This window comes from Chanodichthys erythropterus, chromosome 12 (assembly GCF_024489055.1).
Source record: "Chanodichthys erythropterus isolate Z2021 chromosome 12, ASM2448905v1, whole genome shotgun sequence".
NCBI classification, from domain to species: domain Eukaryota; kingdom Metazoa; phylum Chordata; class Actinopteri; order Cypriniformes; family Xenocyprididae; genus Chanodichthys; species Chanodichthys erythropterus.
In genome coordinates, this window is record NC_090232.1 from 53408967 (window position 1) to 53553145 (window position 144179).

The 144179-nt window shown below is 38.6% G+C and overlaps 1 protein-coding gene and 2 long non-coding RNA genes across 3 annotated transcripts; 1 reads left to right on the forward strand and 2 right to left on the reverse strand.

Annotated features, from left to right (window-relative positions):
- Positions 1 to 3820: 3820 nt before the first annotated feature.
- LOC137032917 (uncharacterized) lies at positions 3821 to 4472 on the reverse strand. The gene is made up of 3 exons (XR_010896761.1): positions 4390 to 4472; positions 4193 to 4294; positions 3821 to 3891 (listed from the first exon to the last, which is right to left on the reverse strand). It is a non-coding gene; the product is annotated as an uncharacterized lncRNA (long non-coding RNA).
- A 19307-nt stretch (positions 4473 to 23779) lies between these two features.
- LOC137032468 (deoxynucleoside triphosphate triphosphohydrolase SAMHD1-like) lies at positions 23780 to 87979 on the reverse strand. The gene is made up of 10 exons (XM_067404232.1): positions 87955 to 87979; positions 84583 to 84668; positions 84166 to 84326; positions 30837 to 30952; positions 29272 to 29328; positions 28384 to 28397; positions 27669 to 27807; positions 27460 to 27577; positions 25117 to 25246; positions 23780 to 23875 (listed from the first exon to the last, which is right to left on the reverse strand). The coding sequence occupies exons 1-10, from the start codon at positions 87977 to 87979 to the stop codon at positions 23780 to 23782; spliced, it is 942 nt and encodes a 313-aa protein (XP_067260333.1).
- Positions 87980 to 91189: 3210 nt separating this feature from the next.
- LOC137031551 (uncharacterized) lies at positions 91190 to 91867 on the forward strand. The gene is made up of 3 exons (XR_010896575.1): positions 91190 to 91210; positions 91334 to 91516; positions 91616 to 91867. It is a non-coding gene; the product is annotated as an uncharacterized lncRNA (long non-coding RNA).
- The last annotated feature ends 52312 nt before the right edge of the window (positions 91868 to 144179 follow it).

Genomic DNA, 144179 nt, shown 5'->3' on the forward strand with positions numbered 1-144179 from the left:
TTTTAAAACAGATGGTACACTAAGCACTTTGAACTATGGCGAGATTTACTCACAAACATACATCAAGAATCAGCGCATGAATCTCAACAATGGTGACATGCTTAATGCTGCAATGTATTCTGGGGTCCATGGATGAGTTTTGCATGATGCACCCAGAATGCATTGTGGCATGAAGCATGTCACCGTTGTTGAGATTCATACTCTGATTCTTGATGTCTGTGTGTGAGGAAGTTTTGCTGGAGTTTTAAAGTGTTTAGTGTACAATGCGTTTTAAAATTCATTCAGCTTTTCTGACTAAAACCGTTTTATCATTGTATTTCTAGAAGAGTCAACACAAACTTAACATTTTATTCATATAAATCTCAGCCATTAGATGAGTGAAATAAGCCACTACATGACAGTTAAGTTCTTATCATAAAGCAGCTGATCATATTTTCTTTTGTTATTGTTGCCATAACAAACAGCTATAACAACCAGAGAACAACTAACACTAATAAAGTCAAGAGTCAAACTGACTAACTAAAGCAAAGACTGACCTCGATCATGGTGACATCAAACAAAACTATTATTTTCAACAAACCATCAACATCTAAACCTCTGGTAATTCTCAATAACAACTTTTGTAGATGTTTGTCAGAAATAAAGTCAGTCTGGTTAGTAATAAGTGAAGCTGGTAATGCTGTTTGTGGAGTTGTTTGATCAGATCTTCAGTGATTTAATGTCTTTTATCTTCAGTTGATTTCATCGAAGGCTGTGACTGAAGTCGTAGTTCTTGTTGTTTCTCTGTCCTTCAGTGATTCTGCTCGTTATCACCTAATTATCTCATTAACTCCAAGACCAATTCAGTGTTACATTTAATAGCCTGTAGTGTTCACACTGAGTAGTGTTCATTTCATCTGGGCTGAACCATGTGCTAAACAAGGGTGTGCTGGTTGGGAGGCGCCCGACCAGTGGGACTGTGACAGTTAAGGGGTTAAGTGAACATGACATCACACTTATAGTTTACTTTTTATATATTATTTTTGCACTTTAAGCATACTTCTATGTTCCTACACAGCAAAAACTGCAGTGTTAAATTAACTCTCCAGGGCGTACAGGTGAGACCATACTCAAGAGTGTTAAAGTTAATGAGATAATTAAGTGATTAATTGAGTGATGATTGAGCATTATTGAAGACACCTGATGATAACAAGCAGATTCACCAAAGGAGAAAATCACTATTTTTAAGCCACCATCGTGGAGATGAGGGTTTGCTTTAGTTGAGCTCTTGTCCCTTGACTTTTTAAAATAAAATTTTGTTTGGGCTGTTTTATCTGAGTTATAACATCCAGACAAACAAGTGGAAAAAATGGTCAGGTGATGTTGGTTATGTTTTTACCTAATCATTATTTGGTCTGAATATCTGAACTCATTTAGAGTCCAATCTCTGAGTTAGATTTACGTTACTGATTACAGCAGCACAAGATCCGCTTTATCAATATAATCTGAAGTATTTCACAAACAGTTGTTCTGAGCCAAAAAAATAATATATATATACTTCTCTTAGGCACACACAGACATCAAGAATCAGCCTGTGAATCTCAAGGACGGTGACAAGCAACATATTCTGATCAACAGATCAACTCTGAACATTAGAAAACAAGCTACTAAAAAGTCACATAAACGGAACAAAATAAAATATGAGAATAAAGAAAATTACTAAGACAATTCAGCTCATAATTTATTCATGCAGCAATGCATGATGGGAGCCATGGATGAATTTTGATTGGTGGCTCCCAGAATGCACTGCAACATGCTTTATTATTCTCACCATTGTTGAGATTCACAGGCTGATTCTTGATGTCTGTGTGTGCCTAAAAGAAAGATCTTTTTATTTTTTTTGCTTTTTTTTGTGAAATCCGTCAGATTATATTGATAAAGCTGATCTTGTGCTGTAGAATCACAGTGCTGCTGTAATCAATAATGTCAATCTAACTCAGAGATTGGGCTCTAAATGAGTTCAGCTATTCAGACCAAATAATGATTATGTAAAAACATAACCAACTCCACCTAATCATTTTTTCCACTTGTTTGTCTGGATGTTATAACTCAGTTAAAACAGCCCAAACAAAATTTTATTTTAAAAAATCAAGGGTCAAGAGCTCAACTAAAGCAAACCCTCATCTCCACGATGGTGGCTTAAAAATTGTGATTTTCTCCTTTGGTGATTCTGCTTGTTATCATCAGGTGTCTTCAATAATGCTCAATCATCACTCAATTAATCACTTAATTATCTCATTAACTTTAACACTCTTGAGTATGGTCTCACATGTACTCCCTGGAGAGTTAATTTAACACTGCAGTTTTTGCTGTGTAGGAACATAGAAGTATGCTTAAAGTGCAAAAATAATATATAAAAAGTAAACTATAAGTGTGATTTCATGTTCACTTACAGAAAACTTAAAAGTATACTTGCACTAAACTAGCAGTTTACTGAGAGTATATTTCAAAGTGTACTTTCGGATACTAAAAATGTAGCTACTACTAGTATTAAAATAGTAAACTACTAGTATACTAGTATAAGTTCACTTTTAGTACAGATGCAGTACAAATGTGAACTAGTTAAAGTTTACTACTGTTACACTTATAGTACACTTAAACGTATACTTCAATTGGGCCAATTTAGTCCCTAGCGGTATTAAAATAGTACACTTACAAGTTTACTACTAGTACATTGATATTATACTTACTACATAAAGTATACTTGAACATTACTTTAGTATACTTGATCAAATGAACTTGAAGTATACTAGTTTTTCGTAAGGGTATGCAACAATTTTGTATTGTATTGGCATTTCGTTCAGATGTTTTTGGAAGGCTGAAACCACTTTTTTTTTTTAAACTTGGTCCCAGCATAGATAAATCTGAAAAGGACACCATTGTGTTTTCATGTGTACAGCCAATCTGTATTTTTTTAGGTCATCACCCCACATCTCAACCCTAGTCAGACACTGCTACATCATGTAACGGCAACAACAATAGTGAACTACATGCTTGTGTTCGTGCTGCAGAAGTTACTGAGCCTGTTAGCTTTACTAAAATAAAGCTTTATTTCTAAGCTTTACTAAAGTTTGAATACAGCGCACAAGGTTTATGCGCATGCTCCAATTCGGCTTCTCTGTTTTTAGTCTGTTATCTTTGTGGCAGAATTACAGCGCCACATACTGATCTGGCATGTGTACCGCATTGTTTTGAGTTGGTTTTCATGTGTACGCAGATATTTCTTTAGAAGGGGGGGAAACAGATCGAACAGGGAAAGCTCTGGCTTCGTCTGGATGTGGCCTCAGTTCAGTTCATGGAGTTCTTTCCTAACAGGCTGATGATCTGAATCAGGTGCATAAAATAAGGGTTAAATATTTGTAAGTGAAATGACATATAAAATGTGCAGAGCAGTGGGTCCCCAGTACTGGAGTTGAGAACCATTGGTTTAGAGAGACTGAATCTTCAAACTGCTTTGGAGAAATCATTTGAGAACCTTTGAGAAACAAGGTGATATTAAACAAATATAATGAGAAAATGAAAGTGTTTTTTGACCTTGGATACACGTAAACCTGTTGTAGGAAACCTCCAATACAAAATTAGGAACCTTTAAAATAGCATAATAGGGGCAATTCAAGCCTTTGTGGAATTTGTTCTGGAATTCAAGTTGAATGAAAACATAAACATGCAAATGAAAGCTCATCCTGCATACACACATATGAACACACAGGGTATCATCAACACAACAGGTCATACCTTCAATTTAAAATATTCTCTGCTCCACTTCTCAAAGCACTGCTGAGCTTCCTTTACTTCTGGGCCTTTATAATACACTCTAAACAGTTCTTCATAAAAATCTTTTGGCAGGAACATCTGTCATTACAAGAGTCAGAAATTAATGGGATTATAATTCACTACATAGTATGTACTGTACTGTGTATTATTTTCAACATTATTAATACATGTTTTTCATTACAGAGGCTTCAAAATGACAGAATGAGGAATACACAATAGAAATAAATATGACTTGAATTGAGAAATCCTGCAATAGTTTACCCTTTTTCAGGCAGTACATGATTGTTAGGAATGAATGGGCTTCTTTGTGTAAATAATTTGTTCGTAAACTTAATTGGTAACTGAATATGTATTTTTAATATTTCAAGTCACATGGTACCTGATCGTTCTTCAGGAAGGCTATGTCAGGGGCCCCCTTGTGGTAGAAATAGACACTGTCCATGGGGTTTTTATCCTTCATGCTATGATCTATATGAACCACCTGAATAAGAGAAAATTCCCATTTGAATAATGTAAGAGATAACTTAAACTGAAGATATCAAGAGATGCAGATTAAAGGTTTATTTTTGAACTTACATCAACCACAAAATCTTCAATTTTCAGACCTTGTCTAGTTTCCTCATTCCATGTCTTCACTGCTGCTCTCCAGTCACTCTTTACCTTTATGAGGGTTTGAGAAAATCAACAGTAAAATACACCAAATGGCAAAAACTAATGACAATAATATTTTCAGCTTGTATAATACCACTTATACTAATATCTGATATTTTGTCTCATTACCTGTACAAGCTGCTACAAACTGAAAACAATGTTACAATAGAAAATATAATGAGCTAGGCAGTTTATTTTAATTTTACGCAGTCAAATACCTCTGGGATTTCTCTTTTTTCCAGTTTGGCCTCTCCCAGAAACTTTGGCTGGTCCCTTTTGAGAATTTTCATCACTTTTTCTCTAGCATGCTGAAGATCTTCTTCCTGAAGGATTTTTTGGGCAGCCTGAAGGATTGCTCGTGCTGTCTCTGGGTTTTTGTCTTTTTCAAGTTTGTGTACATCTTTTTGGATTTTCTCTGCAGCTTTCTGAAGTTTTTCTGCACCCTTTCTGAGTTTCTCTGCAGCAGTTTCAAGTATTATTTTGGCTTCATCTGGCTTTGTTTGGTCATCTTTAAGATCTCTTTGGGCATTTTCAAGTATCTTTTTGTGATCATACTCAGTGTACAATATTTTCTCAAGAATATGATCTGTTAGAAAAGGAAGAACAAAACTATTGTTCTTTCGCATTTTAGTTTAAACATTCCTAATAACAAATCAATAAACAACTTACTGAGAAGATTATAGATACATCATTTTATCATATGTGGATTTAATTCCCTCTCCCTCCCTTTCCCTTTTCTTTTAGTCTCATACACAAGCTTCCCACTGACCTGTGAGTTTGGTGTATTCTTCCATATCATGTATCGCTTTAGAGGTCTGGAAATGTCCATCAGCTTGTACTAGGGCTTCTGTAATCCTAAAATGCAAAGAAAAACAAGTATATATGTGTTGTGTATATTACAGGGCTTATATTAAATAACAAAGCTTGATGAACACAGCGTACTAAATTGTCCGATACCAAGCCATTTTAAAGGGGGCATATAATGGTACATGCACTTTTACAAGTTGATTGTACTGTAATGTGTGTTGGCAGTGCCTGTACACAACCATCCTATAATGATAAAAATCCATCCAGTTTTTTTTTTTTTTTTTTTTTTTTTATCTCCTTATCCATGGGTTTCATGTGACGTCACTGTATTTTATCGCTGCCATATTTGTGTCCGGTCACAGCTGTACGCCCTGTTTAAGTCTATGGTGACAGCAGGTACAAGTGCAGAAGAAGGCCAACAAAATGCTCTCAGAAGGTTCACAACAAGTTTACAATATATCTGGGATACGTTTTGTTATTAGCCGTTTTAACAGTCGTCAGAGAAACCCCGAACTACAATTTTATTCGATCCCAAAGGAGTTAGATCGGCAGAATTGTTGGCTTCAATCAGAAGGGACCACACCACTGGCAGCCAAACAGCAATGCACAACATTAATAACTGCTGGGACTGTAATTTACATAACATTATAACGAGAACACTGTCAGAGTTTAGGCTTTGTAATGCTTTATTTTGGCCACTAGATGTCGCCATTGGACTCTCATGCCTATAATTTTCACCTTTAGTAATCAGCTCTATTGTTTTCACATGTTTCTCGTTCTGTGCTGTGTATTTAAGCTGTGCTCTTTCTTTGTATCTTTGCTTGGTTATTGTGGTTTCCTAGCCAGTTGCTGCCGTAAGTGTTGCTCTTGTTCTAAGTTTTCTCCTGTGCCTTTTGGAGTATTTTCCTGAGTTTGTTTTTGGAAGATTTTTCCAGAGTTTTTGTTTGGAGATCATTGATTCTCCTTTTGGATTTTTTTTCTTCCTTTTTGGACTGGATACTCTTCTATTTTTGACTGCATTGAAGAAAGGGATTATTGTACCCTGTTTCTATTTTTAATAAATTCTTTGGAAGCAACTTAAGAAAGCGTCTGACTATTGGGTTCATCTCCTGTCTGTGGCTCAGTGGTAAATAATAAGACTCTCACTCCAGAGACCCGAGTTCAAGACCTGGTCTTGACAGAATAACCAAGCCACATAATGAACCCAGAGACGCCTAATCCTCAAGAACGTCTTGCCACAGTGGCTCAGCATGAATCCACAGTTCAACGCCACGAGACAGCTCTAGCTCAGCAGGAGACCTTAATGGCTAAACACTCACAGGTGCTGACTGATCTCATGACTTCTATCCGTCAGATTTTTGACCGGCTGCCTTCTACTTCTGCTACTGCTTCTGCTGCTTCTGTGCCTCTCCCAGATTCTCCAATGCCTTCTCCTTTGGCTGAGCCTCGTCTACCTCCCCCGCAACGTTTCTCTGGTGATCCCAGTGCATGCGATGGGTTCCTGACTCAATGCTCTCTCACGTTTGAACTGCAACCATCTTCCTTCCCCTCAGATCGGGCCAAGATTGCATATGTTATTACCCTCCTTTCTGGTAAGGCCCTCTCCTGGGCAACGGCTGTCTGGAAGGCACAGGCACCCTTCTGTTCGAGTTACACTATGTTCGTAGAGGAGTTCAAACGAGTCTTTGACCACCCTCTCAGTGGCCGGCAAGCCTCTAAGAAACTTCTCACCCTCCGACAAAATAATGGTAGTGCCACTGAATATGCCATACAGTTTCGGACAATTGCAGCGGGGAGTGGCTGGAATGACGAGTCCCTCATGGTGTTTCCTGAACGGTCTATCTGAGGCGATCAAGGATGACCTGGCTACCAGAGAGCCTGCCCGTGATCTTGAGACTCTTATTGATCAAGCAATCCGGCTGGATAATCGCTTGAGAGAGAGAAACCTGAACCGTCCTGTTGTTTCCACCCTGTCTGCCAGCCCTACTCCTGTTCAAATGCTACCAGTGCCTCAAGATTCCCCTGAACCTATGCAGTTGGGTAGGACTCGACTTTCTCCTTCAGAACGAGACCGTCGTATGAGGGAGCGCTGTTGTTTATGTTGTGGATTGTATGGTCATTTTCGTTCCACCTGTCCAGAACTCTCGGGAAACGCCCGGTCCCGCACAGGCAAGGAAGGACTGTAACGGGAGTAACAAGCACTACTTCACCTTCCAACTCTGGGTTGTTCCTTCCCATCACACTCACTTGGGGAGACCAAAAACACATACTCCAGGCCTTGATTGATTCTGGCGCGGCCGGAAACTTCATGGATGTTTCCCTTGCTAAAAGTCTCCAGATCCCCACTAATTCTCTTCCTGCTCCCCTAACTGTGACAGCCTTGGATGGAAGACCGTTAGCTCCTGGGAAAATAACACACCTCACCTCTCTCCTTTGTCTCTCCACCTACCAGCACCAGGAGAGAATGTGCTTTCATCTAATACAGTCTCCTGAGTTTCCTGTTATCCTTGGTTACCCCTGGCTCCTCCAGCATAACCCACACTTTGACTGGTCCACTGGCACAGTCCTCAGTTGGGGTTCCACCTGTCAGACTACATGCTTGGTCCAGAACTCCCCTGATCCTGTTCTCGAGTCTCAGGAACCCCTAAATCTGTCCCAAGTCCCTATTCAGTACCACCATCTCAAGGCAGTGTTCAGCAAAAGGAAGGCCACATCCTTACCACCTCATCGCCCCTACGACTGCGCCATTGAGCTGCTCCCTGGAACCTGTCCCCCCAGAGGTCGTATATTCTCATTGTCCTTCCCTGAACGCACTGCTATGGACAAGTACATCAACGAATCCCTTGCGGCAGGGATCATCCGCCCATCCACTTCCCCTGCTGGAGCTGCGTTCTTCTTTGTCAGTAAGAAGGATGGTGGACTTCGGCCATGTATTGACTACAGGGGGCTCAATAAGATCACTATTCGTAACCGCTATCCCTTGCCTCTAATGGCCACGGCCTTTGAAATCCTTCAAGAAGCTTCCCTCTTCACCAAGCTTGATTTACGCAATGCCTACCATCTTGTGCGCATCAGACAAGGAGATGAATGGAAGACTGCCTTCAACACGCCCACTGGGCATTACGAATACTTAGTCATGCCTTTCGGTCTTACTAATGCTCCTGCAGTCTTTCAAGCTCTCATTAATGACATTCTCAGAGACATGCTCAACCAATTTGTGTTTGTCTACTTAGACGATATCCTCATCTTCTCAAGTTCCCTCCAAGAGCATGTGAAACACGTCAGCAAGGTTCTCGGACGAATACTTAGTCATGCCTTTCGGTCTTACTAATGCTTCTGCAGTCTTTCAAGCTCTCATTAATGACATTCTCAGAGACATGCTCAACCAATTTGTGTTTGTCTACTTAGACGATATCCTCATCTTCTCAAGTTCCCTCCAAGAGCATGTGAAACACGTCAGCAAGGTTCTCGGACGCCTGCTTGACAACCATCTATATGTCAAACCTGAGAAATGTGAGTTTCATGTGACCCAGGTCCATTTTCTGGGGTTCATCATCAAGCCTGGCCAGATAAAGATGGACCCTCAAAAAGTTCAAGCAGTTGTGGATTGGCCCTCCCCCTCGTCGGTAAAGGAAGTGCAGCGTTTCCTTGGCTTTGCCAATTTTTATCGTAAGTTCATCCTGAACTTCAGTTCTGTAGCAGCTCCTTTATCTGCTCTCACCAAGGGGAACACAGCTGGCTTTCACTGGGGTCCTGAAGCAGAGTTGGCCTTTAACAAACTCAAATGCCGTTTTACCTCTGCCCCTATTCATATTCTTCCAAACCCCGAGATTCCCTTTACCGTGGAGGTCGATGCCTCAGATGTGGGAGTTGGAGCTGTGCTGTCCCAAAGGGGTGCGGACAACAAGCTCCACCCTTGTGCATTCCTTTCCCACCGCCTTACGCCTACTGAGAGGAACTATCATGTGGGAGATCGAGAGTTACTGGCAGTTAAGCTAGCGCTTGAAGAGTGGAGGCATTGGCTTGAGGGGGCCAAACACCCATTCCAAGTACTTACAGACCACAAGAACCTGGAGTACATTCAGCAAGCTAAGCGACTCAACCCCCGCCAGGCACGTTGGTCTTTATTCTTCAACCGATTCCAGTTCATTTTATCCTACCGCCCCGGCTCTAAGAACCTAAAACCTGATGCACTGTCCCGAGTTTATGTAAAAACACCCCAAGAAGATGCCATTACACCAATTATCCCCAGTTCCAAGATAATAGCTCCTGTCAGGTGGGAGCTGGAAAGTACTGTGAAACAAGCCCAAGCCAGAGAACCTGACCCAGGAGGAGGGCCTACTAACTGTCTGTTTGTCCCGAAAGCTGTCCGCTCCCAGATCCTCCAGTGGGGCCACTGCTCACGCCTAACTTGTCATCCAGGCACATCTCGTACTCTTGAGTTCCACCAGAGACGGTTTTGGTGGCCAACTATCAAGGAGGATGTCACAACATTTGTAAATGCCTGCCCCACGTGCAACCAAGGTAAAGCCTCTCACCGTTCACCCCAGGGCCTATTGCATCCTCTTTCTATACCTCATAGACCTTGGTCTCATCTTTCCATGGATTTTATCACTGGACTACCTCTATCACAGGGCAACACTGTTATCATGGTCATAGTTGATAGATTCTCCAAGGCAGCCCGGTTTGTTCCTTTGCCCAAACTGCCCACGGCAAAAGAGACGGCTGATTTGATTATAACCCATGTCTTTCGAGTCTTTGGCATTCCTCAAGATGTTGTGTCTGATCGAGGACCCCAATTTTCCTCTTGTTTCTGGCAGGCATTTTGTCAATCTGCCCCCACTCTGCGCCCAGGCCAAAGAGTCTGGCTCTCCACCAAGAACATTCCCTTGTGGGTGGAGTCCCGTAAACTTTCCCAGAGGTTCATCGGGCCTTTTAAGATCTCCAGGAAAGTTAACCCTGTTACTTATCGTTTATACTTGCCTAAGTCTTTAAAGATAAATCCTACTTTTCATGTCTCACTGTTAAAACCTGTTTTGTCTTCTCCTTTTCTTGCGAAAGGTAAACCTCCCCCTCCTCGTATCATCGGTGGCCAGCCAGCCTACACAGTCCACCGAATACTGGATGTCCGTCAAGTACGTGGGTCCCAGCAGCGGCAGTATCTTGTGGACTGGGAAGGCTATGGCCCTGAGGAGCGCTCCTGGGTCCCTGCTAAGGACATCTTAGACCCCAAGCTTATTCAAGAATTTCATGCTCGTAAACCCGGTCATCCTGGAAGGAACGTCAGGAGTCGTTCCTAGAGGAGGGGGTCCTGTCAGAGTTTAGGCTTTGTAATGCTTTATTTTGGCCACTAGATGTCGCCATTGGACTCTCATGCCTATAATTTTCACCTTTAGTAATCAGCTCTATTGTTTTCACATGTTTCTCGTTCTGTGCTGTGTATTTAAGCTGTGCTCTTTCTTTGTATCTTTGCTTGGTTATTGTGGTTTCCTAGCCAGTTGCTGCCGTAAGTGTTGCTCTTGTTCTAAGTTTTCTCCTGTGCCTTTTGGAGTATTTTCCTGAGTTTGTTTTTGGAAGATTTTTCCAGAGTTTTTGTTTGGAGATCATTGATTCTCCTTTTGGATTTTTTTTCTTCCTTTTTGGACTGGATACTCTTCTATTTTTGACTGCATTGAAGAAAGGGATTATTGTACCCTGTTTCTATTTTTAATAAATTCTTTGGAAGCAACTTAAGAAAGCGTCTGACTATTGGGTTCATCTCCTGTCTGTGGCTCAGTGGTAAATAATAAGACTCTCACTCCAGAGACCCGAGTTCAAGACCTGGTCTTGACAGAACACTATTGTAATAAAGCATTGTGAATCCTCTATGTTGTTGTTTCAACGTGTTGTTGTGGGAAGAGTGCGTCTACTGGAGTTAAACATTGATTACACAACTTGTTCAAACTTCACTTGTGCATTAGCGTCATTTTTTTAAAATTTATTAAGTATAAATATCTGATTAATCTCATAAAGGATGTGTTTTGTTGAGGTAAATAACCAACAGAGCTGATGATCATCTATAGCTTCAGCACGAGCGCTCAAAAAGTAAGGCAAAACATTAATATGACTGTCTTCTTATACATAATATTTTAATCGTATACACTTGTAATATAACGTTGTGAATTCTTTGGGCTTATATGCTGTGTTTCGGAGTTATTGTATAAGCACCTCTCATAATTCTACTTCAAGTTCATCTGTGCATGATTTTGTACAAATACTAGTTGTAATATTTTTATTTTGTATAAATATCTGAATTATCTTATATAGGATAACCTTCAGTTTATGGGTTTTGATTCTCTTCAGCTTCATCAAACACATGGTTTGATTGATAATAATAAGGATCACAAACAATAAGATTTTTTCCTCAAATCCTCTCATTTTGATAACATTACTGATTGAGCTAACGTGACACGCGCTGAATGAACACCGTAAACTGAAGCGCTTTGCTAAGTTTAATTAACTCAACGGAACACATCCTATATAGGGTAATTAATATATATATATATATATATATATATACAAGATAAACATAAAATTACAACTTATATGTGCACAAAATCATGCACGCATGAACTTGAACTAGTAACGTAGTCAGAATAGCTCCTGTTGTGGATGTGTTCTTCCTGTAACAACACGACGAAACACAGCAACTAGAATTCACAATATTTTAATACAATTAGTGTAGACAATTAAAATGTTATTAATATGACAGCCACAATCGTAGATAATGTTTTGTGTTGCTGTTTGAGCACTCGCGCTGAAGCTAAAGATGACCATCAATACAATGAAGCGCTGCTGTGTTAGTTGCCATCTCGGACACAAATATGGCGGCGGGCATAGAGGAAGTGATGTCTTTGAAACCCATGGATATGCTTTCCCCTGTCTCAAATAAAGCCGTCTGACCATGTGACGTCACACGGTCGGACACCCCTCCCACGATTGTTAATTGACCCTTCGCAAAGACCTGCCCCCCTTAGTTACTGTTGCTTGTTACTGTTGTCCGACAAGCCATGGCGCTGTCACGCAACACGCAGTGAAAAATACATTGCGAATCAAAGAGGACACTGACAACACGTCAACAGAAAAGACAGAGCTTGTTACTTATGATATTAAACAAAGTCCCAGCTTTAAAACTGTGTAGTTTTTTAAGAAATTCAAACAATAAAAACGTTTTGTGGCTCTTTAATGTGTTGTGACAGATCGCTGTAGCGCCTCAGTTCAAGAGGCTCGTAAACCGATCATCTCTTACTACGAGTCCATTTATAGCATCAAATAAACATGAATGAACATCAGAATCAATGTTGTTTCAAACGCGGAAAGATGTCAATATACAACATTTTTCGAGTTTAAATCCACCGAGGTTAATCTTCTAACTCCTGACTGCTTTGTCGGACAAAATGGCCGATTCGGCGTGCTGATTGGTTAGATCGTTTGTCAATCAGCAGCTTTTCAACACAGACCTGCCCTGAGCGAGCTGTCATCATAGTCCGCCATTGTTGATACGCTGGAGCAGAATGCCGTCTAAGCGATTGTGGTGTTTGTTCTTGGGTGTAATAATGAACACAGCAGTCATTTTGATGTTCCTAAATCCGAACAGCTGAAGACGCAGTGGCTGAGTTTTGTTTTCGAAGGGAATAGAGTGCCTCAGGGATGACGCATTTTTGTAGGCAAAACCCGGAAGCGAGTTAGCATTTTAGGACTTCCGGTTCCAACGCCGTAAAGTCTATGGGTTTTTTGAATTGGTTTTTGCTAAATCGCCTGAAATAAGGTCTGTGGTTAACAAAGCCTCTATATACTTTCACGTTTTGATCTATGACATAAAACACACCAGTTATAACCCTCTTGTGCTTTTTTAAACTTTTACTGTGTCTTAAAATTGGCGGTTACTAACAAATTGCTAAAAGGGACTACTTCCTTTGACGGGGACTTTAGACGTCATCATTAAAAACGGGACATTTGGACAGCATTTCTCATGAAAAAGTGGATAAATATTCATACATAGCGCAGATCATAATCAGAGAGCATGTTTTTAAATAAAGTTGTTTTATAAATACAGTTTGAGGAAGTTTGGTGGTGACGACGTTGATCCGCGACCATGGTGTGCTGTAGTCCGTTTATAGCCTACTGTTAGCCTTTTATATCTGACGGCTTTATTTAGGCTTCAAAATGTATAAATGTTGTGTTAACTTTTACACTGCATTCCAAATTATTATGCAATTGACATATCAGTAAGATTTCAGTACAATAAACATTCAGATTTTAGTTTTTCTAAGAAAATGTTTATTTGTTTATTTATTTGATGTCTTTTTAGATAACTGGTATCAATCTCAGACAAAATAATTTGCCAGATCTATGGAAACCCTACTTAGAGGTTGTTCCACATTATTAAGCAAGTCACAGTTCTCATGCAATATGGGGAGGAAGAAAGATCTTTCTGAAGATGAAAAGCATGAAATGGTGCAATGTTGTGCAAAAGGCATGAAAACAATTAATATTGTGTGGAACTGAACGGAGATTATTGAATTATCATAAGATTTGTGAGTGATTTAGAGCACAGCAGAACTTGGTCAGATAAAGGCTTATTAATGAAAGTTCCTGTCAAAAAAATGTATTGTATTAAAAGGGCAGCTATAAAAAAGCCAGTGTTGAGCAGCAAACAGGTATTTGAAGCTGCTGGTGTCTCTGGAGTCTCAAGATGCTCTCCATGCAGGCTGGCAGTTGTGCGTAAAGATGCATTTTAGACACCACTAACCAAACCTCACAAAGAGAAACATTTACAGTGGGTGTAGAAATACATTTTCAAACAGTTTTATTGCTGTGGTGTTTTTTTGCAGCATGGGATAGTGCATAGTGCATTGTACAATAGTGCATTGTACTATGCACTATCCTCCTTTTTATACCATAGCTGAAAATGGCCAGTTATGAACTCCACATATCTTGCAAAAGTCATTTTAATACCCTCCATCTCACTTCCCAATATTCCAGCCCAAATAATCACCCACCAGCTCCTTGCTGACGTCGCAGTCTTGTTGGAACGTGGTGGCCATTCACCAACCATCCAGAAATCCATCCATTTAGACCATCCATTGTAGTACGGCATTAGTCAGTGAATAAAACTATTTAAAAATGAGTCTTCATGTATTTCTACACCCACTGTAAATGTTTCTCTTTGTTAGGTTTGGTTAGTGCTGTCTCGAATGCATCTTTACGCACAACTGCCAGCCTGCATGGAGAGCTTCTTGAGACTCCAGAGACACCAGCAGCTTCAAATACCTGTTCACTGCTCAACACTGGCTTTTTTATAGCTGCCCTTTTAATACAATTCATTTTTTTGACAGGAACTTTCATTAATAAGCCTTTATCTGACCAAGTTCTGCTGTGCTCTAAATCACTCACAAATCTTATGATAATTCGATAATCTCCAATCAGTTTCACACAATATTAGTTGTTTTCATGCCTTTTGCACAACATTGCACCATTTCATGCTTTTCATCTTCATGAAAGATCTGTCTTCCTCCTCATATTGCATGATAACTGTGACTTGCTTAATAACGTGTTGTTACGTCTAAAGACGTATTCATTGTGTTGTAATGGGTGTGTGTGTTGGATTTGGTTGTTTGCTTTTTCTCTCTCTCCTGTTCTTTTGCCCTCTCGTTATGAGACAGGTGTTCCAATCAGATGGGTTCAGTCCGGTTGTGGGTGATTGGATGTTGACGAGAAGGAGTGAGGATATAAGACGTGGTGGAATACTGGAGAAGAGAGAGAGACTTCCTTCCATCGGGGCAAATACTTCCTCCCGTGGCCCAGACTCATTTGTTGTTATATTTCTTATATATTGTGAGTGAGTGAACTCAGCATTACAACTTAGGGGTGCTCTTTAACAGAGAGAGAGTTGACGTTGTTTAATATTCTTTGATTTTGTTTGTTTTACATTGCCTATGTTTGTTAACGTCTTATGTTCTTTTTTTTTTCTTTAAGGGAATGTAGGGGAGGGTGCCATTTTTGTTTGTATTTCTATCTTTTTCTCTTGGTTATGGCCAGGGAGAGAGAGAGGGAAGATTTATGTATTTTATTTGTGCGTTATCTTTGTCCAGGTAAGTTAGAAAATTATTGGGTTAGTTAGTTTGGGTTTTGTTTGTTATGTTGGCCTAGCCCTCCCCTGAAGTTTTGTTCCCTTGTTAACGTTCTGAGATTCTTTCAATTAAAAAAGAACTAATTTGAACTGGTGTTTGTGTTGATTCTGGGACGGGAGGTTGGATTGCCCTGGTTCTCTCTCCAAGACTTTTTTTTCCTTAGTTATTTTTATTTATTTTCTTATTTTGTTACTGGCTCCCCACCCCTTGACGGGTAGTTATGTAACATAACTAACCCTACTTAACCTCTAAGTAGGGTTTCCATAGATCTGGCAAATTATTTTGTCTGAGATTGATACCAGTTATCTAAAAAGACATGGATAAACAAACAAACATTTTCTTAGAAAAACTAAAATCTGAATGTTTATTGTACATAAATCTTACTGATTTGTCTCTTGCATAATAATTTGGAACGCAGTGTAAAGATTATCTTGATAGACAAAACGTGTAAGTGTCATAACCCTTTGTTAAACACAGAGCTTATTTTCTGTGATTTTCCAAAAGTCTATGGGAAAAATGAATAGGCTTTCAATCGAGGGAACCTATGCGCTGCTAACTTCCGGGTTTGCCTACAAAAACACGTCATCCCTGGGGTACTCTATATTCCACCCGATCAACATCAATGCTTTCATGTTTAAAGTTGGTTTTATATTCGCACATTCGGACATCCGTATTCAATAGCCTTGTTAATCACACTACATTGGACATTCAGTGGACATTCACAAGTAAATATGCCATTAAAACAATACTTGCCTATTTTGATCGACTGTGAAAAATGTTGTAAGTTGACAATCGGTGGTAGACAATATCATGTCACTGCTTAAAATTCAAACATTAATTTATTGCACATTTATTGGAAAGTCTGAATTTATCAGAAGTCCGAATGTGCGAATATAAAACCAACTTTACCGAAGTCAGAAGAAGTGAGTGTAGCGTTTTATTAACCTTTATATTAATCTTTGCAATTCGCTTGCACGCTTCACGATGAATGCGGCTAAAGGTTACACTCAGGGTACATTACGGCATGCTTTCTATGTACGACACTCTCAATGAATTCATAATCCCACGTTTATAATGAACAACGCGTTATGGTTATTGTGTTATTACAAACGGTGTATGCAGGTGGTAAAGTTAACGTGGTAACACTACACTAAGCTTACTTTTCTAGATGTTTATAACGGTGTTTGTTACTGATTAAGAAGTAATGTCAAAAAAAAAGTGTTGTAACATCATGAAGATGAATGGTAGGCTAACACAATACCTGCAAAATACTGTTACATCCTGCAAATGCATATGATTCAAGACTATAAATACTGTAATTGATGTTTTTCAATATTACGCCGGAATAAAATGTTACGTTACTAAGCTACCCTGCCAGTTCATACAAAGATAGATCAAAGTGGCATTACGTTAACCAACCATTCAGAAACATCCTGTTCGAGCCTTAATCGTCGAACTTCGTTTGGGCTGTCATTTTGTTCCCTTGGCCTCATAGACTCCCGCTGCAGTTTTCTCCAAAATATACCCTAAACTGTTGTCAAGGCAACACTCCACATGTGTTGTGTCAAAACACCCCACAGAACAGAGGGGCGGGGTGAGCAAAGCTCATTATCATTTAAAGACACATGCTCTGAAAGGGCTTGCTGAAAACAGAGCTGGTTTTGACCAGGTAAAATGAGTGTTTTCTTACAATACTAATGAGAATTTTTAAGTATATTACAAACTTTTCATTTAGACCCTAAAGAATCATATTAATGTAACAGGTATACAAAGTATACAGCTAAATATTGTTATAATTCACACAAAATTGTTCTATTGTACATATTATGATACCTGATCTAAAGGTGCGCTGCTCCTTTAAGTGTTGCGTGGTCACAGTATGACCTAATTTCCTGTCCTGTCTCCTCCTCTTCCCTTTTGAACTGTGATTCGATGGAAGAGGTAGGTTTCTTTTGTCATCCTGTTAATTTTATTTAATCCTTATGTTAATTATATCTTTTATATTTGTATTTCCACCCAAACTTATGTGTAAAGTACTGTTTTATTTATCCTTGGGATTATTTTTGTTATTTTACATTCTTTGAGGTATATTTCTGTCTTTTATGTGAAACAAGCACATGGTAATGGAGGCGCACCATATTTGTTTTATAGAGTGTTATAAGGGCCACTCGAACTGAGGCTGCTTATTTTTTTCTCTATTGATTCAGGTATGTTTTCTATATATTTTTCTTATGTTCATGTTTTCTTCCGCCCTTTTGAACTGTGATTCGATGGAAGAGAGTGTTATAAGGGCCACTCGAACTGAGGCTGCTTATTTTTTTCTCTATTGATTCAGTAAAAAGATCCAGTGAATCGGCTGCCTGCTGTCCCGTGTCTGATTTCTACATCCACACAACGTAACACAACGCAGACCAAGTTTTAATACCCGGTGTCGTTAGCCGCACATCACGCTGGGCATAAGCGAGCCGCACGGGTTACACGTGGTGCCGTGAACCTTTGGGTTTCGCATGATCGGCTGTTCACCGATCGCCGGAGTCGCTGCTTCAACAGACGACGGGTGTGCTGTTCCGAATCGCTGGAGGAGTGTTTCGCTGACCGCGGAGGCCGCAGCTCGTTTCATCTCATCACCTGTGCTCGACCAGTTCACTGTATCTGCTGCTCACATCAAGTAGGACGGCTTTAATCGAACGATTGCTTTTTGTGAGGTATGGTAGAGAACTGTTTTGTTTCTATCGACTACTATTCGCTGCATATACACTTTGATGTTTGTTGAACTGTTCCGTGAAACTGAACACTCATTATAAAGGAGTTTTATCGTCACGTGGAACATTTTTTTTTCTCATTCTCCGTGCAACTGTATGCTGAACTGTTCTTCGCGCTGCTGCACGCTCATAATAACGGAGGTTTTTGTGATCGTCACATACATAAGTTTTTTTCTCTCCGTGAGACGTCACACTGAACTGCTTTGAAAGAGCATTATTACATGTGTTTCTGCAAAGTGTATATATTTTTCTGCATACTATGTTATGTCTTTAGTGCTTTTAATTCCATTTTCTGCATATTTCTTGGTGTTTACTATTCAAGTTGAGTCATGTTTGAGGACACTGTTAGTCAAGATAACTTTAGCTCTGTGCAAAAACCTAACGCCATGTTTCCAGTAGGCAGGGGTAGTGGGGCTGTGTATAGTCGTCCTGACAAAATGTCTGAAACTCCACCTCAATGTTTTGGGAGGGGAAGGGCATTTTTTAATGCAGAAATTGGCCATGTACATGCATCTGATTCAGCTATTGGTGCCTCAGTGGGCCCTACTGCCTGTTCCACACCCTTTGCACGCTCAAACGCTGATCATGTTTTTACTTCAGAGTCCTTAGGCGGTTTTATTTCTGATTTAGCTCAGAAAATTGGCGAAAGCATTTCGGCCAGTCTCAATTTAACACAACAACCCAGCCAAATGCAGTCTAAGTCAAATGTGCAGCATTCAGATGACGGTGCTGATACGTCAAAATTGAAAGTGATTGTCCAACATGATGTGACACCTCCACCATTCTTTAGAGGTGATCGAAGTGATTCATTTACTGTGCACGAATGGGAGGACATGATGTACAGTTATTTGAACAGTAAGAAATGAACAGTAAGAAAAACGTCCATTTCGTCTGCCCTACCGCCGAATCCCTCCTGCCCACTATCATAAGTTGCGAGAAGTTCTTTCAGAGATGGAAGAAAAAGGCATTATCAGCAAATCAGTTAGCGAGTACGCATCTCCCTTGGTAATGGTTTGGAAGAAGGATGGATCGTTAAGAGTCTGCACTGATTTTCGCTGGCTTAATGCAAAGACCATAAAAGATGCTCATCCTTTGCCCCATCAGGCAGATTGCCTGGCCGCTCTTGGTGGCAATGTTCTATTCAGCTCTGTGGATTTAACATCTGGATTTTATAACGTCCCACTCCATGTATCTGATCGGCATTACACAGCATTCACAACGCCCATGGGCTTATATGAATATAACCGTCTCCCCCAGGGCCTGTGTAACAGTCCAGCATCCTTTATGCGTATGATGCTCAGCGTATTTGGAGATCTTAACTTTTCCAGCCTCCTTTGCTATCTCGATGATTTGCTGGTTTTCGCCCGTTCTGAAGAAGAGGCATTGAAACGCTTAGAAGTGGTGTTTGCTCGGTTGAGAGCTAGTAATTTGAAGTTGGCTCCAAAAAAGTGTCACTTTCTCAGGCGTTCCATCAAGTTTTTGGGCCATGTGATCAGCGGTTCAGGAGTTTCAGTGGACGAAGATAAGGTTGCAGTCATTGCTTCCTTTCAGAAGAAAGACCTAATGAAAGAGGATGGCAGCACACCTTCGCCAAAAAGAATTAGATCATTTCTGGGCATGGTTCTTTACTACCAAAGCTTCATCCCTGGTTGCTCACAAATCGCAAAGCCATTGTTCAAGTTGACTGCTGGTCAAAAGTGTTTGATGAAAGGCACGAGTCGTAATAGTAATGGCACTTTCCGTGAGTTGACTCCTCAAGACTGGACTCCTGACTGTGATGTCGCCTTCGAGGAGCTAAAGAGAGCCCTTGTCGAGAGCGTGGTGTTGGCCCACCCTGACTTTGAGCGTCCCTTCATCCTCTGCACTGACGCATCGTTGAATGGCCTTGGCGCAGTGCTTTCTCAAGTTGCTGTTGGCGAGGATAAAGCACGTCCTATAGCGTTCGCCAGCAAGTCTTTGAACCACAGCCAAGCCAATTACCCTGCTCACAGGCTGGAGTTCTTGGCCTTGAAATGGTCCGTATGTGACAAGTTCAGCCATTGGCTTAAAGGCCATGAGTTCACTGTATGGACCGATAATAATCCGCTCACGTACATCATGACAAAACCTAAACTGGATGCGTGTGAGCAGCGCTGGGTTTCAAAACTTGCCCCATACAACTTTAAGATCAAGTACATCCCTGGAAGGTTGAATGTTGTGGCGGATGCGCTCAGTCGTGACCCGTTTGTCAAGCCGGTGAGTCAGCGAATTCTGACCGAGCCTTACTCCGAGCTGCTGAAGCATGTACACAGTGTGGAAGATGATTCTGTACAGAGAGCATTCCATCTCACGTGCCAGCCGCAAACACTTGGCACTGAACGCGATCAAAACTCTGAAATGGATGTTTCTATGACTGCTGAGGATGTGTCTTCCATCTTGTCGTCTTGTGGTGATTGGGATTTAGGAGCAGTATCCAGAGCAACATCCCTAGCTGATCACATGAGCTCTTTAATTCCTGCCTGCCAAGATGTCTCCCATACTTTTTCATTGTCTGAATTGCAATGTCAGCAGCACAATGACGCAGTTATTTCACGGGTGTCCTTCTATGTCACCAGGAAGCGCAGACCTTCAAGGCGCGAGCGTGTGAATGAGGATTTGCGTGTATTGAGGATTTTAAAGCAGTGGGACAAACTCTTTTTGCTCAATGGCATTATGTACAGAGCCATCAAAGATCCACTCACAAAGCATAAGAGAATTCAGTTCGTCCTTCCTGAATCCCTGTAACAGCAAGCTCTCTCTGGTGTTCATGATTTGGCCGGTCACCAGGGCCAGCCACGTACACTGTCTTTAGCCCGGCAGAGGTTTTATTGGCCTGGGATGGAAAGTGATGTACGTGATTACGTCAAGACTTGTACCCGTTGTGTCCTGAGTAAAACTCCAGAGCCAGCTGCAAGAGCACCCTTGGAGAGCATCAAGACTACTGCCCCATTGGAGCTCATTTGTATTGATTTCTGGGCTGCCGAGGATAGGCACAATAAATCTGTGGATGTCTTGGTAATCACGGATCATTTTACCAAGCTAGCTCACGCTTTTCCATGCCAGAACCAATCGGCTAAGAGTGTTGCAAAGAAACTCTGGGATGGCTTCTTCTGTGTTTACGGCTTCCCCCAGCGTATCCATTCAGACCAGGGAGCAAATTTTGAAAGCGAGCTGATAGCAGAGCTCCTTGATCTTGCTGGTGTCGACAAGTCACAAACTTCCCCGTACCACCCCATGGGAAATGGTGGAACTGAGAGGTTTAACAGAACGTTAGGTAACATGTTGAGATCGCTTCCACCCAGATCTAAACAAAAGTGGCCACAGTTAGTGCAAACGATGACATTCGTGTATAACTGCACTGCCCATGAAACAACTGGATTTGCCCCTTTTTACCTGATGTTTGGAAGGGTGCCGAGATTACCTGTTGACCTCATGTTTTCAAGTGTGCTTCGTGATGAGTCAATCTGTGATTACAATGACTATGTTCAATCTCTCGTCAGTGATCTACAGTCTGCTATGGTGCTGGCTCAAAAGAATTCTACTGCAGAACAGAAACACCAGTCTGATCAATACAACAAGAGAGTCAAGGGATTGCCTCTGTCAATTGGTGATCAAGTTCTCATCGCAAACAAAGGCTGTCGAGGTAAACGGAAGCTTGCCGATAAATGGGATCCCACCATGTACTCCGTTGTCGCTTCCAAACCTTCCCTGCACATTTATAAGATCCGTGACAGATCTGGTCATGAGAAAGTGGTACATCGGAATCTCTTGTTGCCAGTTAACTTTCTTCCTTTGCCCACAACAGAGTTTGAGTTTTCTGTTGGTGAATGTGCTGGTGATGGTCCTTCTTCCTCACCTTCTCAATCTATATGTGATGTAACTGAGTCAACAATACCTGTCACTAATGCTTTGTCACATGCAGAGTCTCTATCTGTCATTTCTCACATGGCTGTGTGTGATGATGATTTGTACAGCTTCTTGGGTCTCATCTCATTCTTTTCAAGATGTTTCTGAAGCACAAGCCGATTTATCTGTTGTTGACCCTGACACTGTAGCTAGTGCTTTTTCACCTACTGTCCCTGTTTCTACAGATTTGTACGATCCAGAGGTTGACAATAACCCTGACAATCGTTACATTACCAGGCTTGGTAGAGTAATTAAGCCTGTTCGTAGGCTGATTGAGTCAATGGTTCAACTTGAGACCTTACTTGGTGTGGAGTCCATATCTCCTGTTATTCATGTTTAAATCTGTGTATAGCATTGCTCTTTGATACTACTGAGTGTAATGTATTGTATGTTCTCATGTGTATACTGTTTAAGCAAAAGGTCTGAGTTTTTCAAAGTGTAAAAGGCACTTTAATATGCCTACAACATGTGTAGTGGTTTGGCCAACTTCTTACATGTTTGTATCCCTTAGCTGGGTAACTTTTCATGTTGATAGTCTTCACTGTTTTTTTTCTGGAGTGTAGACCATGTCATTCTCACGACCTGCTCTTGTTTTTGTTATACTCTGGAATTTTGTGTAAATTCTGGGGGGTGAGTGTAACAGGTATACAAAGTATACAGCTAAATATTGTTATAATTCACACAAAATTGTTCTATTGTACATATTATGATACCTGATCTAAAGGTGCGCTGCTCCTTTAAGTGTTGCGTGGTCACAGTATGACCTAATTTCCTGTCCTGTCTCCTCCTCTTCCCTTTTGAACTGTGATTCGATGGAAGAGGTAGGTTTCTTTTGTCATCCTGTTAATTTTATTTAATCCTTATGTTAATTATATCTTTTATATTTGTATTTCCACCCAAACTTATGTGTAAAGTACTGTTTTATTTATCCTTGGGATTATTTTTGTTATTTTACATTCTTTGAGGTATATTTCTGTCTTTTATGTGAAACAAGCACATGGTAATGGAGGCGCACCATATTTGTTTTATAGAGTGTTATAAGGGCCACTCGAACTGAGGCTGCTTATTTTTTTCTCTATTGATTCAGGTATGTTTTCTATATATTTTTCTTATGTTCATGTTTTCTTCCGCCCTTTTGAACTGTGATTCGATGGAAGAGAGTGTTATAAGGGCCACTCGAACTGAGGCTGCTTATTTTTTTCTCTATTGATTCAGTAAAAAGATCCAGTGAATCGGCTGCCTGCTGTCCCGTGTCTGATTTCTACATCCACACAACGTAACACAACGCAGACCAAGTTTTAATACCCGGTGTCGCTAGCCGCACATCACGCTGGGCATAAGCGAGCCGCACGGGTTACACTAACTTGTACAAAAATGGCATTATATGACCCCTTTAATGTTTGGAAACAGGAAGCAAAAATATACATGTATCACAGCTATAAAAGAAATTATATACTTTTGAGGTATAATGTGACCCTAGAGTCAGTTAGACAGCAAAATAAATAAATAAATAAATAAATAAATATATAAATAAATAAAAAATCTGCAGCAGTCATTATACAGAAATATATTAATTCTGTGATTGACAATTATATCTAGTATTTCCGAGAGCCTATTTAATTTGTAGAAAAAAACAAACAAACATAAAGCTTACATGGTTTCAATAATATTGACAGTCTTGTGCTGGTAGGCCTGGCGATGCAGAGTGTATCTGGTGCGAAACATGTCAAAAATATTATCTGCCTCCTGTTAGAGAAAGAACAATGTACCAGAATATGAAAAATATGTATATTATATTATATTATATTATATTAAATTATATTATACTACCACAAGATCATGGTTGGTGTTCATAGTTGCCATGCAAGTCCGCTTATAGTACGCAACTTTGGGCTTCTTTTTTTGGATAGTCGCATTAAAAAATCATGGGTCGTGGGTTGCGTTTTTTTGGGCTTATTTTAAAAAAAATGTGGTTGCTTGTTAGGAAAATATGATAAGCATCTTTGTTTCTTTACCTTTATAGTCGCCGTTTACTCCAATACATTGATTGACAGTCTACTCAAAGCTAATAGCCAATCACGGCAATAATACAAGCGCTGTAATTCGTCCTCCCTATCCGGCCTCGTTCTCCGCCTCATTGGAGAAAAATATCCTTCAACATGCAGGCATATGTGACGTTGTAAATGCAAGTAATGATAGTAGACGTAACGCACGTTTTCACAATGTCAGCACCAACATGGACGGTGCAGGGAGGAAAGGCAAAAAAATATATTTGATAATGTATTTATCATTACAGGTTAAAAAAACTAATACTAACAGTATAGGCATGGTTTGAATTTATTTTATTATAATATATGTGACTATATTACAGCGCTCCCTTAATGCTTGTCTTTTTCACGTTTGCAGTGTGTGTGTGTGTGTGTTCACTACTCGCTGCTCCTAATGGGTGTGCACTAGCTTGGATGGATTAAATGCAGATGACAAATTCCGACTATGGGTTACCATAATTGGCCTTCATGTCACTTTTTCTTTTCCATCTCCAAACCTATTTTGTTCACAGCTGTTCGAAGGATATAGTGCGTACCCTCCTGCTTTGTTGTAATTTGATGATTTTTGTAAAATAACGTGTTTTTACTTTTCAAACTCCAAGTGGTTTCAGTTTAATATGCTGCAGGCTCATTTATTGATAATAAATAATTTATAATAAATAATATTGGTGATAATAATTAATATAATAATATTGTCTCGCGAGAGTTGGCAACTGTGTTGGTGTTATCAAAAGTTGTTATACTTAATCTGCAAATGTATAAAATGTGTCAAAAGATGCTGTAGAGTCATATACTGATTCATTACAATCATAATATACTATACTACAATATAACATAACTTTAACAAGCATTTAAAAAGTCCAAAATTCAGTGGTATTTTTTTTTTTTTTTTGCAAAGTGATATGTAAAGATTGATGAGAATAAACTTATTAAATGTACCTTGTCCCTGTAGCAGATGGATCGCCTCATTTTTTCAGCCTCATCCTTTATCTTCACTTCACACACTCGAGCGAACTTCAGCAGCCGCTGATGGTCAAAGCTCTTTGAAATGCCAAGATGATGACAGTCTCTGTGAAATAAAATGATGATTCAAGTACAAAGATTTCAATTTAAAGATATGATCTTCCCCACATGCTTGTAGTTGTTTAAAGTGCCCCATTATGGATTTTTCATGTAGTGTGTAACAGCTCTCAGTGAATTAAAACATCCTGCAAAGTTTTAAATCTGAAAGTGCACCGTATATAAAGTTATTGTCTCTCAAAAGTAAGAGTTGACTCTGAGTCAATTAAACGAGTCATTTGTAAAACAAATCCCAAGCCGTTTAATTGTGACATCACAACAAAACATTAGCATATTGCCCGCCCACTTATTGCGCTCAGAGACATAATTTTTTCAGCAATACCACAGCAGTACAATCTTTTATTGTGTTCCTGTCATTTTACTGACGACTGCTTCTCAAACCTCTGGGAGTTTAACGCAGGATTCACAAAACGCTTGGTCTGAAAATATGGATAAATGTCCAGTTTATTTGGATCAGCTTGCTCCTCTGAATCTCAACCTGTAAGTATGATAAATAATTGATGTTTATATTTTCTAGCGATCTTTGAAAATTCATAGTTTTGTATGTTATGTTGTGTAACCATAGTCTGTATGTCTCCTACTAACTGGCTAACTCATGTTTCTGTAGTTCTGCTATTCAGATGTGGGTCCAATATTGTCTAAAAATGTGTGGATTAATGCAGATTGTCTGTCTTATTACTTGGAGTAATGATCGAGGATGGAGCATGACTTTTGTTTACAAAGTGTAATGCATTATCAGCTATTGACATTTGTGCTCGGCTAATTTGAGTTTACAACATACAAAAACTTTTTTTCCCTTTGTGTTTTTATTATTACAGTAGAGTGGAGCTCGATCTGTATTGTAATAGGATGTTAAGATGCTCGTCTGCGCTAAGTATTCTCTCTGTAAACAGTAAACACTCATTGTAATGTCAAACAATAATATTGCCATTTTTCTTTGTTAATAGTTAAGACGAAAAATTAGAAGCAGTTCAAAGAATCAGTGTCTCTAAACCCAGCCTGTGAATCTCAAGGACGGTGACAAGCAACATATTCTGATCAACAGATCAACTCTGAATATTAGAAAACAAGCTACTAAAAAGTTGCATAAACAGAACAAAATAAAATATGAGAATAAAAGAAATTACTAAGACAATTCAGCTCATAATTTATTCATGCAGCAATGCATGATGGGAGCCATGGATGAATATTGATGGGTGGCTCCCAGAATGCACTGCAACATGCTTTATTATTCTCACCATTGTTGAGATTCACAGGCTGATTCTTGATGTCTGTGTGTGCCTAAGAGAAAGATTTTTTTTTTTTAATCAGAACAACTGTTTGTGAAATCCTTCAGATTTTATTGATAAAGCTGATCTTCTGCTGTAGAATCACAGTTCTGCTGTAATCAATAACGTAAATCTAACTCAGAGATTGGGCTCTAAATGAGTTCAGGGATTCAGATCAAATAATGATTAGGTAAAAACATAACCAACACCACCTGACCATCTTTTCCATTTGTTTGTCTGGATGTTATAACTCAGTTAAAACAACCCAAACAAAATTTTATTTTAAAAAGTCAAGGGTCAAGAGCTCAACTAAAGCAAACCCTCATCTCCACGATGGTGGCTTGAAAAATGTGATTTTCTCCTTTGGTGATTCTGCTTGTTAATATCAGTATCTTCAATAATGCTCAATCATCACTCAATTAATCACTTAATTATATTATTAACTTTAACACTTTTCAGTGTTCATTTAACACTCTTATTTTAACACTTTAACACTCTGGAGTATGGTCTCACATGTACTCCCTGGAGAGTTAATTTAACACTGCAGTTTTTGCTGTGTAGGTCTCATGTTTATTCGATAATGCAAATCAGTTCACTAGATAAAATAATTGTAAGATAACATATAACTTGTTTGGTTTTCTTCCATATTTATGCTGAAGCATGTGTATTGTATGAAGTGCTATACAAGTCAAACTGACTCGACTTGACCTTGAAGCATAAGCTCACTATCAGAAGAAAGTTTCTCATGGGCAAATACATTGTTAGGCTAGAAAAAAAAAAAAAAAAAAAAAAAGAATATTTTTTGTTTCTATCATAATAAATGATGAGTCAACCCATCCATGGATGTCCAGCTGTCCTTTCCTGTCCATCAAAACTGCATACAGTATATGGGTCACACAAAAATATTATTAAAGAATTGTAAATACATATTTACCGATCAAAATAGTCCCATTTGTCCACATCAATTTTGTTCCTTTCATTTGACACAATCTCATACAGGAAAGCTTTGTCCTCGGTCCTGCCCTTCGCTGTCCACTGGAAGAATGAAAACACTTTTATCAACTGTTAAAGATTTATATACTGAAAGTTGTCTGCAATCAGAGTTAACTAGAGTTTGTACCTCTGTCGTTGATGTATCCACACCCTTTATTAATTCTTCAATAAAGGAAAGGTCATTTTCATTTTGATCAGTTTTGAATTTCAGTCCATATTCTTCCATCAGCTGCTGCAGTCCATTCTCTTTCACCAAGTGCTCAAACATCTTAACTGAGGCTTCTTCATGCTGAAAGTAACAACCACACACACACACACACACACACACACACACACACACACACACACACACACATTAATGTACAAATCAAAAAACAGTGAACAAACATAATAGAAAAAGAAATAATCACAGTCATGTGTTCACAAACATAAATGTATTGAAATAAAATTAGATTTTCTTCATAGATTTCTGTCTTCTATTGCTTTTCTTTTTAAATGTAACTCTTAAACTCTGTAATATTTAAGAGAATACTGAAGCTTTAGTCTTTTGTGTTTTTATTGCATGCTGACACAAATTGCAAAAATTTAACAATAAAGTCAAAGTAAACCCATGAACATTTTAATCTGTATCTCTGTTAATAACACACAGTACACTGGACCAGTGTAAAGTTTTTTCCTTTAGTTTCATTATTAGAGTTGAGTAGATCGTGGAGCATGAGGTTAAGTCAGTAACATCCTCAGATTGTGAACGGATCTGCAGTCATAATGAGTTTCTGCATTAACGGTCTGTTTAAACCCTCATTAAAGAATAAAGAGCATCTCATTTGCTCTCAGCCTGAAGTCTTGTGTATGTAGTTTAACACACCTTCCATTCGGAACCTAGCAAAAAGAAGAGAAAAAAAAACACTAATTATGAAATGTTTGATATATACATTGTGTTTTTTTAAATGAAGCTTAATTAACAACTAAAGACCAGAAGACAGTGACATTTGCATGACATAATATCACATTAAAGGTGCACCAATTAATTTAATTTGATGCTCTGGACTGACACCTAGTGGCATGAACAATATGAAAAATAAAACATCTTTTATCTGTGTATAATGTGAATGTTCATCATTTTAAACATATCTTCAAACAGTATTAACTTCTTCATATGCAAAACTTTTTAATGTGGAAAAGTTACTGAGTGCACCTTTTCAGGAACCGTTTGTCCAAAATTAATTCATTTACTTTTACAATTAGTCCTAAACTGTGGTTCTCAGCCCTGTTCCTGGATCCTTCTCAACATACACATTTTAATCTTTCTTTGTCAGGCACTTATTTCAAGTTTTGGGGTCGCTAACTAAGGGGTCGAATCAGGTTTGTTTGATTGGGGAGACATTCAAAATGTGCAGGAAAGGGTTAAGAACTACACTAGATGCTTCAATTTAAATGTTTTAGAGCATCTTCACACCTTAATAAAATAGAAAACTTGTAACAAAGACTCTTTCCATACAAAAGCAGATCCAAAAAGCAAATGCTACTCTTTATTCACTAATAATCAGTGTGAAGATCATGATTAGTCCATGTTCATATCCAGAATTCAGAAATGGAGATGATATTGATGCAGAAACACAATTATTTCTCAAAGTCAAAGCTTAACATGTTGGAGGGAAGCAATAAATAATGACTTCAGTACAGTACAACAGAATAATTGCTGATTTAAACGCCCAACTCCAAGACTAGAGAAGTTAGAAACTCTGATATTTACCAGGCTTGACTTTACGAATGAAGAGCAGATCAAACAAATGAGAGAATGGACCATGACCTTAAGAATGAAAGACAAATGTAAAATTAATATCTGTATAAATAAACATCATTCGGTGGGACCACTAGCAGTTGACACATCCACACCCTTACAGAAAGAAAATATATTTCCATATATTTATGATCAAATTGGTTGGTAGCATTTTACAATAAGGTTTAATTTGTCATTTATTATTTTATTTATTTGTTGTTGTTGTATTAACATGAACTAACCATGAGCAATACATTTGTTACTGTATTTGTTAATCTTTGTTAATGTTAGTTAATAAAAATGCAGCAGTTCATGTTCACAGTGCATTAACTAATGCTAACAAATACAACTCTTGATTTTAATAATGTATTAGTAAATGTTGAAATTAATAAATGCTGTAGAAGTGCAGTTCATTATTAGTTCATGTTAACTAATATAGTTTATTAATGTTAAACCTTTGTCATATATTTTTCAATACATGAAAAGTGGAAATTTATTATTTATACACAATTTATTATTCCAAATATGTTTCAATATATTTAAACAATTTAATACATTGATCATAAATATATGAAAATATATTTTCTTTCTGTGGTGGCAGATCCATCACTGTCCACTGTTTTATTACAAATAAATTGGCTTTTAACATATTGCCAATTTCACTTTAGGAATGGTTGCTTTTACCGGCAGCCAATAACTAGAGTGGAAATGTAAGGGAGGTAAGCACAAAGTTTCAGAAACACAACTTAACAATAACAATACAGAGGAATGATATTGTTGAACATTTTTTCCTGCTGAATGATTAAATCACTGACATCAGAACCCATCTGATCAGAAAGCAAAGCAATGACTAAACGTCTAATATATGGTTCAAATGTTTTATAATGTTAACATTTTGATAACGCATGGTATAGTCGTAAAAAAAAAAAGAGTCGTAATCGTTGCTAAATGGCCTGACCAGACATACACATTAACAAAGGAACATATATTATACAGATTATTCAAACTTAATGGCATTTAATTATTTTAATGATTAAATCTGAAAGACTAAACTTACATTAAAACATTTGTAATTGGTGCAGAAGGAATGAGTTTACTTTTTCATTGCTTTTATACTGGTTTGGCCAACAGGAGTCACCAGAGATGTGACATAGTCATTTTTTTTAATTCACTTTAATAACTAATTTTTTAACTAATCCTGTTTAATTTGAATCCATTTCTCCCATAGCTACATTCTTCTCTTTACTTTAAAAGCGTTTGCTATCTTTCCAATTCACCCTTCACAGCAGCTGTTGATGTTCTCAAGACATGAAGTAAACACACTCATTTTCATATGGAAGCTAACAGATGAATTGTGGGGAAACATTAATGTCGCTACTAAGGAACACAAAGCTATTTCAGATGTATATTCATGTCCACTAAGAGCTCTGTGCATTACACAAACTACTAGTTCTGTGGACCCAGAAATATTGATATATTGATATAATATTGAATATTAATAATGTAAACTTTTGATGAATTGTGTTTTTGGCACTCACCTAAGTCATGGCACAGACCAGCAATTTGGACACAAAGAACATCTCGATTGTTAATATGCAGCTCCGGCTGTTTCTCTTGCAGACTCTTGACCAGACATCCAGCTAAATGTGCCACACTAACACAACAACAACAGAAACACAGTTTAACTGTGTGAACACGTGGTAGATAAACAATTTAATTTATTAAAAATAAGAAATATATAAACATATACATCAGGGTTATTACAGTCACATAATATAATGTCAAAGTTTTGGATTAAGTGTGTTAGTGCATGCACAGCCAGTCGTGTTTCCACTATCGATATCAGGGCTTGAGCCTCATTTGGTTTTTTTGCCCACAGAATACTTTGGTCCAAAGCGGGCAAACTGATGCTTGAAGATTGGTCATGAACAGAGGCAGAGTTTATCTGAGTCAGGAGAAGGTCAACACCGCTGCTCATTACCCATGTTATTATATCAGGCTACCAGCTAACTTCAACACTCAACATTTAAGACAACTTCAACATTTAAGACATTTTAAATCACTACTCTACACTACACTACCATCCTACTCTGAAACAGGACCTAATTTAGTTCCCCCAAAAGGAGTTCCTAGAACTAAAATTGCGGGTATGACGTCAGAGGTGCCTCCGAAACGATCGGGATCAGTAAATAATTGTAATGATACAACACAATTGAGGATTTTTTAGACAAAAAGTCGGTTAGCCACAAGCCTCGAATCCCACCACGCCCCGATCTTTAGGGGGTGCGGATCGGGCTCAAAATCTTGCTCAAAATCGTCAAGTGTGTGCCTAAACCGCTTTTGTGAGTAAATAGCTCATCATTTAATGAACTGACAGCCCACTGGCTAATCTTCAACATGTTTGCTCTTTAACGTGTGTTATGGATTTATCTATTTTTAGTTTACACCTAAAAAAAAATATTAAAAAAAGTTACATAGTGCACCTTCAAAATAATAATAATAACTAGAATGTACATTTCCTGAAGAAAATGTGAATGGTGCTTGCAGTGGCAAAATTCGCCACTCAGTTGCTAGGGTGCTGTAATTGGTTGCTAGGACGTGGCCATGAAGTCAGGACTTATTGGCGGCTTGATAGGCCGAGTCAAAAGAGCCCAGCCCCAAGTCTCTACGACCTTCTAAGCCAAAGATATGATCTCACAGATTTGGCCCAATGTTAAGTCTATGGGAGATTTTTCAGCCTTTTTTTCGTACGCTGTACGAACATCGTACACCCAATTGCTTAGAAAAGTCATAGCACACCTCTCCTCAATAAGCCGGTCGATTTGACACCTCATTCGTGGGTCTACGACAAACGGTGCGAGACGAGTTACGCGCCGAAGTTTTGTTCAGGTGAATAGTAATTACAATACTAGAATGTACATTTCCTAAAGAAAATGTGAATGGTGCTTGCAGTGGCAAAACACCGGACTCGGTTGCTAGGGTGCTGTAATTGGTTGCTAGGGCGTGGCTATGAAGTTGCTGTGTCACTACTTATTGGCTGGCCGAATCAAAAGAGCCCAGCCCCAAGTCTCTACGAACTTCTGATCCAAAGATATGATCTCACAGATTTGGACCCCATGTTAAGTCTATGGGAGTTTTTTCAGCCATTTTTTTCGTACGCTGTGCGAACATCGTACACCCGATCGCTTAGAAAAGTCATAGCACACCTCTCCTCAATAAGCCGGTCGATTTGACACCTCATTTGTGGGTCTAGGACAAACGGTGCGGGACGAGTTACGCGCCAAAGTTTTGTTCAGGTGAATAGTAATTACAATACTAGAATGTACATTTCCTGAAGAAAATGTGAATGGTGCTTGCAGTGGTAAAATTCGGCCCCAGTTGCTAGGGTGATGTAATTGGTTGCTAGGGCGTCGCTATGAAGTTGCTGTGTCACTACTTATTGGCTGGCCGAATCAAAAGAGCCCAGCCCCAAGTCTCTATGACCTTCTGATCCATAGATATGATCTCACAGATTTTGACCCAATGTTCAGTCTATGGGAGTTTTTTCAGCCGTTTTTTCGTACGCTGTGCGGACATCGTACACACGATCACTTAGAAAAGTCATAGCACACCTCTCCTCGATAAGCCGGTCGATTTGACACCTCATTCATGGGTCTACGACAAACGGTGCGGGACGAGTTACGCGCCAAAGTTTTGTTCAGGTGAATAGTAATTACAATACTAGAATGTACATTTCCTGAAGAAAATGTGAATGGTGCTTGCAGTGGCAAAATTCCGCACCCGGTTGCTAGGGTGCTGTAATTGGTTGCTAGGGCGTGGCCATGAAGTCACTACTTTTTGGCAGCTTGATAGGCCGAGTCAAAAGAGCCCAGCCCCAAGTCTCTATGACCTTCTAAACCAAAGATATGATCTCACAGATTTGGCCCCCATGTTAAGTCTATGGGAGTTTTTTCAGCCGTTTTTTCGTCCGCTGTGCGAACATCGTACACCCGATCGCTTAGAAAAGTCATAGCACACCTCTCCTCAATAAGCCGGTCGATTTGACACCTCATTCGTGGGTCTACGACAAACGGTGCGGGACGAGTTACGCGCCAAAGTTTTGTTCAGGTGAATAGTAATTACAATACTAGAATGTACATTTCCTGAAGAAAATGTGAATGGTGCTTGCAGTGGCAAAATCGCCACTCGGTTGCTAGGCGGTTGCTAAGGTACTTGGGGTGGTTGCTAAGGTGTTGCTAGGCGGTTGCTAAGGTACTTGGGGTGGTTGCTAAGGTGTTGCTAGGCAGTTGTTAAGGTACCTGGAGTGGTCACTACTGTGTTGCTAGGCGGTTGCTAGGGTGTTCTGGGCGGTTGCTATGGTAACCAGGGTGGTTGCTATGGTGTTACTAGGTGGTTGGTAGTTGGCACAGATAGTTACTATGGAGTTTCTATAGAGTTCTTAGCATGTTCTCAGCCCACTTTAGCACTTAGCTAATCACTATTAGCATGTAGCTATTAACTGCTAGCATGTGTAGCATGTTGCAAGTACAGTTTGCTAGCATGAGTCAAAAAAGCCAACCCCCATGTCTCTACGATGTTCTGATGCAGAGATATAGGCATCGCTAAATGGTTGCTAGGGTACTCTGTTTGGTTGCTAGGGAGTGGCTTGGCAGTTGTCAATGATGATACTCCAAAGGCTGCTTGACAATATAAACCAACCCCCATGTCTTTATGATGTTCTGATGCAGAGATATGGATCTTGAAAAACGGTTGCTAGGGTAATCTGGTTGGTTGCTAGGGAGTGGCCTGGTAGCTACCAATGATGATACTCCAAAGGCTGCTTGACAATATAAACCAACCCCCATGTCTTTACGATGTTCTGATGCAGAGATATAGATCTTGCTAAACGGTTGCTAGGGTACTCTGTTTGGTTGCTAGGGAGTGGCTTGGCAGCTGCCAGTAATGATAAACCAAAGGCTGCTTGCCAGTATGAATGCTATAAACCAACCCCCATTCCTCTATGATGTTCAGATTTGAAGATATCCCCTCTATGCTTTGGGTTGCTAGGGTGCTCTGAATGGTTGCTAGGGCGTGGCTATGATGTCTTGAAGGTGATTCGTGATTGGCCGTTTGCTGCCCCGAGTCAAATGAGCCCACCCTCATGTTTCTATGACACTCCTATCCAAAGATATTCATTTGATCTTTTTCAATGGAAGTCTATGGAACTTGTTGCTATGGTGCTCTATATGGTTGCTAGGGCGTGGCTTGATAGCTTCACAATGATCCTGAGAGACTGATTGGTTGCCTGAGTAATATGAGCCCACCCCCTTGTCTCTATGACATTGTGATCCAGAGTTATGTTCAATACAAAATCCCTATGTAATTTCCCATAGTAGGAAAAACACAGTACTTCCTGGTTCATGGGCACGGCTTCACCATAGTATGTCTATGGGGCAACTTTGGGCAGCTCTTGCGCCCCAGGGGTACAACTTACACCCCATTTTGAGGTATGGTCTGAGAGAGCCTATCAGGCTCTTCAAACCTGGTAACCCACATGTTTCTATGAAATTCTCGTTAGGAGCTATTACTCGTCAAAGTTTGTCCCAATGCAAAGTCTATGGGATTTTTTTCGCTACTTTTTCGCCCGCCGGACGAACATCGTACACCCAATCGCTTATAAAAGTCATAGCACACCTCTCCTCAATGAGCCGGTCGATTTGACACCTCATTCATGGGTCTAGGACAAAACCTGCGGGAGGAGTAGCGCGCAGAAAAAAAAGTGGAAGAAAATGAGTGTCTGTGTCTGAGAGAGAAAGGCTTCTAAGGGCCTGCGTGTGTGAGTGTGTGTGAGAAAGTGACAGTTGAAATTCAAATTTCTGAAGATTCCGCCATTGAAAGTCAATGGGACTTTTTTGGCCGCTTTTTCGCCCCCTGTGCGAACATCGTTGGTCCGATCGCTTAAAAAAAAATAGCACACCTCTCCTCAATAAGCCGGTCGATTTGACACCTCATTCATGGGTCTAGGACAAACGCTGCGGGAGAAATAGCGCGCAGAAATAAAAGTGGAAGAAAATGAGTGTCTGTGTCTGAGAGACAAAGGCTTCTAAGGGCCTGCGTGTGTGAGTGTGTGTGAGAAAGTGACAGTTGAGAGAGACGGAATGTTCGTGAATTTGAATTTTTCAATGTAAGTCAATGGGACTTTTTTGGCCGCTTTTTCGTCCGCTGTGCGAACATCGTTGGTCCGATCGCTTATAAAAGTCATAGCACACCTCTCCTCAATGAGCCGGTCGATTTGACACCTCATTCATGAGTCTAGGACAAAAACTGCGGGAGGAGTAGCGCGCAGAAAAAAAAGTGGAAGAAGAAGAATAATAATAATAATAACTAGAATGTACATTTCCTGAAGAAAATGTGAATGGTGCTTGCAGTGGCAAAACTCGGCACTCTTGATTAGCATTATGCTAACATAATTACCGTCCTGCTAGGATGTTTTTATCAAGATGCTAACATGATTAGCATGTTGCTAGCATTATGCTAACACCCTTAGCATGCTGCTAGCATGTTTTTAGAAAGATGCTAATCATGTTAGCATTATGCTAGCAACATGCTAACATGATTAGCATTTGTTGCTAGCATAATGCTAACACCCTTAGCATGCTGCTAGCATGTTTTTAGAAAGATGCTAATCATGTTAGCATAATGCTAGCAACATGCTAACATGATTAGCATAATGCTAGCATGATGCTAGCATGATTACCATGTTGCTAGCATGTTTTTAACAAGATGCTAACATAATTAGCATGTTTGCTAGCATGATGCTAACATGATTAGCATGCTACTAGCATTATGCTAACACAATTAGCATGTTACCAGCATGATGTAACACATTTTTACTAGTTTGTGTCATGTTTAAACCCTAAGCTAATCACTATTAGCATGTAGCTATTCACTGCTAGCATGTGTAGCATGTTGGAAGTTCAGTTTGCTAGCATGAGTCAAAAGAGCCAACCGCCATGTCTCTATGATGCTCTGATGCAGAGATATAGATCTTGCTAAACGGTTGCTAGGGTACTCTGTTTGGTTGCTAAGGAGTGGCTTGGCAGCTACCAATGATGATACTCCAAAGGCTGCTTGACAATATAAACCAACCCCCATGTCTTTATGATGTTCTGATGCAGAGATATAGATCTTGCAAAACGGTTGCTAGGGTACTCTGTTTGGTTGCTAGGGAGTGGCTTGGCAGCTGCTAGTAATGATAAACCAAAGGCTGCTTGCCAGTATAAATGATATAAACCAATCCCCATGCCTCTATGATATTCAGATTTGAAGATATCTGCCTATGCTTTGGGTTGCTAGGGTGCTTTAAATGGTTGCTAAGGCGTGGCTATGATGTCTTTAAGGTGATTTGTGATTGGCGGTTTGCTGCCTCCAGTCAAATGAGCCCACCCTCTTGTTTGTACGACACTTCTATCCAAAGATATTCATTTGATCTTTTTCAATGGAAGTCAATGGAACTTGTTGCTATGGTGCTCTATATGGTTGCTAGGGCGTGGCTTGATAGCTTCACAATGATCCTGAGAGACTGATTGGTTGCCTGAGTAAAATGGGCCCACCCCCTTGTCTCTATGACATTGTGATCCAGAGTTATGTTCAATACAAAATCCCTATGTAATTTCCCATAGTAGGAAAAACACAGTACTTCCTGGTTCATGGGCACGGCTTCACCATAGTATGTCTATGGGGCAACTTTGGGCAGCTCTTGCGCCCCAGGGGTACAACTTACACCCCATTTTGAGGTATGGTCTGAGAGAGCCTATCAGGCTCTTCAAACGTGGTAACCCACATGTTTCTATGAAATTCTCGTTAGGAGCTATTACTCATCAAAGTTTGTCCCAATGCAAAGTCTATGGGATTTTTTTCGCTACTATTCGCCCGCCGGACGAACATCGTACACCCGATCGCTTATAAAAGTCATAGCACACCTGTCCTCAATGAGCCGGTCGATTTGACACCTCATTCATGGGTCTATGACAAAAACTGCGGGAGGAGTAGCGCGCAGAAATTGTGTCCAGAAGAAGAAGAAGAAGAATAATAAGTATGCAGAAGAATAAGAATGGAGCTTTGCCTTTGGCAAGCACCATTAACTAGAATTTACATTTCCTGAAGAAAATGTGAATGGTGCTTGCAGTGGAAAAATTCGGCACCGGTTGCTAGGGTGCTGTAATTGGTTGCTAGGGCGTGGCTATGAAGTTGCTGTGTCACTACTTATTGGCTGGCCGAATCAAAAGAGCCCAGCCCCAAGTCTCTATGACCTTCTGATCCAAAGATATGATCTTATAGATTTTGACTCAATGTTAAGTCTATGGGAGTTTTTTCAGCCAATTTTTTCATACACTGTGCGAACATCGTACACCCGATCGCTTAGAAAAGTCATAGCACACCTCTCCTCAATAAGCCGGTCGATTTGACACCTCATTCGTGGGTATACAACAAACGGTGCGGGACGAGTTACGCGCCAAAGTTTTGTTCAGGTGAATAGTAATTACAATACTAGAATGTACATTTCCTGAAGAAAATGTGAATGGTGCTTGCAGTGGCAAAATTCGGCACCGGTTGCTAGGGTGCTGTAATTGGTTGCTAGGGCGTGGCTATGAAGATGCTGTGTCAATACTTATTGGCAGGCTGAATCAAAAGAGCCCAGCCCCAAGTCTCTATGACCTTCTAAACCAAAGATATGATCTCACAGATTTGGCCCCCATGTTAAGTCTATGGGAGTTTTTCAGCCGTTTTTTCGTACGCTGTGCGAACATCGTACAAGCGATCGCTTAGAAAAGTCATAGCACACCTCTCCTCACAAAGCCGGTCGATTTGACACCTCATTCGTGGGTCTACGACAAATGGCACGGGACGAGTTACACGCCAAAGTTTTGTCTAGGTGAATAGTAATTACAATACTAGAATGTACATTTCCTGAAGAAAATGTGAATGGTGCTTGCAGTGGCAAAACTCGGCACTCTTGATTAGCATTATGCTAACATAATTACCGTCCTGCTAGGATGTTTTTATCAAGATGCTAACATGATTAGCATGTTGATAGCATTATGCTAACACCCTTAGCATGCTGCTAGCATGTTTTTAGAAAGATGCTAATCATGTTAGCATTATGCTAGCAACATGCTAACATGATTAGCATTTGTTGCTAGCATAATGCTAACACCCTTAGCATGCTGCTAGCATGTTTTTAGAAAGATGCTAATCATGTTAGCATAATGCTAGCAACATGCTAACATGATTAGCATAATGCTAGCATGATGCTAGCATGATTACCATGTTGCTAGCATGTTTTTAACAAGATGCTAACATAATTAGCATGTTTGCTAGCATGATGCTAACATGATTAGCATGCTACTAGCATGATGCTAACACAATTAGCATGTTACCAGCATGATGTAACACATTTTTACTAGTTTGTGTCATGTTTAAACCCTAAGCTAATCACTATTAGCATGTAGCTATTCACTGCTAGCATGTGTAGCATGTTGGAAGTTCAGTTTGCTAGCATGAGTCAAAAGAGCCAACCGCCATGTCTCTATGATGCTCTGATGCAGAGATATAGATCTTGCTAAACGGTTGCTAGGGTACTCTGTTTGGTTGCTAAGGAGTGGCTTGGCAGCTACCAATGATGATACTCCAAAGGCTGCTTGACAATATAAACCAACCCCCATGTCTTTATGATGTTCTGATGCAGAGATATAGATCTTGCAAAACGGTTGCTAGGGTACTCTGTTTGGTTGCTAGGGAGTGGCTTGGCAGCTGCTAGTAATGATAAACCAAAGGCTGCTTGCCAGTATAAATGATATAAACCAATCCCCATGCCTCTATGATATTCAGATTTGAAGATATCTGCCTATGCTTTGGGTTGCTAGGGTGCTTTAAATGGTTGCTAAGGCGTGGCTATGATGTCTTTAAGGTGATTTGTGATTGGCGGTTTGCTGCCTCCAGTCAAATGAGCCCACCCTCTTGTTTGTACGACACTTCTATCCAAAGATATTCATTTGATCTTTTTCAATGGAAGTCAATGGAACTTGTTGCTATGGTGCTCTATATGGTTGCTAGGGCGTGGCTTGATAGCTTCACAATGATCCTGAGAGACTGATTGGTTGCCTGAGTAAAATGGGCCCACCCCCTTGTCTCTATGACATTGTGATCCAGAGTTATGTTCAATACAAAATCCCTATGTAATTTCCCATAGTAGGAAAAACACAGTACTTCCTGGTTCATGGGCACGGCTTCACCATAGTATGTCTATGGGGCAACTTTGGGCAGCTCTTGCGCCCCAGGGGTACAACTTACACCCCATTTTGAGGTATGGTCTGAGAGAGCCTATCAGGCTCTTCAAACGTGGTAACCCACATGTTTCTATGAAATTCTCGTTAGGAGCTATTACTCATCAAAGTTTGTCCCAATGCAAAGTCTATGGGATTTTTTTCGCTACTTTTTCGCCCGCCGGACGAACATCGTACACCCGATCGCTTATAAAAGTCATAGCACACCTGTCCTCAATGAGCCGGTCGATTTGACACCTCATTCATGGGTCTATGACAAAAACTGCGGGAGGAGTAGCGCGCAGAAATTGTGTCCAGAAGAAGAAGAAGAAGAATAATAAGTATGCAGAAGAATAAGAATGGAGCTTTGCCTTTGGCAAGCACCATTAATAATAATAATAATAAGTATGCAGAAGATTAAGAATGGAGCTTTGCCTTTGGCAAGCACCATTAACTAGAATGTACATTTCCTGAAGAAAATGTGAATGGTGCTTGCAGTGGCAAAATTCGCCACTCAGTTGCTAGGGTGCTGTAATTGGTTGCTAGGACGTGGCCATGAAGTCAGGACTTATTGGCGGCTTGATAGGCCGAGTCAAAAGAGCCCAGCCCCAAGTCTCTACGACCTTCTAAGCCAAAGATATGATCTCACAGATTTGGCCCAATGTTAAGTCTATGGGAGATTTTTCAGCCTTTTTTTCGTACGCTGTACGAACATCGTACACCCAATTGCTTAGAAAAGTCATAGCACACCTCTCCTCAATAAGCCGGTCGATTTGACACCTCATTCGTGGGTCTACGACAAACGGTGCGAGACGAGTTACGCGCCAAAGTTTTGTTCAGGTGAATAGTAATTACAATACTAGAATGTACATTTCCTGAAGAAAATGTGAATGGTGCTTGCAGTGGCAAAACTCGGCACCCGGTTGCTAGGGTGCTGTAATTGGTTGCTAGGGTGAGGCTATGAAGTCAATAGTTATTGGCTGCTTGATAGGCCGAGTCAAAAGAGCCCAGCCCCAAGTCTCTATGACCTTCTAAACCAAAGATATGATCTCACAGATTTGGCCCCCATGTTAAGTCTATGGGAGTTTTTTCAGCCGTTTTTTCGTACGCTGTGCGAACATCGTACACCCGATCGCTTAGAAAAGTCATAGCACACCTCTCCTCAATGAGCCGGTCGATTTGACACCTCATTCGTGGGTCTATGACAAATGGTGCGGGACGAGTTACGCGCCAAAGTTTTGTTCAGGTGAATAGTAATTACAATACTAGAATGTACATTTCCTGAAGAAAATGTGAATGGTGCTTGCAGTGGCAAAATTCGGCACCCGGTTGCTAGGGTGCTGTAATTGGTTGCTAGGGCGAGGCTATGAAGTCAATAGTTATTGGCTGCTTGATAGGCAGAGTCAAAAGAGCCCAGCCCCAAGTCTCTATGACCTTCTAAACCAAAGATATGATCTCACAGATTTGGCCCCCATGTTAAGTCTATGGGAGTTTTTTCAGCCGTTTTTTCGTACGCTGTGCGAACATCGTACACTCGATCGCTTATAAAAGTCATAGCACACCTCTCCTCAATAAGCCGGTCGATTTGACCCCTCATTCGTGGGTCTGTGACAAACGATGCGGGACGAGTTACGCGCCAAAGTTTTGTCTAGGTGAATAGTAATTACAATACTAGAATGTACATTTCCTGAAGAAAATGTGAATGGTGCTTGCAGTGGCAAAATTCGGCACCGGTTGCTAGGATGCTGTAATTGGTTGCTAGGGCGTGGCTATGAAGTTGCTGTGCCACTACTTATTGGCTGGCCTAATCAAAAGAGCCCAGCCCCAAGTCTCTATGACCTTCTGATCCAAAGATATGATCTCACAGATTTTGACCCAATGTTAAGTCTATGGGAGTTTTTTCAGCCATTTTTTTCGTACGCTGTGCGAACATCGTACACCCGATCGCTTAGAAAAGTCATAGCACACCTCTCCTCAATAAGCCGGTCGATTTGACACCTCATTTGTGGGTCTAGGACAAACGGTGCGGGACGAGTTACGCGCCAAAGTTTTGTTCAGGTGAATAGTAATTACAATACTAGAATGTACATTTCCTGAAGAAAATGTGAATGGTGCTTGCAGTGGCAAAACACCGGACTCGGTTGCTAGGGTGCTGTAATTGGTTGCTAGGGCGTGGCTATGAAGTTGCTGTGCCACTACTTATTGGCTGGCCGAATCAAAAGAGCCCAGCCCCAAGTCTCTATGACCTTCTGATCCAAAGATATGATCTCACAGATTTTGACCCAATGTTAAGTCTATGGGAGTTTTTTCAGCCATTTTTTTCGTACGCTGTGCGAACATCGTACACCCGATCGCTTAGAAAAGTCATAGCACACCTCTCCTCAATAAGCCGGTCGATTTGACACCTCATTTGTGGGTCTAGGACAAACGGTGCGGGACGAGTTACGCGCCAAAGTTTTGTTCAGGTGAATAGTAATTACAATACTAGAATGTACATTTCCTGAAGAAAATGTGAATGGTGCTTGCAGTGGCAAAATTCGGCACCGGTTGCTAGGGTGCTGTAATTGGTTGCTAGGGCGTGGCTATGAAGTTGCTGTGTCACTACTTATTGGCTGGCCGAATCAAAAGAGCCCAGCCCCAAGTCTCTATGACCTTCTGATCCAAAGATATGATATCACAGATTTTGACCCAATGTTAAGTCTATGGGAGTTTTTTCAGCCGATTTTTTCGTACGCTGTGCGAAAATCGTACACCCAATCGCTTAGAAAAGTCATAGCACACCTCTCCTCAATAAGCCGGTCGATTTGACACCTCATTCATGGGTCTACGACAAACGGTGCGGGACGAGTTACGCGCCAAAGTTTTGTCTAGGTGAATAGTAATTACAATACTAGAATGTACATTTCCTGAAGAAAATGTGAATGGTGCTTGCAGTGGCAAAACACCGGACTCGGTTGCTAGGGTGCTGTAATTGGTTGCTAGGGCGTGGCTATGAAGTTGCTGTGTCACTACTTAATGGCTGGCCGAATCAAAAGAGCCCAGCCCCAAGTCTCTACGAACTTCTGATTCAAAGATATGATCTCATAGATTTGGACCCCATGTTAAGTCTATGGGAGTTTTTTCAGCCGTTTTTTGTACGCTGTGTGAACATCGTACACCCGATCGCTTAGAAAAGTCATAGCACACCTCTCCTCAATAAGCCGGTCGATTTGACACCTCATTTGTGGGTCTATGACAAACGGTGCGGGACAAGTTACGCGCCAAAGTTTTGTTCAGGTGAATAGTAATTACAATACTAGAATGTACATTTCCTGAAGAAAATGTGAATGGTGCTTGCAGTGGCAAAACACCGGACTCGGTTGCTAGGGTGCTGTAATTGGTTGCTAGGGCGTGGCTATGAAGTTGCTGTGCCACTACTTATTGGCTGGCCGAATCAAAAGAGCCCAGCCCCAAGTCTCTATGACCTTCTGATCCAAAGATATGATCTCACAGATTTTGACCCAATGTTAAGTCTATGGGAGTTTTTTCAGCCATTTTTTTCGTACGCTGTGCGAACATCGTACACCCGATCGCTTAGAAAAGTCATAGCACACCTCTCCTCAATAAGCCGGTCGATTTGACACCTCATTTGTGGGTCTAGGACAAACGGTGCGGGACGAGTTACGCGCCAAAGTTTTGTTCAGGTGAATAGTAATTACAATACTAGAATGTACATTTCCTGAAGAAAATGTGAATGGTGCTTGCAGTGGCAAAATTCGGCACCGGTTGCTAGGGTGCTGTAATTGGTTGCTAGGGCGTGGCTATGAAGTTGCTGTGTCACTACTTATTGGCTGGCCGAATCAAAAGAGCCCAGCCCCAAGTCTCTATGACCTTCTGATCCAAAGATATGATATCACAGATTTTGACCCAATGTTAAGTCTATGGGAGTTTTTTCAGCCGATTTTTTCGTACGCTGTGCGAAAATCGTACACCCAATCGCTTAGAAAAGTCATAGCACACCTCTCCTCAATAAGCCGGTCGATTTGACACCTCATTCATGGGTCTACGACAAACGGTGCGGGACGAGTTACGCGCCAAAGTTTTGTCTAGGTGAATAGTAATTACAATACTAGAATGTACATTTCCTGAAGAAAATGTGAATGGTGCTTGCAGTGGCAAAACACCGGACTCGGTTGCTAGGGTGCTGTAATTGGTTGCTAGGGCGTGGCTATGAAGTTGCTGTGTCACTACTTAATGGCTGGCCGAATCAAAAGAGCCCAGCCCCAAGTCTCTACGAACTTCTGATTCAAAGATATGATCTCATAGATTTGGACCCCATGTTAAGTCTATGGGAGTTTTTTCAGCCGTTTTTTTTGTACGCTGTGTGAACATCGTACACCCGATCGCTTAGAAAAGTCATAGCACACCTCTCCTCAATAAGCCGGTCGATTTGACACCTCATTTGTGGGTCTATGACAAACGGTGCGGGACAAGTTACGCGCCAAAGTTTTGTTCAGGTGAATAGTAATTACAATACTAGAATGTACATTTCCTGAAGAAAATGTGGTGCTTGCAGTGGCAAAATTCGGCACCGGTTGCTAGGGTGCTGTAATTGGTTGCTAGGACGTGGCTATGAAGTTGCTGTGTCACTACTTATTGGCTGGCCGAATCAAAAGAGCCCAGCCCCAAGTCTCTACGAACTTCTAAACTAAAGATATGATCTCACAGATTTGGACCCAATGTTAACTCTATGGGAGTTTTTTCAGCCGTTTTTTCGTACGCTGTGCGAACATCGTACACCCGATCGCTTAGAAAAGTCATAGCACACCTCTCCTCAATAAGCCGGTCGATTTGACACCTCATTCATGGGTCTACGACAAACGGTGCGGGACGAGTTACGCGCCAAAGTTTTGTTCAGGTGAATAGTAATTACAATACTAGAATGTACATTTCCTGAAGAAAATGTGAATGGTGCTTGCAGTGGCAAAACTCGGCACTCTTGATTAGCATGATGCTAACATAATTACCGTCCTGCTAGGATGTTTTTATCAAGATGCTAACATGATTAGCATGTTGCTAGCATTATGCTAACACCCTTAGCATGCTGCTAGCATGTTTTTAGAAAGATGCTAATCATGTTAGCATTATGCTAGCAACATGCTAACATGATTAGCATTTGTTGCTAGCATAATGCTAACACCCTTAGCATGCTGCTAGCATGTTTTTAGAAAGATGCTAATCATGTTAGCATAATGCTAATCAACATGCTAACATGATTAGCATAATGCTAGCATGATGCTAGCATGATTACCATGTTGCTAGCATGTTTTTAACAAGATGCTAACATAATTAGCATGTTTGCTAGCATGATGCTAACATGATTAGCATGCTACTAGCATGATGCTAACACAATTAGCATGTTACCAGCATGATGTAACACATTTTTACTAGTTTGTGTCATGTTTAAACCCTAAGCTAATCACTATTAGCATGTAGCTATTCACTGCTAGCATGTGTAGCATGTTGGAAGTTCAGTTTGCTAGCATGAGTCAAAAGAGCCAACCGCCATGTCTCTATGATGCTCTGATGCAGAGATATAGATCTTGCTAAACGGTTGCTAGGGTACTCTGTTTGGTTGCTAAGGAGTGGCTTGGCAGCTACCAATGATGATACTCCAAAGGCTGCTTGACAATATAAACCAACCCCCATGTCTTTATGATGTTCTGATGCAGAGATATAGATCTTGCAAAACGGTTGCTAGGGTACTCTGTTTGGTTGCTAGGGAGTGGCTTGGCAGCTGCTAGTAATGATAAACCAAAGGCTGCTTGCCAGTATAAATGATATAAACCAACCCCCATGCCTCTATGATATTCAGATTTGAAGATATCTGCCTATGCTTTGGGTTGCTAGGGTGCTTTAAATGGTTGCTAAGGCGTGGCTATGATGTCTTTAAGGTGATTTGTGATTGGCGGTTTGCTGCCTCCAGTCAAATGAGCCCACCCTCTTGTTTGTACGACACTTCTATCCAAAGATATTCATTTGACCTTTTTCAATGGAAGTCAATGGAACTTGTTGCTATGGTGCTCTATATGGTTGCTAGGGCGTGGCTTGATAGCTTCACAATGATCCTGAGAGACTGATTGGTTGCCTGAGTAAAATGGGCCCACCCCCTTGTCTCTATGACATTGTGATCCAGAGTTATGTTCAATACAAAATCCCTATGTAATTTCCCATAGTAGGAAAAACACAGTACTTCCTGGTTCATGGGCACGGCTTCACCATAGTATGTCTATGGGGCAACTTTGGGCAGCTCTTGCGCCCCAGGGGTACAACTTACACCCCATTTTGAGGTATGGTCTGAGAGAGCCTATCAGGCTCTTCAAACGTGGTAACCCACATGTTTCTATGAAATTCTCGTTAGGAGCTATTACTCATCAAAGTTTGTCCCAATGCAAAGTCTATGGGATTTTTTTTCGCTACTTTTTCGCCCGCCGGACGAACATCGTACACCCGATCGCTTATAAAAGTCATAGCACACCTGTCCTCAATGAGCCGGTCGATTTGACACCTCATTCATGGGTCTATGACAAAAACTGCGGGAGGAGTAGCGCGCAGAAATTGTGTCCAGAAGAAGAAGAAGAAGAATAATAAGTATGCAGAAGAATAAGAATGGAGCTTTGCCTTTGGCAAGCACCATTAATAATAATAAGTATGCAGGAGAATAAGAATGGAGCTTTGCCTTTGGCAAGCACCATTAATAATAAGTATGCAGGAGAATAAGAATGGAGCTTTGCCTTTGGCAAGCACCATTAATAATAATAAGTATTTAGAATAACAATAATGGAGCTTTGCCTTTGGCAAGCACCATTAACTAGAATGTACATTTCCTGAAGAAAATGTGAATGGTGCTTGCAGTGGCAAAACACCGGACTCGGTTGCTAGGGTGCTGTAATTGGTTGCTAGGGCGTGGCTATGAAGTTGCTGTGCCACTACTTATTGGCTGGCCGAATCAAAAGAGCCCAGCCCCAAGTCTCTATGACCTTCTGATCCAAAGATATGATCTCACAGATTTTGACCCAATGTTAAGTCTATGGGAGTTTTTTCAGCCATTTTTTTCGTACGCTGTGCGAACATCGTACACCCGATCGCTTAGAAAAGTCATAGCACACCTCTCCTCAATAAGCCGGTCGATTTGACACCTCATTTGTGGGTCTAGGACAAACGGTGCGGGACGAGTTACGCGCCAAAGTTTTGTTCAGGTGAATAGTAATTACAATACTAGAATGTACATTTCCTGAAGAAAATGTGAATGGTGCTTGCAGTGGCAAAATTCGGCACCGGTTGCTAGGGTGCTGTAATTGGTTGCTAGGGCGTGGCTATGAAGTTGCTGTGTCACTACTTATTGGCTGGCCGAATCAAAAGAGCCCAGCCCCAAGTCTCTATGACCTTCTGATCCAAAGATATGATATCACAGATTTTGACCCAATGTTAAGTCTATGGGAGTTTTTTCAGCCGATTTTTTCGTACGCTGTGCGAAAATCGTACACCCAATCGCTTAGAAAAGTCATAGCACACCTCTCCTCAATAAGCCGGTCGATTTGACACCTCATTCATGGGTCTACGACAAACGGTGCGGGACGAGTTACGCGCCAAAGTTTTGTCTAGGTGAATAGTAATTACAATACTAGAATGTACATTTCCTGAAGAAAATGTGAATGGTGCTTGCAGTGGCAAAACACCGGACTCGGTTGCTAGGGTGCTGTAATTGGTTGCTAGGGCGTGGCTATGAAGTTGCTGTGTCACTACTTAATGGCTGGCCGAATCAAAAGAGCCCAGCCCCAAGTCTCTACGAACTTCTGATTCAAAGATATGATCTCATAGATTTGGACCCCATGTTAAGTCTATGTGAGTTTTTTCAGCCGTTTTTTGTACGCTGTGTGAACATCGTACACCCGATCGCTTAGAAAAGTCATAGCACACCTCTCCTCAATAAGCCGGTCGATTTGACACCTCATTTGTGGGTCTATGACAAACGGTGCGGGACAAGTTACGCGCCAAAGTTTTGTTCAGGTGAATAGTAATTACAATACTAGAATGTACATTTCCTGAAGAAAATGTGAATGGTGCTTGCAGTGGCAAAACACCGGACTCGGTTGCTAGGGTGCTGTAATTGGTTGCTAGGGCGTGGCTATGAAGTTGCTGTGCCACTACTTATTGGCTGGCCGAATCAAAAGAGCCCAGCCCCAAGTCTCTATGACCTTCTGATCCAAAGATATGATCTCACAGATTTTGACCCAATGTTAAGTCTATGGGAGTTTTTTCAGCCATTTTTTTCGTACGCTGTGCGAACATCGTACACCCGATCGCTTAGAAAAGTCATAGCACACCTCTCCTCAATAAGCCGGTCGATTTGACACCTCATTTGTGGGTCTAGGACAAACGGTGCGGGACGAGTTACGCGCCAAAGTTTTGTTCAGGTGAATAGTAATTACAATACTAGAATGTACATTTCCTGAAGAAAATGTGAATGGTGCTTGCAGTGGCAAAACTCGGCACTCTTGATTAGCATGATGCTAACATAATTACCGTCCTGCTAGGATGTTTTTAGCAAAATGCTAACATGATTTGCATGTTGCTAGCATGATGCTAACACCCTAAGCATGCTGCTAGCATGTTTTAAACAAAATGCTAGTCATGTTAGCATAATGCTAGCAAAATGCTAATATGATTAGCATAATACTAGCATGATGCTAGCATGATTACCATGTTGCTAGCATTATTTTAACAAGATGCTAATCATGTTAGCATTATGTTAACAACATGCTAACATGATTAGCATGTTGCTAGCATGATGCTAACACCCTTAGCATGCTGTTAGCATGTTTTAAACAAGATGCTAATCATGTTAGCATAATGCTAGCAAACATGCTAACATGATTAGCATAATGCTAGCATGATGCTAGCATGATTACCATGTTGCTAGCATGATTTTAACAAGATGCTAATCATGTTAGCATAATGCTAGCAACATGCTAACATCATTAGCATAATGCTAGCATGATGCTAGCATGATTACCATGTTGTTAGCATGTATTTAACAAGATGCTAACATGATTAGCATGTTTGCTAACATGATGCTAACATGATTATCATGCTACTAGCATCATGCTAACACAATTAGCATGCCACTAGCATTATTCTAACACATTTTTACTAGTTTGTGTCATGTTTAAACCTTAAGCTACTCACTATTAGCATGTAGCTATTCACTGCTAGCATGTGTAGCATGGTGGAAGTCCAGTTTGCTAGCATGAGTCAAAAGAGCCAACCGCCATGTCTCTATAATGTTCTGATGCAGAAATATAGGTGTTTCAAAACGGTTGCTAGGGTACTCTGTTTGGTTGCTAGGGAGTGGCTTGGCAGCTGCCAATGATGATACTCCAAAGGCTGCTTGACAATATAAACCAACCCCCATGTCTGTACGATGTTCTGACGCAGAGATATAGATCTTGCAAAATGGTTGCTAGGGTACTCTGTTTGGTTGCTAAGGAGTGGCTTGGCAGCTACCAATGATGATACACCAAAGGCTGCTTGCCAGTATGAATGATATAAACCAACCCCCATGCCTCTATGATATTCAGATTTGAAGATATCTGCCTATGCTTTGGGTTGCTAGGGTGCTCTATATGGTTGCTAAGGCGTGGCTATGATGTCTTTAAGGTGATTTGTGATTGGCGGTTTGCTGCCTCGAGTCAAATGAGCCCACCCTCATGTTTCTATGACACTCCTATCCAAAGATATTCCTTTGATCTTTTTCAATGGAAGTCTATGGAACTTGTTGCTATGGTTCTCTATATGGTTGCTAGGGCGTGGCTTGATAGCTTTACAATGATCCTGAGAGACTGATTGGTTGCCTGAGTAAAATGAGCCCACCCCCTTGTCTCTATGACATTGTGATTCAGAGTTATGTTCAATACAAAATCCCTATGTAATTTCCCATAGTAGGAAAAACACAGTACTTCCTGGTTCATGGGCACGGCTTCACCATAGTATGTCTATGGGGCAACTTTGGGCAGCTCTTGCGCCCCAGGGGTACAACTTACACCCCATTTTGAGGTATGGTCTGAGAGAGCCTATCAGGCTCTTCAAACGTGGTAACCCACATGTTTCTATGAAACTCTCGTTAGGAGCTATTACTCATCAAAGTTTGTCCCAATGCAAAGTCTATGGGATTTTTTTCGCTACTTTTTCGCCCGCCGGACGAACATCGTACACCCGATCGCTTATAAAAGTCATAGCACACCTGTCCTCAATGAGCCGGTCGATTTGACACCTCATTCATGGGTCTATGACAAAAACTGCGGGAGGAGTAGCGCGCAGAAATTGTGTCCAGAAGAAGAAGAAGAAGAATAATAAGTATGCAGAAGAATAAGAATGGAGCTTTGCCTTTGGCAAGCACCATTAACTAGAATGTACATTTCCTGAAGAAAATGTGAATGGTGCTTGCAGTGGCAAAACACCGGACTCGGTTGCTAGGGTGCTGTAATTGGTTGCTAGGGCGTGGCTATGAAGTTGCTGTGCCACTACTTATTGGCTGGCCGAATCAAAAGAGCCCAGCCCCAAGTCTCTATGACCTTCTGATCCAAAGATATGATCTCACAGATTTTGACCCAATGTTAAGTCTATGGGAGTTTTTTCAGCCATTTTTTTCGTACGCTGTGCGAACATCGTACACCCGATCGCTTAGAAAAGTCATAGCACACCTCTCCTCAATAAGCCGGTCGATTTGACACCTCATTTGTGGGTCTAGGACAAACGGTGCGGGACGAGTTACGCGCCAAAGTTTTGTTCAGGTGAATAGTAATTACAATACTAGAATGTACATTTCCTGAAGAAAATGTGAATGGTGCTTGCAGTGGCAAAACTCGGCACTCTTGATTAGCATGATGCTAACATAATTACCGTCCTGCTAGGATGTTTTTAGCAAAATGCTAACATGATTTGCATGTTGCTAGCATGATGCTAACACCCTAAGCATGCTGCTAGCATGTTTTAAACAAAATGCTAGTCATGTTAGCATAATGCTAGCAAAATGCTAATATGATTAGCATAATACTAGCATGATGCTAGCATGATTACCATGTTGCTAGCATTATTTTAACAAGATGCTAATCATGTTAGCATTATGTTAACAACATGCTAACATGATTAGCATGTTGCTAGCATGATGCTAACACCCTTAGCATGCTGTTAGCATGTTTTAAACAAGATGCTAATCATGTTAGCATAATGCTTTCAAACATGCTAACATGATTAGCATAATGCTAGCATGATGCTAGCATGATTACCATGTTGCTAGCATGATTTTAACAAGATGCTAATCATGTTAGCATAATGCTAGCAACATGCTAACATCATTAGCATAATGCTAGCATGATGCTAGCATGATTACCATGTTGTTAGCATGTATTTAACAAGATGCTAACATGATTAGCATGTTTGCTAACATGATGCTAACATGATTATCATGCTACTAGCATCATGCTAACACAATTAGCATGCCACTAGCATTATTCTAACACATTTTTACTAGTTTGTGTCATGTTTAAACCTTAAGCTACTCACTATTAGCATGTAGCTATTCACTGCTAGCATGTGTAGCATGGTGGAAGTCCAGTTTGCTAGCATGAGTCAAAAGAGCCAACCGCCATGTCTCTATAATGTTCTGATGCAGAAATATAGGTGTTTCAAAACGGTTGCTAGGGTACTCTGTTTGGTTGCTAGGGAGTGGCTTGGCAGCTGCCAATGATGATACTCCAAAGGCTGCTTGACAATATAAACCAACCCCCATGTCTGTACGATGTTCTGACGCAGAGATATAGATCTTGCAAAATGGTTGCTAGGGTACTCTGTTTGGTTGCTAAGGAGTGGCTTGGCAGCTACCAATGATGATACACCAAAGGCTGCTTGCCAGTATGAATGATATAAACCAACCCCCATGCCTCTATGATATTCAGATTTGAAGATATCTGCCTATGCTTTGGGTTGCTAGGGTGCTCTATATGGTTGCTAAGGCGTGGCTATGATGTCTTTAAGGTGATTTGTGATTGGCGGTTTGCTGCCTCGAGTCAAATGAGCCCACCCTCATGTTTCTATGACACTCCTATCCAAAGATATTCCTTTGATCTTTTTCAATGGAAGTCTATGGAACTTGTTGCTATGGTTCTCTATATGGTTGCTAGGGCGTGGCTTGATAGCTTTACAATGATCCTGAGAGACTGATTGGTTGCCTGAGTAAAATGAGCCCACCCCTTGTCTCTATGACATTGTGATTCAGAGTTATGTTCAATACAAAATCCCTATGTAATTTCCCATAGTAGGAAAAACACAGTACTTCCTGGTTCATGGGCACGGCTTCACCATAGTATGTCTATGGGGCAACTTTGGGCAGCTCTTGCGCCCCAGGGGTACAACTTACACCCCATTTTGAGGTATGGTCTGAGAGAGCCTATCAGGCTCTTCAAACGTGGTAACCCACATGTTTCTATGAAACTCTCGTTAGGAGCTATTACTCATCAAAGTTTGTCCCAATGCAAAGTCTATGGGATTTTTTTCGCTACTTTTTCGCCCGCCGGACGAACATCGTACACCCGATCGCTTATAAAAGTCATAGCACACCTGTCCTCAATGAGCCGGTCGATTTGACACCTCATTCATGGGTCTATGACAAAAACTGCGGGAGGAGTAGCGCGCAGAAATTGTGTCCAGAAGAAGAAGAAGAAGAATAATAAGTATGCAGAAGAATAAGAATGGAGCTTTGCCTTTGGCAAGCACCATTAACTAGAATGTACATTTCCTGAAGAAAATGTGAATGGTGCTTGCAGTGGCAAAACACCGGACTCGGTTGCTAGGGTGCTGTAATTGGTTGCTAGGGCGTGGCTATGAAGTTGCTGTGCCACTACTTATTGGCTGGCCGAATCAAAAGAGCCCAGCCCCAAGTCTCTATGACCTTCTGATCCAAAGATATGATCTCACAGATTTTGACCCAATGTTAAGTCTATGGGAGTTTTTTCAGCCATTTTTTTCGTACGCTGTGCGAACATCGTACACCCGATCGCTTAGAAAAGTCATAGCACACCTCTCCTCAATAAGCCGGTCGATTTGACACCTCATTTGTGGGTCTAGGACAAACGGTGCGGGACGAGTTACGCGCCAAAGTTTTGTTCAGGTGAATAGTAATTACAATACTAGAATGTACATTTCCTGAAGAAAATGTGAATGGTGCTTGCAGTGGCAAAACTCGGCACTCTTGATTAGCATGATGCTAACATAATTACCGTCCTGCTAGGATGTTTTTAGCAAAATGCTAACATGATTTGCATGTTGCTAGCATGATGCTAACACCCTAAGCATGCTGCTAGCATGTTTTAAACAAAATGCTAGTCATGTTAGCATAATGCTAGCAAAATGCTAATATGATTAGCATAATACTAGCATGATGCTAGCATGATTACCATGTTGCTAGCATTATTTTAACAAGATGCTAATCATGTTAGCATTATGTTAACAACATGCTAACATGATTAGCATGTTGCTTAGCATGATGCTAACACCCTTAGCATGCTGTTAGCATGTTTTAAACAAGATGCTAATCATGTTAGCATAATGCTAGCAAACATGCTAACATGATTAGCATAATGCTAGCATGATGCTAGCATGATTACCATGTTGCTAGCATGATTTTAACAAGATGCTAATCATGTTAGCATAATGCTAGCAACATGCTAACATCATTAGCATAATGCTAGCATGATGCTAGCATGATTACCATGTTGTTAGCATGTATTTAACAAGATGCTAACATGATTAGCATGTTTGCTAACATGATGCTAACATGATTATCATGCTACTAGCATCATGCTAACACAATTAGCATGCCACTAGCATTATTCTAACACATTTTTACTAGTTTGTGTCATGTTTAAACCTTAAGCTACTCACTATTAGCATGTAGCTATTCACTGCTAGCATGTGTAGCATGGTGGAAGTCCAGTTTGCTAGCATGAGTCAAAAGAGCCAACCGCCATGTCTCTATAATGTTCTGATGCAGAAATATAGGTGTTTCAAAACGGTTGCTAGGGTACTCTGTTTGGTTGCTAGGGAGTGGCTTGGCAGCTGCCAATGATGATACTCCAAAGGCTGCTTGACAATATAAACCAACCCCCATGTCTGTACGATGTTCTGACGCAGAGATATAGATCTTGCAAAATGGTTGCTAGGGTACTCTGTTTGGTTGCTAAGGAGTGGCTTGGCAGCTACCAATGATGATACACCAAAGGCTGCTTGCCAGTATGAATGATATAAACCAACCCCCATGCCTCTATGATATTCAGATTTGAAGATATCTGCCTATGCTTTGGGTTGCTAGGGTGCTCTATATGGTTGCTAAGGCGTGGCTATGATGTCTTTAAGGTGATTTGTGATTGGCGGTTTGCTGCCTCGAGTCAAATGAGCCCACCCTCATGTTTCTATGACACTCCTATCCAAAGATATTCCTTTGATCTTTTTCAATGGAAGTCTATGGAACTTGTTGCTATGGTTCTCTATATGGTTGCTAGGGCGTGGCTTGATAGCTTTACAATGATCCTGAGAGACTGATTGGTTGCCTGAGTAAAATGAGCCCACCCCCTTGTCTCTATGACATTGTGATTCAGAGTTATGTTCAATACAAAATCCCTATGTAATTTCCCATAGTAGGAAAAACACAGTACTTCCTGGTTCATGGGCACGGCTTCACCATAGTATGTCTATGGGGCAACTTTGGGCAGCTCTTGCGCCCCAGGGGTACAACTTACACCCCATTTTGAGGTATGGTCTGAGAGAGCCTATCAGGCTCTTCAAACGTGGTAACCCACATGTTTCTATGAAACTCTCGTTAGGAGCTATTACTCATCAAAGTTTGTCCCAATGCAAAGTCTATGGGATTTTTTTCGCTACTTTTTCGCCCGCCGGACGAACATCGTACACCCGATCGCTTATAAAAGTCATAGCACACCTGTCCTCAATGAGCCGGTCGATTTGACACCTCATTCATGGGTCTATGACAAAAACTGCGGGAGGAGTAGCGCGCAGAAATTGTGTCCAGAAGAAGAAGAAGAAGAATAATAAGTATGCAGAAGAATAAGAATGGAGCTTTGCCTTTGGCAAGCACCATTAACTAGAATGTACATTTCCTGAAGAAAATGTGAATGGTGCTTGCAGTGGCAAAATTTGGCACTCTTGATTAGCATGATGCTAACATAATTACGGTCCTGCTAGGATGTTTTTATCAAGATGCTAACATGATTAGCATGTTGCTAACATGATGTTAACACCTTCAGCATGCTGCTAACATGTTTTAAACAAGGTGCTAATCATGTTAGCATAATGCTAGCAACATGCTAACATGATTAGCATAATGCTAGCATGATGCTAGCATGATTACCATGTTGCTAGCATTATTTTAACAAGATGCTAATCATGTTAGCATAATGCTAGCAACATGCTAACATGATTAGCATAATGCTTAGCATGATGCTAGCATGATTAGCATGTTGCTAGCCTGATTTTAACAAGATGTTAATCATGTTAGCATAACGCTAGCAACATGCTAACATGATTAGCATTATGCTAGCATGATGCTAACATGATTACCATGTTGCTAACATGATTTTAACAAGATGCTAATCATGTTAGCATTATGCTTAAGAACATGCTAACATGATTAGCATAATGCTAGCATGATGCTAGCATGATTAACATGTTGATAGCATGTTTTTAACAAGATGCTAACATGATTAGCATGTTTGGTAGCATGATGCTAACATGATTAGCATGCTACTACCATGATGCTAACACAATTAGCATGCTACCAGCATGATGCTAACACATTTTTACTAGTTTGTGTCATGTTTAAACACTAAGCTAATCACTATTAGCATGTAGCTATTCACTGCTAGCATGTGTAGCATGTTGTAAGTCCAGTTTGCTAGCATGAGTCAAAAGAGCCAACCGCCATGTCTCTATGATGCTCTGATGCAGAGATATAGATCTTGCTAAATGGCTGCTAGGGTACTCTGTTTGGTTGCTAGGGAGTGGCCTGGTAGCTACCATTGATGATACTCCAAAGGCTGCTTGACAATATAAACCAACCCCCATGTCTCTATGATGCTCTGATGCAGAGATATAGATCTTGTAAAACGTTTGCTAGGGTACTCTGTTTGGTTGCTAGGGAGTGGCTTGGCAGCGGCCAGTAATGATAAACCAAAGGCTGCTTGCCAGTATGAATGATATAAACCAACCCCCATGCCTCTATGATATTCAGATTTGAAGATATCTGCCTATGCTTTGGGTTGCTAGGGTGCTCTAAATGGTTGCTAAGGCGTGGCTATGATGTCTTTAAGGTGATTCGTGATTGGCCGTTAGCTGCCTCGAGTCAAATGAGCCCACCCTCATGTTTGTACGACACTCCTATCCAAAGATATTCTTTTGATCTTTTTCAATGGAAGTCTATGGAACTTGTTGCTATGGTGCTCTATATGGTTGCTAGGGCGTGGCTTGATAGCTTCTTAATGATCCTGAGAGACTGATTGGTCACCTGAGTGAAATGAGCCCACCCCCTTGTCTCTATGTCATTGTGTTCCAGAGCTATGTTCAATACAAAATCCCTATGTAATTTCCCATAGTAGGAAAAACACACTACTTCCTGGTTCATGGGCACGGCTTCACCATAGTATGTCTATGGGGCAACTTTGGGCAGCTCTTGTGCCCCAGGGGTACAACTTACACCCCATTTTGAGCTATGGTCTGACAGAGCCTGTCAGCCCCTTCAATCGTGGTGACCCACATGTTTCTACGAAATTCTCGTTAGGAGCTATGACTCGTAAAAGTTTGTCACAATGCAAAGTCTATGGGATTTTTTTCGCTACTTTTTCGCCCGCAGAACGAACATCGTACACTCGATCACTTATAAAAGTCATAGCACACCTCTCCTCAATGAGCCGGTCGATTTGACACCTCATTCATGGGTCTAGGACAAAAACTGCGGGAGGAGTAGCGCGCAGAAAAAAAAAGTGGAAGAAGAAGAATAATAATAATAATAATAATAATAATAATAAGTATGCAGAAGAATAAGAATGGAGCTTTGCCTTTGGCAAGCACCATTAATAATAATAATAAGTATGCAGAAGAATAAGAATGGAGCTTTGCCTTTGGCAAGCACCATTAATAATAATAATAAGTATGCAGAAGATTAAGAATGGAGCTTTGCCTTTGGCAAGCACCATTAATAATAATAATAATAATAATAAGTATGCAGGAGAATAAGAATGGAGCTTTGCCTTTGGCAAGCACCATTAACTAGAATGTACATTTCCTGAAGAAAATGTGGTGCTTGCAGTGGCAAAATTCGGCACCGGTTGCTAGGGTGCTGTAATTGGTTGCTAGGACGTGGCTATGAAGTTGCTGTGTCACTACTTATTGGCTGGCCGAATCAAAAGAGCCCAGCCCCAAGTCTCTACGAACTTCTAAACTAAAGATATGATCTCACAGATTTGGACCCAATGTTAACTCTATGGGAGTTTTTTCAGCCGTTTTTTCGTACGCTGTGCGAACATCGTACACCCGATCGCTTAGAAAAGTCATAGCACACCTCTCCTCAATAAGCCGGTCGATTTGACACCTCATTCATGGGTCTACGACAAACGGTGCGGGACGAGTTACGCGCCAAAGTTTTGTTCAGGTGAATAGTAATTACAATACTAGAATGTACATTTCCTGAAGAAAATGTGAATGGTGCTTGCAGTGGCAAAACTCGGCACTCTTGATTAGCATGATGCTAACATAATTACCGTCCTGCTAGGATGTTTTTATCAAGATGCTAACATGATTAGCATGTTGCTAGCATTATGCTAACACCCTTAGCATGCTGCTAGCATGTTTTTAGAAAGATGCTAATCATGTTAGCATTATGCTAGCAACATGCTAACATGATTAGCATTTGTTGCTAGCATAATGCTAACACCCTTAGCATGCTGCTAGCATGTTTTTAGAAAGATGCTAATCATGTTAGCATAATGCTAGCAACATGCTAACATGATTAGCATAATGCTAGCATGATGCTAGCATGATTACCATGTTGCTAGCATGTTTTTAACAAGATGCTAACATAATTAGCATGTTTGATTAGCATGCTACTAGCATGATGCTAACACAATTAGCATGTTACCAGCATGATGTAACACATTTTTACTAGTTTGTGTCATGTTTAAACCCTAAGCTAATCACTATTAGCATGTAGCTATTCACTGCTAGCATGTGTAGCATGTTGGAAGTTCAGTTTGCTAGCATGAGTCAAAAGAGCCAACCGCCATGTCTCTATGATGCTCTGATGCAGAGATATAGATCTTGCTAAACGGTTGCTAGGGTACTCTGTTTGGTTGCTAAGGAGTGGCTTGGCAGCTACCAATGATGATACTCCAAAGGCTGCTTGACAATATAAACCAACCCCCATGTCTTTATGATGTTCTGATGCAGAGATATAGATCTTGCAAAACGGTTGCTAGGGTACTCTGTTTGGTTGCTAGGGAGTGGCTTGGCAGCTGCTAGTAATGATAAACCAAAGGCTGCTTGCCAGTATAAATGATATAAACCAACCCCCATGCCTCTATGATATTCAGATTTGAAGATATCTGCCTATGCTTTGGGTTGCTAGGGTGCTTTAAATGGTTGCTAAGGCGTGGCTATGATGTCTTTAAGGTGATTTGTGATTGGCGGTTTGCTGCCTCCAGTCAAATGAGCCCACCCTCTTGTTTGTACGACACTTCTATCCAAAGATATTCATTTGACCTTTTTCAATGGAAGTCAATGGAACTTGTTGCTATGGTGCTCTATATGGTTGCTAGGGCGTGGCTTGATAGCTTCACAATGATCCTGAGAGACTGATTGGTTGCCTGAGTAAAATGGGCCCACCCCTTGTCTCTATGACATTGTGATCCAGAGTTATGTTCAATACAAAATCCCTATGTAATTTCCCATAGTAGGAAAAACACAGTACTTCCTGGTTCATGGGCACGGCTTCACCATAGTATGTCTATGGGGCAACTTTGGGCAGCTCTTGCGCCCCAGGGGTACAACTTACACCCCATTTTGAGGTATGGTCTGAGAGAGCCTATCAGGCTCTTCAAACGTGGTAACCCACATGTTTCTATGAAATTCTCGTTAGGAGCTATTACTCATCAAAGTTTGTCCCAATGCAAAGTCTATGGGATTTTTTTCGCTACTTTTTCGCCCGCCGGACGAACATCGTACACCCGATCGCTTATAAAAGTCATAGCACACCTGTCCTCAATGAGCCGGTCGATTTGACACCTCATTCATGGGTCTATGACAAAAACTGCGGGAGGAGTAGCGCGCAGAAATTGTGTCCAGAAGAAGAAGAAGAAGAATAATAAGTATGCAGAAGAATAAGAATGGAGCTTTGCCTTTGGCAAGCACCATTAACTAGAATGTACATTTCCTGAAGAAAATGTGAATGGTGCTTGCAGTGGCAAAATTCGGCCCCGGTTGCTAGGGTGCTGTAATTGGTTGCTAGGGCGTGGCTATGAAGTTGCTGTGTCACTACTTATTGGCTGGCCGAATCAAAAGAGCCCAGCCCCAAGTCTCTATGACCTTCTGATCCAAAGATATGATCTCACAGATTTGGCCCCCATGTTAAGTCTATGGGAGTTTTTTCAGCCGTTTTTTCGTACGCTGTGCGAACATCGTACACCTGATCGCTTATAAAAGTCATAGCACAGGTCTCCCCAATGAGCCGGTCGATTTGACACCTCATTCATGGGTCTAGGACAAAACCTGCGGGAGGAGTAGCGCGCAGAAATAAAAGTGGAAGAAAATGAGTGTCTGTGACTGAGAGAGAAAGGCTTCTAAGGGCCTGCGTGTGTGAGTGTGTGTGAGAAAGTGACAGTTGAAATTCAAATTTCTGAAGATTCCGCCATTGAAAGTCAATGGGACTTTTTTGGCCGCTTTTTCGCCCCCTGTGCGAACATCGTTGGTCCGATCGCTTATAAAAGTCATAGCACACCTCTCCTCAATGAGCCGGTCGATTTGACACCTCATTCATGGGTCTAGGACAAACGCTGCGGGAGGAGTAGCGCGCAGAAATAAAAGTGGAAGAAAATGAGTGTCTGTGTCTGAGAGAGAAAGGCTTCTAAGGGCCTGCGTGTGTGAGTGTGTGTGAGAAAGTGACAGTTGAGAGAGACGGAATGTTCGTGAATTTGAATTTTTCAATGTAAGTCAATGGGACTTTTTTGGCCGCTTTTTCGTCCGCTGTGCGAACATCGTTGGTCCGATCGCTTATAAAAGTCATAGCACACCTGTCCTCAATGAGCCGGTCGATTTGACACCTCATTCATGGGTCTAGGACAAACGCTGCAGGAGGAGTAGCGCGCAGAAAAAAAGTGGAAGAAGAAGAATAATAATAATAATAATAATAATAATAATAAGTATGCAGAAGATTAAGAATGGAGCTTTGCCTTTGGCAAGCACCATTAACTAGAATGTACATTTCCTGAAGAAAATGTGAATGGTGCTTGCAGTGGCAAAACACCGGACTCGGTTGCTAGGGTGCTGTAATTGGTTGCTAGGGCGTGGCTATGAAGTTGCTGTGCCACTACTTATTGGCTGGCCGAATCAAAAGAGCCCAGCCCCAAGTCTCTATGACCTTCTGATCCAAAGATATGATCTCACAGATTTTGACCCAATGTTAAGTCTATGGGAGTTTTTTCAGCCATTTTTTTCGTACGCTGTGCGAACATCGTACACCCGATCGCTTAGAAAAGTCATAGCACACCTCTCCTCAATAAGCCGGTCGATTTGACACCTCATTTGTGGGTCTAGGACAAACGGTGCGGGACGAGTTACGCGCCAAAGTTTTGTTCAGGTGAATAGTAATTACAATACTAGAATGTACATTTCCTGAAGAAAATGTGAATGGTGCTTGCAGTGGCAAAATTCGGCACCGGTTGCTAGGGTGCTGTAATTGGTTGCTAGGGCGTGGCTATGAAGTTGCTGTGTCACTACTTATTGGCTGGCCGAATCAAAAGAGCCCAGCCCCAAGTCTCTATGACCTTCTGATCCAAAGATATGATATCACAGATTTTGACCCAATGTTAAGTCTATGGGAGTTTTTTTCAGCCGATTTTTTCGTACGCTGTGCGAAAATCGTACACCCAATCGCTTAGAAAAGTCATAGCACACCTCTCCTCAATAAGCCGGTCGATTTGACACCTCATTCATGGGTCTACGACAAACGGTGCGGGACGAGTTACGCGCCAAAGTTTTGTCTAGGTGAATAGTAATTACAATACTAGAATGTACATTTCCTGAAGAAAATGTGAATGGTGCTTGCAGTGGCAAAACACCGGACTCGGTTGCTAGGGTGCTGTAATTGGTTGCTAGGGCGTGGCTATGAAGTTGCTGTGTCACTACTTAATGGCTGGCCGAATCAAAAGAGCCCAGCCCCAAGTCTCTACGAACTTCTGATTCAAAGATATGATCTCATAGATTTGGACCCCATGTTAAGTCTATGGGAGTTTTTTCAGCCGTTTTTTTGTACGCTGTGTGAACATCGTACACCCGATCGCTTAGAAAAGTCATAGCACACCTCTCCTCAATAAGCCGGTCGATTTGACACCTCATTTGTGGGTCTATGACAAACGGTGCGGGACAAGTTACGCGCCAAAGTTTTGTTCAGGTGAATAGTAATTACAATACTAGAATGTACATTTCCTGAAGAAAATGTGAATGGTGCTTGCAGTGGCAAAACACCGGACTCGGTTGCTAGGGTGCTGTAATTGGTTGCTAGGGCGTGGCTATGAAGTTGCTGTGCCACTACTTATTGGCTGGCCGAATCAAAAGAGCCCAGCCCCAAGTCTCTATGACCTTCTGATCCAAAGATATGATCTCACAGATTTTGACCCAATGTTAAGTCTATGGGAGTTTTTTCAGCCATTTTTTTCGTACGCTGTGCGAACATCGTACACCCGATCGCTTAGAAAAGTCATAGCACACCTCTCCTCAATAAGCCGGTCGATTTGACACCTCATTTGTGGGTCTAGGACAAACGGTGCGGGACGAGTTACGCGCCAAAGTTTTGTTCAGGTGAATAGTAATTACAATACTAGAATGTACATTTCCTGAAGAAAATGTGAATGGTGCTTGCAGTGGCAAAACTCGGCACTCTTGATTAGCATGATGCTAACATAATTACCGTCCTGCTAGGATGTTTTTAGCAAAATGCTAACATGATTTGCATGTTGCTAGCATGATGCTAACACCCTAAGCATGCTGCTAGCATGTTTTAAACAAAATGCTAGTCATGTTAGCATAATGCTAGCAAAATGCTAATATGATTAGCATAATACTAGCATGATGCTAGCATGATTACCATGTTGCTAGCATTATTTTAACAAGATGCTAATCATGTTAGCATTATGTTAACAACATGCTAACATGATTAGCATGTTGCTTGCATGATGCTAACACCCTTAGCATGCTGTTAGCATGTTGTAAACAAGATGCTAATCATGTTAGCATAATGCTAGCAAACATGCTAACATGATTCGCAGAATGCTAAAGCATGATGCTAGCATGATTACCATGTTGCTAGCATGATTTTAACAAGATGCTAATCATGTTAGCATAATGCTAGCAACATGCTAACATCATTAGCATAATGCTAGCATGATGCTAGCATGATTACCATGTTGTTAGCATGTATTTAACAAGATGCTAACATGATTAGCATGTTTGCTAACATGATGCTAACATGATTATCATGCTACTAGCATCATGCTAACACAATTAGCATGCCACTAGCATTATTCTAACACATTTTTACTAGTTTGTGTCATGTTTAAACCTTAAGCTACTCACTATTAGCATGTAGCTATTCACTGCTAGCATGTGTAGCATGGTGGAAGTCCAGTTTGCTAGCATGAGTCAAAAGAGCCAACCGCCATGTCTCTATAATGTTCTGATGCAGAAATATAGGTGTTTCAAAACGGTTGCTAGGGTACTCTGTTTGGTTGCTAGGGAGTGGCTTGGCAGCTGCCAATGATGATACTCCAAAGGCTGCTTGACAATATAAACCAACCCCCATGTCTGTACGATGTTCTGACGCAGAGATATAGATCTTGCAAAATGGTTGCTAGGGTACTCTGTTTGGTTGCTAAGGAGTGGCTTGGCAGCTACCAATGATGATACACCAAAGGCTGCTTGCCAGTATGAATGATATAAACCAACCCCCATGCCTCTATGATATTCAGATTTGAAGATATCTGCCTATGCTTTGGGTTGCTAGGGTGCTCTATATGGTTGCTAAGGCGTGGCTATGATGTCTTTAAGGTGATTTGTGATTGGCGGTTTGCTGCCTCGAGTCAAATGAGCCCACCCTCATGTTTCTATGACACTCCTATCCAAAGATATTCCTTTGATCTTTTTCAATGGAAGTCTATGGAACTTGTTGCTATGGTTCTCTATATGGTTGCTAGGGCGTGGCTTGATAGCTTTACAATGATCCTGAGAGACTGATTGGTTGCCTGAGTAAAATGAGCCCACCCCCTTGTCTCTATGACATTGTGATTCAGAGTTATGTTCAATACAAAATCCCTATGTAATTTCCCATAGTAGGAAAAACACAGTACTTCCTGGTTCATGGGCACGGCTTCACCATAGTATGTCTATGGGGCAACTTTGGGCAGCTCTTGCGCCCCAGGGGTACAACTTACACCCCATTTTGAGGTATGGTCTGAGAGAGCCTATCAGGCTCTTCAAACGTGGTAACCCACATGTTTCTATGAAACTCTCGTTAGGAGCTATTACTCATCAAAGTTTGTCCCAATGCAAAGTCTATGGGATGTTTTGCGCTACTTTTTCGCCCGCCGGACGAACATCGTACACCCGATCGCTTATAAAAGTCATAGCACACCTGTCCTCAATGAGCCGGTCGATTTGACACCTCATTCATGGGTCTATGACAAAAACTGCGGGAGGAGTAGCGCGCAGAAATTGTGTCCAGAAGAAGAAGAAGAAGAATAATAAGTATGCAGAAGAATAAGAATGGAGCTTTGCCTTTGGCAAGCACCATTAACTAGAATGTACATTTCCTGAAGAAAATGTGAATGGTGCTTGCAGTGGCAAAATTTGGCACTCTTGATTAGCATGATGCTAACATAATTACGGTCCTGCTAGGATGTTTTTATCAAGATGCTAACATGATTAGCATGTTGCTAACATGATGTTAACACCTTCAGCATGCTGCTAACATGTTTTAAACAAGGTGCTAATCATGTTAGCATAATGCTAGCAACATGCTAACATGATTAGCATAATGCTAGCATGATGCTAGCATGATTACCATGTTGCTAGCATTATTTTAACAAGATGCTAATCATGTTAGCATAATGCTAGCAACATGCTAACATGATTAGCATAATGCTAGCATGATGCTAGCATGATAACCATGTTGCTAGCATGATTTTAACAAGATGTTAATCATGTTAGCATAACGCTAGCAACATGCTAACATGATTAGCATTATGCTAGCATGATGCTAACATGATTACCATGTTGCTAACATGATTTTAACAAGATGCTAATCATGTTAGCATTATCTTGCAACATGCTAACATGATTAGCATAATGCTAGCATGATGCTAGCATGATTAACATGTTGATAGCATGTTTTTAACAAGATGCTAACATGATTAGCATGTTTGGTAGCATGATGCTAACATGATTAGCATGCTACTACCATGATGCTAACACAATTAGCATGCTACCAGCATGATGCTAACACATTTTTACTAGTTTGTGTCATGTTTAAACACTAAGCTAATCACTATTAGCATGTAGCTATTCACTGCTAGCATGTGTAGCATGTTGTAAGTCCAGTTTGCTAGCATGAGTCAAAAGAGCCAACCGCCATGTCTCTATGATGCTCTGATGCAGAGATATAGATCTTGCTAAATGGCTGCTAGGGTACTCTGTTTGGTTGCTAGGGAGTGGCCTGGTAGCTACCATTGATGATACTCCAAAGGCTGCTTGACAATATAAACCAACCCCCATGTCTCTATGATGCTCTGATGCAGAGATATAGATCTTGTAAAACGTTTGCTAGGGTACTCTGTTTGGTTGCTAGGGAGTGGCTTGGCAGCGGCCAGTAATGATAAACCAAAGGCTGCTTGCCAGTATGAATGATATAAACCAACCCCCATGCCTCTATGATATTCAGATTTGAAGATATCTGCCTATGCTTTGGGTTGCTAGGGTGCTCTAAATGGTTGCTAAGGCGTGGCTATGATGTCTTTAAGGTGATTCGTGATTGGCCGTTAGCTGCCTCGAGTCAAATGAGCCCACCCTCATGTTTGTACGACACTCCTATCCAAAGATATTCTTTTGATCTTTTTCAATGGAAGTCTATGGAACTTGTTGCTATGGTGCTCTATATGGTTGCTAGGGCGTGGCTTGATAGCTTCTTAATGATCCTGAGAGACTGATTGGTCACCTGAGTGAAATGAGCCCACCCCCTTGTCTCTATGTCATTGTGTTCCAGAGCTATGTTCAATACAAAATCCCTATGTAATTTCCCATAGTAGGAAAAACACACTACTTCCTGGTTCATGGGCACGGCTTCACCATAGTATGTCTATGGGGCAACTTTGGGCAGCTCTTGTGCCCCAGGGGTACAACTTACACCCCATTTTGAGCTATGGTCTGACAGAGCCTGTCAGCCCCTTCAATCGTGGTGACCCACATGTTTCTACGAAATTCTCGTTAGGAGCTATGACTCGTAAAAGTTTGTCACAATGCAAAGTCTATGGGATTTTTTCGCTACTTTTTCGCCCGCAGAACGAACATCGTACACTCGATCACTTATAAAAGTCATAGCACACCTCTCCTCAATGAGCCGGTCGATTTGACACCTCATTCATGGGTCTAGGACAAAAACTGCGGGAGGAGTAGCGCGCAGAAAAAAAAGTGGAAGAAGAAGAATAATAATAATAATAATAATAATAATAATAAGTATGCAGAAGAATAAGAATGGAGCTTTGCCTTTGGCAAGCACCATTAATAATAATAATAAGTATGCAGAAGAATAAGAATGGAGCTTTGCCTTTGGCAAGCACCATTAATAATAATAATAAGTATGCAGAAGATTAAGAATGGAGCTTTGCCTTTGGCAAGCACCATTAATAATAATAATAATAATAATAAGTATGCAGGAGAATAAGAATGGAGCTTTGCCTTTGGCAAGCACCATTAACTAGAATGTACATTTCCTGAAGAAAATGTGGTGCTTGCAGTGGCAAAATTCGGCACCGGTTGCTAGGGTGCTGTAATTGGTTGCTAGGACGTGGCTATGAAGTTGCTGTGTCACTACTTATTGGCTGGCCGAATCAAAAGAGCCCAGCCCCAAGTCTCTACGAACTTCTAAACTAAAGATATGATCTCACAGATTTGGACCCAATGTTAACTCTATGGGAGTTTTTTCAGCCGTTTTTCGTACGCTGTGCGAACATCGTACACCCGATCGCTTAGAAAAGTCATAGCACACCTCTCCTCAATAAGCCGGTCGATTTGACACCTCATTCATGGGTCTACGACAAACGGTGCGGGACGAGTTACGCGCCAAAGTTTTGTTCAGGTGAATAGTAATTACAATACTAGAATGTACATTTCCTGAAGAAAATGTGAATGGTGCTTGCAGTGGCAAAACTCGGCACTCTTGATTAGCATGATGCTAACATAATTACCGTCCTGCTAGGATGTTTTTATCAAGATGCTAACATGATTAGCATGTTGCTAGCATTATGCTAACACCCTTAGCATGCTGCTAGCATGTTTTTAGAAAGATGCTAATCATGTTAGCATTATGCTAGCAACATGCTAACATGATTAGCATTTGTTGCTAGCATAATGCTAACACCCTTAGCATGCTGCTAGCATGTTTTTAGAAAGATGCTAATCATGTTAGCATAATGCTAGCAACATGCTAACATGATTAGCATAATGCTAGCATGATGCTAGCATGATTACCATGTTGCTAGCATGTTTTTAACAAGATGCTAACATAATTAGCATGTTTGCTAAAGCATGATGCTAACATGATTAGCATGCTACTAGCATGATGCTAACACAATTAGCATGTTACCAGCATGATGTAACACATTTTTACTAGTTTGTGTCATGTTTAAACCCTAAGCTAATCACTATTAGCATGTAGCTATTCACTGCTAGCATGTGTAGCATGTTGGAAGTTCAGTTTGCTAGCATGAGTCAAAAGAGCCAACCGCCATGTCTCTATGATGCTCTGATGCAGAGATATAGATCTTGCTAAACGGTTGCTAGGGTACTCTGTTTGGTTGCTAAGGAGTGGCTTGGCAGCTACCAATGATGATACTCCAAAGGCTGCTTGACAATATAAACCAACCCCCATGTCTTTATGATGTTCTGATGCAGAGATATAGATCTTGCAAAACGGTTGCTAGGGTACTCTGTTTGGTTGCTAGGGAGTGGCTTGGCAGCTGCTAGTAATGATAAACCAAAGGCTGCTTGCCAGTATAAATGATATAAACCAACCCCCATGCCTCTATGATATTCAGATTTGAAGATATCTGCCTATGCTTTGGGTTGCTAGGGTGCTTTAAATGGTTGCTAAGGCGTGGCTATGATGTCTTTAAGGTGATTTGTGATTGGCGGTTTGCTGCCTCCAGTCAAATGAGCCCACCCTCTTGTTTGTACGACACTTCTATCCAAAGATATTCATTTGACCTTTTTCAATGGAAGTCAATGGAACTTGTTGCTATGGTGCTCTATATGGTTGCTAGGGCGTGGCTTGATAGCTTCACAATGATCCTGAGAGACTGATTGGTTGCCTGAGTAAAATGGGCCCACCCCCTTGTCTCTATGACATTGTGATCCAGAGTTATGTTCAATACAAAATCCCTATGTAATTTCCCATAGTAGGAAAAACACAGTACTTCCTGGTTCATGGGCACGGCTTCACCATAGTATGTCTATGGGGCAACTTTGGGCAGCTCTTGCGCCCCAGGGGTACAACTTACACCCCATTTTGAGGTATGGTCTGAGAGAGCCTATCAGGCTCTTCAAACGTGGTAACCCACATGTTTCTATGAAATTCTCGTTAGGAGCTATTACTCATCAAAGTTTGTCCCAATGCAAAGTCTATGGGATTTTTTTCGCTACTTTTTCGCCCGCCGGACGAACATCGTACACCCGATCGCTTATAAAAGTCATAGCACACCTGTCCTCAATGAGCCGGTCGATTTGACACCTCATTCATGGGTCTATGACAAAAACTGCGGGAGGAGTAGCGCGCAGAAATTGTGTCCAGAAGAAGAAGAAGAAGAATAATAAGTATGCAGAAGAATAAGAATGGAGCTTTGCCTTTGGCAAGCACCATTAACTAGAATGTACATTTCCTGAAGAAAATGTGAATGGTGCTTGCAGTGGCAAAATTCGGCCCCGGTTGCTAGGGTGCTGTAATTGGTTGCTAGGGCGTGGCTATGAAGTTGCTGTGTCACTACTTATTGGCTGGCCGAATCAAAAGAGCCCAGCCCCAAGTCTCTATGACCTTCTGATCCAAAGATATGATCTCACAGATTTGGCCCCCATGTTAAGTCTATGGGAGTTTTTTCAGCCGTTTTTTCGTACGCTGTGCGAACATCGTACACCTGATCGCTTATAAAAGTCATAGCACAGGTCTCCCCAATGAGCCGGTCGATTTGACACCTCATTCATGGGTCTAGGACAAACGCTGCGGGAGGAGTAGCGCGCAGAAATAAAAGTGGAAGAAAATGAGTGTCTGTGACTGAGAGAGAAAGGCTTCTAAGGGCCTGCGTGTGTGAGTGTGTGTGAGAAAGTGACAGTTGAAATTCAAATTTCTGAAGATTCCGCCATTGAAAGTCAATGGGACTTTTTTGGCCGCTTTTTCGCCCCCTGTGCGAACATCGTTGGTCCGATCGCTTATAAAAGTCATAGCACACCTCTCCTCAATGAGCCGGTCGATTTGACACCTCATTCATGGGTCTAGGACAAACGCTGCGGGAGGAGTAGCGCGCAGAAATAAAAGTGGAAGAAAATGAGTGTCTGTGTCTGAGAGAGAAAGGCTTCTAAGGGCCTGCGTGTGTGAGTGTGTGTGAGAAAGTGACAGTTGAGAGAGACGGAATGTTCGTGAATTTGAATTTTTCAATGTAAGTCAATGGGACTTTTTTGGCCGCTTTTTCGTCCGCTGTGCGAACATCGTTGGTCCGATCGCTTATAAAAGTCATAGCACACCTGTCCTCAATGAGCCGGTCGATTTGACACCTCATTCATGGGTCTAGGACAAACGCTGCAGGAGGAGTAGCGCGCAGAAAAAAAAGTGGAAGAAGAAGAATAATAATAATAATAATAATAATAATAATAAGTATGCAGAAGATTAAGAATGGAGCTTTGCCTTTGGCAAGCACCATTAACTAGAATGTACATTTCCTGAAGAAAATGTGAATGGTGCTTGCAGTGGCAAAACACCGGACTCGGTTGCTAGGGTGCTGTAATTGGTTGCTAGGGCGTGGCTATGAAGTTGCTGTGCCACTACTTATTGGCTGGCCGAATCAAAAGAGCCCAGCCCCAAGTCTCTATGACCTTCTGATCCAAAGATATGATCTCACAGATTTTGACCCAATGTTAAGTCTATGGGAGTTTTTTCAGCCATTTTTTTCGTACGCTGTGCGAACATCGTACACCCGATCGCTTAGAAAAGTCATAGCACACCTCTCCTCAATAAGCCGGTCGATTTGACACCTCATTTGTGGGTCTAGGACAAACGGTGCGGGACGAGTTACGCGCCAAAGTTTTGTTCAGGTGAATAGTAATTACAATACTAGAATGTACATTTCCTGAAGAAAATGTGAATGGTGCTTGCAGTGGCAAAATTCGGCACCGGTTGCTAGGGTGCTGTAATTGGTTGCTAGGGCGTGGCTATGAAGTTGCTGTGTCACTACTTATTGGCTGGCCGAATCAAAAGAGCCCAGCCCCAAGTCTCTATGACCTTCTGATCCAAAGATATGATATCACAGATTTTGACCCAATGTTAAGTCTATGGGAGTTTTTTCAGCCGATTTTTTCGTACGCTGTGCGAAAATCGTACACCCAATCGCTTAGAAAAGTCATAGCACACCTCTCCTCAATAAGCCGGTCGATTTGACACCTCATTCATGGGTCTACGACAAACGGTGCGGGACGAGTTACGCGCCAAAGTTTTGTCTAGGTGAATAGTAATTACAATACTAGAATGTACATTTCCTGAAGAAAATGTGAATGGTGCTTGCAGTGGCAAAACACCGGACTCGGTTGCTAGGGTGCTGTAATTGGTTGCTAGGGCGTGGCTATGAAGTTGCTGTGTCACTACTTAATGGCTGGCCGAATCAAAAGAGCCCAGCCCCAAGTCTCTACGAACTTCTGATTCAAAGATATGATCTCATAGATTTGGACCCCATGTTAAGTCTATGGGAGTTTTTTCAGCCGTTTTTTTTGTACGCTGTGTGAACATCGTACACCCGATCGCTTAGAAAAGTCATAGCACACCTCTCCTCAATAAGCCGGTCGATTTGACACCTCATTTGTGGGTCTATGACAAACGGTGCGGGACAAGTTACGCGCCAAAGTTTTGTTCAGGTGAATAGTAATTACAATACTAGAATGTACATTTCCTGAAGAAAATGTGAATGGTGCTTGCAGTGGCAAAACACCGGACTCGGTTGCTAGGGTGCTGTAATTGGTTGCTAGGGCGTGGCTATGAAGTTGCTGTGCCACTACTTATTGGCTGGCCGAATCAAAAGAGCCCAGCCCCAAGTCTCTATGACCTTCTGATCCAAAGATATGATCTCACAGATTTTGACCCAATGTTAAGTCTATGGGAGTTTTTTCAGCCATTTTTTTCGTACGCTGTGCGAACATCGTACACCCGATCGCTTAGAAAAGTCATAGCACACCTCTCCTCAATAAGCCGGTCGATTTGACACCTCATTTGTGGGTCTAGGACAAACGGTGCGGGACGAGTTACGCGCCAAAGTTTTGTTCAGGTGAATAGTAATTACAATACTAGAATGTACATTTCCTGAAGAAAATGTGAATGGTGCTTGCAGTGGCAAAACTCGGCACTCTTGATTAGCATGATGCTAACATAATTACCGTCCTGCTAGGATGTTTTTAGCAAAATGCTAACATGATTTGCATGTTGCTAGCATGATGCTAACACCCTAAGCATGCTGCTAGCATGTTTTAAACAAAATGCTAGTCATGTTAGCATAATGCTAGCAAAATGCTAATATGATTAAGATAATACTAGCATGATGCTAGCATGATTACCATGTTGCTAGCATTATTTTAACAAGATGCTAATCATGTTAGCATTATGTTAACAACATGCTAACATGATTAGCATGTTACAAGCATGATGCTAACACCCTTAGCATGCTGTTAGCATGTTTTAAACAAGATGCTAATCATGTTAGCATAATGCTAGCAAACATGCTAACATGATTAAGCATAATGCTTAGCATGATGCTAGCATGATTACCATGTTGCTAAGATGATTTAAACAAGATGCTAATCATGTTAGCATAATGCTAGCAACATGCTAACATCATTAGCATAATGCTAGCATGATGCTAGCATGATTACCATGTTGTTAGCATGTATTTAACAAGATGCTAACATGATTAGCATGTTTGCTAACATGATGCTAACATGATTATCATGCTACTAGCATCATGCTAACACAATTAGCATGCCACTAGCATTATTCTAACACATTTTTACTAGTTTGTGTCATGTTTAAACCTTAAGCTACTCACTATTAGCATGTAGCTATTCACTGCTAGCATGTGTAGCATGGTGGAAGTCCAGTTTGCTAGCATGAGTCAAAAGAGCCAACCGCCATGTCTCTATAATGTTCTGATGCAGAAATATAGGTGTTTCAAAACGGTTGCTAGGGTACTCTGTTTGGTTGCTAGGGAGTGGCTTGGCAGCTGCCAATGATGATACTCCAAAGGCTGCTTGACAATATAAACCAACCCCCATGTCTGTACGATGTTCTGACGCAGAGATATAGATCTTGCAAAATGGTTGCTAGGGTACTCTGTTTGGTTGCTAAGGAGTGGCTTGGCAGCTACCAATGATGATACACCAAAGGCTGCTTGCCAGTATGAATGATATAAACCAACCCCCATGCCTCTATGATATTCAGATTTGAAGATATCTGCCTATGCTTTGGGTTGCTAGGGTGCTCTATATGGTTGCTAAGGCGTGGCTATGATGTCTTTAAGGTGATTTGTGATTGGCGGTTTGCTGCCTCGAGTCAAATGAGCCCACCCTCATGTTTCTATGACACTCCTATCCAAAGATATTCCTTTGATCTTTTTCAATGGAAGTCTATGGAACTTGTTGCTATGGTTCTCTATATGGTTGCTAGGGCGTGGCTTGATAGCTTTACAATGATCCTGAGAGACTGATTGGTTGCCTGAGTAAAATGAGCCCACCCCCTTGTCTCTATGACATTGTGATTCAGAGTTATGTTCAATACAAAATCCCTATGTAATTTCCCATAGTAGGAAAAACACAGTACTTCCTGGTTCATGGGCACGGCTTCACCATAGTATGTCTATGGGGCAACTTTGGGCAGCTCTTGCGCCCCAGGGGTACAACTTACACCCCATTTTGAGGTATGGTCTGAGAGAGCCTATCAGGCTCTTCAAACGTGGTAACCCACATGTTTCTATGAAACTCTCGTTAGGAGCTATTACTCATCAAAGTTTGTCCCAATGCAAAGTCTATGGGATTTTTTTCGCTACTTTTTCGCCCGCCGGACGAACATCGTACACCCGATCGCTTATAAAAGTCATAGCACACCTGTCCTCAATGAGCCGGTCGATTTGACACCTCATTCATGGGTCTATGACAAAAACTGCGGGAGGAGTAGCGCGCAGAAATTGTGTCCAGAAGAAGAAGAAGAAGAATAATAAGTATGCAGAAGAATAAGAATGGAGCTTTGCCTTTGGCAAGCACCATTAACTAGAATGTACATTTCCTGAAGAAAATGTGAATGGTGCTTGCAGTGGCAAAATTTGGCACTCTTGATTAGCATGATGCTAACATAATTACGGTCCTGCTAGGATGTTTTTATCAAGATGCTAACATGATTAGCATGTTGCTAACATGATGTTAACACCTTCAGCATGCTGCTAACATGTTTTAAACAAGGTGCTAATCATGTTAGCATAATGCTGAACATGCTAACATGATTAAGATAATGCTTAGCATGATGCTAAGCATGATTACCATGTTGCTAGCATTATTTTAACAAGATGCTAATCATGTTAGCATAATGCTAGCAACGTGCTAACATGATTAGCATAATGGTAGCATGATGCTAGCATGATAACCATGTTGCTAGCATGATTTTAACAAGATGTTAATCATGTTAGCATAACGCTAGCAACATGCTAACATGATTAGCATTATGCTAGCATGATGCTAACATGATTACCATGTTGCTAACATGATTTTAACAAGATGCTAATCATGTTAGCATTATGCTAGCAACATGCTAACATGATTAGCATAATGCTAGCATGATGCTAGCATGATTAACATGTTGATAGCATGTTTTTAACAAGATGCTAACATGATTAGCATGTTTGGTAGCATGATGCTAACATGATTAGCATGCTACTACCATGATGCTAACACAATTAGCATGCTACCAGCATGATGCTAACACATTTTTACTAGTTTGTGTCATGTTTAAACACTAAGCTAATCACTATTAGCATGTAGCTATTCACTGCTAGCATGTGTAGCATGTTGTAAGTCCAGTTTGCTAGCATGAGTCAAAAGAGCCAACCGCCATGTCTCTATGATGCTCTGATGCAGAGATATAGATCTTGCTAAATGGCTGCTAGGGTACTCTGTTTGGTTGCTAGGGAGTGGCCTGGTAGCTACCATTGATGATACTCCAAAGGCTGCTTGACAATATAAACCAACCCCCATGTCTCTATGATGCTCTGATGCAGAGATATAGATCTTGTAAAACGTTTGCTAGGGTACTCTGTTTGGTTGCTAGGGAGTGGCTTGGCAGCGGCCAGTAATGATAAACCAAAGGCTGCTTGCCAGTATGAATGATATAAACCAACCCCCATGCCTCTATGATATTCAGATTTGAAGATATCTGCCTATGCTTTGGGTTGCTAGGGTGCTCTAAATGGTTGCTAAGGCGTGGCTATGATGTCTTTAAGGTGATTCGTGATTGGCCGTTAGCTGCCTCGAGTCAAATGAGCCCACCCTCATGTTTGTACGACACTCCTATCCAAAGATATTCTTTTGATCTTTTTCAATGGAAGTCTATGGAACTTGTTGCTATGGTGCTCTATATGGTTGCTAGGGCGTGGCTTGATAGCTTCTTAATGATCCTGAGAGACTGATTGGTCACCTGAGTGAAATGAGCCCACCCCCTTGTCTCTATGTCATTGTGTTCCAGAGCTATGTTCAATACAAAATCCCTATGTAATTTCCCATAGTAGGAAAAACACACTACTTCCTGGTTCATGGGCACGGCTTCACCATAGTATGTCTATGGGGCAACTTTGGGCAGCTCTTGTGCCCCAGGGGTACAACTTACACCCCATTTTGAGCTATGGTCTGACAGAGCCTGTCAGCCCCTTCAATCGTGGTGACCCACATGTTTCTACGAAATTCTCGTTAGGAGCTATGACTCGTAAAAGTTTGTCACAATGCAAAGTCTATGGGATTTTTTTCGCTACTTTTTCGCCCGCAGAACGAACATCGTACACTCGATCACTTATAAAAGTCATAGCACACCTCTCCTCAATGAGCCGGTCGATTTGACACCTCATTCATGGGTCTAGGACAAAAACTGCGGGAGGAGTAGCGCGCAGAAAAAAAAGTGGAAGAAGAAGAATAATAATAATAATAATAATAATAATAATAAGTATGCAGAAGAATAAGAATGGAGCTTTGCCTTTGGCAAGCACCATTAATAATAATAATAAGTATGCAGAAGAATAAGAATGGAGCTTTGCCTTTGGCAAGCACCATTAATAATAATAATAAGTATGCAGAAGATTAAGAATGGAGCTTTGCCTTTGGCAAGCACCATTAATAATAATAATAATAATAATAAGTATGCAGGAGAATAAGAATGGAGCTTTGCCTTTGGCAAGCACCATTAACTAGAATGTACATTTCCTGAAGAAAATGTGGTGCTTGCAGTGGCAAAATTCGGCACCGGTTGCTAGGGTGCTGTAATTGGTTGCTAGGACGTGGCTATGAAGTTGCTGTGTCACTACTTATTGGCTGGCCGAATCAAAAGAGCCCAGCCCCAAGTCTCTACGAACTTCTAAACTAAAGATATGATCTCACAGATTTGGACCCAATGTTAACTCTATGGGAGTTTTTTCAGCCGTTTTTTCGTACGCTGTGCGAACATCGTACACCCGATCGCTTAGAAAAGTCATAGCACACCTCTCCTCAATAAGCCGGTCGATTTGACACCTCATTCATGGGTCTACGACAAACGGTGCGGGACGAGTTACGCGCCAAAGTTTTGTTCAGGTGAATAGTAATTACAATACTAGAATGTACATTTCCTGAAGAAAATGTGAATGGTGCTTGCAGTGGCAAAATTCGGCACTCGGTTGCTAGGGTGCTGTAATTGGTTGATAGGGCGTGGCCATGAAGTCACTACTTATTGGCGGCTTGATAGGCCGAGTCAAAAGAGCCCAGCACCAAGTCTCTATGACCTTATAAACCAAAGATATGATCTCACAGATTTGGCCCCCATGTTAAGTCTATGGGAGTTTTTTCAGCCATTTTTTCGTACGCTGTGCGAACATCGTACACCTGATTGCTTAGAAAAGTCATAGCACACCTCTCCTCAATAAGCCGGTCGATTTGACACCTCATTCGTGGATCTACGTCAAAAACTGCGAGACGAGTTACGCGCCAAAGTTTTGTTCAGGTGAATAGTAATTACAATACTAGAATGTACATTTCCTGAAGAAAATGTGAATGGTGCTTGCAGTGGCAAAATTCGGCCCCGGTTGCTAGGGTGCTGTAATTGGTTGCTAGGGCGTGGCTATGAAGTTGCTGTGTCACTACTTATTGGCTGGCCGAATCAAAAGAGCCCAGCCCCAAGTCTCTATGACCTTCTGATCCAAAGATATGATATCACAGATTTTGACCCAATGTTAAGTCTATGGGAGTTTTTTCAGCCGATTTTTTCGTACGCTGTGCGAACATCGTACACCCGATCGCTTAGAAAAGTCATAGCACACCTCTCCTCAATAAGCCGGTCAATTTGACACCTCATTTGTGGGTCTATGACAAAAGGTGCAGGACGAGTTACACGCCAAAGTTTTGTTCAGGTGAATAGTAATTACAATACTAGAATGTACATTTCCTGAAGAAAATGTGAATGGTGCTTGCAGTGGCAAAACTCAGCACTCTTGATTAGCATGATGCTAACATAATTACCGTCCTGCTAGGATGTTTTTAGCAAGATGCTAACAGATTAGCATGTTGCTAGCATGATGCTCACACCCATAGCATGATACCAGCATGTTTTTAGCAAGATTCTAATCATGTTAGCATAATGCTAGCAAAACATGCTAACATGATTAGCATAATGCTAGCATGATGCTAGCATGATTACCATTTTGCTAGCATGTTTTTTAACAAGATGCTAACATGATTAGCATGTTGCTAGCATGATGCTAACACCCTAAGCATGCTGCTAGCATGTTTTAAACAAAATGCTAGTCATGTTAGCATAATGCTAGCAACATGCTAACATGATTAGCATAATGCTAGCATGATGCTAGCATGATTACCATGTTGCTACCATTATTTTAACCAAATGCTAATCATGTTAGCATTATGTTAGCAAAATGCTAACATGATTAGCATGTTGCTAGCATGATGCTAACACCCTTAGCATCCTGCTAGCATGTTTTAAACAAGATGCTAATCATGTTAGCATAATGCTAGCAAACATGCTAACATGATTAGCATAATGCTAGCATGATGCTAGCATGATTACCATGTTGTTAGCATGATTTTAACAAGATGCTAATCATGTTAGCATAATGTTAGCAACATGCTAACATCATTAGCATAATGCTAGCATGATGCTAGCATGATTACCATGTTGTTAGCATGTATTTAACAAGATGCTAACATGATTAGCATGTTTGCTAACATGATGCTAACATGATTAGCATGCTACTAGCATCATGCTAACACAATTAACATGCCACTAGCATTATTCTAACATATTTTTACTAGTTTGTGTCATGTTTAAACCTTAAGCTAATCACTATTAGCATGTAGCTATTCACTGCTAGCATGTGTAGCATGGTGGAAGTCCAGTTTGCTAGCATGAGTCAAAAGAGCCAACCGCCATGTCTCTATAATGTTCTGATGCAGAAATATAGGTGTTTCAAAACGGTTGCTAGGGTACTCTGTTTGGTTGCTAGGGAGTGGCTTGGTAGCTACCAATGATGATAAACCAAAGGCTGCTTGCCAGTATGAATGATATAAACCAACCCCCATTCCTCTATGATGTTCAGATTTGAAGATATCCCCTCTATGCTTTGAGTTGCTAGGGTGCTCTAAATAGTTGCTAGGGCGTGGCTATGAAGTGTTTAAGGTGATTCGTGATTGGCCGTTTGCTGCCCCGAGTCAAATGAGCCCACCCTCATGTTTCTATGACACTCCTATCCAAAGATATTCCTTTGATCTTTTTCAATGGAAGTCTATGGAACTTGTTGCTAAGGTACTCTCTATGGTTGCTAGGGCGTGGCTTGATAGCTTTAAAATTATCTTGATAGACTGATTGGTTGCCTGAGTAAAATGAGCCCACCCCCTTGTCTCTATGACATTGTGATCCAGAGTTATGACTTGTCAAAGTTCGTCCCAATGTTAAGTCTATGGGATTTTTCGCCCGATTTTTCGCCCGTCGGACGAACATCGTACACCCGATCGCTTATAAAAGTCATAGCACACCTCTCCTCAATAAGCCGGTCGATTTGACACCTCATTCATGGGTCTAGGACAAAAGCTGCGGGAGGAGTAGCGCGCCAAAATTTTGTGTGGAATAATAATAATAATAATAATAATAATAATAAGTATGCAGGAGAATAAGAATGGAGCTTTGCCTTTGGCAAGCACTATTAACTAGAATGTACTTTCCTGAAGAAAATGTGAATGGTGCTTGCAGTGGCAAAATTCGGCCCCGGTTGCTAGGGTGCTGTAATTGGTTGCTAGGGCGTGGCTATGAAGTTGCTGTGTCACTACTTATTGGCTGGCCGAATCAAAAGAGCCCAGCCCCAAGTCTCTATGACCTTCTGATCCAAAGATATGATATCACAGATTTTGACCCAATGTTAAGTCTAAGGGAGTTTTTTAGCCGATTTTTTCGTACGCTGTGCGAACATCGTACACCCGATCGCTTAGAAAAGTCATAGCACACCTCTCCTCAATAAGCCGGTCGATTTGACACCTCATTTGTGAGTCTATGACAAACGGTGCAGGACGAGTTACACGCCAAAGTTTTGTTCAGGTGAATAGTATTTACAATACTAGAATGTACATTTCCTGAAGAAAATGTGAATGGTGCTTGCAGTGGCAAAATTCGGCCCCGGTTGCTAGGGTGCTGTAATTGGTTGCTAGGGCGTGGCTATGAAGTTGCTGTGTCACTACTTATTGGCTGGCCGAATCAAAAGAGCCCAGCCCCAAGTCTCTATGACCTTCTGATCCAAAGATATGATATCACAGATTTTGACCCAATGTTAAGTCTATGGGAGTTTTTTCAGCCGATTTGTTCGTACGCTGTGTGAACATCGTACACCCGATCGCTTAGAAAAGTCATAGCACACCTCTCCTCAATAAGCCGGTCGATTTGACACCTCATTTGTGGGTCTATGACAAACGGTGCAGGACGAGTTACACGCCAAAGTTTTGTTCAGGTGAATAGTAATTACAATACTAGAATGTACATTTCCTGAAGAAAATGTGAATGGTGCTTGCAGTGGCAAAATTCGGCACCGGTTGCTAGGGTGCTGTAATTGGTTGCTAGGGCGTGGCTATGAAGTCACTAATTATTGGCTGCTTGATAGGCCAAGTCAAAAGAGCCTAGCCCCAAGTCTCTATGACCTTCTGATCCAAAGATATGATCTCACAGATTTGGTCCCCATGTTAAGTCTATGGGACATTTTTTCAGCCATTTTTTTTCGTATGCTGTGCGAACAGCGTACACCCGATCGCTTAGAAAAGTCATAGCACACCTCTCCTCAATAAGCCGGTCGATTTGACACCTCATTCGTGGGTCTACGACAAACGGTGCGGGACGAGTTACGTGCCAAAGTTTTGTTCAGGTGAATAGTAATTACAATACTAGAATGTACATTTCCTGAAGAAAATGTGAATGGTGCTTGCAGTGGAAAAATTCGGCACCGGTTGCTAGGGTGCTGTAATTGGTTGCTAGGGCGTGGCTATGAAGTTGCTGTGTCACTACTTATTGGCTGGCCGAATCAAAAGAGCCCAGCCCCAAGTCTCTATGACCTTCTGATCCAAAGATATGATCTCATAGATTTTGACTCAATGTTAAGTCTATGGGAGTTTTTTCAGCCAATTTTTTCGTACACTGTGCGAACATCGTACACCCGATCGCTTAGAAAAGTCATAGCACACCTCTCCTCAATAAGCCGGTCGATTTGACACCTCATTCGTGGGTATACAACAAACGGTGCGGGATGAGTTACGCGCCAAAGTTTTGTTCAGGTGAATAGTAATTACAATACTAGAATGTACATTTCCTGAAGAAAATGTGAATGGTGCTTGCAGTGGAAAAATTCGGCACCGGTTGCTAGGGTGCTGTAATTGGTTGCTAGGGCGTGGCTATGAAGTTGCTGTGTCACTACTTATTGGCTGGCCGAATCAAAAGAGCCCAGCCCCAAGTCTCTATGACCTTCTGATCCAAAGATATGATCTCATAGATTTTGACTCAATGTTAAGTCTATGGGAGTTTTTTCAGCCAATTTTTTCGTACACTGTGCGAACATCGTACACCCGATCGCTTAGAAAAGTCATAGCACACCTCTCCTCAATAAGCCGGTCGATTTGACACCTCATTCGTGGGTATACAACAAACGGTGCGGGATGAGTTACGCGCCAAAGTTTTGTTCAGGTGAATAGTAATTACAATACTAGAATGTACATTTCCTGAAGAAAATGTGAATGGTGCTTGCAGTGGCAAAACTCGGCACTCTTGATTAGCATGATGCTAACATAATTACCGTCCTGCTAGGATGTTTTTAGCAAAATGCTAACATGATTTGCATGTTGCTAGCATGATGCTAACACCCTAAGCATGCTGCTAGCATGTTTTAAACAAAATGCTAGTCATGTTAGCATAATGCTAGCAAAATGCTAATATGATTAGCATAATACTAGCATGATGCTAGCATGATTACCATGTTGCTAGCATTATTTTAACAAGATGCTAATCATGTTAGCATTATGTTAACAACATGCTAACATGATTAGCATGTTGCAAGCATGATGCTAACACCCTTAGCATGCTGTTAGCATGTTTTAAACAAGATGCTAATCATGTTAGCATAATGCTAGCAAACATGCTAACATGATTAAGATAATGCTAGCATGATGCTAAAGCATGATTACCATGTTGCTAGCATGATTTTAACAAGATGCTAATCATGTTAGCATAATGCTAGCAACATGCTAACATCATTAGCATAATGCTAGCATGATGCTAGCATGATTACCATGTTGTTAGCATGTATTTAACAAGATGCTAACATGATTAGCATGTTTGCTAACATGATGCTAACATGATTATCATGCTACTAGCATCATGCTAACACAATTAGCATGCCACTAGCATTATTCTAACACATTTTTACTAGTTTGTGTCATGTTTAAACCTTAAGCTACTCACTATTAGCATGTAGCTATTCACTGCTAGCATGTGTAGCATGGTGGAAGTCCAGTTTGCTAGCATGAGTCAAAAGAGCCAACCGCCATGTCTCTATAATGTTCTGATGCAGAAATATAGGTGTTTCAAAACGGTTGCTAGGGTACTCTGTTTGGTTGCTAGGGAGTGGCTTGGCAGCTGCCAATGATGATACTCCAAAGGCTGCTTGACAATATAAACCAACCCCCATGTCTGTACGATGTTCTGACGCAGAGATATAGATCTTGCAAAATGGTTGCTAGGGTACTCTGTTTGGTTGCTAAGGAGTGGCTTGGCAGCTACCAATGATGATACACCAAAGGCTGCTTGCCAGTATGAATGATATAAACCAACCCCCATGCCTCTATGATATTCAGATTTGAAGATATCTGCCTATGCTTTGGGTTGCTAGGGTGCTCTATATGGTTGCTAAGGCGTGGCTATGATGTCTTTAAGGTGATTTGTGATTGGCGGTTTGCTGCCTCGAGTCAAATGAGCCCACCCTCATGTTTCTATGACACTCCTATCCAAAGATATTCCTTTGATCTTTTTCAATGGAAGTCTATGGAACTTGTTGCTATGGTTCTCTATATGGTTGCTAGGGCGTGGCTTGATAGCTTTACAATGATCCTGAGAGACTGATTGGTTGCCTGAGTAAAATGAGCCCACCCCCTTGTCTCTATGACATTGTGATTCAGAGTTATGTTCAATACAAAATCCCTATGTAATTTCCCATAGTAGGAAAAACACAGTACTTCCTGGTTCATGGGCACGGCTTCACCATAGTATGTCTATGGGGCAACTTTGGGCAGCTCTTGCGCCCCAGGGGTACAACTTACACCCCATTTTGAGGTATGGTCTGAGAGAGCCTATCAGGCTCTTCAAACGTGGTAACCCACATGTTTCTATGAAACTCTCGTTAGGAGCTATTACTCATCAAAGTTTGTCCCAATGCAAAGTCTATGGGATTTTTTTCGCTACTTTTTCGCCCGCCGGACGAACATCGTACACCCGATCGCTTATAAAAGTCATAGCACACCTGTCCTCAATGAGCCGGTCGATTTGACACCTCATTCATGGGTCTATGACAAAAACTGCGGGAGGAGTAGCGCGCAGAAATTGTGTCCAGAAGAAGAAGAAGAAGAATAATAAGTATGCAGAAGAATAAGAATGGAGCTTTGCCTTTGGCAAGCACCATTAACTAGAATGTACATTTCCTGAAGAAAATGTGAATGGTGCTTGCAGTGGCAAAACTCGGCACTCTTGATTAGCATGATGCTAACATAATTACCGTCCTGCTAGGATGTTTTTATCAAGATGCTAACATGATTAGCATGTTGCTAGCATTATGCTAACACCCTTAGCATGCTGCTAGCATGTTTTTAGAAAGATGCTAATCATGTTAGCATTATGCTAGCAACATGCTAACATGATTAGCATTTGTTGCTAGCATAATGCTAACACCCTTAGCATGCTGCTAGCATGTTTTTAGAAAGATGCTAATCATGTTAAGATAATGCTAAGAACATGCTAACATGATTAGCATAATGCTAGCATGATGCTAGCATGATTACCATGTTGCTAGCATGTTTTTAACAAGATGCTAACATAATTAGCATGTTTGCTTGCATGATGCTAACATGATTAGCATGCTACTAGCATGATGCTAACACAATTAGCATGTTACCAGCATGATGTAACACATTTTTACTAGTTTGTGTCATGTTTAAACCCTAAGCTAATCACTATTAGCATGTAGCTATTCACTGCTAGCATGTGTAGCATGTTGGAAGTTCAGTTTGCTAGCATGAGTCAAAAGAGCCAACCGCCATGTCTCTATGATGCTCTGATGCAGAGATATAGATCTTGCTAAACGGTTGCTAGGGTACTCTGTTTGGTTGCTAAGGAGTGGCTTGGCAGCTACCAATGATGATACTCCAAAGGCTGCTTGACAATATAAACCAACCCCCATGTCTTTATGATGTTCTGATGCAGAGATATAGATCTTGCAAAACGGTTGCTAGGGTACTCTGTTTGGTTGCTAGGGAGTGGCTTGGCAGCTGCTAGTAATGATAAACCAAAGGCTGCTTGCCAGTATAAATGATATAAACCAACCCCCATGCCTCTATGATATTCAGATTTGAAGATATCTGCCTATGCTTTGGGTTGCTAGGGTGCTTTAAATGGTTGCTAAGGCGTGGCTATGATGTCTTTAAGGTGATTTGTGATTGGCGGTTTGCTGCCTCCAGTCAAATGAGCCCACCCTCTTGTTTGTACGACACTTCTATCCAAAGATATTCATTTGACCTTTTTCAATGGAAGTCAATGGAACTTGTTGCTATGGTGCTCTATATGGTTGCTAGGGCGTGGCTTGATAGCTTCACAATGATCCTGAGAGACTGATTGGTTGCCTGAGTAAAATGGGCCCACCCCCTTGTCTCTATGACATTGTGATCCAGAGTTATGTTCAATACAAAATCCCTATGTAATTTCCCATAGTAGGAAAAACACAGTACTTCCTGGTTCATGGGCACGGCTTCACCATAGTATGTCTATGGGGCAACTTTGGGCAGCTCTTGCGCCCCAGGGGTACAACTTACACCCCATTTTGAGGTATGGTCTGAGAGAGCCTATCAGGCTCTTCAAACGTGGTAACCCACATGTTTCTATGAAATTCTCGTTAGGAGCTATTACTCATCAAAGTTTGTCCCAATGCAAAGTCTATGGGATTTTTTTCGCTACTTTTTCGCCCGCCGGACGAACATCGTACACCCGATCGCTTATAAAAGTCATAGCACACCTGTCCTCAATGAGCCGGTCGATTTGACACCTCATTCATGGGTCTATGACAAAAACTGCGGGAGGAGTAGCGCGCAGAAATTGTGTCCAGAAGAAGAAGAAGAAGAATAATAAGTATGCAGAAGAATAAGAATGGAGCTTTGCCTTTGGCAAGCACCATTAATAATAATAAGTATGCAGGAGAATAAGAATGGAGCTTTGCCTTTGGCAAGCACCATTAATAATAAGTATGCAGGAGAATAAGAATGGAGCTTTGCCTTTGGCAAGCACCATTAATAATAATAAGTATTTAGAATAACAATAATGGAGCTTTGCCTTTGGCAAGCACCATTAATAATAAGTATGCAGGAGAATAAGAATGGAGCTTTGCCAGAGGCAAGCACCATTAATAATAAGTATGAGCAATAATAAGAATGGAGCTTTGCCTTTGGCAAGCACCATTAATAATAATAATAATAAAAATGTCAAAAACATACAACACAATTACTAAAACTTTAAAAGTAAAATGAAACTGGAAAAATAGGAATATTATAACTAAATAAATATTAATAAAAATCTGCTAGATATTTGCACTTTACTGAAAGACATGTTTGTATTGTATATACTGTATTTGTTGTATATTTGCATCACCCAATGGAGTGCTCAAAGCGGTTGTGTGAAGCCCCAGGAAAGACCCAGTATCCCGCTCCCAGCTGTTTGATGTGTCGGAGTCTCTGAAACTGAGGTGTATCTATGATCTTCACCAGCAGGGGGTGCAGCTCAATGTGACCATGAACAGAGTCATTAACAACCTACGGGTTAAGAAAGAAACGACTTAGAGTGCGAGAGTAAATCACAATTCAACTCCACATTTTTACTTTTATATATTAAACCACTGTGGACATTTAGTAAGTAAGGGTCATCCTCATATTATTGCATTGCATTGACAAATATTTTTGACCATAGAATATGTTATGGGTTTCACGATTTTAATAACAAAGGGTGACTCAAACTATAGAATATTTTTCAGATCTTCTTCTATATATCTTGTTGTTATATTGATATTACCTTCACATCAGTTGGAAGCTCCAGTGAGTATTTCTCTGCAATGTTTTCCAACTCCCCAATGATTTTCTCTCTTCTCACTGTGGGATCTAAATAGCATTTTACACATTGTAAGAAATAATGTATTTTAGCTAAACATCAAGAAATCCCAAGTATAGTAGCACTGCTTTAGCATATTGTAGATAGATAAATTAACGGTAACACTTTAGAATACTGATCGTTCATTAATGAATAACTACACAGGAACAAATGAGTAATGCATTATTAACTCTCTAGTAACTAATATTAACTAACAATAAACTCTGATGAATGAATTAGTTAGTAATAGTGCTCAGTTGAACTAATCAGTAACTACTGTTTTTTCATACCTCTAAGAGAACTACTAAGAACTACTATATACAGGTTCATAATTAATGTGAATGATGCATAATGTATAATTAATTCTAAAGTGAAGGTCTTGGTAACCCACTTATAATGACTGAAGTGTTACCAAATACTTAAGAAGGAATTACTTCTTATTTGGATCAGTGTTCTAAAGTGAAGATCATGGTAACCCACTAGTAATTACTAAAGTGTTACCAAATATATCATAAGGAATTACTGTACAAAAACATACAAAAACATCAAAAGTTTACAGTGACTTCAGTAGTTACTAGAGAGTTATCATGTTTTTCACTTTAGAACACTGATCCAAATAATTAGTAATTCCTTCGGAAGGATTTGGTAAGTCATTACTAGTGGTTTACCAAAGCCTTTACTCTAGAATTAATGATACATTATTCATTATTCACATTAATTACGAACATGTATATAGTAGTTCTTAGTAGTTCTCTGGGAGTTATGAAAAAACAGTAGTTACTGATTAGTTAATAGTGAACTACCACCTTCAACTGAGCACTATTACTTACTAATTCATTCATCAGAGTTTATTGTTAGTTAATAGTAGTTACTAGAGTGTTAATAATGCATTATTCATTTGTTCCTGTGTAGTATTCATTAATGAAGGATCAGTATTCTAAAGTGTTACCACATTAACTAAATTAATAACTATTGTTTCTTACATCGGAATGAATCAATACTGAATTTACTTAAGATGGATACTGACACCATTTTCTTTAAGAGCTGCTGTGCAGCTAAAATTATACACCAGTTATCAATGCACAGCAAAATCCCCAGTGTTAAATTAACACCCCAAAGTGTACATATGAGTCCATCTGGGCGGGTGTTAAAAAGTAACACTGAAGCAGTGTTAAAGTTAATGAGATAATTGATTGATGATTGAGTGATGATTGACAATTAGTGGAGACACCTGATGATAATAAGCAGAATTACTGAAGAAACAACAAGAGAAAAAGAGAGAGACACAACAACTACAACTGACTTCCAGCCATTAAACATTATTACACTTATTATTAACCAGTTTGATTTGATTTCTGTCATACATCAACAAAAGCTCTTATTGAGAATAACAGATGTTTAGATGTTAATGTTTGAATGAAAGTTTAGTTTGAAGTCACCATGATGGTGAAAAGCATTTCCTTTAGTTGGGCTCTTGACTCTATTTATTAACATTAATTTATCTCTGACTGCTCCAACTTTGTGTTTGTAGAGCACGTTTATTGTGGCCAGAGAAGCTCTGATCTGAGCTGTGTTTCCCAAAAGTGCTGTGAGCCAAAGTTGATCAATTTAGGTTTACAATGCTTTGGGGAGCACAGTCATAATGGTTGTGTTTTCTCATTGTGAAATGGTCAGATTCATTGGTGACATCCAGTATTAACTGGTGATATTGATGTTATATTATTTCTTTATAGTAAATCTCTGTTACCGCTTGAGATCCAGCAGAGCTTTTATAATCTGAAGGGTTTTTTTGAAACACACACAGACATCAAGAATCAGCACATGACCCTCAACAATGGTGACAATCAAACAAAGTGCTTCATGTTGCAGTGCATGATGGGAGCCACCAATCAAAACTCATCCATGGCTCCCATCATGCATTGCTGCATGAATAAATTATGCAGCTGAATTGTCCTGTAATTTTCGTAGATTGATCATGTTTGCTTTATTTTTCTGTTGTTTTGTTGTGACAGTAGCTTGTTTTGTGATGTTCAGAGTTGATCTGTTTGTCAGTATTTTGTATTTATTTATCGTCACCGTTCTTGAGAATCAGATGCTGATTCTTGATGTCTGTGTGTGTTTAAACACTGAAGCTTCAGTGCATAATGCATTATTCTTAAAAAAATAAAAAAAATAAATAAAATAATACTGCTGCTGGATTTCAAGCTGTAAAATCACAGGACTACAATCATTAATACTAAAGCTACACATCAAACACACAGCCAGAGATTTAGACTCTAAACAATATCAGCATCACATGATGATTATATCATCATTAAATTATATTGTGACCAGATCCTGTTTTCTCTGACCATAACAAATGTGTTTCACAAACACAAAGTTGGAGCAGCCAGAGAAAAATTAATAATAAAAGGTAAAGAGTCAAGAGCCCAACTAAAGCAAACGCTGACCTCTTTCATGGTGACTTGAAATGAAACATTCATAAAACATTAATTAACACCTTTTTTCTCTCTTTCCTTCAGTGATTCTGCTTATTATCATCAGGTGTCTCCACTAATTGTCAATCATCACTCAATCATCAATCAATTATCTCATTAACTTTAACACTGCTTCAGTGTTACTTTTTAACACCCGGCAAGATGGACTCATATGGACACTTTGGGGTGTTAATTTAACACTGGGGATTTTGCTGTGTGTAAAGCTGCTTTGACACAATCTGCATTGTAAAAAGCGCTATAGAAATAAAGGTGACTGGTCATTTTAAAAAGATGGTTTGCATGTCTTTTGGAGCAATTTGGTTAAATCGTCTTTTTTTTCAAAATTTGAGTTTATCAGTTTGAGAATAAATGAATCCCTCTGCTGATTTGTTGATCTCTGGCCATAATGCTGGATCATCAGTTACAAAAAGAGTGTCATGTATGTTGATTGGTTAAAAATGTTGGACATGCACAGAGGGATAAGTCGGGGAGACGTGTTTAAGAGAGTTCAGTAAAAAGACGTGCAAGAGATTATGACATGGTGTCAGAGGCTGTTGAATTGAGTGCAGCATGAACCCTACCGACACAATGGCAAAGTTTAATCCTCCGGAGTGGTTTTCTTTCAAAAATTCCTCGGAATGGCCTGAATGGGTTTAGGGTTTTTATGTGATTTTGTTGAGAACCACGACAAAACTTAACAAAGATGACGGCTCTGTACATGTCAGTTCTCTAGTCTATGCAATGGGAAGCGAGGCAGAGAAGATATTGGCTTCCTTTAGCTTTGAAAATGAAGAGGATAAAGAGAAATTCGATGTTGTACTGGCGAAATTTGAGGAGTACTTCATCCCGAAACGGAATATAATACATGAGTGCGCATGTTTTTATCAGAGAAACCAGACTTGGGTAAAGTTGGTTTTATATTCGCACATTCGGACATCCGTATTCAATAGCCTTGTTAATCACACTACATTGGACATTCAGTGGACATTCACAAGTAAATATACCATTAAAACAATACTTGCCTATTTTGATCGACTGTGAAAAATGTTGTAAGTTGACAATCGTTGGTTGTCAATATCATGTCGCTGCTTAAAATTCGCAAACATTAATTTATTGCACATTTATTGGAAAGCCTGAATTTATCAGAAGTCCGAATGTGCGAATATAAAACCAACTTTACCGAAGTAGAAACCAGCTACCGGGGGAGAAAGCGGAGACGTACATTCGCTCACTCACAGCAAAATCCCCAGTGTTAAATGAACACCCAAAGTGTAAATATGAGTCCATCTTGCCGGGTGTTAAAAAGTAACACTGAAGCAGTGTTAAAGTTAATGAGATAATTGATTGATGATTGAGTGATGATTGACAATTAGTGGAGACACCTGATGATAATAAGCAGAATCATTGAAGGAAAGAGAGAAAAAAGGTGTTAATTAATGTTTTATGAATGTTTCATTTCAAGTCACCATGAAAGAGGTCAGCGTTTGCTTTAGTTGGGCTCTTGACTCCAGTGGCGCCTGCAGCTGTACGGCTGTATGCACTGTGCGTACCTTGAGAGGGCGCTAATTAATGCCGTTTTTATTTTTTTACATAATTTTTAAACTGATTATTAAAATCTATCTGAGTACACTCGACATATTAAGAGAGAAAGAGAGAATGAGAATACATAAAGGTGTGCGTTTGTGTGTTGTAAAGTCAAATGTGTGTATGGGTGAAAAGAAATCTGATTTAGTTTCGTTTTTTTTTCACATATGAAAAATGATGTTACAGATAGTTAATAATGTTTAAAAACAGGCTCAAAATGAGCAAACGCTCTCTAAAACAGCTAAATTCGACTGAAACATTTGCAAAATGGCCTAAAACTATTGAGTAGAGATGAAGAAATGAAGCCTATTAAATCTTTGAAGCTTTTCTCTAAAGGTTTCGGGAAAGGTTTATGGTTTCAAAGCATCAAGAGTGTCGAAAACAGTGCCATCTTGTGGCAGGTAAAATTTACAGCACCCATAAACTTGAATGCGCAATTCCGTTGTTTTATCCATTAAGCACAAACAGCCTGATGACGCTAAATGTGTTTATTTCAATAATATAATTCACATATTAAATCTGGCAATGGATGAAATAGATAAAAAAAACAATAATTATAATAATAATAGCCTACTAATGCATACTGAGTTGTTTGAGGCAAGTAAATTGTGTTGTTATTTCATTGTAAATACTGGATATGACAGAACATATGATAGTAGAGTATCATATACACTGTGTCAGAATAATGATTTATTACCCTGATTTATGGCCCTAATTTATGACCAAATTTCTGTGTGTTGTCAGTCAAGCTGACTGGACAGTGGATGTCAAATATGTTTTATGAGTGGTGTGAGCCTTGATTGGCAGGTCAGTGGTTGTCAATGGTTGTTTTTTATGGTTGAATTTATGGCTGTTGTCCCCTGATTGGCAAGTCAAGAGTGTCAATGAGATATAGAGTGAGTTGGATTTATAGTTAGATATATGGGTAAATTTATGGAGGTTGTATCTCAACCCAGATTTGGCATTTTTATGACATTTTGGTGAAACCCGGGTATCTGGCTCCTTTCAGTCTGTTGGGAGCTGATGGTGACCATGTTTTTCCTTTGATTGTGGGGCGAAAGTCACCCAAGCAAATTTCACACCTTGGAGTGAAAATCAAGTGTTGTTTCATCTAAAATATTGACTCTGTAGAGAAGCAGTACAGGGCTCTCTCTTATCTTAAATCATGCTGAGGAAGCAAGATGTCTGCATTTTCATGTTTGCATTTTTAGATTGAGACCTCAGCAGGGATGAGCATCAGAAGTCTAGTTTCTCTTATCAATTACCTGCTGTGATGCAGCCTGTATGTCTGTTAGAATGTGTTTTTAATGTTTGTTAACATGAAAGTTGCAGACGCAAGGTCTACTGATGTCTACTTATATCTATACAAAAATATCCTTTGCTATAAAATAACTTTTTATAAGCTTTCCCTAAATACAATAGACAAATTGGATGTGTTATTTTAAAGATTTTTGTTAAATCTCATCCTTTGAACAAAAAACAGTAAACTTTCTAGGTAAATAATAGATGTACAGGGTTTTATAATTATTAAAAATTGTAATGCATCTATTTATAGACGGATGAAGCTATGCATTGTTTTTTTTGTTGTTGTTTTGTTTTTTATCTTATTTTTATTTTGAAAAGCCGACATAGTTTTATTCTTTAAATATTCCGGTGTTCAATCCTTTTCCTCAGGGGTTTGTAAGGAGGTGGGGTCTACCGAGACGTAACACCCCCAGTTTTCACACCACTGATTGTGTTACCTATAAAGACCATTGGAGGCTAGTAGGCTGGTTTTTCTGTGTGGCTAACACAAAGAGCATTTGCTACGATTTTACTTGGTTTTACTTTAGATTTTCTAAAGTCATCAAAAGGGTTTCCAGTATTCCATTTTCACCCTAAGGACATATTTCTGAAAATGGATCCTCCTTCAAACGGTAGGTCTATTTTTCTGATTTGGTGTTTTAATCATAAATAAAATAAATAAATAAAATGCATAAATAAATTGTTTATGTAGTTCATGGCATCAATATGTTGTTCACTAGGTGATATGACGTTCTGCGTACAGAACTCCCATTATGACAAGGCTGTGGATCAGCTTCTAGCTTTGAACGGTGTGGGTATGATGTTGTTATGATGTCAATTTTCAACTCTATAAATATTAAAAACGTATATGGAGTGTGTTATAATTGTGATTTTAAAGTATTTTCCCCTGCCCAATAGTGCGGGGCCCTCAGGTTTCTGGGGCTGATGTGAGCCAAGATCAACAACAATCTCCGCTTGGTAAGTTTTAGCTCATCGTTTTATTGTTTGTTATAACGTTTTTATCATGTTAAAAACATGAACTAATATGAATACATTTTTTTTTTTATTTTTTTTTTTTTTAGCATCCTTGAGAAGTATTGTGAACAGTGTTGGAAACAACGGTTCTGAAACGAAGGTTGGGAAGCATTTGAAAGTAAAGGCCCAAATTCACACTCCAACTGAGGATTCTGGAATATCTGATCCGATCGGTATGTGGGTCAATGCATTGGTGGATAATATATATATATATATATATATATATATTGCAGGGATGCAAATGTTAAAAATCGGAAAAAATCACTCAAACAGACTTTCATTACCCCCCCCCCCAGGACATATAAGGGATGCTGTTAGAGCCATACCACCACCCACTGCATTTGCTGATGATATCACCACGCATGGTATTAAAAGGAAAGAGCCTGGGTCAGGATCAGTAGTACATAGTTCTGAAGAATCAGATGAAATATGTGTGATACCCAACACCCCTGAGCAAAAACGTCAAAGACAATCATGGGGTATGTATATACAGAAAAATATAGATATATGCTAATGTTTTTTCCTTTTCATGTTATTAGATTAATCCCGATACACTTATACAAATTATTTTTCCACAGAATCGTTCCCGGAAAATGGGGTCCCAAGCGTGGATAATGCAGATAATTGGGATGATGAGATGCTGCATGCATGGAGCATTTCTGACTTTTCAGAGGCTTTACCAATTGAGTCTCAAACAGTAAAGAGTGGTTCGGAGAACGTCGCTCATGTGTCTGGTTCAGAACCGGATTCGGATTCGGATGCACTACCTTCCAACCAAGAGGCCTTCAAGAATGAGGGGCAATCCTGTGTATGCCAGAGTAAGGATGTGATGTCGGGACAATTTCTTGCTTTTAGAGAAGAGAATGAACTATTACATCAGAAGAGAAGAGCAGAAAATGAGATATTACGTCAACAAGTGAAAAGTTTAAAATCATCCGTTGAATTGCTGGTAAAAAATCAGAACATTGCGTCAGACCACAGACGAAGGGATAGACAGGAGTATGAACTCTTTAACCGGACTGTGACTACCGAGCTCCAGGGACAAAGAGCTGGTTTGAAAGAAGTTATTGCGTTACTAAGACGTCACGGTTCTATACAACAGCTCTTAAGAACTGATCAGGAATTAACTGTGGAGTTGATGAAGCAAATGGTTGAGAAGTTTATACCTCGCTTTGGTAAGTCCTGATTGATTTAATACAAATGTGGATTTACAAATGTTCGCTATGTTTATGTTATGATTTTGTGCTATATTTTATGTATTATGCTTACGATGTAGTTTTAGGGTTTCATTTGTAGGGTTATTTTGTGTACTGGTGTTTTGACACTTTCCAGCTTATTGTTGATTATTTAGTGTGTTTGTGCTAGTTGGTTGTGGATTTTAAATAATTTGTGTTAAAAATGGCCACAAAACGTTGTCTGGAGTCAGATGATAGTGAACAAAGTCCAGCAGTGAGATTTAGATGTGATAATGATTCACATCATCAGCAAAGCACAACAGAAACTATGCGTTATTTAATTCAAACAGTCGAAAATATGGATAGACCTAAATCTAGTACACAAGTTTTGGTAGATTTGCTAAACACTGTACAATCAGCGGTGGTAAATCAAGAAGAAGAAACAGATTTTGATGTAGACCAATTTTTTAATTCTCCTCTGACCAACAATGCGTCTAATGATTCGTCAAACACCAATTTTGATATAGAGCAATTTTTTAATTCTCCTCAGATAGGTGGGGGGGCGACCCCCCCGCAGTACCAAGCATTTGATCCAGCAGCACCCAACATGGGCCTTACGCAGGGTGAACTAGATTCTCTTGTGAGAGATGGGGGTGTCGTGCATGAGTACACAGTGATTCCCAGAGCCCGATTCAATGGTTTGGAAATTCATAGGCTTATAAATCTGCGGCAGATATCTTCTACAGATTTATCTGCCTACACTACATTTTTACATGATCTATTGTCCGAAATTGTCTCATTTTCCAGATTATTAGCAGGTGATGGGGGGGTAATTAATATTACTTTGCGTGGGTCCAGCTTGACATCTGATGTTGATGCTCTCTTGTCACCTCAAAATAATTACGATCCAGATCTCTTTATTAATCAGCTTGAAAAGATATTGCAAAGCAACTCTGATGTAACTGTCGATGAGGCATTGGATTTAAGAGTGTCGATAGCAATGTGTAAAAATGGCGGTGCTCGTCGAAAGATACGTGACCTTTTGCATAACCAAGTAATCAGTAAAAACAGGATGAATTTATTCTGCCCAACAAACATTACAAATAATCTATGTTTTACAATTTGTCTCGCTCATTTTCTAAACCCAGAGAAACCACACACAGAGTTAGAGGTTGTAGCAGCATCTATACAGAAGTCAGCTGGTTTCACAGATCAGCATAAAATACGTTTTAATGACATTTCATGTTTTGAGCGCATGCTGAATATCAAAATTGTTACTTTCCATCGCACAAATGCAAGAATGTTGGAGAAGTATACAACGACGGACGACCCGCATCCAAAAACTGTGTTTTTATATTTGCATGATTCGCATTACTATTTGATAAAAAACCTAAAAGCGTTTTTAGGCGTGCCATATGTATGTGTGTATTGTTACCAAGGGTATACTTGTCGCAGAGATCACAAATGCAGATTTGTTTGCGATGTGTGCAATTACCCAGATTGTCACACACACCCCAAAAAGATAAAACACTGTGGCGATTGTTTGCGATACTGTACATCTGATTATTGTTTTGAAATGCACAAACATCCCGCCCCTGGTGAGGAATATGCACAGTGCACTGTCACCAAATTTTGCCCCCAATGTAATAGACGTTATCACGTCAGTGGGACCAACCCGAAACCACACCGATGTGGCGCTGAACATTGTGTCCAATGTGGTGAGAGTTTGGTTACCGATGGGGAGCATCAGTGTTTTATTCAGCCGATCAAACCAGAGAAACCAAATGATCGCTACATTTTTTATGATTTTGAAACAAGAAATGAAAATAATACCCACATTGCAAATTTTGTCTGTGCAGTCACGTTTAACGGTGAGGAATTTGTGGCAGAGGGCCCAGATTGTGTCGAACGTCTCATTAAAAAGTTCAGACAGCCTTTTTATAGTAATTTCACATGGATTGCACATAATGCGTCCGGATTTGATAATTTTATACTTTTGGAATATTTCACTAGAATGGGGATCACTCCTAAAATTATAATGCAGGGCTGTCGGTTGATTTTAATGTATGACAACGCATTTAAACAGAGGTTTATCGATAGTTATGCATTCATTCCTATGCGTTTGGCCAAAACACCTGCTGCTTTTAATCTGACTAACAGTGAGAAGGGATATTTCCCGCATCTGTTTAACCGTGCAGAAAATGATGACTACATCGGCCCGTACCCAGAAAAACATTTTTATGGTTATTCGACGATGTCAACACAGGAGATGTTGAAGTTTGATGATTGGTACAATGGGCTCTCTGGTGCAGTTTTTGATTTTAAGAAGGAACTAGAAATGTACTGTAAGAACGATGTTTACTTGCTACGAGAAGTGTGTATGAAATATCGTAACGAGTTCATCCTCTGCACAGATCTGGATCCGTTTAATTACACCACTCTAGCAGGTTGTGCAATGGCTGTATATAAGACCCATTTCCTGCCAAAAGATACAGTAGCGCTGACACATGACAAGGCGTACACTAATCAAAACAAAACATATTCAAATGTTTCAATTGAATGGCTAGAATATTTGCAAAAATCACACTCCAATGGCATTCAGCATGCTCTAAACCATGGTGAGGTATCGTTTGGTAAATATTATGTCGATGGGTTTTATGATGATGGCACTGTGAAAAAAGCATTCGAATTTCTCGGTTGTTTTTTTCATGGATGTGAACGTTGTTATAACCCGAACGATTTAAATCCCTTATCAAAAGTGCCTTATGGCAGCCTCAGAAGACAGGTTGATGACAAGTTTGAAATTTTGCAACGTGCATATAATCTTCAAATTCATTTTGTTTGGGAGTGTGATTGGATGCTTTCCAAACAGACTGATGCTGATGTGATGGATTTCATGTCCACTTACACACACACAGAGAGGTTGAAACCGCGCGATGCACTTTATGGAGGGCGAACAAACGCTTGCAAGGTGTACCACAAAGTCAGTGAGGGTGAACGGGTGTGTTACCTAGACTTCACTTCGCTCTATCCGTTTGTTCAGGCGCGAAAAAGCTACCCCGTAGGTCATCCACAAATAATTCATAAAGATTTTCAAAATCTTGAAGATTATTACGGTATAATAAAGGCAACCGTTGTGCCACCACGAAAGCTGCTTCACCCCGTACTACCATTCAGAAGCTCTGGAAAACTTATGTTTCCTCTTTGTCGAAGTTGTGCTGAACAACAGAATCAGACCACGCCGTGCAAACACTCGGATGATGAAAGAGCTTTAACAGGCACATGGGTCAGCATAGAGCTTTTAAAAGCTGTTGAAAAAGGCTATGTCGTAGTAAAACTGCATGAGGTTTGGCATTTTTCGCAAAGTTCAGAAACGCTATTTTGTGATTATGTTAAAACATTTTTGCAACTCAAACAGGAAAGCTCTGGATTCCCAAAAGATGTCGTGACAGAGATGGACAAAGAAACCTATGTCAGAGAATACTTTGAAAAAGAAGGGATTAGACTAAATCAGGACAAGATTGAGATTAATCCTGCACGTCGGTCTATAAACAAGCTCCTTTTGAATTCTTTATGGGGACGCTTCTGTTTACGTCAGAATCTACCTCATTCAGAATTGATTTCAGAACCTGAACAGTTTGCCCAACACATTTTTGGTCGGGGGTATGATATTAAGTATTTCACATTTTTATCCGACTCTGTTAAATTAGTTCAGTGGGCTTATGCTGAAGGAAAAGGTGGTCAGAGTCGTGATGTAAACGTCTTTATCGGTGCTTTTACAACAGCGCATGCCCGGTTAGAATTGTATGATGTTATGGATAAACTGGGTGACAGGTTGCTTTACACGGATACGGACAGTCTTCTGTTCACATCAAAAGATGGTGATTGGGAACCCCCGCTAGGACCCTTTCTTGGTGATCTTACGAATGAACTTGATTATGATGATTACATTGTAGAGTTTTGTTCAAGTGGTCCAAAAAGTTATGGCTTTAAAACGGTTAATGGTAAGACAAGCATGAAAGCCAAAGGTATCACTTTAAATTCTGTAAACTCTCAAATCGTCAAATTAGACTCGCTGATTGAGCTTGTTGGTCAGTATGTGAGGGGGGATGGTTGTGATAATTATATTCTTGCACAAACCGACGGTATCGTAAGGAACAAAAAGCGATTCACACTACATAACAAGACATTTGCAAAAAAATTCAAAGTCGTTTACAACAAACGCGTTCTGCTACCTGACTTTACCACACTACCATATGGCTACTGACAACGTTTTTGGACACCAAGGTGTGCGAGACACAGATGGTTTTGATTTCAGATTACAATTTCCATTCAGTTGTGTTTTATGTGGACCTTCTAACTCTGGAAAAACGTTTTTTGTAAAAATGTTATTAGAAAATGCTAAAAGTGTGTTTTCTAAAAAGATTGAAAATATAGTCTTCATATTTGACTGTTGGCAGGGTTTGTATGATGAATTGTTGGCATTGTATGATATTAAATTTATTGAAGGAATCCCCCAGAACCTGAATGATGTTCATCTTTTTCCTCCCAATAAGACACACTTATTAATAATTGATGATCTTATGAACGATGCATGTAACAACATACAGATTGAACGTTTATTCACTAATTATGTGCATCACAAGCATATAAGTTGTCTCTTTATGGTCCAGAACCTCTTTTGTAAAGGAAAATCCAGTAGGACCATCAGTTTGAATACAAGTTATTTGGTGTTGTTTAAAAACCCCAGAGACAATACCCAAATTAATGTGCTAGCACGCCAGATGTACCCCAGAAACAGCAAATTTTTTATGGAATGTTATCAAGATGCTACCAGTATTCCTTTTGGCTACCTTTTGGTTGACTTTAAAGCAGCAACCCCAGACCATTATCGTCTCAGAACGAGTTTACTCTCAAAACACCCTGTTGTATACATTCAGAAAAGAAAACACTAAGACTCTTGGATGTTACAATGTCTGCAAGACTTTTAAGGAACCTCCCAGTTTTAAAGTTGTTATTAAAAGCAACACCCAAACAAAGGCGTGCTATTTTAGAGTCAGCATCAGATGAACTCATCGTTGCATTGTGTGAACTAGCTCTTAATGTTCTCCATGGTAATATTCCACTTACACCACAGCAATATCAGAGACTGAAGAGAAGAAAAACCAACATCAAAATTGTTGCAGATAAGAAGGTTGGTGTTAGAAGGAAAAGACAGCTAATCAATCAACAAGGAGGTTTTCTATTACCGCTTTTAAGTGTTGCAATACCATTCATAACAAGCTTGGTTAGCTCTAAATAAGGTCCGAGGATGGAGTATGCTGAAAAGATGTTTTTAGTTCCACAACATCAGCTGGATAAGTTGAAACCCTCTAACACACGCGAGTCTATACAAGACCTCGTGGAAAATGACCTAGACATTTCTATAAAAAGCATCCTGTACAGTTCTGATCTAAATCCCGATGAAAAAGCAAAAATGTATACAGCTGTTTTGCAAAGGTTTCTAACAATAGCTAGACAAGGGGATAAGGAGTTTGGTACATTAAAACTAAGTTTTCCACACCCTGATCATGTTGAAAAAGAAGACCCACCCAGGGCAGTTAGTGAGCCTGTTCATGACTTTTTAGATAATGTTTCAGAAGAAATATTAAAGAATGTTCCACAGAGGAGTGCGAAAAATGTTCGATACATTTTAGAAAAAATGTCTAAAGCTAAAAGTGTTTCTTCATGGACTGACACGGGTGAGTTTGTGTTTAAAGGGCGCACGATCCCCGGTTCACACATGTTTGATTTAATTAAAAACATCACAGCTCCACATAAGATTGCAGATGAACGGAGACCGGATGGATGGAACGAGTTTCTGGAAGCTTTTGCTGGTTTAAATTTACCATACTCTGTGGTACCAAATCATCAGGTCAGACGTGCAATTAACTCTTTCAAAACCAAAACGACACCATCTGCAACTAATTCATCTAAGAAGAATAAAAAACAGAAAGTGTGTTCTAGTACACCATCACCATCTGTATTCAAATCACCCATGCTTGAACATGGACAGTGGTTAACTTTTTAATCTGTGAGTTCTGTACACATGTATATTTTGTTTTATCATTATTAAAATGTATTGTTGAAATAATGTGTATAATAAAAAAGAGACAATGCAGGAAATTAAAATTGTTTTTGTTTGTTTTTATTAAAAGAAATTAAGCATGAGACATAAACATTGCACCTGTTTGTACACACTGAACACATTTGAAAGCATTTTCATTAAATGGGGATCGCTTTAGTTTTTTCACAAAAGCTGACACCATTTTGTCATTTTTAATACAATCATGAGTATACAATTTCAACACATAATCATAATCAAACCCTTTTGCCATGTTGTAGAGGAAAAAAATACAGTGCTGTCCACATGTGTCTGATGAAAAGTCTTGGACTTGGACAGTTGAATGTTGGACCTCTTTAGAATTCCGAGTTAAAAAGTTTTTGATGAATACTGGAAAACGATGATGATCCGGCTTGTTTCCAAAGCTGTCAAAAAAACAAGCAACACCATCTTCGTTTATGTAGATGGCTAGCCAATGCTGACCTGGAAGTCCCGATATATCCGTATTTATAATAACTGCTGATGGTAGTTTTCTTAGAGGTGATTTTGGCAGATAATCACATGGAAGGACACCAAGAAAATGTAGATTGCACGAAACCTTATCCATGATAGAGGTAAGCTGTACAGTGTTCATTTATGTATTAATAGTAATCAACCAGAACCTGTCGACGATTTGAAACTTCAATTAGACTGTCAAAGACAGAGTAAATTAATAAAGTAACAGTACGGGGTAGAGGTTGTCTAAAACGCGCTTCTAGTCTAATATTTCCACTCTTGATAAGTGACAAATGCTGACTGCACTCCTCATCCGGTGTGAAGTTAAAGGCGTACAGTGTATACCCATGCAGAAATTCTTCCCTATCAAAAGACAGAGGCTGGTTTTTAAGATGTCTTCCAGAAGCCAATGCTAACTGGTAAAACTCACGCACTGCAGAACCGTTTTCATATTCAGGTTGCAAAGGTTTTGCGGGGTACTGTTGCCCATCCACATAAACTGCTAGAAATTCAAGGTCATAATTTTTAAACGCGAACGGGTTTTTATTATATGATCCTGTAAATGCATCATTATCAACCATCGCTATAACCATAGATTTTGGCAGTGTGCCTAAGAACAAGTTTTCTTGATTACAGACACGTGAACCTGCAGGTATTGAGAATGTCTTCATACACACGCGGTCCACAGGGTATTTTGCTGTTGTTGTAAGCAGAGCTTGAGCATGACCCAACCTCACAGCAGGTGCCACGGACACTTTTTTCACAAACAGTGATGCAGACAATATGCTTAGTTTATAAGGTGTACCGTTGCTCCTCATTAAACAGAACTCATCTTTACCTCTGGTCAGGCGAACTTTAAGATCTAGACCAGGAATTAGAAGTTTTGACTGAAAAAATATATCATTATGTATAGGTGCTAACAGCTCGACGATATTACTAGCATTGGTAAAGGCTGCTCTCTTTGTCAGGCCGCGATTTTCTCCAGCGGGGTCTGCGACATCCATTTGTCCTGCTGTGTCTTTGTAAAAGAGCCCTGCAGAGAAATTTGTTTCAAGCGTGTCTTTACCATAATTGGTAAGACAATCTATTATGCAGCGATAGGGATATGTACTTGAACTCTGTGATATAAGACGATCCCCAAGCGATACATCCACTTGCGAAAATATTGTTGCTCCAGGGTAGTTAATCAGCCCAACCGGATCCCCATCTGCGATATCAGTGCCATCAGGATTGGTAAGCTTGACCCGCAAAAACAGAAGTGTATTGTTTAGGTCGATGTAGTCCTCACCAGCCCCCGCAATAAAAAACTCTAAAGGTGTTGTCTCCGATATTGCTGATAACGGGGGGACTTCAATATAAGTATTTCTTTCAAGCGACATTTGGGTGGGTGGCACGGTGAAAAGATCCAGCTCAGTTTTTAAACATTCTTGTGACATGTTATGTATTGCCGCCATATTTTTAAAATATTGTATTAACAGCTCTCTTTGCTCTTTTTGACCCAGTACGCTTGGCTGTCTCCTTACGCTTGTGTTTTACAACTGGTGTTTTTTTCTGAGCACGTTTTGTTTTCTTCTGTGTCTGGCCACTCCTCCGTACCCCTGGAGGCCTGGAACCTCTTTTGCGAGCCATCACCATTAACCCGGATCCATCTTGAGTACCATCGTTGTTAAAAGATCGTGATAATGTATTGCTAACAACATCGGTTAATATATTTTTCGCCGCTGATTTAAGATGTGGTTTCGCTATGCTAAATCCACGCTTTAGCAAGGGTATTGCCATTCTAAAAAGCCCACGAAAAAGCCCCCCAACCCCCGCTCCATACATAGGTCTGGCCCCAACATAGCCGGGGAGGCCGCCACCAGCTTGATTCTGGTAATACGTCACGTAACGCATCGGATCAGCGTTATGATTGGTGTGATAAATCATTTTTTAATTTTTTTTCTCTCCTAAGCGTTTATTAAAAAACACACTGTTTCACAGGTCTGAAGTGGAGTTTAGCAGTCACCTTTCCGTAACTAAAACGTATGTCCTGATTTTGATCGTCTTTCACCTGTATACTCTAAAATAAAAATGTACAATTCAGATTTTGATCTCCATATACATTTACATATATATATCTTCCAAGGGGTTTTTTCCCTCCTAGGACTTTTTTCCCAGTGCTAGCACGCTGGGTTTTTCTCCTAGGGGGTTTTTTCCACCCCTGGAAGTCAGCCGACATTGGCTTAATGTAGCACCATCTTGTATATGTTACATATTACCACGCTTGTTTGTACAGTTTTAACCACTTCCCTTTTTTTTCTGTGCTTCTAATATGTAAAGCTGCTTTGAAACAATTACCAATTGTAAAAGCGCTATATAAATAAATTTGACTTGACTTGACTTGTATACATATCTCAGTGATGGAGGATTTATTAACCGGGACGTAATGTGGCCTGTCGTATCGAACACTAACAATTTTGTTATTCTCACCATCTATATGTACACACCTTAGTAGTGGGACGTGATGGTCTCCAACTGATTGATATTGTATTATATCCGTATATATATATATAGTGTAGAACCCCCCATTTATATCTGATTGATGAGGTGCATACGTCACAGACTTGTATCTGTGGTTTTCAACAGGTTGATCATTAGTTTCTATTGCAACCCCCGGTTTTAATCCTAAAATAACGGCCAACTTTCCGTAAAATGTGAGCGATGTCTTTGGTGGACCTTTCAGAAACACTTTGTTTTTAACATGGTCAAAACCAAAACTCACATGTGGTGGTAGATTTGCATTGATCTCCCTGATCAAAAAAACAATGTCGTCATAATATCCAGCTTTTAACCTGTGTAGCACATTTGATATCTTTTTATCCCTGAAGATGAAAATCTCAATCTCTTTACCTTCAGCTGTGTATTCGGGGGTGTGATCCTCACTATTTGCACCTGTTGTTGTTGTTTCCCCATAGTTGAAGATGAAAGCTGCATCTTCCTCATTAAAAGTATACCAGCTTCTAGGATATTCAAATTCGATCAAACCAACTTCCCATTCACCTTTTAGGTTTATAGTTCTTGCTAATCTGGTTGTATAGCTAGATATGGTATTTTCTGGATAAGCAGTTAACGAAGCGTTGCAGGGGAGCGTGACATAAAATCCACCCTCAGCCATGACCGGTTTTTACACTAATGCATTCATGTTATGCAGGATTTTGTTTTTATGGTACTTGTACATCAACCAGCTCTTTCTGATCAACCCACGATGCAAATTTTGCAGGCCATCCGAGCCATTGTACCAGCACCATTGTTTTACGCCCCTTCTTCTTCTTATCTAAAATTTTTTCCACTTTAAATGTCTTGTTATCTTTCACAAATATTTTTTGTAATTCCTCTGCATAAAAAACCCCATCAATGACATCGCCGTCATAATCACACAATCTGTAGACAGGCGGGTTACGGGGGATGCATGCTGTTACTGTGAAAAATTCCTGTGTGTAGTTTTCCTCATACCCTTTTGTGAACGGGCCTCTTACTTTAGAAATTCTGACAACATCACCAATTTTATATTTAAATTTGGGGGCCACACAGCGAACACCGCTAGCGCCATATAGATTATGAAACACCACAGATTCATTCTCTTTGTTCACATCGATTGGCCTCATCTTAATACTTCTATGGTAGCTACTGTTATATCCATCCGTTATGTCTTGAAGAATGTCGATGTAGCGTTTGGAGTTTATAGCTGTTAAATACCGCCACATTCTACCCTTTAACGTTCTATTAAACCTCTCAACAACACATGCCTTTAATTCAGTGGCAGGTGTAAAATGTATAATGTTATATTTTTTCATTAGATTTTGAAAGTGTTTATTGTGGAATTCCTTCCCTTTATCGGTCTGTAATCGCAATGGTTTTCGTCCATCATTCAATATGGATTCAAAAGCTTTAGTCACTTCACGCCCGCTCTTGTTTTTTAAAACACGCGTCCATGCATATTTACTAAACAGGTCGATACATGTCAAGAGAAAATGATTGTTGTCATTTTCTTTGGAATATGCTGACATATCAACAAGATCCGCCTGAAATTGAAAATCAATGCCGAAGACAAAGACACGATTCCTTTTGTATTTCACAGGCGCTGTTCTGTGCAGCGTGTAAGCATCTTCACCAGCGAGCCAGTCCGACACTTGTTTGTCGGATAAACGAACACCTGTTTCTTTTAAAACAGCATCTTTTAAACGTTTTTTACCCCCTAAAGAACCAGGGTTAGAAGGTGTGTAATAAATATTTTTTATTTCTTCTTCGGACATATTGTTGGTTCAGTCTCCACAAAAGAATAACTCTGATAATATACATGTTCTGGCTTTTTATTTTCAGTAAAAGAGAATACAATAATCTCATACATCATCCAGGTACTGTAAAAATCTTATACACATCACAAAGTTTTTCTCAAGAATGTATTCAATTAAAGTTTCAACAATTTCACATACATTAGTTTGGTCTTTTTTTGACACAGTGATTACACACAAATCAATCACATATGTACACAAACACAATATGTCAGCAATTCTAATACAGCTCCCACATTCAGTGACCAGGTCTAGTATTTTTCTAATTGTTGCACAAATTGGGTCACCTTTATTAATACACATATGCATTATATCAGTCCACTCATTAGACATGCCTCTTACACCAGACATTTGGTTCTTGAGATTTGTTAAACGTTTGGGGTCTACATCACATCCATTTACAGCAACAGGGACATCAACACAGTCATTAATGATCTTATACAACAAGTTTGTCAACTCGCATCTAATACGGCGTTTAAGTAAACATTTTGCCAGCCCCATTGCACAACATGTATTCCCCATTTCAGTATCACAGTCAGACAACTTGTGCGGACCCCTTCCAGTTGTCCACGGCGTCATAGACAATCTGTTCGCTGCTGACATCCACAACTTTCTCTCTGACTTCACGAAGTTTTTCCACAATGTAAACTTCGTCACGCAGTTCGTGCAAAATAGTATCCACTGACCCCTGGATCCTTTGGGGATGAATTCTTAAACCACACCGGTTCAGTGCCTGAGCTATGATGTGTTTGAGTCCTGGTTTAATTAGATTATGAGTCAGCTCCTCAAAGTATGTGTCAAAGAAATAGGCATCAGGTTCAAACAAACAGGAATGTCTAATCTGACTCGGGTGCTCCACCTCACAACCCAAGCAAATCTGTTTTAGCTTTTTGTTGATGAGATGTTCCAGGAGGACCACAACAGTTGCTTTTATGATTCTGAACCCATCAGACCGAATAATTCCGTCTGTGTCGTCAACCCCACCATAGGCTGCAGCTCCAGCTACTGCTCCTGTGTTCCCGTACGGTGTTGTAAGGAAAGTCAGGTTGTGATATCCCAGATCCATGCAAAATTTATCCAGCCAGCTGTTGTCATAAGTTTGTGGGTGGGACTCCTGCGATATAGCACTGTCATTAGACATTGTTATGTCATAACTTTGTGGGTGGGGTTCAAATGGCGTAGCGTTATCGTCAGGCATCGCTGGTCCAGTCTCAGGGGTGCTGGTGTAGCAGTAGTTAGATGCAGTTTCTTGAGACATGGTGAATGAATGTAGTGAGTGTACCAATCTTGCAGATGTTTTAATGTTTGTAGTAAGTGGGCGGACTTAAGAGGCGGTCTTCTTGGCTGGTAACGCCCTGCTCAGGATGAAACAATTTCACCTTTACACTGTTGTAGCGATCGTACATATCACACCATCTGAACATCTTGTTAATACAGGTAAAAAGATTGTCAAACAGACAAATATCTTTCCACTGAAACAAAAATTTCATGTCATAGCACACGTAATGCTCAGTCTCAGGGATAGGCCATACACGTTCGCAGAGTTTTGTCTTTTCGTTGGAGCAAAATATATAGACACAATCATCTGGTAGCTTTTTACTATGATCACCGACCACGCGAAATCTCGTGTCAGGACTCACACCATCCCACTCTGCGATGTACAACGGTTCGTCGCCACAGTCATTCAGATCTCTCCAAACATAATTGAAAAAAATAAACCAGTCTTTCGCAGGGAAAATCAGACACGGCTCCTGTGATGTAAATTCATCTCCAACATCCACAGCGTAGAGTTTTACAACCCGCATCACTTTGTCAAACACATAGCGCCCGACGCGTCCACCAGACATTGAGAAATCACGTTTCACAAATTTCATATCTTCATGAAGAAACTTTGTCAAACTGACGCTTTGTCTCTTCTTTGGTGCAAAAGTCAACTTTTCACCCATTTCAACAGGGCCTCTTGTTGGTGAAATACATATCACTTTTCTTGTAGTTTTAGGGGTGCTTGGACTACCCATTGTAACAGATGACTTGCAGAATCTCCTCTGTGTTCAACAAATGTACCCCATACACCTTATTTAAATAACAGGACTATGATTCACCAAAATGTCATAAAAATGCCAAATCTGGGTTGAGATACAACCTCCATAAATTTACCCATATATCTAACTATAAATCCAACTCACTCTATATCTCATTGACACTCTTGACTTGCCAATCAGGGGACAACAGCCATAAATTCAACCATAAAAAACAACCATTGACAACCACTGACCTGCCAATCAAGGCTCACACCACTCATAAAACATATTTGACATCCACTGTCCAGTCAGCTTGACTGACAACACACAGAAATTTGGTCATAAATTAGGGCCATAAATCAGGGTAATAAATCATTATTCTGACACAGTGTATATGATACTCTACTTATGATGTTTAGTAAATGGACTTGAACTTCCATAGTGGTCTGAATTCAAACATTCTGACACGCAAAGTATTCACTTGACTGGAAAAAATGCGACGCTTCGTTTCTCTGAAAACAATACCCACATTTCGGGACAAAGCTGCTCAGAAACAACGTAAAAAACAAAACAAAACAAAAATTTCACGCAGCATCAAGCACATCAGAGTGCAGTTACATGCATCAGATTTTCTAAATGGGGAACATGAAAGAGACAGTCGATCACTCGATTTGCACAGCATTAGATCGTTCCACCAACTCACTGATTGATTTAATCGGGTTTTGCGGAGAGAAAAAAAAAAAAAAAAAAAAAAAAAAAAGGGGGGGGGGGGGGGGTCTGTGCGTACCCTGAGATAAAATCCTGCAGGCATCAGTTGTAGTTGTTGTGTCTCTCTCTTTTTCTCTTGTTGTTTCTTCAATGATTCTGCTTATTATCATCAGGTGTCTCCACTAATTGTCAATCATCACTCAATCATCAATCAATTATCTCATTAACTTTAACACTGCTTCAGTGTTACTTTTTAACACCCGGCAAGATGGACTCATATGAAATGTTTAAAAATGTGTTTAAAATGAAATGTTGTAAAATGTGAAAATGAAAAGGATTTAATAAATTGTGATTTTAATTCAGTGTGTGTGTGTGTGTGTGTAAAATATATATATATCTCATTATAGTCAACGATTGTACGCTGTCAAAGCCAATTTTGTAAAAAATGTTGTTAAATAAAGGTACAAAATTGTCACCAAAGGTACAAAACTGGTCTCTTAAGGTACAAATCACAAGGGTACAAATTTGTACCCTTGAGGGTACAGCCCCAGCGACAAGCCATTACATTACAATTATGTACTTTATTTTCTGAGAGTGGTTTAATGGCTTAGCAGAGGCTGTCTCTTGATATTGTACCTTAACCTTTAAAAGAAACAGTACACCTTTTAATGCTTGGGAACATATATGTACCTTTGACCCTCAAAAAGGTACAAACATGTACCTTGAGGTCCAATAATAAGCCCTATGGGGTACGTTACTGTAGATTGTACCTTGGGGGACAGAAATGGACTCCTACTGTACCCCTATTTCTGACAGTGTAGGCACGTCCAGTATGAGCAGATGATGAGAGTCAGTATGTCAACATCATCTTCGCAGCCGACACTGATTCAGAAAACATTACTTTATTAATAAACAATTAAAATGTCTCCTTGCTGTTTTGGTCACATTCATAATTATTACTTTTACCGGTTCTTTATGGCAAGCTTTATGCGTGCGCTTGAGTGCCTTTATATAGCTATTACATAAACGCTCATTATTAGTTTATTTTCTCCAGTTTACTTATTTCCCATATTTTTGATTCAGCATGTCACAAAGGGTATTCTGGTTTGAGCTCACGCTCAGCTCGCATGCTCACAGACACATACACACAGAGCATCGTTCATTATTATCAGTTTAAAATTATATTTGTGTATGACTAACCGCAGCACACACCAGATAAAAATCTTTGCAGGTCCTATGGCTAAGAGAGAGCCTATTCAGATGAAAACCGCTTCAGTGAACTCAATTATAGTAACGCTGCATTTTTTTTTTTGCCAGTAACGGTAATGGCGTTGTAACGGGAGAAAAAGTAATTTGTTTGATTACTCGTTACTGAAAAAAGTAACGGCGTTAGTAACGGCGTTTATTTATAACGCCGTTATTCCCATCACTGGTTAGGAATAGGAATAGGGAATACTTACTAGGGATAGGTTAGGAGTATGTTTTCAGACAGGAATCAACAAAGTAATTCTTACATGGCAAAATTGCAGTAACCCACAGTTACAGGTATTGCAGTATTTATTCTAAATGAATAATCTGTGCACATTGTTGTTTTAAATTCATGTTCATCATAATTTTGGATCAGACTAACTTCCCTTCTCTCTTGCAACGACATCTTTTTTTGATGTTTGATTTGTCATTATCAGATCATTTACTTATACTGACACACTAATAGTCCCGTTTGCATGTGATTGGTTCGAGGAATTCATATTTTGATTTATTTAAAGCAATTGCTTGCTTTATTACATTTCATATTTATGCAATAAAAACTGATAAATTAAGAAAATCTAAGCAAAATACATGAGCTAAGACTTTCTGTAATAAAAAAACAAACAAACAAAAACCTAGACTGAGGACATTAATGCTGTTTGACATTGATGTCAAGTGTGTATACTGTAAACAAAAAGCCAGGAATTTACAGGATTAAAGAGTATTATTTTATAATAAATTACTGTAGTGAAATGAATGCATGCTGAGTCATTTTCTTATGAATTACTGTTAATCAACAACAAAATGATGCTGACGTCACAGTAATTTACTGCTCGTTTTTTTTTTGTGAAATCACATGATAAAGTTGTCTTTAACTTTGACACTGTAAGAAATTATCTTGTTCAGTACTGTAATTGTAATTGTTTTGTCACCATAATGGTGATTAGTGCTCATTATATTCATATTCAATTTTCTGATCCAAGTCAGAAGTGTGACAAATGAAAACATTTGTTACAACAATGACAAGTCATAATTTAATATAAGCTAAACGGCTGATTTTGAATCAGTCAAACTACATTATTATTAGCATTATTTCAGCATAAAGATTAACCAATATCTGATTGCAAATTCATAATTGTTTGGATGGATATTTCATAATAGTGAAGCAACTGTTGAGATTTATCTTTGAAAGGTGTGACATCATCTTGCAACACAAAATGTTTTTTCTTCCATCACCTAATGATGCGCAGACATCAATACTCAACATATAACACTCAACTAATAATAATAATAATAATAATAAAGATAAATTCTGAACATTACTAAATAAACAACACAAACTGCTAAAAGTGAATCAAAAGTAAGTTGAGCAGCACAGAAAACAAAAAACAAAAACAAGAATCAACAAACATTATAATCTTTTCATGCTGAACTGCATGCTGGGTACCTTCATGCACTGTATAAATACAGTATGATATTGTTTGTTTGCAGTAATTTTTTGAGACTGCAGATATATACAAGAGAAGTCCTACTGTGGAATTAGTGTTAAAGTCATGCAATTATTAACTGTAATACTGTAATTTCACACTAATTTTTTTTTTTAACTGTGTACAACATTCTGTGTCAGCTTGATTTCACTTTAAAGAAGAACAGGAATACATCCCTTTAATCGTGAGTGTGATTTAATTTGTTGAGCTGTTTTTATTTGTAAAATTAATACTCAATACAGCTTTACAGCAACAATGTAAAATAGATTACAGTAAAGAACTGAAATTTCAGTCATATTCATTGTAAGCAAACATCAATTCACCTTTATTTTACAGTAACGGCTGTAGCAACAGATCATTTTACAACAGTGTACTGTGTTTTTACAGTAGACTTGTATTTGATGATTTGTAGTACTCTTGTTAATTTATTCACAATGAGTAAGTTTGTTAAATTTGACAGTACATTGTTTAATGTCTGTGGATTATTTATAACATGCCCTCTGTATTTCTCTTTATTTTTATTTATTTTTTTTAGTTTTCACTATGCACTCCTTTTTTGAGCATTTTGGCATATTTGTAATTTGGCAAGAATTAATTGCCTTCAGTCTTTACAGCGTTGGTTCTTTGATTATGCGTGACTGTATTAAACTGGGGCCCCGAGGAAAGCTTTGGCCCCAGGTCCCTACATCACAATATAGAAGAGGATTGCAGCTTCCATTTCATGCCGACTTTAACTTACCAGCAACAGTAATATGAAAATATGATGAGAAGTGAGAGGAAATTGAAAGTGAAAGTGAAAAAAAAATCATTTTAGGGATAACATCACAAAACCACAACTGCATGAAGTCTTTCTGCACCTTTTCTTTTTCTTTTCAAGAGATTAAAATCACATTGAAATCAAAACAATTTGCTGAAAAGAATCACAAAAGGTAAAAACTCACATAACCTCTGTGTTCTCTTACCTGTTGTTTGATCAAACGATGTTTTTATTTTTTTAACAGTGTTTCTGAAAGTTTCTTCATCAGACATCTTTCTTCTTTGGCTTTTGTCCATTTGTTGTTGTCAGTTTGGTCAGCTGTAACAAACTACAGTATGTTAATGAAGGTGCGTCGCTCTGCTTTCAGCTTTTATACCCATGAGACTGTGAGGGGTGTGTCACAAACACTGCTGAGCTTGATCACTGACATTAGAGACATCAGCAGATGGTGAAGGTGAGACAGAAATGAAAGATGTTTCATACAGGTTAAATATTGGCTGATTACATTGTTTTGCCACACTGTAGTTTAAACAGACCAAAGTAGGATTTGAACATAAAATAAAGCACATGTTTTAGGGATGGGCAGATTGATATGAAGTATCCGATATATCAATACTGATGTTGAGAATCGCAAGAATCGATACTCAAATAAAAATATTGATACTAAGGTGTGTTTTTTTTTTTTTTTACCAGTGATTTTGTTTAATTAACAATAAATTTTATGCACACAATATGCATTGAATTGGAAAAATAACCTATGTTAGCGAATAAATGTGTTGTAGAACTATTTTCCTGCTCATCTGAACACGCAAATGCTGCAAGTCAGAACCAATCAATCACAGAAAGCGTTCGCTCACTGCAGGCACTACATTCAAACGGCTGCATGCGTTTAATATTGTTAGAAACTCTTGATGCTTTTGGGAAACGCAGCCCTGAACAATGCTTAACAGCAGACAGAACAACATAATAAGTTTGAGTTATTATTTCACAACAAACAAAATGAAATAGTAGCCTACATAGTTGCAATTACATTTATTTAAATTGAACATTAAAAGTTCGTATTGATGTTCTGTTCTGTAACTACACTGTCAGAATGCAAAGTTTGCATTTTATGGGTGCAACAGCCTGTCACTGGCAGTCCCTTATGAAACTGAACCATTACTACAGTGACCATAGTTCAGCCAAGTATTTGTAGATTTCCATGGTTACCACTACAAATAAACATTTTAACCATGTGTAAACAAAAATATAATCTAATAAATTGCAATTTAGGGCGTATTGAATGTTAAAATACCTTTCAAATATAATGTTAAGTGGGTACCATTACCCATTTTACTCATAGTAATTTAAGGATTTAAATTATTAATAATTTAATAACTTTAATTCAGATTAGAGGTATCGTATTGGTGATTTTGGCCTTCAAAGTAGTGATGGCGAGATGAAGCCTCATGAAGCACTGAAGCTTTTCAGCCAAGTGGTTCACAAAAGGGTTCATTTCTCGAGGCTTCATTTGCTCACAATGTCACCTGGTGGTCAAAGAGTGTAAAACAAGTAGATACATTACAGATGACCTGATGTGATCTGATACACTTTATTTTGCGGCAGTTATGGCTTAGAAATAATGGTGAAGAAAAAATCAATTTCCACAAAGACTTAAATATTTATTTGAATGTAATGTGTATTTTCTGGTTGTATATAATGACGATTGTATAACATAACCGTGTAATAGCCTAAACGTATTGGCTTTAAATGAATGGGGCTATTAAATGTGTGTTATAAATTCTCTGGTTATTATATGCAGGAGGGGAGATATTATTATTCTAAAACCACACAGTCTTTGGTGATCTCATGGGTTTATATGTCTGTCAAAATATCGCGCCAAGATTCGAACCGCTCCAGTCCAAACATTCGAACCAGTCAGGCAGAAGCGAGGCTTCGAACATCATCAATGACGTCACTGATGTAAAGTGATACAAGCTTTGATATGTGCTTCACTGAAAGCTTCCAGGATTTCGCGACACACGCTCCGTAACATCACTACTTGAAAGTATCAACATCTAAAACAAAATAAGTGGTATCACCCATCCCTAATATGTTTCCTGTTTGATCAGAGAATCATTTTTACAGGACTTCTCATGAATTTCACAAAAGTTGTTCTGAATAAATAAATAAAAAAATGCCTTTCTTTTAGGCACACACAGACATCAAGAATCAGCCTGTGAATCTCAACGACGGTGACAAGCAACATATTCTGATCAACAGATCAACTCTGAACATTAGAAAACAAGCTACTAAAAAGTCACATAAAACAAGTGAGAATAAAGTAAAAATTACTAAGACATTTCAGCTCATAATTTATTCATGCAGCAATGCATGATGGGAGGCATGGATGAATTTTGATTGGTGGCTCCCAGAATGCACTGCAACATGCTTTATTATTCTCACCACTGTTGAGATTCACAGGCTGATTCTTGATGTCTCGTCAATGAAATGACAAAATAAGTTTGATTAGAACATCTTTTGCAAAATCTTTTGGATTTTGAAAAAGCTGTAGAATCACATTCTTTCTGATCTCTGGACTTTACACCTCTGAATCGGTCACAGTGGTTGGATTTATTCACGCACATTAAAAGTTTTTATTAAAAGCTTCTTTCTTTTCATATTTTTATTTACAGCATTGACGTAATATGCCAGGGCTGGGCAAACTCGGTCCTGGAGGGCCGCTGTCCCTGCAGAGTTTAGCTGCAACCCTAATAAAACTCACCTGCATGTAATCCTGAAGACCTTGATTAGCTGGTTCAGGTGTGTTTGATTAGGGTTGGAGCAAAACTCTGCAGGGACAGCGGCCCTCCAGGACCGAGTTTGCCCAGCCCTGAAATAGGCTGTATATTACTCTATTGGGAGAAAACCGGTACATCTATGTGAAATCAGATATTGAGCGCCCCCATATCTCGTTTCATAACACCTCTGCAAAGATTTGACTATGAGATTGGTAGTTGAATCAGGCTCCTCCTATCGAAGCGTCGACTATTCAGGATCACCCTTAACACATATATAAATCAAAACAACTTTAGAAAAATCCTTTGAAATATGTGTATGTGTGCGTATTAGTGATGTCCGGTTCACGAACAAATCGTTCTTTTTAACCGGTTCTTTTCAGTGAACCGGTCGAACCAGTTCACCAAATCGGTCTGAATCATTCCAAACAGTTTGCATCTCAGTAAGCAAACACAAATCCACAAATTACTAAAGTTAGTCACTTTTTGACGTGCCTGACACTGACACTACCTCTCGAAATAAATCAACATCCCGGAGTTATTCAGTTAATCCAACAGTACAGTGACTTAACCTGCTGTGAAGAGAGAACTGATGATGAGCACGAGCAGCAGAGCAGCTGATATGAGTGCGCATGCGCGGCGCACACGAACAAACACGGCCTGTCACCGTTCTCGTTCTCGAGTCAAGAACCGGTTGCAACGGTTTTCGGATCATCAGTACACAACCGAGAACCGCTTCTTTCGGACATGTCCGATTTGAGAACCGGTGAGCTGATGATACTGCGCATGCGTGATTCAGCGTGTGATCTGAAGCTACCGAACAGTAACATCACAGCACCGGCTAACTAAGACAACTGATGCTGTGAGTGGACTCGAATGAGGGGCCAATCTGGCGAAACGTAAGTTTATTTAATCATAATGTAAGAGGATCATGATGAAGACTAATTTATTCACTTTATAACTGTAAAACTTTGTTTGCACATCACTGCCTGTAGCCTATATGTGTTTGGATACTTTAGATACAAAACTAAATTGTAAGAAACACTTCAGATTATAATGTTTTAGTTGACTGATGTTTTGATTACTGACTTTATAATGTATGATGTTATGCCCCCGATAGACGACGTCATTGCAAATGACATCATTACGTTGGAACATAAATGTGAACTGTTTTTTTCAATCAGTTTATTGAATCAAACTGTCCAAAAGAACCAAAATTCCCATCACTAGTGCATATGCATTATTTGGACACAGACATCAAGAATCAGCCTGTGAATATCAACAGTGGTGAGAATAATAAAGCATGTTGCAGTGCATTCTGGGAGCCACCAATCAAAATTCATCCATGGCTCCCATCATGCATTGCTGCATTAATAAATTATGATCTGAATTGTCTTAGTAATTTCCTTTATTCTCACTATTTTATTTTTTTCTGTTGTTATGTGACTTTTAGTAGCTTGTTTTCTAATGTTCAGAGTTGATCTGTTTATAAGGTGAGAATCAGACCCGTTATAAACCCAAATACACTCAAATTAGTTACATGAAATGATGTGTACTATCAGAGAAGTAATAAAGATGTTTGTCGTCGTAATGATGACAGTAGCGCACACAAAATTAGTAGATGTTCTGTGCTCTGGCACGGTTAGCGCTCATACTGCATGTGAACCGTGCTTGAGCCCAACCAAACTGCGCTCTGGCCGGCTAAACAGCTAAATGGCTAAATGGCCGGGGCACGGAACGGAGCGCTCACACTTGTCAAACGTACCGGGTCAGCATCGCGTAAACAGCTCATATTTTTTTTGGTGTGCATGTTAACCAATGGATGCATTCACACCAACAGCAGGAGCAGCACATAAGCGTCAAGCAGGAGCAGCAGTGAAGAGGAGGTTTCGGTGCTGATGCTCAATTAAAGTGAAATCACACTTTTGATAGACAAAATAAATATAATTTCACACAAAAAGTGTTCAAAATGCACAGAATAAGCATGACTTATGTGTTTTAACAAGAATTTGAGTATGACAGAAAAGAAAATTAGGAATCAAAAATATTTATAGAAGATTTACCCATTTAAACTTTTTAGTTATTCAGTTTGAGTTAAAGTATGATGTATTATAAAAAACTATACTCTAAGAAGAAATGTGTAGAACACATATTGACACATATTATGTATAGTGCTCTATTTTATACATTTTGTGTCAATATTGCATAAAAATGTGCTGGAAGAATTCAATTGTTTTACACATATTATGTGTAGTTTTAAAATGAACACAACCTGTGTATTTGTTCACAGCATCTGTGCAGCCAAGAACAGCTGTAATGTGTTAATATTACACATTTACACAACTTTGTGTTCATTTCAGAGGTGAAGATCAGACCTCCAAAACCAAGACCATTCAATCAAGATAATTCATTAATCCTGTGACTATTGAACATTAAAGATGAGCACCTGCTGTCAATAAGCAGAATCAGCAAAGGAGAAAATCACAATTTTTAAGCCCGTAGTGTATAACCATAGTGTATGACTCCCAGCATGCATTGCGGCATGAAGCATGTCACCATTGTTGAGATTCATTGATGATATGTGATTCTGATTCTTGATGTCTGTGTCTAGATATTTTTTTCACTTTAAATGTAATGATTCAGAATGTCTGATCTGTAGCAAGAAAATATTGTTGGTAAATATAAACTAGTGGTGGGAAGTTCAGATCATTTTACCGATTCAGACTTTTGAGTCTCGTTCAGCAAAATGAAGGAATCTTTTTTCGAGTCATTTCGTTCATTTCGTTCATTTTAACAAAATGTAATTAAAATGTTATGTGTTACTTCCCCAACACATCTACTACTTATGCAGATGTTGATCCCACTACAAACAATACAAAACTACAATGCTATAAGATTCAGAAATGATTAATTCATTACCTGGGTCTTCAGTTTATGACAAGCTGATGAAGCTCACCTCACCTCTTGTCTGACAAGTCTTCGTCATTCCTTAATGACGTGACAGACCCATACACTAAACCAATGCAGTCTGAGCCGGAAAGAGAATTGATTAGTTCATTTCATGAGTCTTTCGGGTTTTTGAGTCGTTCCTTAAACACGTAACAGACCCATACGCTATTTCTGACATTTCTGTCACTATGTTTTTGTTACTGTTTCTTGAGGATCTGTGGTGTGTTATTATTTTATAAATAAATAAAACCCTGTTATAAATAAAATATTGATTAATTTATCTTTTTGACTGTCTATCTGTAAATAAACACTAGGCTATATAATAATATAATAATCCAAGCCTACAATACAAAGTATTTATAGCCTAGTTTGTTCATTTTTACTCCAATTTTGAGTTTGCTGGTATAATAATTGCTTTTCCTAGGCAGACTTGACATATTGGTCTAATATATGTATAAGAAGATTGCTCAAAAAGGACATAATGATATAAAGTAAAAGCAAATAACATTTTGAATTTGAATTATTAATGTTAGTTAAGGTTATGATAACTGTAGCTTTAACAGTTGTAACCCAAACTGAAATAAAACTGGAGAGTTAAAGTTATTTACTTAGAAATATAATGTGCTTGGGTCACACTGCCTGACTGCATTGGTTTAGTGTATGGGTCTGTCACGTGATTAACCCTTTAACTGCTCGCTCAACCAAATGGTTGAGCACATTTTGAGTCACTATATTTTGAACAGAGGTGGGTAATCCAGGGGTCAGAGAGTAAAAGTCCTGCCATATTTTTATTCCACCCACTGAAGCATTAATGAGATAATTAAGTGATTAATTGAGTGATGATTGAGCATTATTGAAGACACCTGATGATAACAAGCAGAATCACCAAAGGAGAAAATCACAATTTTTAAGTTACCATCATCGAGGTCAGGGTTTGTTTTAGTTGGGCTCTTGACCCTTGACTTCTTAATATTAGATTTTGTTTGGGCAATTTTAACTGCATTAAAACCAACCAGACAAGCAAAGTTAAAAGATGCTGCTGTTGGTGATGTTTTTACATAATCCTTAATTGATCTGAAATCATTTAGATTTACATTATTGATTTCAGCAGACTGTGATTCTACAGCAGAAGATCAGTTTTATCAATACAATTTTTTTTTTTTTTTAAAGTTCTGTTTAAAAAAAAACAAACAAAACTCATTTAAACACACAGACGTAAAGTATCAGTCTGTGAATCTCAACAGTGGTGAGAATAATAAAGCATGTTGCAATGCATTCTGGGTGCCACCGATCAAAATTCATCCATGCCTCCCAGCATGCATTGCTGCATGAATAAATTATGATCTGAATTGTCTTAGTAATTTTCTTTATTCTCACTATTAAAATTTTGCTGTTTTTCTGTGACTTTTTAGTAGCTTGTTTTCTAATGTTCAGAGTTGATCTGTTTATCAGAATTTGTTGCTTGTCACCGTTGTTGAGATTCACAGGCTGATTCTTGATGTCTGTGTGTGCCTAAAATAGCTTTTTTTTTTTTTTGTGAAAAGAACAACTTAAAAAAAAATAAATAAAAAAATTCTGTATTGCAAAAGCTGATCTTGTGCTGTAGAATCACAGTGCTGCTGTAATCAATAATGTAAATTTAACTCAGAGATTGGGCTCTAAATGAGTTCAGTGATTCAGAACAAATACTGACTATGTGAAAACATAACAAACACCATCATCTTTTAACTTTGCTTGTCTGGTTGGTTTTAACGCAGTTAAAACTGCCCAAACAAAATCTAACATTAAAAAGTCAAGGGTCAAGAGCTCAACTAAAACAAACCCTGACCTCGATGATGGTAACTTAAAAATTGTGATTTTCTCCTTCAGTGATTCTGCTTGTTATCATCAGGTGTCTTCAATAATGCTCAATCATTACTCAATTAATCACTTATTTATCTCATTAATGCTTCAGTGGGTGGAATAAAAATATGGCAGGACTTTTACTCTCTGACCCCTGGATTACCCACCTCTGTTCAAAATATAGTGACTCAAAATGTGCTCAACCATTTGGTTGAGCGGGCAGTTAAAGGGTAAGGAACGACTCAAAAACCCGAAAGACTCATGAAATGAACTAATCAATTGAATCAACAGGTGAACTACTACTCGCAGTACAGAACCTGTAGAATATTGCGCATGCGTGACTGAACGAATCCCCCCCCGAGACGACTCGTTCTTCCCGAGTCACATTAAAGATTCGTTCAAAATGAACGATTCGTTCAAGAACAACACATCACTAATATAAACTATTAAAAACAAATACACACTTTTGGTCAGGAGTACAATTAGTAAATGATTTTGCTTTATGATGATAACTATATCTCACTCAAAAATCTTTGTTTCTGTTTTTTTTTTACAACAAATGATTAGTTTTGGCTAACACTGCCACAAAGACCACAAACTCACATGAAAAGCCAAAAGTCAAACTGCCCAACTAAAGAAAACACTGACCACACTAATGGTGACCAAACATTTTCAATAAAACATCAACATCTAAACCTGTTAATTCTCAAAAAGAACTTCTGCTGAGATCTTGAGAAATTTATTGTCTTCTTTTATCTTCAGTTGATTTCAGGCTGTGTGGCTTTAAGTCAGTTGTAGTTGTGTTTCATTTTCTGAGAGTGCAAGCATGATGTTGAACCAACATCTATGCCATTACCATTGATTTTTGTTGAAATTTCAACAGTTTTTAAACATTAATGACAACAAAACAAAAGTAATATTGAATCAATGCGGGTAACACTGACACATTAACATTGATTTCGATCATTGTTTGCTATCTGGGATAACTGATGGAAGTGTCTTATTTATCTTAATAATGACTTTTCCATTACACTTCACAATACACATTTATTGGGGCATTTATACTTCTGATAAAAACTGTCCATATGTAACAGGCTTGGTGGGTTCATAATTAGTAGTGTTTTTGTTTTGTTTTGTTTTGTTTTGTTTTGTTTTGTTTTGTTTTATTGTCCTTTTAAACTTTTGTTTTTAGCCCATTTCAGGTGTGTCCTGTTAGTTGTTGTGACAGGTAATGTCCTGAAAAACATAAGAAACACCAACACCCCTGTAAAATACGCACCTAAGCAGGTTCAAACTGTAAGGTGTGGAGTGTAAATGCTCACATTCATAAAATAATTATGTGGTTAACTTTAAGGAACTTTAAGGAAGTTTATAGTCAGTTTATAGTCAGACAGGTTCTGTGTGAAGAACAGGTGGAGCAGCTTCAGATGAACAGATGATCTTTGTTTCCATTGTCAACTTTCACTGTTTTACACATCACTTTTGCAATGGACTTTGCAAAATAAAGAATGAAATTAAAATGTATGTCTTTTTTTAAAAAAACAAAAAAACAATAGAGCAACAAATATACACTACCGTTCAAAAGTTTGGGGTCAGTACGATTTTTTAATGTTTTAAAAGAAGTATCTTCTGCTCACCAAGCCTGCATTTATTTGATTAAAAATACAAACAAAAACAGTAATATTGTGAAATATTATTCCAATTTAAAACAGCTGTTTTCTATGTTAATATACAGTACAGTAAAGTGTAATTTATTCCTGTGATCAAAGCTGAATTTTCAGCATCGTTACTCCAGTCTTCAGTGTCACATGATCCTTCAGAAATCAACAATTTTTTTCTCTATATTTGTTTCAGCCATAAATATATGAATAGCTTAAGCAGCCAGAGAAAAAAAGAGATGATGTAAAAAAAAAAACCCTGATATATTAAAAGGTCATGGGTAAAGAGTTCAACTAAAGCAAACACTGATCTCCTCAATGGTAACATCAAACCAAACATTTTCACCAAAACATCAACATCTAAACTTCTGTTAATTCTCAATAAGATCTTCTGTAGAAATAAAGTTAAACTGGTCAGTAATAAGTGTAATAATGTGTAATGGCTGGAAGACAGTTGTAGTTTCTGCTCGTATTTATTCCGTTCTTGTTCCTCTTTTCAGTGGTTCTGCTTGTTAACAGCAGGTGTTCATCATTAATGCTCAATCATCACTTAAATATTAACTTAATTATCTCACTGCAACAGCATTAATGTTACTTTTACTCTGTAGTGTGGACACTAGAGGATGTTCCTGTGGGGTTGAAAGGGTTAAAGGTGTAAGATAAAAAGACACACCCACAAAATGTATTTTAACAGTAACAAACTGTTAATTAAAAAACAGTTTTATACTGGCAACACTGTTACCAGTAGTTTACTGTAAAATTGAGTTTTGTGGGTCACCATTGTGCTGAAGAGTAGAGCCTGTGCTTAAGTTCAGGAGAAGCCCTGTGGGTATATAAGGAGCAGCGCGAGCAGCACGCATTCAAGCTTTCGCTTCGGAGCCGAGCACATCGTGCCTTCACTGGAGTGTTTACAGCGAGTCTCTGCAGTACTGGTGTGACGGCGCATCTCAGCAGATTCCAGTGTTCCTGTTTCCTCTGAGCGCTTCAGTGCTAAAAGAGTATTTCTAAAAGAGCTTACGGGTTTCCAGGTCACGTCTTTTTAAAGATGTCGTACCGCCCGTGTATTTCTGGGTGCGGCCCGCTGCTGCTCCTACACCGCCGCCGGCTCAGGTGCCTCAGTCTGCTCGTCGCCGAGGTCGCCCTCCTGCGGCTTCCTCCGCTCCCGCTCGGCCACAGCAGCAGCCTCCACCCCGGCCGCAGCGAGGAGACAGCCGTGGGAAAGCGACGCAGCCTGTCCCCGCCCCTCCACCTGCCAAGCGTCAGGCTAAGAAGCGGCAGTCCTGAGACGGGTGACCCGGAGTCAGAGACGACAGCTCTTCAGGAGTCGGTAGCAGGGCCGCTCCTTCCCCCGCAGGAGGGTCAGGGAAGAACCCTTCCATCTTCGCTGCTGGCACCGCCAGCGGTACCCATATCCTCACAGAAAAGAGCTGTTTCCTCTACCTCCAGGTCCCAAGAGGGCACAGTTGACAGTGTCTGTTTCTCAACACTCTCTTCCCCTCTCCCCTCTTTATTTGCAGAGCCGGTCCGAGAACGCCATGCCTTCTCTCGGAGCCCCCTCTGTCACTCCACGGACTCAGACACCACCTCTTTTACGGGACGCTATGCCTCCCATACCAGGGCCGTCTGTTCCGTCACGCTGCCCCACCGAGGGTGCACCTGTGGTTCCTTTGACCCCGCTGGCACAGTTTCTGGGTGCTTGGTTAGAGCTACCCAACCTGTCCCGCTGGCTCATTCGAACAATCAGGCTCGGCTATGTGATTCAGTTCGCTCGGCGTCCCCCCAGGTTTCGGGGGGTCCACGCTACGATGGTGGGCAAAGATGCCCCTGTCATGCGTTCGGAGATCACCACCCTTCTAGCGAAGGGCGCGATCGAGCCGGTCCCTCCAGCTGAGATGAGGTCAGGGTTTTACAGCCCATACTTCATTGTACCCAAGAAAACAGGTGGGTTACGGCCAATCCTGAACCTTCAGGCTTTGAACCGGGCTCTTCACAGACTCCCGTTCAAGATGTTAACGCCCAAACGCATTTTCGAGTGCGTTCATCCACTAGATTGGTTTGCAGTGATAGACCTGAAGGACGTGTACTTTCATGTCTCCATTCTTCCTCGACACAGACCATTTCTTCGGTTTGTTTTCGAGGGGCAGGCATTTCAGTACAAGGTCCTCCCCTTCGGGCTGGCTATGTCTCCCCGTGTCTTCAGGAAGGTCGCGGAGGGAGCTCTGGCTCTGTTTATTAATAATAAGTGTAATAATGTTTAATGGCTGGAAGTCAGTTGTAGTTGTTGTGTCTCTCTCTTTTTCTCTTGTTGTTTCTTCAGTGATTCTGCTTATTATCATCAGGTGTCTTCACTAATTGTCAATCATCACTCAATCATCAATCAATTATCTCATTAACTTTAACACTGCTTCAGTGTTACTTTTTAACACCCGGTATGATGGACTCATATGAAATGTTTAAAAATGTGTTTAAAATGAAATGTTGTAAAATGTGAAAATGAAAAGGATTGAATAAATTCTGATTTTAATTCAGCGTGTGTGTGTGTAATATATATATATATATCTCATTATAGTCAACGATTGTACGCTGTCAAAGCCAATTTTGTACCCTTTTTGAAGGGTCAGTTTTTGAACTGTTAAATAAAGGTACAAAATTGTCACCAAAGGTACAAAACTGGTCTCTTAAGGTACAAATCACAAGGGTACAAATTTGTACCCTTGAGGGTACAGCCCCAGTGACAAGCCATTGTACCCTTAAAAGTACAATTATGTACTTTATTTTCTGAGAGTGTTAATTAAAATAAAAACCGCATACATGATAAGTCTAAAACAAGTAGACAAATGTTAAGTAGATTAAACAGAGCATGTGACTGACTCTGAAGGTGATTGACCCCTAATGTATTTCTACAGATTTTGATATTATTATAATTATAATTATTATTATTATTAACAGTTAAGTTCTTTTTGAGAATTGACAGAGGTTTGATTGAAAATATTTGGTTACCATTATGGTGATCAGTGCTTCCTTTAGTTGGGCAGTTGCTCTTGGTCTCTATGTTAAGATTATATTAAACACTTTGGACCGGTTTCACAGACAGGGTTTAGGCTAAGCCAGGATTAGGCTTTATTTCAATTAAGGTATTTAAGTAGCTTTTATAAACATACCCTAGAAAAAAACATTACTGGTGTGCATCTTGAGACAAAACAACGGCTCTTGACATTTTTTAAGATATGTCAGTACAAGTTACTTTCAGTTAAAGCAGCTCAAACATGCATTTTAGTCTAGGACTAGCTTAAGCCTTGACTGTGAAACCGGGGGATGGTAACTGTATTTACAAAAACATATAATTTTATACAAATAAGACGTCAGATAAGAGCAGTCTGGTGATAAGGTTTACACCATAAATAATAAAATCTAATCCCAAAACTGACTGAAAGTTCATTGGTTGTTCATTCATTATTAAGTTATTTTAACAACAGTGCTTTCATGCAACAGATCAGGCATTTTGAATTAAAATCTTAAACACACAGAGAAAAGAAAAATTTTGTAAATTTTGCCAACTTTGTACCCTTTTTGAAGGGTCAATTTTTGTACTGTTAAATAAAGGTACAAAATTGTCACCAAAGGTACAAAACTGGTCTCTTAAGGTACAAATCACAAGGGTACAAATGTGTACCCTTGAGGGTACAGCCCCAGTGACAAGCCATTGTACCCCTAAAGGTACAATTATGTACTTTATTTTCTGAGAGTGTACATGGAAATCGAATTTTAAAATGATGATCAATCATAATATTTAAAGTAATCATTTAAAAACACACATTTAAAACAGCAATATGTGCGGGCATCAGTGAAATTTGAGTTGTCTTTAACAAGGACAAATAGGTTGTATTTTTACTCTTTTTAACTTTGGCTGCATTTTTTTTACTCTATTAAATCACAAGGCAGCACTGGAACCGTACCCCCAACTTTCCACTGCTCTGGGTGTGTGTTCACTGCTGTGTGTGTGCACTTGGATGGGCAAAACCCTGCTTTGGTAAAGCATAATAAGGACATAACAAATCATACAAATCATACAATGAGATAAAAACTCAAAATTATGATATAAAATGAAAATACACATGGTTAGTGCTAGCCCTCCCAGAACCCATAGAGATTGCATTGCAGTGCCTGCAGTTTGAAAAAAAAGATCTTTGAAGGGAATTCTATGAGAACTCTCTGAGCGATTCTCGGCCAGACTGAAATAGCCCAAAAAGAGGCAATACTCTATAGAACATGACTCGACGCTGACTGGACTATATACTGTAGACTGAGAAAGTAAAAATAGTCTAGATGGCCATTCACATTTCGCGTCTTTTGCACACTCAAATTCATTATTTCAAATGCTCATAAAATAAGCGCTCATTGTGGAACTGAGGCAGTCGTGATGCTCATGCGGTACATTTTCCAGGAGCATTGAGATGAAAAATTCAACTTTTCAAAATGTCCATTGCTCTGCATGTGTGGCGTGAGAACGGCATGGCTTGTTGGACATAGCAATAGTACCTAAAGGGGGCGGGTCTTTGTGAATGGTCAATTGAATATTGTTGTTGAATCACATTTTACTTGGTAAAATGTCAGCATAATACAATCAATGGTAAAAAGACTGTATAAAAACCTCAAAATAAGATGAAAAATGGTCACTTAGTTGCATTAAACTGCATTTATTCTTTTTCATGTGTGTTTCGATCTAAGTAGTTATAAATGTCATAGTGAATCATGTGATTATTCCTTATTGCAGTTCACCGACGCCATTGTTGGTCACGCACCTGTGTAAGATTTACCTGTGTAAATTGATACAGAGGTAAATGAGTGTAATGTATAATTTCTTGTAAAAACTGTGTTTAATTGTTTAATTTTGATTGTTTTTATCTTTGATGTGAAATTATTCTTGAATTCACTAAATAAATGTTCTGTTTTTTTTTTTTTTTTGTTCCAGTTTTTGTTTCTTTCTTCTTTCTTTCTTGACTCTATGGATTGTAATACTTTTACATGTAATACTTACAGTGATCTTTTGTGACATCCTGTGAAACTCATTTGATGGCGAGCCAACCAAATCTGCTACAGAGGAAAAAGGATGACACATCATAAAGAAGAGGACAATATCCTTTAATCATCAAATAATCATCACTTAATAGATAGAGATGAATAGAGAGCGTTTTTTTCGGGCTACATTAAAATTATTTCATGTTTTGTTCTATATATTGTGATGACCTCTGCAGGCTGGAGCTCAGTTTATTAATTCTACCTGGATTCACCTGTGAGACGATGATGAAGGTCTTTCTGCCTGATCCAGAATTGCTATCTCTAGCCCTAACTAAATCAATGTCATCTGAAAAAAAATAAAAGCACTCATTCTGCTTCGTGATCGGTCACATAGGCTTTATGGAATTTTTATGATTGTTTTTTTCTCTCCTTTTTGACACAATTTGTATTGTGTTGTTCAAACTGAAATACAACAGCAGATATGGACACGCACACACACACACACACGCACACACCCGCTGACACACAACATCTTCTGAGTCAGAAGAAAAGACATTAAAATGACAGCAGTGTCATCAACTGACACGTCACACAGTAAAATCCCCAGTGTTAAATTAACACCCAAAGTGTACATATGAGTCCATCTTGCCGGGTGTTAAAAAGTAACACTGAAGCAGTGTTAAAGTTAATGAGATAATTGATTGATGATTGAGTGATGATTGACAATTAGTGGAGACACCTGATGTTAATAAGCAGAATCATTGAAGGAAAGAGAGAAAAAAGGTGTTAATTAATGTTTTATGAATGTTTCATTTCAAGTCACCATGAAAGAGGTCAGCGTTTACTTTAGTTGGGCTCTGTTTAAACACCCACAGACATCAAGAATCAGCATCTGATTCTCAAGAACGGTGACGATAAATAAATACAAACAAACAGATCAGACAAACAGATCAACTCTGAACATCACAAAACAAGCTACTGTCACAACAAAACAACAGAAAAATAAAAGCAAACATGAACAATCTACGAAAATTACAGGACAATTCAGCTGCATAATTTATTCATGCAGCAATGCATGATGGGAGCCATGGATGAGTTTTGATTGGTGGCTCCCATCATGCACTGCAACATGAAGCACTTTGTTTGATTGTCACCATTGTTGAGGGTCATAAGCTGATTCTTGATGTCTGTGTGTGTTTCAAAAAAACCCTTCAGATTATAAAAGCTCTGCTGGATCTCAAGCGGTAACAGATTTACTATAAAGAAATAATATAACATCTATATCACCAGTTAATACTGGATGTCACCAATGAATCTGACCATTTCACAAAGAGAATATCAGCATCAAAACAAAACCATCATGACTGTGATTCCCAAAGCATTGTAAACCTAAATTGATCATCTTCGGCTCACAGCACTTTTGGGAAACACAGCCCAGATCAGTTTCTCTGGCCATAATAAACGTGCTCTACAAACACAAAGTTGGAGCAGTCAGAGATAAATTAATGTTAATAAATAGAGTCAAGAGCCCAACTAAAGGAAATGCTTTTCACCATCATGGTGACTTCAAACTAAACTTTCATTCAAACATTAACATCTAAACATCTGTTCATTCTCAATAAGAACTTTTGTTGATGTATGACAGAAATCAAATCAAACTGGTTAATAATAAGTGTAATAATGTTTAATAGCTGGAAGTCAGTTGTAGTTGTTGTGTCTCTCTCTTTTTCTCTTGTTGTTTCTTCAGTGATTCTGCTTATTATCATCAGGTGTCTCCACTAATTGTCAATCATCACTCAATCATCAATCAATTATCTCATTAACTTTAACACTGCTTCAGTGTTACTTTAACACCCCGAAAGATGGACTCATATGTACACTCTGGGTGTTAATTTAACACTGGGGCTTTTGCTGTGCACAATAAGCATTTATAGATCTAAATACTTGCGATAAATCAGTGTGTGTGCTGGAACAGGTTTGGTGGATTCATAATTGTGGTGTTTTTCATGTTTAATATCTGTCCTTTTAAACTTTTGTTCTTAATCCATGTCAGGTGTGTCCTGTTAATTAATGTAACAGGTAATGTCCTGAAAAACATCAGAAACACCCCAGTGAAATACGCACCTGAGCAGGTTCAAACTGTAAGGTGTGGAAAGCTTTGTGTAAATGATCACATTCATTAAATAGTTCTGTGGTTTACTTTGTTTGGTTCTGTGTGAAGAACAGGTGAAGCAGCTTCAGATGAACAGCTGATCTTTGTTTGTTTCCATTGTGAAATTTCACTGTTTTTGAACATCACTTTTAGCTGCAACAGACTTTATTAATGAAGAATGACATTAAAGCTTCTGTCTTGTCAGAATTGTAGTTAAAAAGGGTTAGGGTTATCTTTAAATAATAGATAGACATACAAATATGACAACAATGCAATAAGGCAGCGGGGTATGTGAGGTGAACATGAACAAAATGCTGAATGTTGCCGTTCATTTAATCCTTCCCCACCTTAAAATAACATTAAAACTGACCATATATTTTCTAACAGGCACAATGTCGTAAATACATGACTACATGAATACATAAATAAATCCAATCAAAATATATTTTGTGGTCAAATCTGACAGCATCCATTTCCACATAAGCAGTGTGCATATGGGTGTATATAGGTCTGCTGCCGATTTAAGATTCAAACTCCTACAAAACAAATAAAAGCAAACACATAAAGCAAATCTGCCTGTGAATATTTTATATAACTACAATATCGGTAGGTTTAAATCTGTTTAATCACTTATATCAATGTTATATCATCATATTGTCTAGCCCTAAAACTTTTATAGTATAGTTTTTGATAGTGTTGTTTATTTAAAAACACCCAATTATGCAGAATATAAGATGGAAAATATTTAATTGATGAGTCGTCAACATAATATATAACAATACAATACATAAGGTATGATTTTACCTCAAAATCCAACAATTCGACACAAAATGATCACTGCAAATCCATGTTTCTCTGCTGGAGTCCAGCTGTTTCTGTGAATTGCAGTGATCCATTTGCTTCTTTTTCTGTTGCTTTCTCTAGTTTTTAAATATATACCTCAGGGTTTGTGTCAAATCTATTTGTACAGTCAGCCGCAAAGCTCTTTCCCGTTTTGGATGTGTTTTGTGTGTTTTTTGCGACATTCACGCTGAAAACCAATGCTGCTGCTCAGTCTTTTGCCACTCAGCGTGCGTGACCGCAGTCCTAACGGTCGACGGTGACGTCACGTGCATACCCTCTATTCAGCCACTTGCTTCGTTGAATGAACGACTCGATGACTCATGCATTAAGACAGTGACTTACCGCCATCTGCTGGTGGTTTAATATTTAAAAGAATCACTTTTCAAGTTTTATAATTGCATATTTCTCTACTGAACTTTTTTAAATTTAAAACATTATTGATGTTGTAAAGGTATTTGTAAAGATAAAAAAAAGAAAAGAAAATATAAATAAAGTCAATTTAGGGGGCAAATATTGTCACTTAATGGAAAAGGTGCAGTCTAAGTGGAAGAGAGAATGATGGTAAATGCCTCACTCTAATAGTTTGGGAATCACTGCAATAAGGATTTATAAAAAGTGAAGAAAGGAAGAAAAAGGTTTCTTCAGTTTTCTTCTCTTGATAACAAAGTCGCTCCAATCACAACATTCTCCTCGAAACAAGAGGAAACTCTTCACCGCAACATAATTAATACTGCATTATCTGGTGTTCTTCAATAAAACCACCTACATATATTTAACCTCAAGAATGCAAAACATTGCTGTTTAAATTTAATACAACATATTACTTTTCTTTTTTGCAAAATGAAAATATCTAATATTTTTAGAGTCAAAATAAGATGCTCTGTTTGTAATTCTAATACATGTAATACATTTTTGTCAAGTTGACTTCCTATTAAGCTCAGAACACATTTAAATCTCAAATAAAACAGCATTAAATGAATTAATAGAGCCTAGGACACGTCCTTTCAGATTAACCATAAATGAAGCATGTTTATTTCTGTTCATAATGTACACTTGCATTAAAAAGTGTAATGGCCTTGTAACACAGATGGGCTCAAATGACACATGCAGCTTATAAACTCACTATTTATGTGTGCAGTTAAAGAAGTCAGATTAAACAGGTCAAACAAAGGTGTGTTTATGTGCGTGCATGCATGTACGTGCGTGCGTGTGTGTGCTCATTCACAAGAACAATGAAAACATTCATGTGTTTTAATGCAAGTTAATCCAGTGAATCTGGTTTTTAGGCTTAATGCAGGAAAAGATGATCAAATATGTGCTTGCTTATATATTGAAACACAGATGTAAAGTCCAGGGGTCAGAACAAAAGTCCTGCCATATGTTTATTTCACCCACACAACAAAAACTCCAGTGTTAAATAAACTCTCCTGGGAGTATATGTGAGACCACACTCAACAGTGTTAAATGAACACTGAAGAAGTGTTAAAGTTAAAGAGATAATTAAGTGATTAGTTGAGTGATGATTGACCATTATTGAAGATACCTGATGTTAACAAGCAGAATCACCAAAGGAGAAAATCACAGTTTAAGTCACCATCACGGGGATCAGTGTTTGCTTTAGGTGGGCTCTTGTAACTGAGTTATAACATCCAGGTAAGCAAAGAGAAAAGATGCTCAGGTGTTGTTGGTTATGTGTTCACATTTATCTTTTTCTCTAATATTCTAATGTGAGCTGCTGATCTTTCTTATAACAGAATTCTGTTAGCTGGGTCTAATGGAACGACTTTCTGGCTCAGCTGAGACTCAAACAAGAGACCTTCTTGTTGTGAGGAGACAGTGTTTCCCACTGAGACACTTGTGCAGCCCTTAAACACAAATGTAAAATACACTGTAAACGATTTCCGTTGTTTTCACAGTATTATACTGTGTTCTCAACAGTTCCCTACTGTAGAATCTGAGTACAGCATATTACTGTAGATTTTGTAGTTTTCACAGCTTGTTACTGTATTCTTAACAGTTTCCAACTGTATAAGCTGTGTACAGTATGTTACTGTAGATTTTCAATGCATTCTGGGAAAATATTAGCCTACTGTATATCTAAAGACAGTAGGCTACTAAATGACCGCGAAAAATAACCACACACCTCCTCACGCATGACAGACTCATCATGAAGATGAAAGCCTACAAGAGTATGGTAGGTTAACTTTTCTTTTTTTTCACTTTATGTTTTATTCTGATGTTATTTCCAAGATATAAAGCTACGTTTTAGTTAATACATTTCCATAAAAATACATGAGTAAGCGTTCATTTTCTGGCATTTTCCTCCTGCAGCGTGGTGAAGATTAAAGTCCGAGGACGGAGTAGCCTACATGAAATTGGTAGGTGGGTATACTTTAAAACACATGTAATTGCCTTATCTGTTTTATACAAATGTTATTTGCAAAGTATAAATACGTTTGAGTTAATAAATATATGTATGAACATCGGACCGGGTGAGCATTTCCCATTTAAGCCACACTAACTAGAATTTTCCTCCCGCAGCGGCGCTGGCAGACCGGCTGGACCATCGCGAGACAGGCGGGAAGAGCCGTGAAGACGAAAAGCCTATTACCTGAAATTGGTAGGTCAGTTTTAAAACGCATGTAATCGCCTTTTTTGTTTTGTACTAATATTGTTTGCAAGGTATAAATATGTTTTAGCTTATAAATATCCGTAAGAACATCGAAGCGGGTGCTTTCAGAGACCGGCTGAACTAACGTGAGACAGGCGGGAAGAGTCGTTGTGAAGACGAAAAGCATTCGTGAAAATGGTAGGTCAACTTTAAAACGCATGTAATCACTTTTTTTGTTTTGTACCAATGTTGTTTGCAACTTCAAGGTATAAATACTTTTGGTGCTGCTGGTGCTCATTTCCCAGTTAAGCTGTGCTGACAGCATTTTTTTCCTGCAGCGACGCTGGCAGACGGGCTGAACCATCGTGAGACGGGGGAAGAGTCGTCGCAATAAAGAAGACCATTTTCTTTATGGCATGTGGTTTTAAGATGTAAGATGATATGTATTCACTGGTTATTGTTGTATACTGCTACTAATTAAGTACTTTAACTCTTCAAACTTTATTTTTATATTTCCAACATTTATTTTCCACTGGCACAATGTGTTAATGTGATTTTAGTGGTATGAATTTAATTGTATTTTGTTAATTGATGAAATTAATATGCTGGTAAATTTCTGTATTGAAGTCCGAATATAAAAGATGAAACCTAAATAAAGTTGATCTGAAGCAATAATTTGTGTTACTGAATATATAACAGTTAACTTAAAATAAACAAAAATGAACTGTGAAAATAACTACAGTAGTTTTAGGCATACTGTAAAATAAAGTACAGCATTATACTTTATTTTACAGTACAGTACAGTAAAACTACTGTAGTTATTTTTACGGTAATTTTACTGTGGTATTAAATACAGCAACTACTGGATAATTGTTGCCAGTAAGTTACTGTTAATTTGACAATAAACATTTTACAGTGTACACATATTTGTAGAATAATTAATAATAAGCAAAGAAAAGGTCCCTGTTTAGGTTCAGCGCTTCTACATCTGAATGCTGGCTAAATTGGCCAAATCTGTTCCCGAGAGCAGAATTACTGATCAACACACACATATGCAGAATACATCAAATATAGTGACGCAAACCTTGACTAATTAAACTAAATCAATGTCATTTCAAAAATAAAAGCAATCATTCTGCTTCGTGATCGTTCACTAGGCTTTGTGGAATTTTTATGATTGTTTTATTTTTCTCCTTTTTGACACAATTTGTGTTGTTCTTCAAATCGAAATGCAAAAGCAGACATGGACACACACACACACACACACACACACACAGTAATAATCAATGCTGTTTCAACAGTCCTAACAATATCTTCTTTTGAGTCAGAAGAAAAGACATTAAAATGACAGCAGTGATATAACTGATGGCAGTGTCTTCATCGTGAAACTGACACATCACAATAAGCATTTATAGATCTAAATACTTGTGATAAATCAGTGTGTGTGCTGGAACAGGTTTGGTGGATTCATAATTGTGGTGTTTTTCATGTTTAATATCTGTCCTTTTAAACTTTTGTTCTCAGCCCATGTCAGGTGTGTCCTGTTAGTTGATGTGACAGGTCATGTCCTGAAAAACATCAGAAACACCGCTGTGAAATATGCACATGAGCAGGTTCAAACTGTAAGGTGTGGAAAGCTTTGTGTAAATGATCACATTCATTAAATAATTCTGTGGTTTACATTGTTTGGTTCTGTGTGAAGAACAGGTGGAGCAGCTTCAGATGAACAGCTGATCTTTGTTTGTATCCATTGTGAACTTTCACTTTCTTTGAACATCACTGTTAGCTGCAACAGACTTTATGAAGAATGACATTACAACTTCTGTCTTGTCAGAATTGTAGTTAAAAAGGGTTCAAAGGGTTTATCGTTTAACGATAAATAAAAGATAGACATACAAATATGACAACAATGCAATAAGGATTTATTAAAAAAAAGTGCAGAAAGGGAAAAAAAATGCTTGATCACAAGGTTGATCAAATCACAACATCCTCCTCGAAACGAGAGGACAATCTTCATTGCTGCATATTTAATACTGCATTATCTTAATGTGTTGTTCAATAAAACCATATACATATATTAAACCAAGAATACAAAACTTTGCTGTTTTTATTTATATTCATAATTTACACTTGCATTAAAAAGTGTAACGGCCTTGTAACACAGATGGGCTCAAATGACACATGCAGCTTATAAACTCACTACAGGCTTTATGTGTGCGGTTAAAGAAGTCCTTACTGATTAAAAGTCATTCAGATTCACATTGTGTGCATGTGTTTGTATGTGTGTGTGTGTGTGTGTGTGTGTGCGCTCATACACAAGAACAATGAAAACATTCATGTGTTTTAATACAAGTTAATCCAGTGAATCTGGTTAAATCTTCGGTTAAAAGCAGGAACAGATGCCTATATATTTGCATTCATGTCACAGGAATGAAAAATCCTCTATATGTTTCATATATAGAATTACAAAAAAAAAAGTGTTCAAATGTAAACCTGAAGTGATGGTTAGTATATGTGTGCATCTTCCCCTTTAATTTCCTGACTGCAGCATGTCAATCTTAATAGTCTTTTCACTCATCTCCTCCACTTCTGCAGTTATTTTTCTCTGTTTACTTTCACTGATTTCCAAAAGTCATCTGAAATGTTCAATTGTCAATACAACTGAAAAATGTGAGAGAACATCATATAAGCTCACTTAAAGGTGCCATAGAATGCTTTTTCACAAGATGTAATATAAGTCTAATGTGTCCCCTGAATGTGTCTGTGAAGTTTCAGCTCAAAATACCCCATAGATTTTTTATTATGGGTGCTGATTTTGATACACTTGATTTGTGTATATATATAATTAGCATTGCACAACGTATCGAGTGCTGGGCAAAATATTTGTTGGAGGCCCCTCACAACACCTCTCCCCTCTTTAATATTTTTATATTGCAATAATTTCACTGTTTCTCTCCAAATTAATGCAGAAACAACTTCAACTGGAAAAAATTATTTTGACAGCACTTGATACGTTGTGCAATGCTAATTATATATATACACAAATAAAATGAAAGGGACAATCACTACTAAGCAGAGAAGTTAAGCAATATATATAAGTTATAGTTCATTTAAACTGAAATTTTATGTTAGAGCAGTAATTTAATCATCAGCAAAATTTAGAAGATACATCTGAGGTACTTTTTTGAACATAAAAAAACTCTAGTGTGTTTTCTTTTTGACTTTGTACACGACTTTGCTTTTAGTCACTATTTTGCACACTCAGCTCCCGACATGATGTCATACATGCAAATTCAAAGTGTCTAGTCCAGGCGCTTGTGCTCTTAAACTCGTAATAAACCAGCAAATGACGCTGATCGACAGAACAAGTTTATTTTTTAGAATGCATCACTCCAAAACAGATGATGACAACTCACACCTGGAGCTGTACTTATCTACATGCCTATTTAGCATTTTGCTTCGCATCACCCAAAGGATGTGTTCATTTTGGCGAATAGATCGGACCCACTCTGACATGGCAACTATATCCAGTGAATGAAGAGGCTAGTATTTTGCTCTCGTCTAGGCTTAGGGGATGTTGCAGTTATGGAGGCCCCTCCTCAAACCCGAGGCCCTAGGCAATTGCCTGCTCTGCCTATAGGTAGCACAGGCCCTGGTTTTATGTTAAATAACGGTCTTTCAAAATTTTGTTAACACTTATGTCATAAACACCTTGTGATTTTTTTAATTTGCCTGATGTAATTCCTCTACATTTGTGACATCTTGCAATTGACTATGCTTGAGTCACACACAGACTTCAATATTCAGCCTGCAAAACACAACTATGGTAACAATTAAATTTTAATTAAAGTAAATGATGAAGAACTGTTGTGTAAGTGAACTATATTAACTAAGCATTTGTCAGTACAACATACTATTCCTATTTCATTTTACTTGTTTTTTTTTTAAGGCAATCAGTTTTAGGTTTTTCAGTGCACCAACAGATCTCCCTCTATATTAATATTGAGCAAAACACATGAAATAACATTTCTCTGAAATGTTCTCTTGAACATTTACTCTCTTTTAACCCAGTGTTTCTCAAAGTGTGTATGTGCAATATATGTAAACAATAAAGGATCAAACTAATGCTAGTATTCCTGCAGTATATTCCCATATATTTGTGTTCTGTAAGGGCTCCTGTCTTTGTGCCTCCATTGTCTTTTCATGAGAGAGAAATGTTGAGGGCGAAGGCAAACATCATATAAGACTTTTGTCTCTTTGTCAGAGTAAATGAAGAGTCGACCAGTTACTGTCAGTCTATTTATTCAGTCAAAAGAAAACACACAAGTATCGTGCAAAAGTAACTTGCAGCACTTCAAATGGTTTATTCTTCTTCCAGTGAATCACTGTGTTTGTATTTGTCCTCATTTATAAGTTACTTTGGTTAAAAAAACAAATGAACAAACACATGTAAATATAAATGAGGTGATGTTTGACTCATTTAACCTCCATAAACTCTCTCATGTCACACATCTGCTCGAGTTTCTGCTCGAATTCAGTGATGGAAACATGGATGTGATGAGCAGAAATGTTATATTAAAGACTTTATAAATGCCAATCTGAAGAACTTCTGCTTAAGCAAATTTATATTATGAAGAGATGTTTTTTAAAGAAAAGCCAATTCTTCTGTTGTGTATTTATCATGTTTACCTGTCATGTTTTATCTGATAGTAAATTGTTATTTTGAGTTTTATTGTTTGAATGGGATCTGTCACTGGATCATATCAGATCACAAGTCTTTATATCAAACAAGGTTTCAAAAAAGACTCTCTTATAATAAACACAAATTTGTGTAATGAAGATGTGTGCCTTGAATTCACCCAGCTGTGTTCACAATCACTAAATCAGCAATACACTTTTTGCCATGAATTCACTGTTTTTATGATAAATTAGATTTGTAAAAATTCTTAATTTGATATTTAAGAAAACCAGTGGTGTAAAGTATTTGAGTAAATGTGATTACTGTACTGAAGTATCTTTTTGGCTACTTTGTAGTTGTACTGAGTACCAAAGATATTAGCAACTCTCTACTTGACTACATTTTTGAGCAAGTAAATGTACTTTTTACTCCACTACATTTGTGATGAGTAATGCAATTACACATTACATTTTTCATGGCATCTAATTTTTTCTGCAGCAGTTTGTTTCTGATATAAAGAAGTGATATCGCCATCTAAGGTCATTGAAGGTACTATATCTTGTGTGTTTTGCTTTTACTCACCCAACATGTCAACAAGGACACTTAACATGAATGTGAGTCCATTAGCAGGTAGTTTCTGATCGCAGGTGTTTGATTTATGAGATGAGATCATGACTGCAGCCGGTGATGAGACTCAAACCAGCACATCCAGTGCAGGAGACTTTGACTATTTCATTTTACGTAACATTGTTTAATTCATCTGCTATACTGACAAAACTGTTTTGAAGGATGTTGATGTATTCATGGCCTTTCTGTGCACTTGAGCTCAACTGAGACTTGAGAGTTTGTAGATGTTTAAAAGGTTGTTGTGTCGACTTTGATTTATTACAACATTAAGGTGTTCAGTTTTATTTCGATTTTAGAAAATAAACTTGATTTCTCATCTTACAAATCAATTGCTTCTTATTTTCACCAGCATCTCTCAGGTGTCGAGGACTAGAGCATCTCTGAGCTCATTCAGCACAAGTAAAATACTTAAGTACCCTTAAATCAGATACTCTTTTATTCAAGTCGTATTGGAGTTGGTGAAATGTAACTTGCAACTCCACTTAATGGAGTCATTTTCACTGTAAGGTATCTGTACTTTTACTCAAGTATAGTTTTCAGGTAATCTTTAAACCTCTGAAGATAATCCATCACCTCTTTCTGAGCTGATGGATCTGAACTTAAACAGTTTTAGTTCATGAATGATTTGAAATGCAGATCTAAAGTTGAAGGAAACACTGAGGAAACACTTGGAAAAATTAAAGTGTATAAAAATGATAGGAGTTTAAGTTAACTGTAACGCAAGTGTACTGAACTAAAAATGTTTATTTCATACAGTATATTTCACAAAATAATTTGGAATCAGAAATTGATAGAAAATCAAAGCCGTACAGTAACTGAGTCTGAAGCTGATATCACAAAAGGTTTTAAAGCGCCGTTTTAAATTCAGTGTCCAATTTCAGAATGATTTTAAGTGTTTCGGCTTTTGAATGACACCAAATTATATCACATATGAAAATATGTGAGCAGAAACAAGCACACCTGACAGATAATTGTACAATTACTGTACTGTATGTACAACCTTTTTTTCCTGTACATTTTTTTTATATATATATTTGCCCGACATGTTTGGTTATATGTACTCGTGATTCTCAATAAAAACAATGTTAATGGTGACTCCAAACCAAACTGTTAAATTTGATCAAATATCAACATTAACTAGAGCTAATATTCTGTTAACAGTATTTTTATACATGTATGGAAGAAATAAACCCAAACTCACATTTATGCTGAGCACAATATATTCAAATAAACACACAAACTCAAAGAGACAGACTGTGTTCAAGGCTCAGTGAAGGGATTTAAAGGATCTATTGTAGCTTCAGCCTTCATTCATCGAGACACAGAACTGGAGTGCCTTAAACCAACAAATGCAAACTGAACTGAAAACTGAAACAATGAATCAGGGAAATGAAAGCACAGAGTAGTGGAGCCCTCTGCTGGTGACTGCAGGAAATCACACAATAATTCATCTGATCATCTGATGTTCATCTGTGGAAATACTGCAGAAACATAACAACTATACAAATAACATCACAACTATACAAATAACATCACAACTATATAAATAACATCACAACTATATAAATAACATCACAACTATATAAATAACATCACAACTATACAAATAACATCACAACTACACAAATAACATCACAACTATACGCATAACATCACAACTATACAAATAACATCACAACTACACAAATAACATCACAACTATAACATCACAACTATATAAATAACATCACAACTATATAAATAACATCACAACTATACGCATAACATCACAACTATAACATCACAACTATACGCATAACATCACAACTATATAAATAACATCACAACTATACAAATAACATCACAACTACACAAATAACATCACAACTATACGCATAACATCACAACTATAACATCACAACTATATAAATAACATCACAACTATACAAATAACATCACAACTATATAAATAACATCACAACTATATAAATAACATCACAACTACACAAATAACATCACAACTATACAAATAACATCACAACTATATAAATAACATCACAACTATACAAATAACATCACAACTACACAAATAACATCACAACTATACGCATAACATCACAACTATACAAATAACATCACAACTACACAAATAACATCACAACTATACGCATAACATCACAACTATATAAATAACATCACAACTACACAAATAACATCACAACTATAACATCACAACTATACGCATAACATCACAACTATATAAATAACATCACAACTACACAAATAACATCACAACTATATAAATAACATCACAACTATATAAATAACATCACAACTACACAAATAACATCACAACTACACAAATAACATCACAACTACACAAATAACATCACAACTATATAAATAACATCACAACTATATAAATAACATCACAACTATACGCATAACATCACAACTATAACATCACAACTATACGCATAACATCACAACTATATAAATAACATCACAACTATACAAATAACATCACAACTATATAAATAACATCACAACTACACAAATAACATCACAACTATATGCATAACATCACAACTATATAAATAACATCACAACTATATAAATAACATCACAACTATACAAATAACATCACAACTACACAAATAACATCACAACTATACGCATAACATCACAACTATACAAATAACATCACAACTACACAAATAACATCACAACTATACGCATAACATCATAACTATATAAATAACATCACAACTATATAAATAACATCACAACTACACAAATAACATCACAACTATAACATCACAACTATATAAATAACATCACAACTATAACATCACAACTACACAAATAACATCACAACTATAACATCACAACTATATAAATAACATCACAACTATAACATCACAACTACACAAATAACATCACAACTATAACATCACAACTATACGCATAACATCACAACTATAACATCACAACTATACGCATAACATCACAACTATATAAATAACATCACAACTATACAAATAACATCACAACTATATAAATAACATCACAACTACACAAATAACATCACAACTATATAAATAACATCACAACTATACAAATAACATCACAACTACACAAATAACATCACAACTATACAAATAACATCACAACTATAGAAATAACATCACAACTACACAAATAACATCACAACTATACGCATAACATCACAACTATATAAATAACATCACAACTATATAAATAACATCACAACTATATGCATAACATCACAACTATAACATCACAACTATACGCATAACATCACAACTATATAAATAACATCACAACTATACAAATAACATCACAACTATATAAATAACATCACAACTACACAAATAACATCACAACTATATGCATAACATCACAACTATATAAATAACATCACAACTATATAAATAACATCACAACTATATAAATAACATCACAACTATACAAATAACATCACAACTACACAAATAACATCACAACTATATAAATAACATCACAACTATATAAATAACATCACAACTATATAAATAACATCACAACTATATAAATAACATCACAACTATACAAATAACATCACAACTACACAAATAACATCACAACTATACGCATAACATCACAACTATACAAATAACATCACAACTACACAAATAACATCACAACTATACGCATAACATCATAACTATATAAATAACATCACAACTATATAAATAACATCACAACTACACAAATAACATCACAACTATAACATCACAACTATACGCATAACATCACAACTATATAAATAACATCAAAACTATACTAATAACATAAAAACTATATAAATAACATCACAACTATACAAATAACATCACAACTATATAAAGAACATCACAACTAAACAAATAACATCACAACTATATAAATAACATCACAACTATACAAATAACATCACAACTACACAAATAATATCACAACTATACAAATAACATCACAACTATAGAAATAACATCACAACTACACAAATAACATCACAACTATACGCATAACATCACAACTATATAAATAACATCACAACTATACAAATAACATCACAACTATACAAATAACATCACAACTATAGAAATAACATCACAACTACACAAATAACATCACAACTATACAAATAACATCACAACTATAGAAATAACATCACAACTATAGAAATAACATCACAACTATACAAATAACATCACAACTATACAAATAACATCACAACTATACAAATAACATCACAACTATAGAAATAACATCACAACTATAGAAATAACATCACAACTATACAAATAACATCACAACTATACAAATAACATCACAACTACACAAATAACATCACAACTACACAAATAATATCACAACTATACAAATAACATCACAACTATAGAAATAACATCACAACTACACAAATAACATCACAACTATACGCATAACATCACAAATATAGAAATAACATCACAACTATACAAATAACATCACAACTATACAAATAACATCACAACTACACAAATAACATCACAACTACACAAATAACATCACAACTATACAAATAACATCACAACTATCACAACTATACAAATAACATCACAACTATACAAATAACATCACAACTATACAAATAACATCACAACTACACAAATAACATCACAACTATACTCATAACATCACAACTATATAAGTAACATCACAACTAAAAAAATAACATCACAACTACACAAATAACATCACAACTATATAAATAACATCACAACTATACAAATAACATCACAACTATATAAATAACATCACAACTATATAAATAACATCACAACTACACAAATAACATCACAACTATACGCATAACATCACAACTATATAAATAACATCACAACTATATAAATAACATCACAACTATACACAACATCACAACTATAACATCACAACTATACGCATAACATCACAACTATACAAATAACATCACAACTACACAAATAACATCACAACTATACAAATAACATCACAACTATAGAAATAACATCACAACTACACAAATAACATCACAACTATACGCATAACATCACAACTATATAAATAACATCACAACTATATAAATAACATCACAACTATATAAATAACATCACAACTATATGAATAACATCACAACTATACAAATAACATCACAACTATACAAATAACATCACAACTATACAAATAACATCACAACTATACAAATAACATCACAACTATACAAATAACATCACAACTATACAAATAACATCACAACTATACAAATAACATCACAACTATACAAATAACATCACAACTATATAACATCACAACTATACGCATAACATCACAACTATATAAATAACATCACAACTATACAAATAACATCACAACTATATAAATAACATCACAACTACACAAATAACATCACAACTATATGCATAACATCACAACTATATAAATAACATCACAACTATATAAATAACATCACAACTATACAAATAACATCACATCTACACAAATAACATCACAACTATACAAATAACATCACAACTATACAAATAACATCACAACTACACAAATAACATCACAACTATACGCATAACATCACAACTATAAAAATAACATCACAACTAAAAAAATAACATCACAACTATACACAAATAACATCACAACTATACGCATAACATCACAACTATATAAATAACATCACAACTATACGCAAATAACATCACAACTATATAAATAACATCACAACTACACAAATAACATCACAACTATATAAATAACATCACAACTATACGCATAACATCACAACTATATAAATAACATCACAACTATACAAATAACATCACAACTACACAAATAACATCACAACTATATGCATAACATCACAACTATATAAATAACATCACAACTATATAAATAACATCACAACTATATAAATAACATCACAACTATACAAATAACATCACAACTACACAAATAACATCACAACTATACGAATAACATCACAACTATATAAATAACATCACAACTAAATAACATCACAACTATATAAATAACATCATAACTATATAAATAACATCACAACTATATAAATAACATCACAACTACACAAATAACATCACAACTATAACATCACAACTATACGCATAACATCACAACTATAACATCACAACTATACGCATAACATCACAACTATATAAATAACATCACAACTATACAAATAACATCACAACTATATAAATAACATCACAACTACACAAATAACATCACAACTATATAAATAACATCACAACTATACAAATAACATCACAACTACACAAATAACATCACAACTATACAAATAACATCACAACTATAGAAATAACATCACAACTACACAAATAACATCACAACTATACGCATAACATCACAACTATATAAATAACATCACAACTATACAAATAACATCACAACTATACAAATAACATCACAACTATATAAATAACATCACAACTACACAAATAACATCACAACTATACAAATAACATCACAACTACACAAATAACATCACAACTATAGAAATAACATCACAACTATACAAATAACATCACAACTATACAAATAACATCACAACTATACAAATAACATCACAACTATATAAATAACATCACAACTATACAAATAACATCACAACTATACAAATAATATCACAACTATACAAATAACATCACAACTACACAAATAACATCACAACTATACAAATAACATCACAACTATCACAACTATACAAATAACATCACAACTATACAAATAACATCACAACTATACAAATAACATCACAACTACACAAATAACATCACAACTATACGCATAACATCACAACTATATAAATAACATCACAACTACACAAATAACATCACAACTATACACAACATCACAACTATAATATCACAACTATACGCATAACATCACAACTATATAAATAACATCACAACTATATAAATAACATCACAACTACACAAATAACATCACAACTATACGCATAACATCACAACTATATAAATAACATCACAACTATATAAATAACATCACAACTATATAAATAACATCACAACTATATAAATAACATCACAACTATACACAACATCACAACTATAACATCACAACTATACGCATAACATCACAACTATATAAATAACATCACAACTATAACATCACAACTATATAAATAACATCACAACTACACAAATAACATCACAACTATACGCATAACATCACAACTATATAAATAACATCACAACTACACAAATAACATCACAACTATAACATCACAACTATACGCATAACATCACAACTATAACATCACAACTATACGCATAACATCACAACTATACGCATAACATCACAACTATATAAATAACATCACAACTACACAAATAACATCACAACTATAACATCACAACTATATAAATAACATCACAACTATATAAATAACATCACAACTATACGCATAACATCACAACTATATAAATAACATCACAACTACACAAATAACATCACAACTATAACATCACAACTATATAAATAACATCACAACTATATAAATAACATCACAACTACACAAATAACATCACAACTATATAAATAACATCACAACTATATAAATAACATCACAACTATAACATCACAACTATATAAATAACATCACAACTACACAAATAACATCACAACTATACGCATAACATCACAACTATATAAATAACATCACAACTACACAAATAACATCACAACTATAACATCACAACTATATAAATAACATCACAACTATATAAATAACATCACAACTATACGCATAACATCACAACTATATAAATAACATCACAACTACACAAATAACATCACAACTATAACATCACAACTATATAAATAACATCACAACTATATAAATAACATCACAACTATACGCATAACATCACAACTATATAAATAACATCACAACTACACAAATAACATCACAACTATAACATCACAACTATATAAATAACATCACAACTACACAAATAACATCACAACTATAACATCACAACTATATAAATAACATCACAACTACACAAATAACATCACAACTATAACATCACAACTATATAAATAACATCACAACTATAACATCACAACTATATAAATAACATCACAACTACACAAATAACATCACAACTATAACATCACAACTATATAAATAACATCACAACTATATAAATAACATCACAACTATACGCATAACATCACAACTATATAAATAACATCACAACTACACAAATAACATCACAACTATAACATCACAACTATATAAATAACATCACAACTACACAAATAACATCACAACTATAACATCACAACTATACGCATAACATCACAACTATAACATCACAACTATACGCATAACATCACAACTATACGCATAACATCACAACTATATAAATAACATCACAACTACACAAATAACATCACAACTATAACATCACAACTATATAAATAACATCACAACTATATAAATAACATCACAACTATACGCATAACATCACAACTATATAAATAACATCACAACTACACAAATAACATCACAACTATAACATCACAACTATATAAATAACATCACAACTATATAAATAACATCACAACTACACAAATAACATCACAACTATAACATCACAACTATATAAATAACATCACAACTATAACATCACAACTATATAAATAACATCACAACTACACAAATAACATCACAACTATAACATCACAACTATATAAATAACATCACAACTACACAAATAACATCACAACTATAACATCACAACTATATAAATAACATCACAACTATAACATCACAACTATATAAATAACATCACAACTACACAAATAACATCACAACTATAACATCACAACTATATAAATAACATCACAACTATATAAATAACATCACAACTATACGCATAACATCACAACTATATAAATAACATCACAACTACACAAATAACATCACAACTATAACATCACAACTATATAAATAACATCACAACTATATAAATAACATCACAACTACACAAATAACATCACAACTATAACATCACAACTATATAAATAACATCACAACTATATAAATAACATCACAACTACACAAATAACATCACAACTATAACATCACAACTATATAAATAACATCACAACTATAACATCACATAAATAACATCACAACTAAATAACATCACAACTATACAACCACTGCAAACATGACAAGCAGTTCACACTTGTTAAGAGAAAACACTAAAAAAGAATATGTCCATATTTATTTTACAATATTCAATATTTTATTTTCAAGTTTTCAGGTTAAAAAAAGACAAATTTATAAACAAAAGAGTAAATTTGTGGTGTTACTACTGGCCCAGGAATGTCATAGTTTAAACAAAAAAACTAAAACCATAAACATTTTCTTAATTTGACTTAAAATAAACATAACCTGAAATAAAATACACACAAGAAAACTCTTTTTATTTTAGCTAGTTACCAAGGCAGGATTTCTATATTTTTCTAAATTTTCATTCAGTTTAACCTGATGTACTAAAAATCATGAAATAAATCAAACAGATCATTA

Bases quoted from the DNA above. Each gene is read 5' to 3' on its own strand.
- LOC137032468 (XM_067404232.1), bottom strand. From the start codon at position 87,979: ATGAAGTACTCCTCAAATTTCGCCA. The intron at 27,578-27,668 runs GTGTGGATACAT...AGTTGATAAAAG, and splicing joins TATTGAAGAATTAATAAAGG to TGTTTTCATTCTTCCAGTGG. The intron at 23,876-25,116 runs GTACATTTAATA...TTTCTCTAACAG, and splicing joins CCATCTGCTACAGGGACAAG to GAGGCAGATAATATTTTTGA.